Genomic DNA, 142,443 nt, shown 5'->3' with positions numbered 1-142,443 from the left:
GGTTAGTGTTTCAAACAAGGGTTTTACATTAGGTTTAGTGTTTCAAAACGGGTTTAAAATTAGGGTTAGGGTTTCACACTAGGGTTTTACATTAGGGTTAGGGTTTCAAACTAGGGTTTAAGATTAGGGTTAGGGTTTCAAACTAGAAATTTACATTAGGGTTAAGGTTACAAACTAGGGTTTACATTAGGGTTAGTGTTTTAAACAAGGGTTTTACATTAGGGTTAGGGTTTCAAACTAGGGTTTTACATTAGGGTTAGGGTTTCAAACTAGGGTTTCAAATTAGGGTTAGGGTTTCAAAATAGGGTTTTACATTAGGGTTAGGCTTTCAAACTAGGGTTTTATATTAGCGTTCGGGTTATAAACTAGGGTGTTATATTATGGTTAGGGTTACAAACTAGGGTTTTACATTATGGTTAGGGTTACAAACTAGGGTTTCAAATTAGGGTTAGTGTTTCAAAACAGGGGTTTAAAATTAGGGTTAGGGTTTCAAAACAGAGGTTTAAAATTAGGGTTACGGTTACAAATTAGGGTTTTACATTAGGGTTAGGGTTTCAAACTAGGGTTTTACATTAGGGTTAGTGCTTCAAACTAGGGTTTTACATTAGGGTTAGGGTTTCAAACTAGGGTTTTACATTAGGGTTAGGGTTTCAAACTAGGGTTTCAATTTAGGGTTAGGGTTTCAAACTAGGGTTTTACATTAGGGTTAGGGTTTCAAACTAGGGTTTTATATTAGGGTTAGGGTTTCAAACTAGGGTTTCAAAATAGGGTTTTACATTAGGGTAAAGGTTTCAAACAAGGGTTTTACATTAGGGTTAGTGTTTCAAACAAGGGTTTTACATTAGGTTTAGTGTTTCAAAACGGGTTTAAAATTAGGGTTAGGGTTTCACACTAGGGTTTTACATTAGGGTTAGGGTTTCAAACTAGGGTTTAAGATTAGGGTTAGGGTTTCAAACTAGAAATTTACATTAGGGTTAAGGTTACAAACTAGGGTTTACATTAGGGTTAGTGTTTCAAACAAGGGTTTTACATTAGGGTTAGGGTTTCAAACTAGGGTTTTACATTAGGGTTAGGGTTTCAAACTAGGGTTTCAAATTAGGGTTAGGGTTTCAAAATAGGGTTTTACATTAGGGTTAGGCTTTCAAACTAGGGTTTTATATTAGCGTTCGGGTTATAAACTAGGGTGTTATATTATGGTTAGGGTTACAAACTAGGGTTTTACATTATGGTTAGGGTTACAAACTAGGGTTTCAAATTAGGGTTAGGGTTTCAAAACAGGGGTTTAAAATTAGGGTTAGGGTTTCAAAACAGAGGTTTAAAATTAGGGTTACGGTTACAAATTAGGGTTTTACATTAGGGTTAGGGTTTCAAACTAGGGTTTTACATTAGGGTTAGGGTTTCAAACTAGGGTTTCAATTTAGGGTTAGGGTTTCAAACTAGGGTTTATAATAGGGTTAGTGTTTCAAACTAGGGTTTTACATTAGGGTTAGGGTTTCAAACTAAGGTTTTTACATTAGCTTTAGGGTTTCAAACTTGGGTTTTACGATAGGGTTAGGGTTTCAAACTAAGGTTTTTACATTAGCTTTAGGGTTTCAAACAAGGGTTTTACATTAGGGTAAGGGTTTCAAACTAGGTTTTCAAATTAGGTTTAGGTTTTCAAACTAGGGTTTCAAATTAGGGTTAGGGTTTCAAACTAGGGTTTTACATTAGGGTTAAGGTTTCAAACTAGGTTTTACATTAGGGTTAGGGTTTCAAACTAGGGTTTCAAATTAGGGTTAGGGTTTCAAACTAGGGTTTTACATTAGGGTTAGGGTTTCAAACTAGGGTTTTACATTAGGGTTACAAACTAGGGTTTTACATTAGGGTTAGGGTTTCAAACTAGGGTTTTACATTAGGGTTAGGGTTTCAAACTAGGGTTTCAATTTAGGGTTAGGGTTTCAAACTAGGGTTTAACATTAGGGTTAATGCTTCAAACTAGGGTTTTTCATTAGGGTTAGGGTTTCAAACTAGGGATTTACATTTGGGTTAGGGTTACAAACTAGGGTTTTACATTAGGGTTAGGGTTTCAAACTAGGGTTTTGCATTAGGGTTAGGGTTTCAAACTAGGATTTTACATTAGGGTTAGGGTTTCAAACTAAGGTTTCACATTAGAGTTAGGATTTCAAACAGGGGTTTTAAATTAGGGTTAGGGTTTCAAACTAGGGTTTCAAATTAAGGTTAGGGTTTAAACTAGTGTTTTACATTAGGGTTAGTGCTTCAAACTAGGGTTTTACATTAGGGTTAGGGTTTCAAACTAGGGTTTTACATTAGGGTTAGGGTTTCAAACTAGGGTTTCAATTTAGGGTTAGGGTTTCAAACTAGGGTTTATCATTAGGGTTAGGGTTTCAAACTAGGGTTTTACATTAGGGTTAATGCTTCAAACTAGGGTTTTACATTAGGGTTAGGGTTTCAAACTAGGGTTTATCATTAGGGTTAGGGTTACAAATTAGGGTTTTACATTAGGGTTAGGGTTTCAAACTAGGGTTTTACATTAGGGTTAGGGTTTCAAACTAGGGTTTTACATTAGCGTTCGGGTTATAAACTAGGGTTTTATATTATGGTTAGGGTTACAAATTAGGGTTGTACATTATGGTTAGGGTTACAAACTAGGGTTTCAAATTAGGGTTAGGGTTTCAAAACAGGGGTTTAAAATTAGGGTTAGGGTTTCACACTAGGGTTTTACATTAGAGTTAGGGTTTCAAAGTAGGGTTTTACATTAGGGTTAGGGTTTCAAACTATGGTTTCAAATTAGGTTTGGGGTTTCAAACTAGGGTTTTACATTAAGGTTAGGGTTTCAAACTAGGGTTTTACATTAGGGTTAGGGTTAGAAATTAGGGTTTTACATAAAGGTTAGGGTATCAAACTAGGGTTTTACATTAGGGTTAGGGTTTCAAACTAGGTTTTCAATTTAGGTTTAGAGGTTCAAACTAGGGTTTATCATTAGGGTTAGAGTTTCAAACTAGGGTTTTACATTAGGGTTAGGGTTTCAAACTACGTTTTCAATTTAGGGTTAGGGTTTCAAAATAGGGTCTATCATTAGGGTTAGGGTTTCAAACTAGGGTTTTTTCATTAGGGTTAGGGTTTCAAACTAGGGTTTAACATTATGGTTAGGGTTTCAAACTAGGGTTTTACATTAGGGTCAATGCTTCAAACTAGGGTTTTACATTAGGGTTACGCTTTCAAACTAGGGTTTCAAATTAGGGTTAGAGTTTCAAACTCAGGGGTTTAACATTAGGGTTTCTGCTTCAAACTAGGGTTTATCATTAGTGTTAGGGTTTCAAACTAGGGTTTTACATTAAGGTTAGAGTTTCAAACTAGGGTTTTACATTAGGGTTAGGGTTTCAAACAAGGGTTTTACATTAGGGTTAGTGCATCAAACTAAGGTTTTACATTTAGGGTTAGGGTTTCAAACTAGGGTTTTTCATTAGGGTTAGGGTTTAAAAATAGGGTTTTACATTAGGGTTAGGGTTTCAAACTAGGTTTTCAATTTAGGGTTAGGGTTTCAATTAAGGGTTTATAATTAGGGTTAGGGTTTCAAACTAGGGTTTTACATTAGGGTTAGGGTTTCAAACTAGGGTTAAACGTTAGGGTTAGGGTTTCAAACTAGGGTTTTACATTAGGGTTAATGCTTCAAACTAGGGTTTTACATTAGGGTTACGCTTTCAAACTAGGGTTTTACATTAGGGTTAGGGTTTCAAACTAGGGTTTTAAAATTAGGGTTTCAAATTAGGGTTAGAGTTTCAAACTAGGGTTTCAAATTAGGGTTAGAGTTTCAAACTAGGGTTTTACATTAGGGTTACTGCTTCAAACTAGGGTTTTACATTAGGGTTAGGGTTTCAAAACAGGTGTTTAAAATTAGGGTTAGGGTTTCACACTCGGGTTTTACATTAGGATTAGGGTTTCAAACTAGGGTTTAACATTAGGGTTAGGGTTCCAAACTAGGGTTTTACATTAGGGTTAGGGTTTCAAACAAGGGTTGTACATTAGGGTTAGGGTTTCAAACTAGGGTTTCAAATTAGGGTTAGGGTTTCAAACTAGGGTTTTATATTAGGGTTAAGGTTTCAAACTAGGGTTTCAATTTAGGGTTAGGGTTTCAAACTAGGGTTTTACATTAGGGTTAGTGTTTCAAACTAGGGTTTTAAATTAGGGTTAGGGTTTCAAACTAGGGTTTTACATTAGGGTTAGTGCTTCAAACTAAGGTTTTACATTAAGGTTAGGGTTTCAAACTAGGGTTTTACATTAGGGTTAGGGTTACAAATTAGGGTTTTACATTAGGGTTAGGGTTTCAAACTAGGGTTTTACATTAGGGTTAGGGTTTCAAACTAGGGTTTCAATTTAGGGTTAGAGTTTCAAACTAGGGTTTATCATTAGGGTTAGGGTTTCAAACTAGGGTTTTACATTAGGGTTAGGGTTTCAAACTAGGGTTTAACATTAGGGTTAGGGTTTCAAACTAGGGTTTTACATTAGGGTAAGGGTTTCAAACAAGGGTTTTACATTAGCTTTAGGGTTTCAAACAAGGGTTTTACATTAAGGTAAGGGTTTCAAACTAGGTTTTCAAATTAGGGTTAGGGTTTCAAACTAGTGTTTTATATTAGGGTTAGGGTTTCAAACTAGGGTTTCAAAATAGGGTTTTACATTAGGGTAAAGGTTTCAAACAAGGGTTTTACATTAGGGTTAGGGATTCAAAACAGGGAATTAAAATTAGGGTTAGGGTTTCAAACTCGGGTTTTAAATTAGGGTTTGGGTTTCAAACTAGGGTTTTATATTAGGGTTAGGGTTTCAAACTAGGGTTTCAAATTAGACTTAGGGTTTCAAACTAGGGTTTTACATTAGGGTTAGTGTTTCAAACAAGGGTTTTACATTAGGTTTAGTGTTTCAAAACGGGTTTAAAATTAGGGTTAGGGTTTCACACTAGGGTTTTACATTAGGGTTAGGGTTTCAAACTAGGGTTTAACATTAGGGTTAGGGTTTCAAACTAGAAATTTACATTAGGGTTAAGGTTACAAACTAGGGTTTACATTAGGGTTAGGGTTTCAAACTAGGGTTTCAAATTAGGGTTAGGGTTTCAAAATAGGGTTTTACATTAGGGTTAGGCTTTCAAACTAGGGTTTTATATTAGCGTTCGGGTTATAAACTAGGGTTTTATATTATGGTTAGGGTTACAAACTAGGGTTTTACATTATGGTTAGGGTTACAAACTAGGGTTTCAAATTAGGGTTAGGGTTTCAAAACAGGGGTTTCAAAATTAGGGTTAGGGTTTCAAAACAGAGGTTTAAAATTAGGGTTACGGTTACAAATTAGGGTTTTACATTAGGGTTAGGGTTTCAAACTAGGGTTTTACATTAGGGTTAGGGTTTCAAACTAGGGTTTCAATTTAGGGTTAGTGTTTCAAACTAGGGTTTATAATAGGGTTAGTGTTTCAAACTAGGGTTTTACATTAGGGTTAGGGTTTCAAACGAAGGTTTTTACATTAGCTTTAGGGTTTCAAACTTGGGTTTTACATTAGGGTTAGGGTTTCAAACTAAGGTTTTTACATTAGCTTTAGGGTTTCAAACAAGGGTTTTACATTAGGGTAAGGGTTTCAAACTAGGTTTTCAAATTAGGGTTAGGTTTTCAAACTAGGGTTTCAAATTAGGGTTAGGGTTTCAAACTAGGGTTTTACATTAGGGTTAGGGTTTCAAACTAGGTTTTACATTAGGGTTAGGGTTTCAAACTAGGGTTTCAAATTAGGGTTAGGGTTTCAAACTAGGGTTTTACATTAGGGTTAGGGTTTCAAACTAGGGTTTTACATTAGGGTTAGGGTTTCAAACTAAGGTTTTACATTAGGGTTAGGGTTACAAACTAGGGTTTTACATTAGGGTTAGGGTTTCAAACTATGGTTTTACATTAGGGTTAGGGTTTCAAACTAGGGTTTCAATTTAGGGTTAGGGTTTCAAACTAGGGTTTTGCATTAGGGTTAGGGTTTCAAACTAGGATTTTACATTAGGGTTAGGGTTTCAAACTAAGGTTTCACATTAGAGTTAGGATTTAAAACAGGGGTTTTAAATTAGGGTAAGGGTTTCAAACTAGGGTTTCAAATTAAGGTTAGGGTTTCAAACTAGGGTTTATAATAGGGTTAGTATTTCAAACTAGGGTTTTACATTAGGGTTAGGGTTTCAAACGAAGGTTTTTACATTAGCTTTAGGGTTTCAAACTAGGGTTTTTCATTAGGGTTAGGGTTTCAAACTAGGGTTTCAATTTAGGGTTAGTGTTTCAAACTAGGGTTTATAATAGGGTTAGTGTTTCAAACTAGGGTTTTACATTAGCTTTAGGGTTTCAAACGAAGGTTTTTACATTAGCTTTAGGGTTTCAAACTAGGGTTTTACATTAGGGTTAGGGTTTCAAACTAGGGTTTCAATTTAGGGTTAGTGTTTCAAACTAGGGTTTATAATAGGGTTAGTGTTTCAAACTAGGTTTTTACATTAGGGTTAGGGTTTCAAACGAAGGTTTTTACATTAGCTTTAGGGTTTCAAACTAGGGTTTTTCATTAGGGTTAGGGTTTCAAACTAGGGTTTTACATTTGGGTTAGGGTTACAAACTAGGGTTTTACATTAGGGTTAGGGTTTCAAACTAGGGTTTTGCATTAGGGTTAGGGTTTCAAACTAGGATTTTACATTAGGGTTAGGGTTTCAAACTAAGGTTTCACATTAGAGTTAGGATTTAAAACAGGGGTTTTAAATTAGGGTAAGGGTTTCAAACTAGGGTTTCAAATTAAGGTTAGGGTTTAAACTAGTGTTTTACATTAGGGTTAGTGCTTCAAACTAGGGTTTTACATTAGGGTTAGGGTTTCAAACTAGGGTTTCAATTTAGGGTTAGGGTTTCAAACTAGGGTTTATCATTAGGGTTAGGTTTTCAAACTAGGGTTTTACATTAGGGTTAATGCTTCAAACTAGGGTTTTACATTAGGGTTAGGGTTTCAAACTAGGGTTTATCATTAGGGTTAGGGTTTCAAACAAGGGTTTTACATTAGAATTAGGGTTTCAAACTAGGGTTTCAAATTAGGGTTAGGGTTTCAAACTAGGGTTTTATATTAGGGTTAAGGTTTCAAACTAGGGTTTCAAATTAGAGTTAAGGTTTCAAACTAGGGTTTTACGTTAGGGTTAGGGTTTCAAACTAGGGTTTAACATTAGGGTTAGGGTTTCAAACTAGGGTTTTACATTAGGGTTACGGTTACAAATTAGGGTTTTACATTAGGGTTAGGGTTTCAAACTAGGGTTTTACATTAGTGTTAGGGTTTCAAATTAGGGTTTCATTTTAGGGTTAGGGTTTCAAACTAGGGTTTATAATAGGGTTAGGGTTTCAAACTTGGGTTTTACATTAGGGTTAGGGTTTCAAACTAATTTTTACATTAGCTTTAGGGTATCAAACAAGGGTTTTACATTAGGGTAAGGGTTTCAAACTAGGTTTTCAAATTAGGGTTAGGTTTTCAAACTAGGGTTTAACATTAGGGTTAATGCTTCAAACTAGGGTTTTTCATTTGGGTTAGGGTTACAAACTAGGGTTTTACATTAGGGTTAGGTTTTCAAACTAGGGTTTTACATTAGGGTTAATGCTTCAAACTAGGGTTTTACATTAGGGTTAGGTTTTCAAACTAGGGTTTTACATTAGGGTTAATGCTTCAAACGAGGGTTTAACATTAGAGTTAGGGTTACAAATTAGGGTTTTACATTATGGTTAGGGTTACAAACTAGGGTTTTACATTATGGTTAGGGTTTGAAACTAGGGTTTCAAATTAGGGTTAGGGTTTCAAAACAGGGGTTTAAAATTAGGGTTAGGGTTTCACACTAGGGTTTTACATTAGGGTTAGGGTTTCAAACTAGGGTTTTACATTAGGGTTAGGGTTACAAGTTAGGGTTTTACATTAGGGTTAGAGTTTCAAACCAGGGATTTACATTAGGGTTAGGGTTTCAAACTAGGTTTTCAATTTAGGGTTAGGGTTTCAAACTAGGGTTTATCATTAGGGTTAGGGTTTCAAACTAGGGTTTTACTTTAGGGTTAGGGTTTCAAACTAGGTTTTCAATTTAGGGTTAGGGTTTCAAACTAGGGTTTATCATTAGGGTTAGGGTTTCAAACTAGGGTTCTACATTAGGGTTAGGGTTTCAAACTAGGGTTTAACGTTAGGGTTAGGGTTTCAAACTAGGGTTTAACGTTAGGGTTAGGGTTTCAAACTAGGGTTTTACATTAGGGTTAATGCTTCAAACTAGGGTTTTACATTAGGGTTACGCTTTCAAACTAGGATTTTACATTAGGGTTAGGATTTCAAACTAGGTTTTCAAATTAGGGTTTCAAAGTAGGGTTAGAGTTTCAAACTAGGGTTTCAAATTAGGGTTAGAGTTTCAAAGTAGGGTTTTACATTCGGGTTACTGCTTCAAACTACGGTTTTACATTAGGGTTAGGGTTTAAAAACAGGGGTTTAAAATTAGGGTTAGGGTTTCACACTAGGGTTTTACATTAGGGTTAGGGTTTCAAACTAGGGTTTAACATTAGGGTTAGCGTTCCAAACTAGGGTTTTACATTAGTGTTAATGTTACAAACTAGGGTTTTACATTAGGGTTAGGGTTTCAAACAAGGGTTTTACATTAGGGTTAGGGTTTCAAATTAGGGTTTCAAATTAGGGTTAGGGTTTCAAACTAGGGTTTTATATTAGAGTTAAGGTTTCAAACTAGGGTTTCAAATTAGGGTTAGGGTTTCAAACTAGGGTTTAACATTAGGGTTAGTGCTTCAAACTAAGGTTTTACATTAGGGTTAGGGTTTCAAACTAGGGTTTTACATTAAGGTTAGGGTTTCAAACTAGGGTTTTACATTAGGGTTAGGGTTACAAATTAGGGTTTTACATTAGGGTTAGGGTTTCAAACTAGGGTTTTACATTAGGGTTAGGGTTTCAAACTAGGGTTTATAATAGGGTTAGGGTTTAAAACTAGGGTTTTACATTAGGGAAAGGGTTTCAAACTAAGGTTTTTACATTAGCTTTAGGGTTTCAAACAAGGGTTTTACATTAGGTAAGGGTTTCAAACTAGGTTTTCAAATTAGGGTTAGGTTTTCAAACTAGGGTTTCAAATTAGGGTTAGGGTTTCAAACTAGGGTTTTACATTAGGGTTAGTGCTTCAAACTAGGGTTTTACATTAGGGTTAGGGTTTCAAACTAGGGTTTTACATTAGGGTTAGGGTTTCAAACTAGGGTTTCAATTTAGGGTTAGGGTTTCAAACTAGGGTTTATAATAGGGTTAGGGTTTTTAAACTAGGGTTTTACATTAGGGTTAGGGTTTCAAACTAAGGTTTTTACATTAGCTTTAGGGTTTCAAACAAGGGTTTTACATTAGGTAAGGGTTTCAAACTAGGTTTTCAAATTAGGGTTAGGTTTTCAAACTAGGGTTTCAAATTAGGGTTAGGGTTTCAAACTAAGGTTTTACATTAGGGTTAGGGTTTCAAACTAAGGTTTTACATTAGGGTTAGGGTTACAAACTAGGGTTTTACATTAGGGTTAGGGTTTCAAACTAGGGTTTCAATTTAGGGTTAGGGTTTCAAACTAGGGTTTAACATTAGGGTTAATGCTTCAAACTAGGGTTTTTCATTAGGGTTAGGGTTTTAAACTAGGGTTTTACATTAGGGTTAGGGTTTCAAACTAGGGTTTTACATTTGGGTTAGGGTTACAAACTAGGGTTTTACATTAGGGTTAGGGTTTCAAACTAGGGTTTTGCATTAGGGTTAGGGTTTCAAACTAGGATTTTACTTTAGGGTTAGGGTTTCAAACAGGGGTTTTAAATTAGGGTTAGGGTTTCAAACTAGGGTTTTACATTATGGTTAGGGTTACAAACTAGGGTTTTACATTATGGTTAGGGTTTGAAACTAGGGTTTCAAATTAGGGTTAGGGTTTCAAAACAGGGGTTTAAAATTAGGGTTAGGGTTTCAAAACAGGGGTTTAAAATTAGGGTTAGGGTTTCACACTAGGGTTTTACATTAGGGTTAGGGTTTCAAACTAGGGTTTTACATTAGGGTTAGGGTTACAAATTAGGGTTTTACATTAGGGTTAGAGTTTCAAACTAGGGATTTACATTAGGGTTAGGGTTTCAAACTAGGTTTTCAATTTAGGGTTAGGGTTTCAAACTAGGGTTTATCATTAGGGTTAGGGTTTCAAACTAGGGTTTTACTTTAGGGTTAGGGTTTCAAACTAGGTTTTCAATTTAGGGTTAGGGTTTCAAACTAGGGTTTATCATTAGGGTTAGGGTTTCAAACTAGGGTTCTACATTAGGGTTAGGGTTTCAAACTAGGGTTTAACGTTAGGGTTAGGGTTTCAAACTAGGGTTTAACGTTAGGGTTAGGGTTTCAAACTAGGGTTTTACATTAGGGTTAATGCTTCAAACTAGGGTTTTACATTAGGGTTACGCTTTCAAACTAGGATTTTACATTAGGGTTAGGATTTCAAACTAGGTTTTCAAATTAGGGTTTCAAATTAGGGTTAGAGTTTCAAACCAGGGTTTTACATTAGGGTTACTGCTTCAAACTACGGTTTTACATTAGGGTTAGGGTTTAAAAACAGGGGTTTAAAATTAGGGTTAGGGTTTCACACTAGGGTTTTACATTAGGGTTAGGGTTTCAAACTAGGGTTTTACATTAGTGTTAATGTTACAAACTAGGGTTTTACATTAGGGTTAGGGTTTCAAACAAGGGTTTTACATTAGGGTTAGGGTTTCAAATTAGGGTTTCAAATTAGGGTTAGGGTTTCAAACTAGGATTTTATATTAGAGTTAAGGTTTCAAACTAGGGTTTCAAATTAGGGTTAGGGTTTCAAACTAGGGTTTAACATTAGGGTTAGTGCTTCAAACTAAGGTTTTACATTAGGGTTAGGGTTTCAAACTAGGGTTTTACATTAAGGTTAGGGTTTCAAACTAGGGTTTTACATTAGGGTTAGGGTTACAAATTAGGGTTTTACATTAGGGTTAGGGTTTCTAACTAGGGTTTTACATTAGGGTTAGGGTTTCAAACTAGGGTTTATAATAGGGTTAGGGTTTAAAACTAGGGTTTTACATTAGGGAAAGGGGTTCAAACTAAGGTTTTTACATTAGCTTTAGGGTTTCAAACAAGGGTTTTACATTAGGTAAGGGTTTCAAACTAGGTTTTCAAATTAGGGTTAGGTTTTCAAACTAGGGTTTCAAATTAGGGTTAGGGTTTCAAACTAGGGTTTTACATTAGGGTTAGTGCTTCAAACTAGGGTTTTACATTAGGGTTAGGGTTTCAAACTAGGGTTTTACATTAGGGTTAGGGTTTCAAACTAGGGTTTCAATTTAGGGTTAGGGTTTCAAACTACGGTTTATAATAGGGTTAGGGTTTCAAACTAGGGTTTTACATTAGGGTTAGGGTTTCAAACTAAGGTTTTTACATTAGCTTTAGGGTTTCAAACAAGGGTTTTACATTAGGTAAGGGTTTCAAACTAGGTTTTCAAATTAGGGTTAGGTTTTCAAACTAGGGTTTCAAATTAGGGTTAGGGTTTCAAACTAGGGTTTTACATTAGGGTTAGGGTTGCAAACTAAGGTTTTACATTAGGGTTAGGGTTACAAACTAGGGTTTTACATTAGGGTTAGGGTTTCAAACTAGGGTTTCAATTTAGGGTTAGGGTTTCAAACTAGGGTTTAACATTAGGGTTAATGCTTCAAACTAGGGTTTTTCATTAGGGTTAGGGTTTCAAACTAGGGTTTTACATTAGGGTTAGGGTTTCACACTAGGGTTTTACATTTGGGTTAGGGTTACAAACTAGGGTTTTACATTAGGGTTAGGGTTTCAAACTAGGGTTTTGCATTAGGGTTAGGGTTTCAAACTAGGATTTTACATTAGGGTTAGGGTTTCAAACTAAGGTTTCACATTAGAGTTAGGATTTCAAACAGGGGTTTTAAATTAGGGTTAGGGTTTCAAACTAGGGTTTCAAATTAAGGTTAGGGTTTAAACTAGTGTTTTACATTAGGGTTAGTGCTTCAAACTAGGGTTTTACATTAGGGTTAGGGTTTCAAACTAGGGTTTTACATTAGGGTTAGGGTTTCAAACTAGGGTTTCAATTTAGGGTTAGGGTTTCAAACTAGGGTTTATCATTAGGGTTAGGGTTTCAAAATAGGGTTTTACATTAGGGTTAGGGTTTCAAACTAGGGTTTAACATTAGGGTTAGGGTTTCAAACTATTGTTTTACATTAGGGTTAATGCTTCAAACTAGGGTTTTACATTAGGGTTGGGGTTTCAAACTAGGGTTTATCATTAGGGTTAGGGTTTCAAACAAGGGTTTTACATTAGGGTTAATGCTTCAAACTAGGGTTTTACATTAGGGGTAGCGTTTCAAACTAGGGTTTATCATTAGGGTTAGGGTTTCAAACTATTGTTTTACATTAGGGTTAATGCTTCAAACTAGGGTTTTACATTAGGGGTAGCGTTTCAAACTAGGGTTTATCATTAGGGTTAGGGTTTCAAACAAGGGTTTTACATTAGAATTTGTGTTTCAAACTAGGGTTTTAAATTAGGGTTAGGGTTTCAAACTAGGGTTTTATATTAGGGTTAAGGTTTCAAACTAGTGTTTCAAATTAGAGTTAAGGTTTCAAACTAGGGTTTTACGTTAGGGTTAGGGTTTCAAACTAGGGTTTAACATTAGGGTTAGGGTTTCAAACTAGGGTTTTACATTAGGGTTACGGTTACAAATTAGGGTTTTACATTAGGGTTAGGGTTTCAAACTAGGGTTTTACATTAGGGTTAGGGTTTCAAACTAGGGTTTCAATTTAGGGTTAGGGTTTCAAACTAGGGTTTATAATAGGGTTAGGGTTTCAAACTAGGGTTTAACATTAGGGTTAATGCTTCAAACTAGGGTTTTTCATTAGGGTTAGGGTTTCAAACTAGGGTTTTACATTAGGGTTAGGGTTTCAAACTAGGGTTTTACATTTGGGTTAGGGTTACAAACTAGGGTTTTACATTAGGGTTAGGGTTTCAAACTAGGGTTTTGCATTAGGGTTAGGGTTTCAAACTAGGATTTTACATTAGGGTTAGGGTTTCAAACTAAGGTTTCACATTAGAGTTAGGATTTCAAACAGGGGTTTTAAATTAGGGTTAGGGTTTCAAACTAGGGTTTCAAATTAAGGTTAGGGTTTAAACTAGTGTTTTACATTAGGGTTAGTGCTTCAAACTAGGGTTTTACATTAGGGTTAGGGTTTCAAACTAGGGTTTTACATTAGGGTTAGGGTTTCAAACTAGGGTTTCAATTTAGGGTTAGGGTTTCAAACTAGGGTTTATCATTAGGGTTAGGGTTTCAAACTAGGGTTTTACATTAGGGTTAGGGTTTCAAAATATGGTTTAACATTAGGGTTAGGGTTTCAAACTATTGTTTTACATTAGGGTTAATGCTTCAAACTAGGGTTTTACATTAGGGTTAGGGTATCAAACTAGGGTTTATCATTAGGGTTAGGGTTTCAAACAAGGGTTTTACATTAGAATTATGTTTTCAAACTAGGGTTTCAAATTAGGGTTAGGGTTTCAAACTAGGGTTTTATATTAGGGTTAAGGTTTCAAACTAGTGTTTCAAATTAGAGTTAAGGTTTCAAACTAGGGTTTTACGTTAGGGTTAGGGTTTCAAACTAGGGTTTAACATTAGGGTTAGGGTTTCAAACTAGGGTTTTACATTAGGGTTACGGTTACAAATTAGGGTTTTACATTAGGGTTAGGGTTTCAAACTAGGGTTTTACATTAGGGTTAGGGTTTCAAACTAGGGTTTCAATTTAGGGTTAGGGTTTCAAACTAGGGTTTATAATAGGGTTAGGGTTTCAAACTAAGGTTTTTACATTAGCTTTAGGGTTTCAAACAAGGGTTTTACATTAGGGTAAGGGTTTCAAACTAGGTTTTCAAATTATGGTTAGGTTTTCAAACTAGGGTTTCAAATTAGGGTTAGGGTTTCAAACTAGGGTTTTACATTAGGGTTAGGGTTTCAAACTAGGTTTTACATTAGGGTTAGGGTTTCAAACTAGGGTTTCAAATTAGGGTTAGGGTTTCAAACTAGGGTTTTACATTAGGGTTAGGGTTTCAAACTAGGGTTTTACATTAGGGTTAGGGTTTCAAACTAAGGTTTTACATTAGGGTTAGGGTTACAAACTAGGGTTTTACATTAGGGTTAGGGTTTCAAACTAGGGTTTTACATTAGGGTTAGGGTTTCAAACTAGGGTTTCAATTTAGGGTTAGGGTTTTAAACTAAGGTTTAACATTAGGGTTAATGCTTCAAACTAGGGTTTTTCATTAGGGTTAGGTTTTCAAACTAGGATTTTACATTAGGGTTAGGATTTCAAACTAGGTTTTCAAATTAGGGTTTCAAATTAGGGTTAGAATTTCAAACTAGGGTTTCAAATTAGGGTTAGAGTTTCAAACTAGGGTTTTACATTAGGGTTACTGCTTCAAACTACGGTTTTACATTAGGGTTAGGGTTTCAAAACAGGGGTTTAAAATTAGGGTTAGGGTTTCACACTAGGGTTTTACATTAGGGTTAGGGTTTCAAACTAGGGTTTAACATTAGGGTTAGCGTTCCAAACTAGGGTTTTACATTAGTGTTAATGTTACAAACTAGGGTTTTACATTAGGGTTAGGGTTTCAAACAAGCGTTTTACATTAGGGTTAGGGTTTCAAATTAGGGTTTCAAATTAGGGTTAGGGTTTCAAACTAGGGTTTTATATTAGAGTCAAGGTTTCAAACTAGGGTTTCAAATTAGGGTTAGGGTTTCAAACTAGGGTTTAACATTAGGGTTAGTGCTTCAAACTAAGGTTTTACATTAGGGTTAGGGTTTCAAACTAGGGTTTTACATTAAGGTTAGGGTTTCAAACTAGGGTTTTACATTAGGGTAAGGGTTACAAATTAGGGTTTTACATTAGGGTTAGGGTTTCAAACTAGGGTTTTACATTAGGTTTAGGGTTTCAAACTAGGGTTTATAATAGGGTTAGGGTTTAAAACTAGGGTTTTACATTAGGGAAAGGGTTTCAAACTAAGGTTTTTACATTAGCTTTAGGGTTTCAAACAAGGGTTTTACATTAAATAAGGGTTTCAAACTAAGGTTTTACATTAGGGTTAGGGTTTCAAACTAGGGTTTTACATTAAGGTTAGGGTTTCAAACTAGGGTTATACATTAGGGTTAGGGTTACAAATTAGGGTTTTACATTAGGGTTAGGGTTTCAAACTAGGGTTTTACTTTAGTGTTAGGGTATCAAACTAGGGTTTCAATTTAGGGTTAGGGTTTCAAACTAGGGTTTATAATAGGGTTAGGGTTTCAAACTAGGGTTTTACATTAGGGTTACTGCTTCAAACTACGGTTTTACATTAGGGTTAGGGTTTCAAAATAGGGGTTTAAAATTAGGGTTAGGGTTTCACACTAGGGTTTTACATTAGGGTTAGGGTTTCAAACTAGTATTTAACATTAGGGTTAGCGTTCCAAACTAGGGTTTTACATTAGTGTTAATGTTACAAACTAAGGATTCAAATTAGGGTTAGGGTTTCAAACTAGGGTTCAACATTAGGGTTAGTGCTTCAAACTAAGGTTTTACGTTAGGGTTAGGGTTTCAAACTAGGGTTTTACATTAAGGTTAGGGTTTCAAACTAGGGTTTTACATTAGGGTTAGGGTTACAAATTAGGGTTTTACATTAGGGTTAGGGTTTCAAACTAGGGTTTTACATTAGGGTTAGGGTTTCAAACTAGGGTTTATAATAGGGTTAGGGTTTAAAACTAGGGTTTTACATTAGGGTTAGGGTATCAAACTAGGGTTTATCATTAGGGTTAGGGTTTCAAACAAGGGTTTTACATTAGAATTATGTTTTCAAACTAGGGTTTCAAATTAGGGTTAGGGTTTCAAACTAGGGTTTATAATAGGGTTAGGGTTTCAAACTAAGGTTTCACATTAGAGTTAGGATTTCAAACAGGGGTTTTAAATTAGGGTTAGGGTTTCAAACGAGGGTTTCAAATTAAGGTTAGGGTTTAAACTAGTGTTTTACATTAGGGTTAGAGCTTCAAACTAGGGTTTTACATTAGGATTAGGGTTTCAAACTAGGGTTTTACATTAGGGTTAGGGTTTCAAACTAGGGTTTCAATTTAGGGTTAGGGTTTCAAACTAGGGTTTATCATTAGGGTTAGGGTTTCAAATTAGGGTTTTACATTAGGGTTAGGGTTTCAAACTAGGGTTTAACATTAGGGTTAGGGTTTCAAACTATTGTTTTACATTAGGGTTAATGCTTCAAACTAGGGTTTTACATTAGGGGTAGCGTTTCAAACTAGGGTTTATCATTAGGGTTAGGGTTTCAAACAAGGGTTTTACATTAGATATAGGGTTTCAAACTAGGGTTTTAAATTAGGGTTAGGGTTTCAAACTAGGGTTTTATATTAGGGTTAAGGTTTCAAACTAGTGTTTCAAATTAGAGTTAAGGTTTCAAACTAGGGTTTTACGTTAGGGTTAGGGTTTCAAACTAGGGTTTAACATTAGGGTTAGGGTTTCAAACTAGGGTTTTACATTAGGGTTACGGGCACAAATTAGGGTTTTACATTAGGGTTAGGGTTTCAAACTAGGGTTTTACATTAGGGTTAGGGTTTCAAACTAGGGTTTCAATTTAGGGTTAGGGTTTCAAACTAGGGTTTATAATAGGGTTAGGGTTTCAAACTAGGGTTTAACATTAGGGTTAATGCTTCAAACTAGGGTTTTTCATTAGGGTTAGGGTTTCAAACTAGGGTTTTACATTAGGGTTAGGGTTTCAAACTAGGGTTTTACATTTGGGTTAGGGTTACAAACTAGGGTTTTACATTAGGGTTAGGGTTTCAAACTAGGGTTTTGCATTAGGGTTAGGTTTTCAAACTAGGATTTTACATTAGGGTTAGGGTTTCAAATTAAGGTTTCACATTAGAGTTAGGATTTCAAACAGGGGTTTTAAATTAGGGTTAGGGTTTCAAACTAGGGTTTCAAATTAAGGTTAGGGTTTAAACTAGTGTTTTACATTAGGGTTAGTGCTTCAAACTAGGGTTTTACATTAGGGTTAGGGTTACAAACTAGGGTTTTACATTAGGGTTAGGGTTTCAAACTAGGGTTTTGCATTAGGGTTAGGGTTTCAAACTAGGATTTTACATTAGGGTTAGGGTTTCAAACTAAGGTTTCACATTAGAGTTAGGATTTCAAACAGGTGTTTTAAATTAGGGTTAGGGTTTCAAACTAGGGTTTCAATTTAGGGTTAGGGTTTCAAACTAGGGTTTATCATTAGGGTTAGGGTTTCAAACTAGGGTTTTACATTAGGGTTAGGGTTTCAAAATAGGGTTTAACATTAGGGTTAGGGTTTCAAACTATTGTTTTACATTAGGGTTAATGCTTCAAACTAGGGTTTTACATTAGGGTTAGGGTATCAAACTAGGGTTTATCATTAGGGTTAGGGTTTCAAACAAGGGTTTTACATTAGAATTAGGGTTTCAAACTAGGGTTTCAAATTAGGGTTAGGGTTTCAAACTAGGGTTTTATATTAGGGTTAAGGTTTCAAACTAGTGTTTCAAATTAGAGTTAAGGTTTCAAACTAGGGTTTTACGTTAGGGTTAGGGTTTCAAACTAGGGTTTAACATTAGGGTTAGGGTTTCAAACTAGGGTTTTACATTAGGGTTACGGTTACAAATTAGGGTTTTACATTAGGGTTAGGGTTTCAAACTAGGGTTTTACATTAGGGTTAGGGTTTCAAACTAGGGTATCAATTTAGGGTTAGGGTTTCAAACTAGGGTTTATAATAGGGTTAGGGTTTCAAACTAAGGTTTTTACATTAGCTTTAGGGTTTCAAACAAGGGTTTTACATTAGGGTAAGGGTTTCAAACTAGGTTTTCAAATTAGGGTTAGGTTTTCAAACTAGGGTTTCAAATTAGGGTTAGGGTTTCAAACTAGGGTTTTACATTAGGGTTAGGGTTTCAAACTAGGTTTTACATTAGGGTTAGGGTTTCAAACTAGGGTTTCAAATTAGGGTTAGGGTTTCAAACTAGGGTTTTACATTAGGGTTAGGGTTTCAAACTAGGGTTTTACATTAGGGTTAGGGTTTCAAACTAAGGTTTTACATTAGGGTTAGGGTTACAAACTAGGTTTTTACATTAGGGTTAGGGTTTCAAACTAGGGTTTTACATTAGGGTTAGGGTTTCAAACTAGGGTTTCAATTTAGGGTTAGGGTTTTAAACTAGGGTTTTACATTAGGGTTAATGCTTCAAACTAGGGTTTTTCATTAGGGTTAGGTTTTCAAACTAGGATTTTACATTAGGGTTAGGATTTCAAACTAGGTTTTCAAATTAGGGTTTCAAATTAGGGTTAGAGTTTCAAACTAGGGTTTCAAATTAGGGTTAGAGTTTCAAACTAGGGTTTTACATTAGGGTTACTGCTTCAAACTACGGTTTTACATTAGGGTTAGGGTTTCAAAACAGGGGTTTAAAATTAGGGTTAGGGTTTCACACTAGGGTTTTACATTAGGGTTAGGGTTTCAAACAAGCGTTTTACATTAGGGTTAGGGTTTCAAATTAGGGTTTCAAATTAGGGTTAGGGTTTCAAACTAGGGTTTTATATTAGAGTTAAGGTTTCAAACTAGGGTTTCAAATTAGGGTTAGGGTTTCAAACTAGGGTTTAACATTAGGGTTAGTGCTTCAAACTAAGGTTTTACATTAGGGTTAGGGTTTCAAACTAGGGTTTTACATTAAGGTTAGGGTTTCAAACTAGGGTTTTACATTAGGGTAAGAGTTACAAATTAGGGTTTTACATTAGGGTTAGGGTTTCAAACTAGGGTTTTACATTAGGGTTAGGGTTTCAAACTAGGGTTTATAATAGGGTTAGGGTTTAAAACTAGGGTTTTACATTAGGGAAAGGGTTTCAAACTAAGGTTTTTACATTAGCTTTAGGGTTTCAAACAAGGGTTTTACATTAGGTAAGGGTTTCAAACTAAGGTTTTACATTAGGGTTAGGGTTTCAAACTAGGGTTTTACATTAAGGTTAGGGTTTCAAACTAGGGTTTTACATTAGGGTTAGGGTTACAAATTAGGGTTTTACATTAGGGTTAGGGTTTCAAACTAGGGTTTTACATTAGGGTTAGGGTATCAAACTAGGGTTTCAATTTAGGGTTAGGGTTTCAAACTAGGGTTTATAATAGGGTTAGGGTTTAAAACTAGGGTTTTACATTAGGGAAAGGGTTTCAAACTAAGGTTTTTACATTAGCTTTAGGGTTTCAAACAAGGGTTTTACATTAGGTAAGGGTTTCAAACTAGGTTTTCAAATTAGGGTTAGGTTTTCAAACTAGGGTTTCAAATTAGGGTTAGGGTTTCAAACTAGGGTTTTACATTAGGGTTAGTGCTTCAAACTAGGGTTTTACATTAGGGTTAGGGTTTCAAACTAGGGTTTTACATTAGGGTTAGGGTTTCAAACTAGGGTTTCAATTTAGGGTTAGGGTTTCAAACTAGGGTCTATAATAGGGTTAGGGTTTAAAACTAGGGTTTTACATTAGGGTTAGGGTTTCAAACTAAGGTTTTTACATTAGCTTTAGGGTTTCAAACAAGGGTTTTACATTAGGTAAGGGTTTCAAACTAGGTTTTCAAATTAGGGTTAGGTTTTCAAACTAGGGTTTCAAATTAGGGTTAGGGTTTCAAACTAGGGTTTTACATTAGGGTTAGTGCTTCAAACTAGGGTTTTACATAAGGGTTAGGGTTTCAAACTAGGGTTTTACATTAGGGTTCGGGTTTCAAACTAGGGTTTCAATTTAGGGTTAGGGTTTCAAACTAGGGTTTATAATAGGGTTAGGGTTTCAAACAAGGGTTTTACATTAGGGTTACTGCTTCAAACTACGGTTTTACATTAGGGTTAGGGTTTCAAAATAGGGGTTTAAAATTAGGGTTAGGGTTTCACACTAGGGTTTTACATTAGGGTTAGGGTTTCAAACTAGGGTTTAACATTAGTGTTAATGTTACAAACTAAGGTTTCAAATTAGGGTTAGGGTTTCAAACTAGGGTTCAACATTAGGGTTAGTGCTTCAAACTAAGGTTTTACGTTAGGGTTAGGGTTTCAAACTAGGGTTTTACATTAAGGTTAGGGTTTCAAACTAGGGTTTTACATTAGGGTTAGGGTTACAAATTAGGGTTTTACATTAGGGTTAGGGTTTCAAACTAGGGTTTTACATTAGGGTTAGGGTTTCAAACTAGGGTTTCAATTTAGGGTTAGGGTTTCAAACTAGGGTTTATTATAGGGTTAGGGTTTAAAACTAGGGTTTTACATTAGGGAAAGGGTTTCAAACTAAGGTTTTTACATTAGCTTTAGGGTTTCAAACAAGGGTTTTACATTAGGTAGTGGTTTCAAACTAGGTTTTCAAATTAGGGTTAGGTTTTCAAACTAGGGTTTCAAATTAGGGTTAGGGTTTCAAACTAGGGTTTTACATTAGGGTTAGTACTTCAAACTAGGGTTTTACATTAGGGTTAGGGTTTCAAACTAGGGTTTTACATTAGGGTTAGGGTTTCAAACTAGGGTTTCAATTTAGGGTTAGGGTTTCAAACTAGGGTTTATAATAGGGTTAGGGTTTCAAACTAGGGTTTTACATTAGGGTTAGGGTTTCAAACTAAGGTTTTTACATTAGCTTTAGGGTTTCAAACAAGGGTTTTACATTAGGTAAGGGTTTCAAACTAGGTTTTCAAATTAGGGTTAGGTTTTCAAACTAGGGTTTCAAATTAGGGTTAGGGTTTCAAACTAGGGTTTTACATTAGGGTTAGGGTTTCAAACTAAGGTTTTACATTAGGGTTAGGGTTACAAACTAGGGTTTTACATTAGGGTTAGGGTTTCAAACTAGGTTTTCAATTTAGGGTTAGGGTTTCAAACTAGGGTTTAACATTAGGGTTAATGCTTCAAACTAGGGTTTTTCATTAGGGTTAGGGTTTCAAACTAGGGTTTTACATTAGGGTTAGGGTTTCAAACTAGGGTTTTACATTTGGGTTAGGGTTACAAACTAGGGTTTTACATTAGGGTTAGGGTTTCAAACTAGGGTTTTGCATTAGGGTTAGGGTTTCAAACTAGGATTTTACATTAGGGTTAGGGTTTCAAACTAAGGTTTCACATTAGAGTTAGGATTTCAAACAGTGGTTTTAAATTAGGGTTAGGGTTTCAAACTAGGGTTTCAAATTAAGGTTAGGGTTTAAACTAGTGTTTTACATTAGGGTTAGTGCTTCAAACTAGGGTTTTACATTAGGATTAGGGTTTCAAACTAGGGTTTTACATTAGGGTTAGGGTTTCAAATTAGGGTTTTACATTAGGGTTAGGGTTTCAAACTAGGGTTTAACATTAGGGTTAGGGTTTCAAACTAGGGTTTAACATTAGGGTTAGGGTTTCAAACTATTGTTTCAATTTAGGGTTAGGGTTTCAAACTAGGGTTTATCATTAGGGTTAGGGTTTCAAATTAGGGTTTTACATTAGGGTTAGGGTTTCAAACTAGGGTTTAACATTAGGGTTAGGGTTTCAAACTATTGTTTTACATTAGGGTTAATGCTTCAAACTAGGGTTTTACATTAGGGGTAGCGTTTCAAACTAGGGTTTATCATTAGGGTTAGGGTTTCAAACAAGGGTTTTACATTAGATATAGGGTTTCAAACTAGGGTTTTAAATTAGGGTTAGGGTTTCAAACTAGGGTTTTATATTAGGGTTAAGGTTTCAAACTAGTGTTTCAAATTAGAGTTAAGGTTTCAAACTAGGGTTTTACGTTAGGGTTAGGGTTTCAAACTAGGGTTTAACATTAGGGTTAGGGTTTCAAACTAGGGTTTTACATTAGGGTTACGGTTACAAATTAGGGTTTTACATTAGGGTTAGGGTTTCAAACTAGGGTTTTACATTAGGGTTAGGGTTTCAAACTAGGGTTTCAATTTAGGGTTAGGGTTTCAAACTAGGGTTTATAATAGGGTTAGGGTTTCAAACTAGGGTTTAACATTAGGGTTAATGCTTCAAACTAGGGTTTTTCATTAGGGTTAGGGTTTCAAACTAGGGTTTTACATTAGGGTTAGGGTTTCAAACTAGGGTTTTACATTTGGGTTAGGGTTACAAACTAGGGTTTTACATTAGGGTTAGGGTTTCAAACTAGGGTTTTGCATTAGGGTTAGGGTTTCAAACTAGGATTTTACATTAGGGTTAGGGTTTCAAACTAAGGTTTCACATTAGAGTTAGGATTTCAAACAGGGGTTTTAAATTAGGGTTAGGGTTTCAAACTAGGGTTTCAAATTAAGGTTAGGGTTTAAACTAGTGTTTTACATTAGGGTTAGTGCTTCAAACTAGGGTTTTACATTAGGGTTAGGGTTTCAAACTAGGGTTTTACATTAGGGTTAGGGTTTCAAACTAGGGTTTCAATTTAGGGTTAGGGTTTCAAACTAGGGTTTATCATTAGGGTTAGGGTTTCAAACTAGGGTTTTACATTAGGGTTAGGGTTTCAAAATAGGGTTTAACATTAGGGTTAGGGTTTCAAACTATTGTTTTACATTAGGGTTAATGCTTCAAACTAGGGTTTTACATTAGGGTTAGGGTATCAAACTAGGGTTTATCATTAGGGTTAGGGTTTCAAACAAGGGTTTTACATTAGAATTAGGGTTTCAAACAAGGGTTTCAAATTAGGGTTAGGGTTTCAAACTAGGGTTTTATATTAGGGTTAAGGTTTCAAACTAGTGTTTCAAATTAGAGTTAAGGTTTCAAACTAGGGTTTTACGTTAGGGTTAGGGTTTCAAACTAGGGTTTAACATTAGGGTTAGGGTTTCAAACTAGGGTTTTACATTAGGGTTACGGTTACAAATTAGGGTTTTACATTAGGGTTAGGGTTTCAAACTAGGGTTTTACATTAGGGTTAGGGTTTCAAAATAGGGTTTAACATTAGGGTTAGGGTTTCAAACTATTGTTTTACATTAGGGTTAATGCTTCAAACTAGGGTTTTACATTAGGGTTAGGGTATCAAACTAGGGTTTATCATTAGGGTTAGGGTTTCAAACAAGGGTTTTACATTAGAATTAGGGTTTCAAACAAGGGTTTCAAATTAGGGTTAGGGTTTCAAACTAGGGTTTTATATTAGGGTTAAGGTTTCAAACTAGTGTTTCAAATTAGAGTTAAGGTTTCAAACTAGGGTTTTACGTTAGGGTTAGGGTTTCAAACTAGGGTTTAACATTAGGGTTAGGGTTTCAAACTAGGGTTTTACATTAGGGTTACGGTTACAAATTAGGGTTTTACATTAGGGTTAGGGTTTCAAACTAGGGTTTTACATTAGGGTTAGGGTTTCAAACTAGGGTATCAATTTAGGGTTAGGGTTTCAAACTAGGGTTTATAATAGGGTTAGGGTTTCAAACTAAGGTTTTTACATTAGCTTTAGGGTTTCAAACAAGGGTTTTACATTAGGGTAAGGGTTTCAAACTAGGTTTTCAAATTAGGGTTAGGTTTTCAAACTAGGGTTTCAAATTAGGGTTAGGGTTTCAAACTAGGGTTTTACATTAGGGTTAGGGTTTCAATTTAGGTTTTACATTAGGGTTAGGGTTTCAAACTAGGGTTTCAAATTAGGGTTAGGGTTTCAAACTAGGGTTTTACATTAGGGTTAGGGTTTCAAACTAGGGTTTTACATTAGGGTTAGGGTTTCAAACTAAGGTTTTACATTAGGGTTAGGGTTTCAAACTAGGGTTTTACATTAGGGTTAGGGTTTCAAACTAGGGATTTCAATTTAGGGTTAGGGTTTTAAACTAGGGTTTAACATTAGGGTTAATGCTTCAAACTAGGGTTTTTCATTAGGGTTAGGTTTTCAAACTAGGATTTTACATTAGGGTTAGGATTTCAAACTAGGTTTTCAAATTAGGGTTTCAAATTAGGGTTAGAGTTTCAAACTAGGGTTTCAAATTAGGGTTAGAGTTTCAAACTAGGGTTTTACATTAGGGTTACTGCTTCAAACTACGGTTTTACATTAGGGTTAGGGTTTCAAAACAGGGGTTTAAAATTAGGGTTAGGGTTTCACACTAGGGTTTTACATTAGGCTTAGGGTTTCAAACTAGGGTTTAACATTAGGTTTAGCGTTCCAAACTAGGGTTTTACATTAGTGTTAATGTTACAAACTAGGGTTTTACATTAGGGTTAGGGTTTCAAACAAGCGTTTTACATTAGGGTTAGGGTTTCAAATTAGGGTTTCAAATTAGGGTTAGGGTTTCAAACTAAGGTTTTTACATTAGCTTTAGGGTTTCAAACAAGGGTTTTACATTAGGTAAGGGTTTCAAACTAAGGTTTTACATTAGGGTTAGGGTTTCAAACTAGGGTTTTACATTAAGGTTAGGGTTTCAAACTAGGGTTTTACATTAGGGTTAGGGTTACAAATTAGGGTTTTACATTAGGGTTAGGGTTTCAAACTAGGGTTTTACATTAGGGTTAGGGTATCAAACTAGGGTTTCAATTTAGGGTTAGGGTTTCAAACTAGGGTTTATAATAGGGTTAGGGTTTAAAACTAGGGTTTTACATTAGGGAAAGGGTTTCAAACTAAGGTTTTTACATTAGCTTTAGGGTTTCAAACAAGGGTTTTACATTAGGTAAGGGTTTCAAACTAGGTTTTCAAATTAGGGTTAGGTTTTCAAACTAGGGTTTCAAATTAGGGTTAGGGTTTCAAACTAGGGTTTTACATTAGGGTTAGTGCTTCAAACTAGGGTTTTACATTAGGGTTAGGGTTTCAAACTAGGGTTTTACATTAGGGTTAGGGTTTCAAACTAGGGTTTCAATTTAGGGTTAGGGTTTCAAACTAGGGTTTATAATAGGGTTAGGGTTTCAAACTAGGGTTTTACATTAGGGTTAGGGTTTCAAACTAAGGTTTTTACATTAGCTTTAGGGTTTCAAACAAGGGTTTTACATTAGGTAAGGGTTTCAAACTAAGGTTTTACATTAGGGTTAGGGTATCAAACTAGGGTTTCAATTTAGGGTTAGGGTTTCAAACTAGGGTTTATAATAGGGTTAGGGTTTAAAACTAGGGTTTTACATTAGGGAAAGGGTTTCAAACTAAGGTTTTTACATTAGCTTTAGGGTTTCAAACAAGGGTTTTACATTAGGTAAGGGTTTCAAACTAGGTTTTCAAATTAGGGTTAGGTTTTCAAACTAGGGTTTCAAATTAGGGTTAGGGTTTCAAACTAGGGTTTTACATTAGGGTTAGTGCTTCAAACTAGGGTTTTACATTAGGGTTAGGGTTTCAAACTAGGGTTTTACATTAGGGTTAGGGTTTCAAACTAGGGTTTCAATTTAGGGTTAGGGTTTCAAACTAGGGTTTATAATAGGATTAGGGTTTCAAACTAGGGTTTTACATTAGGGTTAGGGTTTCAAACTAAGGTTTTTACATTAGCTTTAGGGTTTCAAACAAGGGTTTTACATTAGGTAAGGGTTTCAAACTAGGTTTTCAAATTAGGGTTAGGTTTTCAAACTAGGTTTTCAAATTAGGGTTAGGGTTTCAAACTAGGGTTTTACATAAGGGTTAGGGTTTCAAACTAAGGTTTTACATTAGGGTTAGGGTTACAAACTAGGGTTTTACATTAGGGTTAGGGTTTCAAACTAGGGTTTCAATTTAGGGTTAGGGTTTCAAACTAGGGTTTATCATTAGGGTTAGGGTTTCAAACTAGGGTTTTACATTAGGGTTAGTGCTTCAAACTAGGGTTTTACATTAGGGTTAATGCTTCAAACTAGGGTTTTACATTAGGGTTACGCTTTCAAACTAGGATTTTACATTAGGGTTAGGATTTAAAACTAGGTTTACAAATTAGGGTTTCAAATTAGGGTTAGAGTTTCAAACTAGGGTTTCAAATTAGGGTTAGAGTTTCAAACTAGGGTTTTACATTAGGGTTACTGCTTCAAACTACGGTTTTACATTAGGGTTAGGGTTTCAAAACAGGGGTTTAAAATTAGGGTTAGGGTTTCACACTAGGGTTTTACATTAGGGTTAGGGTTTCAAACTAGGGTTTAACATTAGGGTTAGCGTTCCAAACTAGGGTTTTACATTAGTGTTAATGTTACAAACTAGGGTTTTACATTAGGGTTAGGGTTTCAAACAAGGGTTTTACATTAGGGTTAGGGTTTCAAATTAGGGTTTCAAATTAGGGTTAGGGTTTCAAACTAGGGTTTTATATTAGAGTTAAGGTTTCAAACTAGGGTTTCAAATTAGGGTTAGGGTTTCAAACTAGGGTTTAACATTAGGGTTAGTGCTTCAAACTAAGGTTTTACATTAGGGTTAGGGTTTCAAACTAGGGTTTTACATTAAGGTTAGGGTTTCAAACTAGGGTTTTACATTAGGGTTAGGGTTACAAATTAGGGTTTTACATTAGGGTTAGGGTTTCAAACTAGGGTTTTACATTAGGGTTAGGGTTTCAAACTAGGGTTTATAATAGGGTTAGGGTTTCAAACTAGGGTTTATAATAGGGTTAGGGTTTAAAACTAGGGTTTTACATTAGGGAAAGGGTTTCAAACTAAGGTTTTTACATTAGCTTTAGGGTTTCAAACAAGGGTTTTACATTAGGTAAGGGTTTCAAACTAAGGTTTTACATTAGGGTTAGGGTTTCAAACTAGGGTTTTACATTAAGGTTAGGGTTTCAAACTAGGGTTTTACATTAGGGTTAGGGTTACAAATTAGGGTTTTACATTAGGGTTAGGGTTTCAAACTAGGGTTTTACATTAGGGTTAGGGTTTCAAACTAGGGTTTTACATTAGGGTTACGGTTACAAATTAGGGTTTTACATTAGGGTTAGGGTTTCAAACTAGGGTTTTACATTAGGGTTAGGGTTTCAAACTAGGGTTTCAATTTAGGGTTAGGGTTTCAAACTAGGGTTTATAATAGGGTTAGGGTTTCAAACTAGGGTTTAACATTAGGGTTAATGCTTCAAACTAGGGTTTTTCATTAGGGTTAGGGTTTCAAACTAGGGTTTTACATTAGGGTTAGGGTTTCAAACTAGGGTTTTACATTTGGGTTAGGGTTACAAACTAGGGTTTTACATTAGGGTTAGGGTTTCAAACTAGGGTTTTGCATTAGGGTTAGGGTTTCAAACTAGGATTTTACATTAGGGTTAGGGTTTCAAACTAAGGTTTCACATTAGAGTTAGGATTTCAAACAGGGGTTTTAAATTAGGGTTAGGGTTTCAAACTAGGGTTTCAAATTAAGGTTAGGGTTTAAACTAGTGTTTTACATTAGGGTTAGTGCTTCAAACTAGGGTTTTACATTAGGGTTAGGGTTTCAAACTAGGGTTTTACATTAGGGTTAGGGTTTCAAACTAGGGTTTCAATTTAGGGTTAGGGTTTCAAACTAGGGTTTATCATTAGGGTTAGGGTTTCAAACTAGGGTTTTACATTAGGGTTAGGGTTTCAAAATAGGGTTTAACATTAGGGTTAGGGTTTCAAACTATTGTTTTACATTAGGGTTAATGCTTCAAACTAGGGTTTTACATTAGGGTTAGGGTATCAAACTAGGGTTTATCATTAGGGTTAGGGTTTCAAACAAGGGTTTTACATTAGAATTAGGGTTTCAAACAAGGGTTTCAAATTAGGGTTAGGGTTTCAAACTAGGGTTTTATATTAGGGTTAAGGTTTCAAACTAGTGTTTCAAATTAGAGTTAAGGTTTCAAACTAGGGTTTTACGCTAGGGTTAGGGTTTCAAACTAGGGTTTAACATTAGGGTTAGGGTTTCAAACTAGGGTTTTACATTAGGGTTACGGTTACAAATTAGGGTTTTACATTAGGGTTAGGGTTTCAAACTAGGGTTTTACATTAGGGTTAGGGTTTCAAAATAGGGTTTAACATTAGGGTTAGGGTTTCAAACTATTGTTTTACATTAGGGTTAATGCTTCAAACTAGGGTTTTACATTAGGGTTAGGGTATCAAACTAGGGTTTATCATTAGGGTTAGGGTTTCAAACAAGGGTTTTACATTAGAATTAGGGTTTCAAACAAGGGTTTCAAATTAGGGTTAGGGTTTCAAACTAGGGTTTTATATTAGGGTTAAGGTTTCAAACTAGTGTTTCAAATTAGAGTTAAGGTTTCAAACTAGGGTTTTACGTTAGGGTTAGGGTTTCAAACTAGGGTTTAACATTAGGGTTAGGGTTTCAAACTAGGGTTTTACATTAGGGTTACGGTTACAAATTAGGGTTTTACATTAGGGTTAGGGTTTCAAACTAGGGTTTTACATTAGGGTTAGGGTTTCAAACTAGGGTATCAATTTAGGGTTAGGGTTTCAAACTAGGGTTTATAATAGGGTTAGGGTTTCAAACTAAGGTTTTTACATTAGCTTTAGGGTTTCAAACAAGGGTTTTACATTAGGGTAAGGGTTTCAAACTAGGTTTTCAAATTAGGGTTAGGTTTTCAAACTAGGGTTTCAAATTAGGGTTAGGGTTTCAAACTAGGGTTTTACATTAGGGTTAGGGTTTCAATTTAGGTTTTACATTAGGGTTAGGGTTTCAAACTAGGGTTTCAAATTAGGGTTAGGGTTTCAAACTAGGGTTTTACATTAGGGTTAGGGTTTCAAACTAGGGTTTTACATTAGGGTTAGGGTTTCAAACTAAGGTTTTACATTAGGGTTAGGGTTTCAAACTAGGGTTTTACATTAGGGTTAGGGTTTCAAACTAGGGATTTCAATTTAGGGTTAGGGTTTTAAACTAGGGTTTAACATTAGGGTTAATGCTTCAAACTAGGGTTTTTCATTAGGGTTAGGTTTTCAAACTAGGATTTTACATTAGGGTTAGGATTTCAAACTAGGTTTTCAAATTAGGGTTTCAAATTAGGGTTAGAGTTTCAAACTAGGGTTTCAAATTAGGGTTAGAGTTTCAAACTAGGGTTTTACATTAGGGTTACTGCTTCAAACTACGGTTTTACATTAGGGTTAGGGTTTCAAAACAGGGGTTTAAAATTAGGGTTAGGGTTTCACACTAGGGTTTTACATTAGGCTTAGGGTTTCAAACTAGGGTTTAACATTAGGTTTAGCGTTCCAAACTAGGGTTTTACATTAGTGTTAATGTTACAAACTAGGGTTTTACATTAGGGTTAGGGTTTCAAACAAGCGTTTTACATTAGGGTTAGGGTTTCAAATTAGGGTTTCAAATTAGGGTTAGGGTTTCAAACTAGGGTTTTATATTAGAGTTAAGGTTTCAAACTAGGGTTTCAAATTAGGGTTAGGGTTTCAAACTAGGGTTTAACATTAGGGTTAGTGCTTCAAACTAAGGTTTTACATTAGGGTTAGGGTTTCAAACTAGGGTTTTACATTAAGGTTAGGGTTTCAAACTAGGGTTTTACATTAGGGTAAGAGTTACAAATTAGGGTTTTACATTAGGGTTAGGGTTTCAAACTAGGGTTTTACATTAGGGTTAGGGTTTCAAACTAGGGTTTATAATAGGGTTAGGGTTACAAACTAGGGTTTTACATTAGGGAAAGGGTTTCAAACTAAGGTTTTTACATTAGCTTTAGGGTTTCAAACAAGGGTTTTACATTAGGTAAGGGTTTCAAACTAAGGTTTTACATTAGGGTTAGGGTTTCAAACTAGGGTTTTACATTAAGGTTAGGGTTTCAAACTAGGGTTTTACATTAGGGTTAGGGTTACAAATTAGGGTTTTACATTAGGGTTAGGGTTTCAAACTAGGGTTTTACATTAGGGTCAGGGTATCAAACTAGGGTTTCAATTTAGGGTTAGGGTTTCAAACTAGGGTTTATAATAGGGTTAGGGTTTAAAACTAGGGTTTTACATTAGGGAAAGGGTTTCAAACTAAGGTTTTTACATTAGCTTTAGGGTTTCAAACAAGGGTTTTACATTAGGTAAGGGTTTCAAACTAGGTTTTCAAATTAGGGTTAGGTTTTCAAACTAGGGTTTCAAATTAGGGTTAGGGTTTCAAACTAGGGTTTTACATTAGGGTTAGTGCTTCAAACTAGGGTTTTACATTAGGGTTAGGGTTTCAAACTAGGGTTTTACATTAGGGTTAGGGTTTCAAACTAGGGTTTCAATTTAGGGTTAGGGTTTCAAACTAGGGTTTATAATAGGGTTAGGGTTTCAAACTAGGGTTTTACATTAGGGTTAGGGTTTCAAACTAAGGTTTTTACATTAGCTTTAGGGTTTCAAACAAGGGTTTTACATTAGGTAAGGGTTTCAAACTAAGGTTTTACATTAGGGTTAGGGTATCAAACTAGGGTTTCAATTTAGGGTTAGGGTTTCAAACTAGGGTTTATAATAGGGTTAGGGTTTAAAACTAGGGTTTTACATTAGGAAAGGGTTTCAAACTAGGTTTTCAAATTAGGGTTAGGTTTTCAAACTAGGGTTTCAAATTAGGGTTAGGGTTTCAAACTAGGGTTTTACATTAGGGTTAGTGCTTCAAACTAGGGTTTTACATTAGGGTTAGGGTTTCAAACTAGGGTTTTACATTAGGGTTAGGGTTTCAAACTAGGGTTTCAATTTAGGGTTAGGGTTTCAAACTAGGGTTTATAATAGGGTTAGGGTTTCAAACTAGGGTTTTACATTAGGGTTAGGGTTTCAAACTAAGGTTTTTACATTAGCTTTAGGGTTTCAAACAAGGGTTTTACATTAGGTAAGGGTTTCAAACTAGGTTTTCAAATTAGGGTTAGGTTTTCAAACTAGGTTTTCAAATTAGGGTTAGGGTTTCAAACTAGGGTTTTACATAAGGGTTAGGGTTTCAAACTAAGGTTTTACATTAGGGTTAGGGTTACAAACTAGGGTTTTACATTAGGGTTAGGGTTTCAAACTAGGGTTTCAATTTAGGGTTAGGGTTTCAAACTAGGGTTTATCATTAGGGTTAGGGTTTCAAACTAGGGTTTTACATTAGGGTTAGTGCTTCAAACTAGGGTTTTACATTAGGGTTAATGCTTCAAACTAGGGTTTTACATTAGGGTTACGCTTTCAAACTAGGATTTTACATTAGGGTTAGGATTTAAAACTAGGTTTACAAATTAGGGTTTCAAATTAGGGTTAGAGTTTCAAACTAGGGTTTCAAATTAGGGTTAGAGTTTCAAACTAGGGTTTTACATTAGGGTTACTGCTTCAAACTACGGTTTTACATTAGGGTTAGGGTTTCAAAACAGGGGTTTAAAATTAGGGTTAGGGTTTCACACTAGGGTTTTACATTAGGGTTAGGGTTTCAAACTAGGGTTTAACATTAGGGTTAGCGTTCCAAACTAGGGTTTTACATTAGTGTTAATGTTACAAACTAGGGTTTTACATTAGGGTTAGGGTTTCAAACAAGGGTTTTACATTAGGGTTAGGGTTTCAAATTAGGGTTTCAAATTAGGGTTAGGGTTTCAAACTAGGGTTTTATATTAGAGTTAAGGTTTCAAACTAGGGTTTCAAATTAGGGTTAGGGTTTCAAACTAGGGTTTAACATTAGGGTTAGTGCTTCAAACTAAGGTTTTACATTAGGGTTAGGGTTTCAAACTAGGGTTTTACATTAAGGTTAGGGTTTCAAACTAGGGTTTTACATTAGGGTTAGGGTTACAAATTAGGGTTTTACATTAGGGTTAGGGTTTCAAACTAGGGTTTTACATTAGGGTTAGGGTTTCAAACTAGGGTTTATAATAGGGTTAGGGTTTCAAACTAGGGTTTATAATAGGGTTAGGGTTTAAAACTAGGGTTTTACATTAGGGAAAGGGTTTCAAACTAAGGTTTTTACATTAGCTTTAGGGTTTCAAACAAGGGTTTTACATTAGGTAAGGGTTTCAAACTAAGGTTTTACATTAGGGTTAGGGTTTCAAACTAGGGTTTTACATTAAGGTTAGGGTTTCAAACTAGGGTTTTACATTAGGGTTAGGGTTACAAATTAGGGTTTTACATTAGGGTTAGGGTTTCAAACTAGGGTTTTACATTAGGGTTAGGGTTTCAAACTAGGGTTTCAATTTAGGGTTAGGGTTTCAAACTAGGGTTTATAATAGGGTTAGGGTTTAAAACTAGGGTTTTACATTAGGGAAAGGGTTTCAAACTAAGGTTTTTACATTAGCTTTAGGGTTTCAAACAAGGGTTTTACATTAGGTAAGGGTTTCAAACTAGGTTTTCAAATTAGGGTTAGGTTTTCAAACTAGGGTTTCAAATTAGGGTTAGGGTTTCAAACTAGGGTTTTACATTAGGGTTAGTGCTTCAAACTAGGGTTTTACATTAGGGTTAGGGTTTCAAACTAGGGTTTTACATTAGGGTTAGGGTTTCAAACTAGGGTTTCAATTTAGGGTTAGGGTTTCAAACTAGGGTTTATCATTAGGGTTAGGGTTTCAAACTAGGGTTTTACATTAGGGTTAGTGCTTCAAACTAGGGTTTTACATTAGGGTTAATGCTTCAAACTAGGGTTTTACATTAGGGTTACGCTTTCAAACTAGGATTTTACATTAGGGTTAGGATTTAAAACTAGGTTTACAAATTAGGGTTTCAAATTAGGGTTAGAGTTTCAAACTAGGGTTTCAAATTAGGGTTAGAGTTTCAAACTAGGGTTTTACATTAGGGTTACTGCTTCAAACTACGGTTTTACATTAGGGTTAGGGTTTCAAAACAGGGGTTTAAAATTAGGGTTAGGGTTTCACACTAGGGTTTTACATTAGGGTTAGGGTTTCAAACTAGGGTTTAACATTAGGGTTAGCGTTCCAAACTAGGGTTTTACATTAGTGTTAATGTTACAAACTAGGGTTTTACATTAGGGTTAGGGTTTCAAACAAGGGTTTTACATTAGGGTTAGGGTTTCAAATTAGGGTTTCAAATTAGGGTTAGGGTTTCATACTAGGGTTTTATATTAGAGTTAAGGTTTCAAACTAGGGTTTCAAATTAGGGTTAGGGTTTCAAACTAGGGTTTAACATTAGGGTTAGTGCTTCAAACTAAGGTTTTACATTAGGGTTAGGGTTTCAAACTAGGGTTTTACATTAAGGTTAGGTTTTCAAACTAGGGTTTTACATTAGGGTTAGGGTTACAAATTAGGGTTTTATATTAGGGTTAGGGTTTCAAACTAGGGTTTTACATTAGGGTTAGGGTTTCAAACTAGGGTTTATAATAGGGTTAGGGTTTAAAACTAGGGTTTTACATTAGGGAAAGGGTTTCAAACTAAGGTTTTTACATTAGCTTTAGGGTTTCAAACAAGGGTTTTACATTAGGTAAGGGTTTCAAACTAAGGTTTTACATTAGGGTTAGGGTTTCAAACTAGGGTTTTACATTAAGGTTAGGGTTTCAAACTAGGGTTTTACATTAGGGTTAGGGTTACAAATTAGGGTTTTACATTAGGGTTAGGGTTTCAAACTAGGGTTTTACATTAGGGTTAGGGTTTCAAACTAGGGTTTCAATTTAGGGTTAGGGTTTCAAACTAGGGTTTATAATAGGGTTAGGGTTTCAAACTAGGGTTTTACATTAGGGAAAGGGTTTCAAACTAAGGTTTTTACATTAGCTTTAGGGTTTCAAACAAGGGTTTTACATTAGGTAAGGGTTTCAAACTAGGTTTTCAAATTAGGGTTAGGTTTTCAAACTAGGGTTTCAAATTAGGGTTAGGGTTTCAAACTAGGGTTTTACATTAGGGTTAGTGCTTCAAACTAGGGTTTTACATTAGGGTTAGGGTTTCAAACTAGGGTTTTACATTAGGGTTAGGGTTTCAAACTAGGGTTTCAATTTAGGGTTAGGGTTTCAAACTAGGGTTTATCATTAGGGTTAGGGTTTCAAACTAGGGTTTTACATTAGGGTTAGTGCTTCAAACTAGGGTTTTACATTAGGGTTAATGCTTCAAACTAGGGTTTTACATTAGGGCTACGCTTTCAAACTAGGATTTTACATTAGGGTTAGGATTTAAAACTAGGTTTACAAATTAGGGTTTCAAATTAGGGTTAGAGTTTCAAACTAGGGTTTCAAATTAGGGTTAGAGTTTCAAACTAGGGTTTTACATTAGGGTTACTGCTTCAAACTACGGTTTTACATTAGGGTTAGGGTTTCAAAACAGGGGTTTAAAATTAGGGTTAGGGTTTCACACTAGGGTTTTACATTAGGGTTAGGGTTTCAAACTAGGGTTTAACATTAGGGTTAGCGTTCCAAACTAGGGTTTTACATTAGTGTTAATGTTACAAACTAGGGTTTTACATTAGGGTTAGGGTTTCAAACAAGGGTTTTACATTAGGGTTAGGGTTTCAAATTAGGGTTTCAAATTAGGGTTAGGGTTTCATACTAGGGTTTTATATTAGAGTTAAGGTTTCAAACTAGGGTTTCAAATTAGGGTTAGGGTTTCAAACTAGGGTTTAACATTAGGGTTAGTGCTTCAAACTAAGGTTTTACATTAGGGTTAGGGTTTCAAACTAGGGTTTTACATTAAGGTTAGGTTTTCAAACTAGGGTTTTACATTAGGGTTAGGGTTACAAATTAGGGTTTTATATTAGGGTTAGGGTTTCAAACTAGGGTTTTACATTAGGGTTAGGGTTTCAAACTAGGGTTTCAATTTAGGGTTAGGGTTTCAAACTAGGGTTTATAATAGGGATAGGGTTTAAAACTAGGGTTTTACATTAGGGAAAGGGTTTCAAACTAAGGTTTTTACATTAGCTTTAGGGTTTCAAACAAGGGTTTTACATTAGGTAAGGGTTTCAAACTAAGGTTTTACATTAGGGTTAGGGTTTCAAACTAGGGTTTTACATTAAGGTTAGGGTTTCAAACTAGGGTTTTACATTAGGGTTAGGGTTACAAATTAGGGTTTTACATTAGGGTTAGGGTTTCAAACTAGGGTTTTACATTAGGGTTAGGGTTTCAAACTAGGGTTTCAATTTAGGGTTAGGGTTTCAAACTAGGGTTTATAATAGGGTTAGGGTTTCAAACTAGGGTTTTACATTAGGGTTAGGGTTTCAAACTAAGGTTTTTACATTAGCTTTAGGGTTTCAAACAAGAGTTTTACATTAGGTAAGGGTTTCAAACTAGGTTTTCAAATTAGGGTTAGGTTTTCAAACTAGGGTTTCAAATTAGGGTTAGGGTTTCAAACTAGGGTTTTACATTAGGGTTAGGGTTTCAAACTAGGGTTTAAATTTAGGGTTAGGGTTTCAAACTAGGGTTTAACATTAGGGTTAATGCTTCAAACTAGAGTTTTTCATTAGGGTTAGGGTTTCAAACTAGGGTTTTACATTAGGGTTAGGGTTTCAAACTAGGGTTTTACATTTGGGTAAGGGTTACAAACTAGGGTTTTACATTAGGGTTAGGGTTTCAAACTAGGGTTTTGCATTAGGGTTAGGGTTTCAAACTAGGATTTTACATTAGGGTTAGGGTTTCAAACTAAGGTTTCACATTAGAATTAGGATTTCAAACAGGGGTTTTAAATTAGGGTTAGGGTTTAAAACTAGGGTTTCAAATTAAGGTTAGGGTTTAAACTAGTGTTTTACATTAGGGTTAGTGCTTCAAACTAGGGTTTTACATTAGGGTTAGGGTTTCAAACTAGGGTTTTACATTAGGGTTAGGGTTTTAAAGTAGGGTTTCAATTTAGGGTTAGGATTTCAAACTAGGGTTTATCATTAGGGTTAGGGTTTCAAACTAGGGTTTTACATTAGGGTTAGGGTTTCAAACTAGGGTTTAACATTAGGGTTAGGGTTTCAAACTATTGTTTTACATTAGGGTTAATGCTTCAAACTAGGGTTTTACATTAGGGTTAGGGTATCAAACTAGGGTTTATCATTAGGGTTAGGGTTTCAAACAAGGGTTTTACATTAGAATTAGGGTTTCAAACTAGGGTTTCAAATTAGGGTTAGGGTTTCAAACTAGGGTTTTTTATTAGGGTTAAGGTTTCAAACTAGTGTTTCAAATTAGAGTTAAGGTTTCAAACTAGGGTTTTACGTTATGGTTAGGGTTTCAAACTAGGGTTTAACATTAGGGTTAGGGTTTCAAACTAGGGTTTTACATTAGGGTTACGGTTACAAATTAGGGTTTTACATTAGGGTTAGGGTTTCAAACTAGGGTTTTACATTAGGGTTAGGGTTTCAAACTAGGGTTTCAATTTAGGGTTAGGGTTTCAAACTAGGGTTTATAATAGGGTTAGGGTTTCAAACTTGGGTTTTACATTAGGGTTAGGGTTTCAAACTAAGGTTTTTACATTAGCTTTAGGGTTTCAAACAAGGGTTTTACATTAGGGTAAGGGTTTCAAACTAGGTTTTCAAATTAGGGTTAGGTTTTCAAACTAGGGTTTCAAATTAGGGTTAGGGTTTCAAACTAGGGTTTTACATTAGGGTTAGGGTTTCAAACTAGGTTTTACATTAGGGTTAGGGTTTCAAATTAGGGTTTCAAATTAGGGTTAGGGTTTCAAACTAGGGTTTTACATTAGGGTTAGGGTTTCTAACTAGGGTTTTACATTAGGGTTAGGGTTTCAAACTAAGGTTTTAAATTAGGGTTAGGGTTACAAACTAGGGTTTTACATTTGGGTTAGGGTTTCAAACTAGGGTTTTACATTAGGGTTAGGGTTTCAAACTAGGGTTTCAATTTAGGGTTAGTGTTTTAAACTAGGGTTTAACATTAGGGTTAATGCTTCAAACTAGGGTTTTTCATTAGGGTTAGGGTTTCAAACTAGGATTTTACATTAGGGTTAGGATTTCAAACTAGGTTTTCAAATTAGGGTTTCAAATTAGGGTTAGAGTTTCAAACTAGGGTTTCAAATTAGGGTTAGAGTTTCAAACTAGGGTTTTACATTAGGGTTACTGCTTCAAACTACGGTTTTACATTAGGGTTAGGATTTCAAAACAGGGGTTTAAAATTAGGGTTAGGGTTTCACACTAGGGTTTTACATTAGGGTTAGGGTTTCAAACTAGGGTTTAACATTAGGGTTAGCGTTCCAAACTAGGGTTTTACATTAGTGTTAATGTTACAAACTAGGGTTTTACATTAGGGTTAGGGTTTCAAACAAGGGTTTTACATTAGGGTTAGGGTTTCAAATTAGGGTTTCAAATTAGGGTTAGGGTTTCAAACTAGGGTTTTATATTAGAGTTAAGGTTTCAAACTAGGGTTTCAAATTAGGGTTAGGGTTTCAAACTAGGGTTTAACATTAGGGTTAGTGCTTCAAACTAAGGTTTTACATTAGGGTTAGGGTTTCAAACTAGGGTTTTACATTAAGGTTAGGGTTTCAAACTAGGGTTTTACATTAGGGTAAGGGTTACAAATTAGGGTTTTACATTAGGGTTAGGGTTTCAAACTAGGGTTTTACATTAGGGTTAGGGTTTCAAACTAGGGTTTCAATTTAGAGTTAGGGTTTCAAACTAGGGTTTATAATAGGGTTAGGGTTTAAAACTAGGGTTTTACATTAGGGAAAGGGTTTCAAACTAAGGTTTTTACATTAGCTTTAGGATTTCAAACAAGGGTTTTACATTAGGTAAGGGTTTCAAACTAGGTTTTCAAATTAGGGTTAGGTTTTCAAACTAGGGTTTCAAATTAGGGTTAGGGTTTCAAACTAGGGTTTTACATTAGGGTTAGTGCTTCAAACTAGGGTTTTACATTAGGGTTAGTGCTTCAAACTAGGGTTTTACATTAGGGTTAGGATTTCAAACTAGGGTTTAACATTAGGGTTAGGGTTTCAAACTATTGTTTTACATTAGGGTTAGGGTTTCAAACTAGGGTTTATCATTAGGGTTAGGGTTTCAAACTAGGGTTTTACATTAGGGTTAGGGTTTCAAACTAGGGTTTTACATTTGGGTTAGGGTTACAAACTAGGGTTTTACATTAGGGTTAGGGTTTCAAACTAGGGTTTTGCATTAGGGTTAGGGTTTCAAACTAGGATTTTACATTAGGGTTAGGGTTTCAAACTAAGGTTTCACATTAGAGTTAGGATTTCAAACAGGGGTTTTAAATTAGGGTTTCAAACTAGGGTTTCAAATTAAGGTTAGGGTTTAAACTAGTGTTTTACATTAGGGTTAGTGCTTCAAACTAGGGTTTTACATTAGGGTTAGGGTTTCAAACTAGGGTTTTACATTAGGGTTAGGGTTTCAAACTAGGGTTTCAATTTAGGGTTAGGGTTTCAAACTAGGGTTTATCATTAGGGTTAGGGTTTCAAATTAGGGTTTTACATTAGGGTTAGGGTTTCAAACTAGGGTTTAACATTAGGGTTAGGGTTTCAAACTATTGTTTTACATTAGGGTTAATGCTTCAAACTAGGGTTTTACATTAGGGTTAGGGTTTCAAACTAGGTTTTATCATTATGGTTAGGGTTTCAAACAAGGGTTTTACATTATAATTAGGGTTTCAAACTAGGGTTTTAAATTAGGGTTAGGGTTTCAAACTAGGGTTTTATATTAGGGTTAAGGTTTCAAACTAGTGTTTCAAATTAGAGTTAAGGTTTCAAACTAGGGTTTTACGTTAGGGTTAGGGTTTCAAACTAGGGTTTAACATTAGGGTTAGGGTTTCAAACTAGGGTTTTACATTAGGGTTACGGTTACAAATTAGGGTTTTACATTAGGGTTAGGGTTTCAAACTAGGGTTTTACATTAGGGTTAGGGTTTCAAACTAGGGTTTCAATTTAGGGTTAGGGTTTCAAACTAGGGTTTATAATAGGGTTAGGGTTTCAAACTAGGGTTTAACATTAGGGTTAATGCTTCAAACTAGGGTTTTTCATTAGGGTTAGGGTTTCAAACTAGGGTTTTACATTAGGGTTAGGGTTTCAAACTAGGGTTTTACATTTGGGTTAGGATTACAAACTAGGGTTTTACATTAGGGTTAGGGTTTCAAACTAGGGTTTTGCATTAGGGCTAGGGTTTCAAACTAGGATTTTACATTAGGGTTAGGGTTTCAAACTAAGGTTTCACATTAGAATTAGGATTTCAAACAGGGGTTTTAAATTAGGGTTAGGGTTTAAAACTAGGGTTTCAAATTAAGGTTAGGGTTTAAACTAGTGTTTTACATTAGGGTTAGTGCTTCAAACTAGGGTTTTACATTAGGGTTAGGGTTTCAAACTAGGGTTTTACATTAGGGTTAGGGTTTCAAAGTAGGGTTTCAATTTAGGGTTAGGGTTTCAAACTAGGGTTTATCATTAGGGTTAGGGTTTCAAACTAGGGTTTTACATTAGGGTTAGGGTTTCAAACTAGGGTTTAACATTAGGGTTAGGGTTACAAACTATTGTTTTACATTAGGGTTAATGCTTCAAACTAGGGTTTTACATTAGGGTTAGGGTATCAAACTAGGGTTTATCATTAGGGTTAGGGTTTCAAACAAGGGTTTTACATTAGAATTAGGGTTTCAAACTAGGGTTTCAAATTAGGGTTAGGGTTTCAAACTAGGGTTTTTTATTAGGGTTAAGGTTTCAAACTAGGGTTTCAAATTAGGGTTAGGGTTTCAAACTAGGGTTTTACATTAGGGTTAGGGTTTCAAACTAGGTTTTACATTAGGGTTAGGGTTTCAAACTAGGGTTTCAAATTAGGGTTAGCGTTTCAAACTAGGGTTTTACATTAGGGTTAGGGTTTTACATTAGGGTTAGGGTTTCAAACTAAGGTTTTAAATTAGGGTTAGGGTTACAAACTAGGGTTTTACATTTGGGTTAGGGTTTCAAACTAGGGTTTTACATTAGGGTTAGGGTTTCAAACTAGGGTTTCAATTTAGGGTTAGTGTTTTAAACTAGGGTTTAACATTAGGCTTAATGCTTCAAACTAGGGTTTTTCATTAGGGTTAGGGTTTCAAACTAGGATTTTACATTAGGGTTAGGATTTCAAACTAGGTTTTCAAATTAGGGTTTCAAATTAGGGTTAGAGTTTCAAACTAGGGTTTCAAATTAAGGTTAGAGTTTCAAACTAGGGTTTTACATTAGGGTTACTGCTTCAAACTACGGTTTTACATTAGGGTTAGGGTTTCAAAACAGGGGTTTAAAATTAGGGTTAGGGTTTCACACTAGGGTTTTACATTAGGGTTAGGGTTTCAAACTAGGGTTTAACATTAGGGTTAGCGTTCCAAACTAGGGTTTTACATTAGTGTTAATGTTACAAACTAGGGTTTTACATTAGGGTTAGGGTTTCAAATTAGGGTTTCAAATTAGGGTTAGGGTTTCAAACTAGGGTTTTATATTAGAGTTAAGGTTTCAAACTAGGGTTTCAAATTAGGGTTAGGGTTTCAAACTAGGGTTTAACATTAGGGTTAGTGCTTCAAACTAAGGTTTTACATTAGGGTTAGGGTTTCAAACTAGGGTTTTACATTAAGGTTAGGGTTTCAAACTAGGGTTTTACATTAGGGTAAGGGTTACAAATTAGGGTTTTACATTAGGGTTAGGGTTTCAAACTAGGGTTTTACATTAGGGTTAGGGTTTCAAACTAGGGTTTCAATTTAGGGTTAGGGTTTCAAACTAGGGTTTATAATAGGGTTAGGGTTTAAAACTAGGGTTTTACATTAGGGAAAGGGTTTCAAACTAAGGTTTTTACATTAGCTTTAGGATTTCAAACAAGGGTTTTACATTAGGTAAGGGTTTCAAACTAGGTTTTCAAATTAGGGTTAGGTTTTCAAACTAGGGTTTCAAATTAGGGTTAGGGTTTCAAACTAGGGTTTTACATTAGGGTTAGTGCTTCAAACTAGGGTTTTACATTAGGGTTAGGGTTTCAAACTAGGGTTTTACATTAGGGTTAGGGTTTCAAACTAGGGTTTCAATTTAGGGTTAGGGTTTCAAACTAGGGTTTATAATAGGGTTAGGGTTTCAAACTAGGGTTTTACATTATGGTTAGGGTTTCAAACTAAGGTTTTTACATTAGCTTTAGGGTTTCAAACAAGGGTTTTACATTAGGTAAGGGTTTCAAACTAGGTTTTCAAATTAGGGTTAGGTTTTCAAACTAGGGTTTCAAATTAGGGTTAGGGTTTCAAACTAGGGTTTTACATTAGGGTTAGGGTTTCAAACTAAGGTTTTACATTAGGGTTAGGGTTACAAACTAGGGTTTTACATTAGGGTTAGGGTTTCAAACTAGGGTTTCAATTTAGGGTTAGGGTTTCAAACTAGGGTTTATCATTAGGGTTAGGGTTTCAAACTAGGGTTTTACATTAGGGTTAGTGCTTCAAACTAGGGTTTTACATTAGGGTTAATGCTTCAAACTAGGGTTTTACATTAGGGTTACGCTTTCAAACTAGGATTTTACATTAGGGTTAGGATTTAAAACTAGGTTTTCAAATTAGGGTTTCAAATTAGGGTTAGAGTTTCAAACTAGGGTTTCAAATTAGGGTAAGAGTTTCAAACTAGGGTTTTACATTAGGGTTACTGCTTCAAACTACGGTTTTACATTAGGGTTAGGGTTTCAAAACAGGGGTTTAAAATTAGGGTTAGGGTTTCACACTAGGGTTTTACATTAGGGTTAGGGTTACAAACTAGGGTTTCAAATTAGGGTTAGGGTTTCAAAACAGGGGTTTAAAATTAGGGTTAGGGTTTGAAAACGGGATTAAAATTAGGGTTAGGGTTTCACACTAGGGTTTTACATTAGGGTTAGGGTTTCAAACTAGGGTTTTACATTAGGGTTAGTGCTTCAAACTAAGGTTTTACATTAGAGTTAGGGTTTCAAACTAGGGTTTTACATTAAGGTTAGGGTTTCAAACTAGGGATTTACATTAGGGTTAGGGTTTCAAACTAGGTTTTCAATTTAGGGTTAGGGTTTCAAACTAGGGTTTATCATTAGGGTTAGGGTTTCAAACTAGGGTTTTACTTTAGGGTTAGGGTTTCAAACTAGGTTTTCAATTTAGGGTTAGGGTTTCAAACTAGGGTTTATCATTAGGGTTAGGGTTTCAAACTAGGGTTCTACATTAGGGTTAGGGTTTCAAACTAGGGTTTAACGTTAGGGTTAGGGTTTCAAACTAGGGTTTAACGTTAGGGTTAGGGTTTCAAACTAGGGTTTTACATTAGGGTTAATGCTTCAAACTAGGGTTTTACATTAGGGTTACGCTTTCAAACTAGGATTTTACATTAGGGTTAGGATTTCAAACTAGGGTTTCAAATTAGGGTTTCAAATTAGGGTTAGAGTTTCAAACTAGGGTTTCAAATTAGGGTTAGAGTTTCAAACTAGGGTTTTACATTAGGGTTACTGCTTCAAACTAGGGTTTTACATTAGGGTTAGGGTTTCAAAACAGGGGTTTAAAATTAGGGTTAGGGTTTCACACTAGGGTTTTACATTAGGGTTAGGGTTTCAAACTAGGGTTTAACATTAGGGTTAGCGTTCCAAACTAGGGTTTTACATTAGTGTTAATGTTACAAACTAGGGTTTTACATTACGGTTAGGGTTTCAAACAAGGGTTTTACATTAGGGTTAGGGTTTCAAACTAGGGTTTCAAATTAGGGTTAGGGTTTCAAACTAGGGTTTTATATTAGAGTTAAGGTTTCAAACTAGGGTTTCAAATTAGGGTTAGGGTTTCAAACTATGTTTTAACATTAGGGTTAGTGCTTCAAACTAAGGTTTTACATTAGGGTTAGGGTTTCAAACTAGGGTTTTACATTAAGGTTAGGGTTTCAAACTAGGGTTTTACATTAGGGTTAGGGTTACAAATTAGGGTTTTACATTTGGGTTAGGGTTTCAAACTAGGTTTTACATTAGGGTTAGGGTTACAAATTAGGGTTTTACATTAGGGTTAGGGTTTCAAACTAAGGTTTTTACATTAGCTTTAGGGTTTCAAACAAGGGTTTTACATTAGGTAAGGATTTCAAACTAGGTTTTCAAATTAGGGTTAGGTTTTCAAACTAGGGTTTCAAATTAGGGTTAGGGTTTCAAACTAGGGTTAGGGTTTCAAACTAGGGTTTTACATTAGGGTTAGGGTTTCAAACTAGGTTTTACATTATGGTTAGGGTTTCAAACTAGGGTTTCAAATTAGGGTTAGGGTTTCAAACTAGGGTTTTACATTAGGGTTAGGGTTTCAAACTAGGGTTTTACATTAGGGTTAGGGTTTCAAACTAAGGTTTTACATTAGGGTTAGGGTTACAAACTAGGGTTTTACATTAGGGTTAGGGTTTCAAACAAGGGTTTTACATTAGGTTTAGGGTTTCAAACTAGGGTTTTACCATATGGTTAGGGTTACAAACTTGGGTTTCAAATTAGGGTTAGGGTTTCAAAACAGGGGTTTAAAATTAGGGTTAGGGTTTCAAAACAGGGGTTTAAAATTAGGGTTAGGGTTTCAAACTAGGGTTTCAAATTAGGGTTAGGGTTTTAAACTAGGGTTTCAAATTAGTGTTAGGGTTTCAAACTAGGGTTTTACATTAAGGTTAGAGTTTCAAAGTAGGGTTTTACATTAGGGTTAGGGTTTCAAACAAGGGTTTTACATTAGGGTTAGTGCTTCAAACTAAGGTTTTACATTTAGGGTTAGGGTTTCAAACTAGGGTTTATCATTAGGGTTAGGGTTTAAAAATAGGGTTTTACATTAGGGTTAGGGTTTCAAACTAGGTTTTCAATTTAGGGTTAGGGTTTCAATTTAGGGTTTATAATTAGGGTTAGGGTTTCAAACTAGGGTTTTACATTAGGGTTAGGGTTTCAAACTAGGGTTTAACGTTAGGGTTAGGGTTTCAAACTAGGGTTTTACATTAGGGTTAATGCTTCAAACTAGGGTTTTACATTAGGGTTACGCTTTCAAACTAGGGTTTTACATTAGGGTTAGGGTTTCAAACTAGGGTTTTAAAATTAGGGTTTCAAATTAGGGTTTCAAATTAGGGTTAGAGTTTCAAACTAGGGTTTCAAATTAGGGTTAGAGTTTCAAACTAGGGTTTTACATTAGGGTTACTGCTTCAAACTAGGGTTTTACATTAGGGTTAGGGTTTCAAAACAGGGGTTTAAAATGAGGGTTAGGGTTTCACACTAGGGTTTTACATTAGGGTTAGGGTTTCAAACTAGGGTTTAACATTAGGGTTAGGGTTTCAAACTAGGGTTTCAAATTAGGGTTAGGGTTTCAAACTAGGGTTTAACATTAGGGTTAGGGTTTCAAACTAGGGTTTTAAATTAGGGTTAGTGCTTCAAACTAAGGTTTTACATTAGGGTTAGGGTTTCAAACTAGGGTTTTACTTTAAGGTTAGGGTTTCAAACTAGGGTTTTACATTAGGGTTAGGGTTACAAATTAGGGTTTTACATTAGGGTTAGGCTTTCAAACTAGGGTTTTACATTAGGGTTAGGGTTTCAAACTAGGGTTTCAATTTAGGGTTAGGGTTTCAAAGTAGGGTTTATCATTAGGGTTGGGGTTTCAAAATAGGGTTTTACATTAGGGTTAGGGTTTCAAACTAGGGTTTAACATTAGGGTTAGGGTTTCAAACTAGGGTTTTACATTAGGGTAAGGGTTTCAAACAAGGGTTTTACATTAGCTTTAGGGTTTCAAACAAGGGTTTTACATTAAGGTAAGGGTTTCAAACTAGAATTTCAAATTAGGGTTAGGGTTTCAAACTAGGGTTTTATATTAGGGTTAAGGTTTCAAACTAGGGTTTTACATTAGGGTTAATGCTTCAAACTAGGGTTTTATATTAGGGTTACGCTTTCAAAATAGGTTTTTACATTAGGGTTAGGGTTTCAAACTAGGGTTTTAAAATTAGGGTTTCAAATTAGGGTTTCAAATTAGGGTTAGAGTTTCAAACTAGGGTTTCAAATTAGGGTTAGAGTTTCAAACTAGGGTTTTACATTAGGGTTACTGCTTCAAACTAGGGTTTTACATTAGGGTTAGGGTTTCAAAACAGGGGTTTAAAATGAGGGTTAGGGTTTCACACTAGGGTTTTACATTAGGGTTAGGGTTTCAAACTAGGGTTTAACATTAGGGTTAGGGTTCCAAACAAGGGTTTTACATTAGGGTTAGGGTTTCAAACAAGGGTTTTACATTAGGGTTAGGGTTTCAAACTAGGGTTTCAAATTAGGGTTAGGGTTTCAAACTAGGGTTTTATATTAGGGTTAAGGTTTCAAACTAGGGTTTCAAATTAGGGTTAGGGTTTCAAACTAGGGTTTTACATTAGGGTTAGTGTTTCAAACTAGGGTTTCAAATTAGGGTTAGGGTTTCAAACAAGCGTTTTACATTAGGGTTAGGGTTTCAAAACAGGGGTTTTAAATAAGGGTTAGGGTTTCAAATTAGGGTTAGGGTTTCAAACTAGGGTTTTACATTAGGGTTAGGGTTTCAAACTAGGGTTTTACATTATGGTTAGGGTTACAAACTAGGGTTTTACATTATGGTTAGGGTTACAAACTAGGGTTTCAAATTAGGGTTAGGGTTTCAAAACAGGGGTTTAAAATTAGTGTTAGGGTTTCACACTAGGGTTTTACATTAGAGTTAGGGTTTCAAAGTAGGGTTTTACATTAGGGTTAGGGTTTCAAACTATGGTTTCAAATTAGGTTTGGGGTTTCAAACTAGGGTTTTACATTAAGGTTAGGGTTTCAAACTAGGGTTTTACATTAGAGTTAGGGTTAGAAATTAGGGTTTTACATTAAGGTTAGGGAATCAAACTAGGGTTTTACATTAGGGTTAGGGTTTCAAACTAGGTTTTCAAGTTAGTTTTAGAGGTTCAAACTAGGGTCTATCATTAGGGTTAGGGTTTCAAACTAGGGTTTTTTCATTAGGGTTAGGGTTTCAAACTAGGGTTTAACATTATGGTTAGGGTTTCAAACTAGGGTTTCAAATTAGGGTTAGAGTTTCAAACTCAGGGGTTTTACATTAGGGTTACTGCTTCAAACTAGGGTTTTACATTAGGGTTAGGGTTTCAAAACAGGGGTTTAAAATTAGGGTTAGGGTTTCACACTAGGGTTTCACACTAGGGTTTTACATTAGGGTTAGGGTTTCAAACAAAGGTTTCAAATTAGGCTTAGGGTTTCAAACTAGGGTTTTATATTAGGGTTAGGGTTTCAAACAAGGGTTTTACATTAAGGTTAGGGTTTCAAAACAGGGGTTTAAAATTAGGGTCAGGGTTTCACACTAGGGTTTTACATTAGGGGTAGGGTTTCAAAATAGGGTTTAACATTAGGGTTAGGGATTCAAACTAGGGTTTCAAATTAGGATTAGTGTTTCAAACTAGGGTTTTATATTAGGGTTAAGGTTTCAAACGAGGGTTTCAAACTAGGGTTTTACATTAATGTTAGGGTTTCAAACTAGGGTTTCAAATTAGGGTTAGGGTTTCAAACTAGGGTTTCAAATTAGTGTTAGGGTTTCAAACTAGGGTTTTACATTAAGGTTAGAGTTTCAAACTAGGGTTTTACATTAGGGTTAGGGTTTCAAACTAGGGTTTCAAATTAGGGTTAGTGTTTCAAACTAGGGTTTTATATTAGGGTTAAGGTTTCAAACGAGGGTTTCAAACTAGGGTTTTACATTAATGTTAGGGTTTCAAACTAGGGTTTCAAATTAGGGTTAGGGTTTCAAACTAGGGTTTCAAATTAGTGTTAGGGTTTCAAACTAGGGTTTTACATTAAGTTTAGAGTTTCAAACTAGGGTTTTACATTAGGGTTAGGGTTTCAAACAAGGGTTTTACATTAGGGTTAGTGCTTCAAACTAAGGTTTTACATTTAGGGTTAGGGTTTCAAACTAGGGTTTATCATTAGGGTTAGGGTTTAAAAATAGGGTTTTACATTAGGGTTAGGTTTTCAAACTAGGTTTTCAATTTAGGGTTAGGGTTTCAATTTAGGGTTTATAATTAGGGTTAGGGTTTCAAACTAGGGTTTTACATTAGGGTTAGGGTTTCAAACTAGGGTTTAACGTTATGGTTAGGGTTTCAAACTAGGGTTTTACATTAGGGTTAATGCTTCAAACTAAGGTTTTACATTAGGGTTACGCTTTCAAACTAGGGTTTTACATTAGGGTTAGGGTTTCAAACTAGGGTTTTAAAATTAGGGTTTCAAATTAGGGTTTCAAATTAGGGTTAGAGTTTCAAACTAGGGTTTCAAATTAGGGTTAGAGTTTCAAACTAGGGTTTTACATTAGGGTTACTGCTTCAAACTAGGGTTTTACATTAGGGTTAGGGTTTCAAAACAGGGGTTTAAAATGAGGGTTATGGTTTCACACTAGGGTTTTACATTAGGGTTAGGGTTTCAAACTAGGGTTTAACATTAGGGTTAGGGTTTCAAACTAGGGTTTCAAATTAGGGTTAGGGTTTCAAACTAGGGTTTTATATTAGGGTTAAGGTTTCAAACTAGGGTTTCAAATTAGGGTTAGGGTTTCAAACTAGGGTTTTACATTAGGGTTAGTGTTTCAAACTAGGGTTTCAAATTAGGGTTAGTGTTTCAAACTAGGGTTTTAAATTAGGGTTAGTGCTTCAAACTAAGGTTTTACATTAGGGTTAGGGTTTCAAACTAGGGTTTTACTTTAAGGTTAGGGTTTCAAACTAGGGTTTTACATTAGGGTTAGGGTTACAAATTAGGGTTTTACATTAGGGTTAGGGTTACAAACTAGGGTTTTACCATATGGTTAGGGTTACAAACTAGGGTTTCAAATTAGGGTTAGGGTTTCAAAACAGGGGTTTAAAATTAGGGTTAGGGTTTGAAAACGGGATTAAAATTAGGGTTAGGGTTTCACACTAGGGTTTTACATTAGGGTTAGGGTTTCAAACTAGGGTTTTACATTAGGGTTAGTGCTTCAAACTAAGGTTTTACATTAGAGTTAGGGTTTCAAACTAGGGTTTTACATTAAGGTTAGGGTTTCAAACTAGGGTTTTACATTAGGGTTAGGGTTACAAATTAGTGTTTTACATTAGGGTTAGAGTTTCAAACTAGGAATTTACATTAGGGTTAGGGTTTCAAACTAGGTTTTCAATTTAGGGTTAGGGTTTCAAACTAGGGTTTATCATTAGGGTTAGGGTTTCAAACTAGGGTTTTACTTTAGGGTTAGGGTTTCAAACTAGGTTTTCAATTTAGGGTTAGGGTTTCAAACTAGGGTTTATCATTAGGGTTAGGGTTTCAAACTAGGGTTCTACATTAGGGTTAGGGTTTCAAACTAGGGTTTAACGTTAGGGTTAGGGTTTCAAACTAGGGTTTAACGTTAGGGTTAGGGTTTCAAACTAGGGTTTTACATTAGGGTTAATGCTTCAAACTAGGGTTTTACATTAGGGTTACGCTTTCAAACTAGGATTTTAAATTAGGGTTAGGATTTCAAACTAGGGTTTCAAATTAGGGTTTCAAATGAGGGTTAGAGTTTCAAACTAGGGTTTCAAATTAGGGTTAGAGTTTCAAACTAGGGTTTTACATTAGGGTTACTGCTTCAAACTAGGGTTTTACATTAGGGTTAGGGTTTCAAAACAGGGGTTTAAAATTAGGGTTAGGGTTTCACACTAGGGTTTTACATAAGGGTTAGGGTTTCAAACTAGGGTTTTACATTAGTGTTAATGTTACAAACTAGGGTTTTACATTACGGTTAGGGTTTCAAACAAGGGTTTTACATTAGGGTTAGGGTTTCAAACTAGGGTTTCAAATTAGGGTTAGGGTTTCAAACTAGGGTTTTATATTAGAGTTAAGGTTTCAAACTAGGGTTTCAAATTAGGGTTAGGGTTTCAAACTATGTTTTAACATTAGGGTTAGTGCTTCAAACTAAGGTTTTACATTCGGGTTAGGGTTTCAAACTAGGGTTTTACATTAAGGTTAGGGTTTCAAACTAGGGTTTTACATTAGGGTTAGGGTTACAAATTAGGGTTTTACATTAGGGTTAGGGTTTCAAACTAGGGTTTTACATTAGGGTTAGGGTTTCAAACTAGGGTTTGAATTTAGGGTTAGGGTTTCAAACTAGGGTTTATAATAGGGTTAGGGTTTCAAACTAGGGTTTTACTTTAGGGTTAGGGTTTCAAACTAAGGTTTTTACATTAGCTTTAGGGTTTCAAACAAGGGTTTTACATTAGGTAAGGGTTTCAAACTAGGTTTTCAAATTAGGGTTAGGTTTTCAAACTAGGGTTTCAAATTAGGGTTAGGGTTTCAAACTAGGGTTTTACATTAGGGTTAGGGTTTCAAACTAGGTTTTACATTAGGGTTAGGGTTTCAAACTAGGGTTTCAAATTAGGGTTAGTGTTTCAAACTAGGGTTTTACATTAGGGTTAGGGTTTCAAACTAGGGTTTTACATTAGGGTTAGGGTTTCAAACTAAGGTTTTACATTAGGGTTAGGGTTACAAATTAGGGTTTTACATTAGGGTTAGGGTTTCAAACAAGGGTTTTACATTAGGTTTAGGGTTTCAAACTAGGGTTTTACCATATGGTTAGGGTTACAAACTAGGGTTTAAAATTAGGGTTAGGGTTTCAAAACAGGGGTTTAAAATTAGGGTTAGGGTTTCAAAACAGGGGTTTAAAATTAGGGTTAGGGTTTCAAACTAGGGTTTTACATTAGGGTTAGGGTTTCAAACTAGGGTTTCAAATTAGGGTTAGTGTTTCAAACTAGGGTTTTATATTAGGGTTAAGGTTTCAAACGAGGGTTTCAAACTAGGGTTTTACATTAATGTTAGGGTTTCAAACTAGGGTTTCAAATTAGGGTTAGTGTTTTAAACTAGGGTTTCAAATTAGTGTTAGGGTATCAAACTAGGGTTTTACATTAAGGTTAGAGTTTCAAACTAGGGTTTTACATTAGGGTTAGGGTTTCAAACAAGGGTTTTACATTAGGGTTAGTGCTTCAAACTAAGGTTTTACATTTAGGGTTAGGGTTTCAAACTAGGGTTTATCATTAGGGTTAGGGTTTAAAAATAGGGTTTTACATTAGGGTTAGGGTTTCAAACTAGGTTTTCAATTTAGGGTTAGGGTTTCAATTTAGGGTTTATAATTAGGGTTAGGGTTTCAAACTAGGGTTTAACGTTAGGGTTAGGGTTTCAAACTAGGGTTTTACATTAGGGTTAATGCTTCAAACTAGGGTTTTACATTAGGTTTACGCTTTCAAACTAGGGTTTTACATTAGGGTTAGGGTTTCAAACTAGGGTTTTAAAATTAGGGTTTCAAATTAGGGTTTCAAATTAGGGTTAGAGTTTCAAACTAGGGTTTCAAATTAGGGTTAGAGTTTCAAACTAGGGTTTTACATTAGGGTTACTGCTTCAAACTAGGGTTTTACATTAGGGTTAGGGTTTCAAAACAGGGGTTTAAAATGAGGGTTAGGGTTTCACACTAGGGTTTTACATTAGGGTTAGGGTTTCAAACTAGGGTTTAACATTAGGGTTAGGGTTTCAAACTAGGGTTTCAAATTAGGGTTAGGGTTTCAAACTAGGGTTTTATATTAGGGTTAAGGTTTCAAACTAGAGTTTCAAATTAGGGTTAGGGTTTCAAACTAGGGTTTTACATTAGGGTTAGTGTTTCAAACTAGGGTTTCAAATTAGGGTTAGGGTTTCAAACTAGGGTTTTAAATTAGGGTTAGTGCTTCAAACTAAGGTTTTACATTAGGGTTAGGGTTTCAAACTAGGGTTTTACTTTAAGGTTAGGGTTTCAAACTAGGGTTTTACATTAGGGTTAGGGTTACAAATTAGGGTTTTACATTAGGGTTAGGCTTTCAAACTAGTGTTTTACATTAGGGTTAGGGTTTCAAACTAGGGTTTCAATTTAGGGTTAGGTTTTCAAACTAGGGTTTATCATTAGGGTTAGGGTTTCAAAATAGGGTTTTACATTAGGGTTAGGGTTTCAAACTAGGGTTTAACATTAGGGTTAGGGTTTCAAACTAGGGTTTTACATTAGGGTAAGGGTTTCAAACAAGGGTTTTACATTAGCTTTAGGGTTTCAAACAAGGGTTTTACATTAAGGTAAGGGTTTCAAACTAGGCTTTCAAATTAGGGTTAGGGTTTCAAACTAGGGTTTTATATTAGGGTTAAGGTTTCAAACTAGGGTTTTACATTAGGGTTAATGCTTCAAACTAGGGTTTTACATTAGGGTTACGCTTTCAAACTAGGGTTTTACATTAGGGTTAGGGTTTCAAACTAGGGTTTTAAAATTAGGGTTTCAAATTAGGGTTTCAAATTAGGGTTAGAGTTTCAAACTAGGGTTTCAAATTAGGGTTAGAGTTTCAAACTAGGGTTTTACATTAGGGTTACTGCTTCAAACTAGGGTTTTACATTAGGGTTAGGGTTTCAAAACAGGGGTTTAAAATGAGGGTTAGGGTTTCACACTAGGGTTTTACATTAGGGTTAGGGTTTCAAACTAGGGTTTAACATTAGGGTTAGGGTTCCAAACTAGGGTTTTACATTAGGGTTAGGGTTTCAAACAAGGGTTTTACATTAGGGTTAGGGTTTCAAACTAGGGTTTCAAATTAGGGTTAGGGTTTCAAACTAGGGTTTTATATTAGGGTTAAGGTTTCAAACTAGGGTTTCAAATTAGGGTTAGGGTTTCAAACTAGGGTTTTACATTAGGGTTAGTGTTTCAAACTAGGGTTTCAAATTAGGGTTAGGGTTTCAAACAAGCGTTTTACATTAGGGTTAGGGTTTCAAAAAGGGGTTTTAAATAAGGGTTAGGGTTTCAAATTAGGGTTAGGGTTTCAAACTAGGGTTTTACATTAGGGTTAGGGTTTCAAACTAGGGTTTTACATTATGGTTAGGGTTACAAACTAGGGTTTCAAATTAGGGTTAGGGTTTCAAAACAGGGGTTTAAAATTAGGGTTAGGGTTTCACACTAGGGTTTTACATTAGAGTTAGGGTTTCAAAATAGGGTTTTACATTAGGGTTAGGGTTTCAAACTATGGTTTCAAATTAGGTTTGGGGTTTCAAACTAGGGTTTTACATTAAGGTTAGGGTTTCAAACTAGGGTTTTATTTTAGAGTTAGGGTTAGAAATTAGGGTTTTACATTAAGGTTAGGGTATCAAACTAGGGTTTTACATTAGGGTTAGGGTTTCAAACTAGGTTTTCAAGTTAGGTTTAGAGGTTCAAACTAGGGTCTATCAATAGGGTTAGGGTTTCAAACTAGGGTTTTTTCATTAGGGTTAGGGTTTCAAACTAGGGTTTAACATTATGGTTAGGGTTTCAAACTAGGGTTTCAAATTAGGGTTAGAGTTTCAAACTCAGGGGTTTTACATTAGGGTTACTGCTTCAAACTAGGGTTTTACATTAGGGTTAGGGTTTCAAAACAGGGGTTTAAAATTAGGGTTAGGGTTTCACACTAGGGTTTCACACTAGGGTTTTACATTAGGGTTAGGGTTTCAAACAAGGGTTTCAAATTAGGCTTAGGGTTTCAAACTAGGGTTTTACATTAGGGTTAGGGTTTCAAACAAGGGTTTTACATTAGTGTTAGGGTTTCAAAACAAAGGGTTTAAAATTAGGGTCAGGGTTTCACACTAGGGTTTTACATTAGGGGTAGGGTTTCAAAATAGGGTTTAACATTAGGGTTAGGGTTTCAAACTAGGGTTTCAAATTAGGGTTAGTGTTTCAAACTAGGGTTTTATATTAGGGTTAAGGTTTCAAACGAGGGTTTCAAACTAGGGTTTTACATTAATGTTAGGGTTTCAAACTAGGGTTTCAAATTAGGGTTAGGGTTTCAAACTAGGGTTTCAAATTAGTGTTAGGGTTTCAAACTAGGGTTTTACATTAAGGTTAGAGTTTCAAACTAGGGTTTTACATTAGGGTTAGGGTTTCAAACAAGGGTTTTACATTAGGGTTAGTGCTTCAAACTAAGGTTTTACATTTAGGGTTAGGGTTTCAAACTAGGGTTTATCATTAGGGTTAGGGTTTAAAAATAGGGTGTTACATTAGGGTTAGGGTTTCAAACTAGGTTTTCAATTTAGGGTTAGGGTTTCAATTTAGGGTTTATAATTAGGGTTAGGGTTTGAAACTAGGGTTTTACATTAGGGTTAGGGTTTCAAACTAGGGTTTAACGTTAGGGTTAGGGTTTCAAACTAGGGTTTTACATTAGGGTTAATGCTTCAAACTAGGGTTTTACATTAGAGTCACGCTTTCAAACTAGGGTTTTACATTAGGGTTAGGGTTTCAAACTAGGGTTTTAAAATTAGGGTTTCAAATTAGGGTTTCAAATTAGGGTTAGAGTTTCAAACTAGGGTTTCAAATTAGGGTTAGAGTTTCAAACTAGGGTTTTACATTAGGGTTACTGCTTCAAACTAGGGTTTTACATTAGGGTTAGGGTTTCAAAACAGGGGTTTAAAATGAGGGTTAGGGTTTCACACTAGGGTTTTACATTAGGGTTAGGGTTTCAAACTAGGGTTTAACATTAGGGTTAGGGTTCCAAACTAGGGTTTTACATTAGGGTTAGGGTTTCAAACAAGGGTTTTACATTAGGGTTAGGGTTTCAAAATAGGGTTTCAAATTAGGGTTAGGGTTTCAAACTAGGGTTTTATATTAGGGTTAAGGTTTCAAACTAGGGTTTCAAATTAGGGTTAGGGTTTCAAACTAGGGTTTTACATTAGGGTTAGTGTTTCAAACTAGGGTTTCAAATTAGGGTTAGGGTTTCAAACTAGGGTTTTACATTAGGGTTAGGGTTTCAAACTAGGGTTTGACATTAGGGTTAGGGTTTCAAACAAGCGTTTTACATTAGGATTAGGGTTTCAAAACAGGGGTTTTAAATAAGGTTTAGGGTTTTAAATTAGGTTTAGGGTTTCAAACTAGGGTTTTACATTAGGGTTAGGGTTTCAAACTAGGGTTTTACATTATGGTTAGGGTTACAAACTAGGGTTTTACATTATGGTTAGGGTTACAATTTAGGGTTTCAAATTAGGGTTAGGGTTTCAAAACAGGGGTTTAAAATTAGGGTTAGGGTTTCACACTAGGGTTTTACATTAGAGTTAGGGTTTCAAAGTAGGGTTTTACATTAGGGTTAGGGTTTCAAACTATGGTTTCAAATTAGGTTTGGGGTTTCAAACTAGGGTTTTACATTAAGGTTAGGTTTTCAAACTAGGGTTTTACATTAGAGTTAGGGTTAGAAATTAGGGTTTTACATTAAGGTTAGGGTATCAAACTAGGGTTTTACATTAGGGTTAGGGTTTCAAACTAGGTTTTCAAGTTAGGTTTAGAGGTTCAAACTAGGGTCTATCATTAGGGTTAGGGTTTCAAACTAGGGTTTTTTCATTAGGGTTAGGGTTTCAAACTAGGGTTTAACATTATGGTTAGGGTTTCAAACTAGGGTTTTACATTAGGGTTAATGCTTCAAACTAGGGTTTTACATTAGGGTTACGCTTTCAAACTAGGGTTTTACATTAGGGTTAGGGTTTCAAACTAGGGTTTGACATTAGGGTTAGGGTTTCAAACAAGCGTTTTACATTAGGATTAGGGTTTCAAAACAGGGGTTTTAAATAAGGGTTAGGGTTTCAAATTAGGTTTAGGGTTTCAAACTAGGGTTTTACATTAGGGTTAGGGTTTCAAACTAGGGTTTTACATTATGGTTAGGGTTACAAACTAGGGTTTTACATTATGGTTAGGGTTACAAACTAGGGTTTCAAATTAGGGTTAGGGTTTCAAAACAGGGGTTTAAAATTAGGGTTAGGGTTTCACACTAGGGTCTTACATTAGAGTTAGGGTTTCAAACTAGGTTTTCAAGTTAGGTTTAGAGGTTCAAACTAGGGTCTATCATTAGGGTTAGGGTTTCAAACTAGGGTTTTTTCATTAGGGTTAGGGTTTCAAACTAGGGTTTAACATTATGGTTAGGGTTTCAAACTAGGGTTTTACATTAGGGTTAATGCTTCAAACTAGGGTTTTACATTAGGGTTACGCTTTCAAACTAGGGTTTTACATTAGGGTTAGGGTTTCAAACTAGGGTTTCAAATTAGGGTTAGAGTTTTAAACTAGGGTTTTACATTAGGGTTACTGCTTCAAACTAGGGTTTTACATTAGGGTTAGGGTTTCAAAACAGGGGTTTAAAATGAGGGTTAGGGTTTCACACTAGGGTTTTACATTAGGGTTAGGGTTTCAAACTAGGGTTTAACATTAGTGTTAGGGTTCCAAACTAGGGTTTTACATTAGGGTTAGGGTTTCAAACAAGGGTTTTACATTAGGGTTAGGATTTCAAACTAGGGTTTCAAATTAGGGTTAGGGTTTCAAACTAGGGTTTTACATTAGGGTTAGTGTTTCAAACTAGGGTTTCAAATTAGGGTTAGGGTTTCAAACAAGCGTTTTACATTAGGGTTAGGGTTTCAAAACAGGGGTTTTAAATAAGGGTTAGGGTTTCAAATTAGGGTTAGGGTTTCTAACTAGGGTTTTACATTAGGGTTAGGGTTTCAAACTAGGGTTTTACATTATGGTTAGGGTTACAAACTAGGGTTTTACATTATGGTTAGGGTTACAAACTAGGGTTTCAAATTAGGGTTAGGGTTTCAAAACAGGGGTTTAAAATTAGGGTTAGGGTTTCACACTAGGGTTTTACATTAGAGTTAGGGTTTCAAAGTAGGGTTTTACATTAGGGTTAGGGTTTCAAACTATGGTTTCAAATTAGGTTTGGGGTTTCAAACTAGGGTTTTACATTAAGGTTAGGGTTTCAAACTAGGGTTTTACATTAGAGTTAGGGTTAGAAATTAGGGTTTTACATTAAGGTTAGGGTATCAAACTAGGGTTTTACATTAGGGTTAGGGTTTCAAACTAGGTTTTCAAGTTAGGTTTAGAGGTTCAAACTAGGGTCTATCATTAGGGTTAGGGTTTCAAACTAGGGTTTTTTCATTAGGGTTAGGGTTTCAAACTAGGGTTTAACATTACGGTTAGGGTTTCAAACTAGGGTTTCAAATTAGGGTTAGAGTTTCAAACTCAGGGGTTTTACATTAGGGTTACTGCTTCAAACTAGGGTTTTACATTAGGGTTAGGGTTTCAAAACAGGGGTTTAAAATTAGGGTTAGGGTTTCACACTAGGGTTTCACACTAGGGTTTTACATTAGGGTTAGGGTTTCAAACAAGGGTTTCAAATTAGGCTTAGTGTTTCAAACTAGGGTTTTACATTAGGGTTAGGGTTTCAAACAAGGGTTTTACATTAGGGTTAGGGTTTCAAAACAAAGGGTTTAAAATTAGGGTCAGGGTTTCACACTAGGGTTTTACATTAGGGGTAGGGTTTCAAAATAGGGTTTAACATTAGGGTTAGGGTTTCAAACTAGGGTTTCAAATTAGGGTTAGTGTTTCAAACTAGGGTTTTATATTAGGGTTAAGGTTTCAAACGAGGGTTTCAAACTAGGGTTTTACATTAATGTTAGGGTTTCAAACTAGGGTTTCAAATTAGGGTTAGGGTTTCAAACTAGGGTTTCAAATTAGTGTTAGGGTTTCAAACTAGGGTTTTACATTAAGGTTAGAGTTTCAAACTAGGGTTTTACATTAGGGTTAGGGTTTCAAACAAGGGTTTTACATTAGGGTTAGTGCTTCAAACTAAGGTTTTACATTTAGGGTTAGGGTTTCAAACTAGGGTTTATCATTAGGGTTAGGGTTTAAAAATAGGGTTTTACATTAGGGTTAGGGTTTCAAACTAGGTTTTCAATTTAGGGTTAGGGTTTCAATTTAGGGTTTATAATTAGGGTTAGGGTTTGAAACTAGGGTTTTACATTAGGGTTAGGGTTTCAAACTGGGTTTAACGTTAGGGTTAGGGTTTCAAACTAGGGTTTTACATTAGGGTTAATGCTTCAAACTAGGGTTTTACATTAGGGTTACGCTTTCAAACTAGGGTTTTACATTAGGGTTAGGGTTTCAAACTAGGGTTTTAAAATTAGGGTTTCAAATTAGGGTTTCAAATTAGGGTTAGAGTTTCAAACTAGGGTTTCAAATTAGGGTTAGAGTTTCAAACTAGGGTTTTACATTAGGGTTACTGCTTCAAACTAGGGTTTTACATTAGGGTTAGGGTTTCAAAACAGGGGTTTAAAATGAGGGTTAGGGTTTCACACTAGGGTTTTACATTAGGGTTAGGTTTTCAAACTAGGGTTTAATATTAGGGTTAGGGTTCCAAACTAGGGTTTTACATTAGGGTTAGGGTTTCAAAATAGGGTTTCAAATTAGGGTTAGGGTTTCAAACTAGGGTTTTATATTAGGGTTAAGGTTTCAAACTAGGGTTTCAAATTAGGGTTAGGGTTTCAAACTAGGGTTTTACATTAGGGTTAGTGTTTCAAACTAGGGTTTCAAATTAGGGTTAGGGTTTCAAACTAGGGTTTTACATTAGGGTTAGGGTTTCAAACTAGGGTTTGACATTAGGGTTAGGGTTTCAAACAAGCGTTTTACATTAGGATTAGGGTTTCAAAACAGGGGTTTTAAATAAGGGTTAGGGTTTCAAATTAGGTTTAGGGTTTCAAACTAGGGTTTTACATTAGGGTTAGGGTTTCAAACTAGGGTTTTACATTATGGTTAGGGTTACAAACTAGGGTTTTACATTATGGTTAGGGTTACAAACTAGGGTTTCAAATTAGGGTTAGGGTTTCAAAACAGGGGTTTAAAATTAGGGTTAGGGTTTCACACTAGGGTTTTACATTAGAGTTAGGGTTTCAAAGTAGGGTTTTACATTAGGGTTAGGGTTTCAAACTTAGGTTTCAAATTAGGTTTGGGGTTTCAAACTAGGGTTTTACATTAAGGTTAGGGTTTCAAACTAGGGTTTTACATTAGAGTTAGGGTTAGAAATTAGGGTTTTACATTAAGGTTAGGGTATCAAACTAGGGTTTTACATTAGGGTTAGGGTTTCAAACTAGGTTTTCAAGTTAGGTTTAGAGGTTCAAACTAGGGTCTATCATTAGGGTTAGGGTTTCAAACTAGGGTTTTTTCATTAGGGTTAGGGTTTCAAACTAGGGTTTAACATTATGGTTAGGGTTTCAAACTAGGGTTTTACATTAGGGTTAATGCTTCAAACTAGGGTTTTACATTAGGGTTACGCTTTCAAACTAGGGTTTTACATTAGGGTTAGGGTTTCAAACTAGGGTTTCAAATTAGGGTTAGAGTTTCAAACTCAGGGGTTTTACATTTGGGTTACTGCTTCAAACTAGGGTTTTACATTAGGGTTAGGGTTTCAAAACAGGGGTTTAAAATTAGGGTTAGGGTTTCACACTAGGGTTTCACACTAGGGTTTTACATTAGGGTTAGGGTTTCAAACAAGGGTTTCAAATTAGGCTTAGGGTTTCAAACTAGGGTTTTACATTAGGGTTAGGGTTTCAAACAAGGGTTTTACATTAGGGTTAGGGTTTCAAAACAGGGGTTTAAAATTAGGGTCAGGGTTTCACACTAGGGTTTTACATTAGGGTTAGGGTTTCAAAATAGGGATTTACATTAGGGTTAGGGTTTCAAATTAGGGTTAGTGTTTCAAACTAGGGTTTTATTTTAGGGTTAAGGTTTCAAACGAGGGTTTCAAACTAGGGTTTTACATTAATGTTAGAGTTTCAAACTAGGGTTTCAAATTAGGGTTAGGGTTTCAAACTAGGGTTTATCATTAGTGTTAGGGTTTCAAACTAGGGTTTTACATTAAGGTTAGAGTTTCAAACTAGGGTTTTACATTAGGGTTAGGGTTTCAAACAAGGGTTTTACATTAGGGTTAGTGCTTCAAACTAAGGTTTTACATTTAGGGTTAGGGTTTCAAACTAGGGTTTATCATTAGGGTTAGGGTTTAAAAATAGGGTTTTACATTAGGGTTAGGGTTTCAAACTAGGTTTTCAATTTAGGGTTAGGTTTTCAAACTAGGGTTTCAAATTAGGGTTAGGGTTTCAAACTAGGGTTTTATATTAGGGTTAAGGTTTCAAACTAGGGTTTCAAATTAGGGTTAGGGTTTCAAACTAGGGTTTTACATTAGGGTTAGTGTTTCAAACTAGGGTTTCAAATTAGGGTTAGGGTTTCAAACAAGCGTTTTACATTAGGGTTAGGGTTTCAAAACAGGGGTTTTAAATAAGGGTTAGGGTTTCAAATTAGGGTTAGGGTTTCAAACTAGGGTTTTACATTAGGGTTAGGGTTTCAAACTAGGGTTTTACATTATGGTTAGGGTTACAAACTAGGGTTTTACATTATGGTTAGGGTTACAAACTAGGGTTTCAAATTAGGGTTAGGGTTTCAAAACAGGGGTTTAAAATTAGTGTTAGGGTTTCACACTAGGGTTTTACATTAGAGTTAGGGTTTCAAAGTAGGGTTTTACATTAGGGTTAGGGTTTCAAACTATGGTTTCAAATTAGGTTTGGGGTTTCAAACTAGGGTTTTACATTAAGGTTAGGGTTTCAAACTAGGGTTTTACATTAGAGTTAGGGTTAGAAATTAGGGTTTTACATTAAGGTTAGGGTATCAAACTAGGGTTTTACATTAGGGTTAGGGTTTCAAACTAGGTTTTCAAGTTAGGTTTAGAGGTTCAAACTAGGGTCTATCATTAGGGTTAGGGTTTCAAACTAGGGTTTTTTCATTAGGGTTAGGGTTTCAAACTAGGGTTTAACATTACGGTTAGGGTTTCAAACTAGGGTTTCAAATTAGGGTTAGAGTTTCAAACTCAGGGGTTTTACATTAGGGTTACTGCTTCAAACTAGGGTTTTACATTAGGGTTAGGGTTTCAAAACAGGGGTTTAAAATTAGGGTTAGGGTTTCACACTAGGGTTTCACACTAGGGTTTTACATTAGGGTTAGGGTTTCAAACAAGGGTTTCAAATTAGGCTTAGGGTTTCAAACTAGGGTTTTACATTAGGGTTAGGGTTTCAAACAAGGGTTTTACATTAGGGTTGGGGTTTCAAAACAAAGGGTTTAAAATTAGGGTCAGGGTTTCACACTAGGGTTTTACATTAGGGGTAGGGTTTCAAAATAGGGTTTAACATTAGGGTTAGGGTTTCAAACTAGGGTTTCAAATTAGGGTTAGTGTTTCAAACTAGGGTTTTATATTAGGGTTAAGGTTTCAAACGAGGGTTTCAAACTAGGGTTTTACATTAATGTTAGGGTTTCAAACTAGGGTTTCAAATTAGGGTTAGGGTTTCAAACTAGGGTTTCAAATTAGTGTTAGGGTTTCAAACTAGGGTTTTACATTAAGGTTAGAGTTTCAAACTAGGGTTTTACATTAGGGTTAGGGTTTCAAACAAGGGTTTTACATTAGGGTTAGTGCTTCAAACTAAGGTTTTACATTTAGGGTTAGGGTTTCAAACTAGGGTTTATCATTAGGGTTAGGGTTTAAAAATAGGGTTTTACATTAGGGTTAGGGTTTCAAACTAGGTTTTCAATTTAGGGTTAGGGTTTCAATTTAGGGTTTATAATTAGGGTTAGGGTTTGAAACTAGGGTTTTACATTAGGGTTAGGGTTTCAAACTAGGGTTTAACGTTAGGGTTAGGGTTTCAAACTAGGGTTTTACATTAGGGTTAATGCTTCAAACTAGGGTTTTACATTAGGGTTACGCTTTCAAACTAGGGTTTTACATTAGGGTTAGGGTTTCAAACTAGGGTTTTAAAATTAGGGTTTCAAATTAGGGTTTCAAATTAGGGTTAGAGTTTCAAACTAGGGTTTCAAATTAGGGTTAGAGTTTCAAACTAGGGTTTTACATTAGGGTTACTGCTTCAAACTAGGGTTTTACATTAGGGTTAGGGTTTCAAAACAGGGGTTTAAAATGAGGGTTAGGGTTTCAAACTAGGGTTTTACATTAGGGTTAGGGTTTCAAACAAGGGTTTTACATTAGGGTTAGGGTTTCAAACAAGGGTTTCAAATTAGGCTTAGGGTTTCAAACTAGGGTTTTACATTAGGGTTAGGGTTTCAAACAAGGGTTTTACATTAGGGTTAGGGTTTCAAAACAGGGGTTTAAAATTAGGGTCAGGGTTTCACACTAGGGTTTTACATTAGGGTTAGGGTTTCAAAATAGGGATTTACATTAGGGTTAGGGTTTCAAATTAGGGTTAGTGTTTCAAACTAGGGTTTTATTTTAGGGTTAAGGTTTCAAACGAGGGTTTCAAACTAGGGTTTTACATTAATGTTAGAGTTTCAAACTAGGGTTTCAAATTAGGGTTAGGGTTTCAAACTAGGGTTTATCATTAGTGTTAGGGTTTCAAACTAGGGTTTTACATTAAGGTTAGAGTTTCAAACTAGGATTTTACATTAGGGTTAGGGTTTCAAACAAGGGTTTTACATTAGGGTTAGTGCTTCAAACTAAGGTTTTACATTTAGGGTTAGGGTTTCAAACTAGGGTTTATCATTAGGGTTAGGGTTTAAAAATAGGGTTTTACATTAGGGTTAGGGTTTCAAACTAGGTTTTCAATTTAGGGTTAGGTTTTCAAACTAGGGTTTCAAATTAGGGTTAGGGTTTCAAACTAGGGTTTTATATTAGGGTTAAGGTTTCAAACTAGGGTTTCAAATTAGGGTTAGGGTTTCAAACTAGGGTTTTACATTAGGGTTAGTGTTTCAAACTAGGGTTTCAAATTAGGGTTAGGGTTTCAAACAAGCGTTTTACATTAGGGTTAGGGTTTCAAAACAGGGGTTTTAAATAAGGGTTAGGGTTTCAAATTAGGGTTAGGGTTTCAAACTAGGGTTTTACATTAGGGTTAGGGTTTCAAACTAGGGTTTTACATTATGGTTAGGGTTACAAACTAGGGTTTTACATTATGGTTAGGGTTACAAACTAGGGTTTCAAATTAGGGTTAGGGTTTCAAAACAGGGGTTTAAAATTAGTGTTAGGGTTTCACACTAGGGTTTTACATTAGAGTTAGGGTTTCAAAGTAGGGTTTTACATTAGGGTTAGGGTTTCAAACTATGGTTTCAAATTAGGTTTGGGGTTTCAAACTAGGGTTTTACATTAAGGTTAGGGTTTCAAACTAGGGTTTTACATTAGAGTTAGGGTTAGAAATTAGGGTTTTACATTAAGGTTAGGGTATCAAACTAGGGTTTTACATTAGGGTTAGGGTTTCAAACTAGGTTTTCAAGTTAGGTTTAGAGGTTCAAACTAGGGTCTATCATTAGGGTTAGGGTTTCAAACTAGGGTTTTTTCATTAGGGTTAGGGTTTCAAACTAGGGTTTAACATTACGGTTAGGGTTTCAAACTAGGGTTTCAAATTAGGGTTAGAGTTTCAAACTCAGGGGTTTTACATTAGGGTTACTGCTTCAAACTAGGGTTTTACATTAGGGTTAGGGTTTCAAAACAGGGGTTTAAAATTAGGGTTAGGGTTTCACACTAGGGTTTCACACTAGGGTTTTACATTAGGGTTAGGGTTTCAAACAAGGGTTTCAAATTAGGCTTAGGGTTTCAAACTAGGGTTTTACATTAGGGTTAGGGTTTCAAACAAGGGTTTTACATTAGGGTTGGGGTTTCAAAACAAAGGGTTTAAAATTAGGGTCAGGGTTTCACACTAGGGTTTTACATTAGGGGTAGGGTTTCAAAATAGGGTTTAACATTAGGGTTAGGGTTTCAAACTAGGGTTTCAAATTAGGGTTAGTGTTTCAAACTAGGGTTTTATATTAGGGTTAAGGTTTCAAACGAGGGTTTCAAACTAGGGTTTTACATTAATGTTAGGGTTTCAAACTAGGGTTTCAAATTAGGGTTAGGGTTTCAAACTAGGGTTTCAAATTAGTGTTAGGGTTTCAAACTAGGGTTTTACATTAAGGTTAGAGTTTCAAACTAGGGTTTTACATTAGGGTTAGGGTTTCAAACAAGGGTTTTACATTAGGGTTAGTGCTTCAAACTAAGGTTTTACATTTAGGGTTAGGGTTTCAAACTAGGGTTTATCATTAGGGTTAGGGTTTAAAAATAGGGTTTTACGTTAGGGTTAGGGTTTCAAACTAGGTTTTCAATTTAGGGTTAGGGTTTCAATTTAGGGTTTATAATTAGGGTTAGGGTTTGAAACTAGGGTTTTACATTAGGGTTAGGGTTTCAAACTAGGGTTTAACGTTAGGGTTAGGGTTTCAAACTAGGGTTTTACATTAGGGTTAATGCTTCAAACTAGGGTTTTACATTAGGGTTACGCTTTCAAACTAGGGTTTTACATTAGGGTTAGGGTTTCAAACTAGGGTTTTAAAATTAGGGTTTCAAATTAGGGTTTCAAATTAGGGTTAGAGTTTCAAACTAGGGTTTCAAATTAGGGTTAGAGTTTCAAACTAGGGTTTTACATTAGGGTTACTGCTTCAAACTAGGGTTTTACATTAGGGTTAGGGTTTCAAAACAGGGGTTTAAAATGAGGGTTAGGGTTTCACACTAGGGTTTTACATTAGGGTTAGGGTTTCAAACTAGGGTTTAATATTAGGGTTAGGGTTCCAAACTAGGGTTTTACATTAGGGTTAGGGTTTCAAAATAGGGTTTCAAATTAGGGTTAGGGTTTCAAACTAGGGTTTTATATTAGGGTTAAGGTTTCAAACTAGGGTTTCAAATTAGGGTTAGGGTTTCAAACTAGGGTTTTACATTAGGGTTAGTGTTTCAAACTAGGGTTTCAAATTAGGGTTAGGGTTTCAAACTAGGGTTTTACATTAGGGTTAGGGTTTCAAACTAGGGTTTGACATTAGGGTTAGGGTTTCAAACAAGCGTTTTACATTAGGATTAGGGTTTCAAAACAGGGGTTTTAAATAAGGGTTAGGGTTTCAAATTAGGTTTAGGGTTTCAAACTAGGGTTTTACATTAGGGTTAGGGTTTCAAACTAGGGTTTTACATTATGGTTAGGGTTACAAACTAGGGTTTTACATTATGGTTAGGGTTACAAACTAGGGTTTCAAATTAGGGTTAGGGTTTCAAAACAGGGGTTTAAAATTAGGGTTAGGGTTTCACACTAGGGTTTTACATTAGAGTTAGGGTTTCAAAGTAGGGTTTTACATTAGGGTTAGGGTTTCAAACTTAGGTTTCAAATTAGGTTTGGGGTTTCAAACTAGGGTTTTACATTAAGGTTAGGGTTTCAAACTAGGGTTTTACATTAGAGTTAGAGTTAGAAATTAGGGTTTTACATTAAGGTTAGGGTATCAAACTAGGGTTTTACATTAGGGTTAGGGTTTCAAACTAGGTTTTCAAGTTAGGTTTAGAGGTTCAAACTAGGGTCTATCATTAGGGTTAGGGTTTCAAACTAGGGTTTTTTCATTAGGGTTAGGGTTTCAAACTAGGGTTTAACATTATGGTTAGGGTTTCAAACTAGGGTTTTACATTAGGGTTAATGCTTCAAACTAGGGTTTTACATTAGGGTTACGCTTTCAAACTAGGGTTTTACATTAGGGTTAGGGTTTCAAACTAGGGTTTCAAATTAGGGTTAGAGTTTCAAACTCAGGGGTTTTACATTAGGGTTACTGCTTCAAACTAGGGTTTTACATTAGGGTTAGGGTTTCAAAACAGGGGTTTAAAATTAGGGTTAGGGTTTCACACTAGGGTTTCACACTAGGGTTTTACATTAGGGTTAGGGTTTCAAACAAGGGTTTCAAATTAGGCTTAGGGTTTCAAACTAGGGTTTTACATTAGGGTTAGGGTTTCAAACAAGGGTTTTACATTAGGGTTAGGGTTTCAAAACAGGGGTTTAAAATTAGGGTCAGGGTTTCACACTAGGGTTTTACATTAGGGTTAGGGTTTCAAAATAGGGATTTACATTAGGGTTAGGGTTTCAAACTAGGGTTTCAAATTAGGGTTAGTGTTTCAAACTAGGGTTTTATTTTAGGGTTAAGGTTTCAAACGAGGGTTTCAAACTAGGGTTTTACATTAATGTTAGAGTTTCAAACTAGGGTTTCAAATTAGGGTTAGGGTTTCAAACTAGGGTTTATCATTAGTGTTAGGGTTTCAAACTAGGGTTTTACATTAAGGTTAGAGTTTCAAACTAGGGTTTTACATTAGGGTTAGGGTTTCAAACAAGGGTTTTACATTAGGGTTAGTGCTTCAAACTAAGGTTTTACATTTAGGGTTAGGGTTTCAAACTAGGGTTTATCATTAGGGTTAGGGTTTAAAAATAGGGTTTTACATTAGGGTTAAGGTTTCAAACTAGGTTTTCAATTTAGGGTTAGGTTTTCAATTTAGGGTTTATAATTAGGGTTAGGGTTTAAAACTAGGGTTTTACATTAGGGTTAGGGTTTCAAACTAGGGTTTAACGTTAGGGTTAGGGTTTCAAACTAGGGTTTTACATTAGGGTTAATGCTTCAAACTAGGGTTTTACATTAGGGTTACGCTTTCAAACTAGGGTTTAAAATTAGGGTTAGGATTTCACACTAGGGTTTTACATTAGAGTTAGGGTTTCAAAGTAGGGTTTTACATTAGGGTTAGGGTTTCAAACTATGGTTTCAAATTAGGTTTGGGGTTTCAAACTAGGGTTTTACATTAAGGTTAGGGTTTCAAACTAGGGTTTTACATTAGAGTTAGGGTTAGAAATTAGGGTTTTACATTAAGGTTAGGGTATCAAACTAGGGTTTTACATTAGGGTTAGGGTTTCAAACTAGGTTTTCAAGTTAGGTTTAGAGGTTCAAACTAGGGTCTATCATTAGGGTTAGGGTTTCAAACTAGGGTTTTTTCATTAGGGTTAGGGTTTCAAACTAGGGTTTAACATTACGGTTAGGGTTTCAAACTAGGGTTTCAAATTAGGGTTAGAGTTTCAAACTCAGGGGTTTTACATTAGGGTTACTGCTTCAAACTAGGGTTTTACATTAGGGTTAGGGTTTCAAAACAGGGGTTTAAAATGAGGGTTAGGGTTTCACACTAGGGTTTTACATTAGGGTTAGGGTTTCAAACTAGGGTTTAATATTAGGGTTAGGGTTCCAAACTAGGGTTTTACATTAGGGTTAGGGTTTCAAAATAGGGTTTCAAATTAGGGTTAGGGTTTCAAACTAGGGTTTTATATTAGGGTTAAGGTTTCAAACTAGGGTTTCAAATTAGGGTTAGGGTTTCAAACTAGGGTTTTACATTAGGGTTAGTGTTTCAAACTAGGGTTTCAAATTAGGGTTAGGGTTTCAAACTAGGGTTTTACATTAGGGTTAGGGTTTCAAACTAGGGTTTGACATTAGGGATAGGGTTTCAAACAAGCGTTTTACATTAGGATTAGGGTTTCAAAACAGGGGTTTTAAATAAGGGTTAGGGTTTCAAATTAGGTTTAGGGTTTCAAACTAGGGTTTTACATTAGGGTTAGGGTTTCAAACTAGGGTTTTACATTATGGTTAGGGTTACAAACTAGGGTTTTACATTATGGTTAGGGTTACAAACTAGGGTTTCAAATTAGGGTTAGGGTTTCAAAACAGGGGTTTAAAATTAGGGTTAGGGTTTCACACCATAGTTTTACATTAGAGTTAGGGTTTCAAAGTAGGGTTTTACATTAGGGTTAGGGTTTCAAACTTAGGTTTCAAATTAGGTTTGGGGTTTCAAACTAGGGTTTTACATTAAGGTTAGGGTTTCAAACTAGGGTTTTACATTAGAGTTAGGGTTAGAAATTAGGGTTTTACATTAAGGTTAGGGTATCAAACTAGGGTTTTACATTAGGGTTAGGGTTTCAAACTAGGTTTTCAAGTTAGGTTTAGAGGTTCAAACTAGGGTCTATCATTAGGGTTAGGGTTTCAAACTAGGGTTTTTTCATTAGGGTTAGGGTTTCAATCTAGGGTTTAACATTATGGTTAGGGTTTCAAACTAGGGTTTTACATTAGGGTTAATGCTTCAAACTAGGGTTTTACATTAGGGTTACGCTTTCAAACTAGGGTTTTACATTAGGGTTAGGGTTTCAAACTAGGGTTTCAAATTAGGGTTAGAGTTTCAAACTCAGGGGTTTTACATTAGGGTTTCTGCTTCAAACTAGGGTTTTACATTAGGGTTAGGGTTTCAAAACAGGGGTTTAAAATTAGGGTTAGGGTTTCACACTAGGGTTTCACACTAGGGTTTTACATTAGGGTTAGGGTTTCAAACAAGGGTTTCAAATTAGGCTTAGGGTTTCAAACTAGGGTTTTACATTAGGGTTAGGGTTTCAAACAAGGGTTTTACATTAGGGTTAGGGTTTCAAAACAGGGGTTTAAAATTAGGGTCAGGGTTTCACACTAGGGTTTTACATTAGGGTTAGGGTTTCAAAATAGGGATTTACATTAGGGTTAGGGTTTCAAACTAGGGTTTCAAATTAGGGTTAGTGTTTCAAACTAGGGTTTATCATTAGGGTTAGGGTTTAAAAATAGGGTTTTACATTAGGGTTAGGGTTTCAAACTAGGTTTTCAATTTAGGGTTAGGTTTTCAATTTAGGGTTTATAATTAGGGTTAGGGTTTCAAACTACGGTTTTACATTAGGGTTAGGGTTTCAAACTAGGGTTTAACGTTAGGGTTAGGGTTTCAAACTAGGGTTTTACATTAGGGTTAATGCTTCAAACTAGGGTTTTACATTAGGGTTACGCTTTCAAACTAGGGTTTTACATTAGGGTTAGGGTTTCAAAATAGGGATTTACATTAATGTTAGGGTTTCAAACTAGGGTTTCAAATTAGGGCTAGGGTTTCAAACTAGGGTTTATCATTAGTGTTAGGGTTTCAAACTAGGGTTTTACATTAAGGTTAGAGTTTCAAACTAGGGTTTTACATTAGGGTTAGGGTTTCAAACAAGGGTTTTACATTAGGGTTAGTGCTTCAAACTAAGGTTTTACATTTAGGGTTAGGGTTTCAAACTAGGGTTTATCATTAGGGTTAGGGTTTAAAAATAGGGTTTTACATTAGGGTTAGGGTTTCAAACTAGGTTTTCAATTTAGGGTTAGGTTTTCAATTTAGGGTTTATAATTAGGGTTAGGGTTTCAAACTACGGTTTTACATTAGGGTTAGGGTTTCAAACTAGGGTTTAACGTTAGGGTTAGGGTTTCAAACTAGGGTTTTACATTAGGGTTAATGCTTCAAACTAGGGTTTTACATTAGGGTTAGGGTTTCAAACTAGGGTTTTAAAATTAGGGTTTCAAATTAGGGTTTCAAATTAGGGTTTCAAATTAGGGTTAGAGTTTCAAACTAGGGTTTCAAATTAGGGTTAGAGTTTCAAACTAGGGTTTTACATTAGGGTTACTGCTTCAAACTAGGGTTTTACATTAGGGTTAGGGTTTCAAAACAGGGGTTTAAAATGAGGGTTAGGGTTTCACACTAGGGTTTTACATTAGGGTTAGGGTTTCAAACTAGGGTTTAATATTAGGGTTAGGGTTCCAAACTAGGGTTTTACATTAGGGTTAGGGTTTCAAAATAGGGTTTCAAATTAGGGTTAGGGTTTCAAACTAGGGTTTTATATTAGGGTTAAGGTTTCAAACTAGGGTTTCAAATTAGGGTTAGGGTTTCAAACTAGGGTTTTACATTAGGGTTAGTGTTTCAAACTAGGGTTTCAAATTAGGGTTAGGGTTTCAAACTAGGGTTTTACATTAGGGTTAGGGTTTCAAACTAGGGTTTGACATTAGGGTTAGGGTTTCAAACAAGCGTTTTACATTAGGATTAGGGTTTCAAAACAGGGGTTTTAAATAAGGGTTAGGGTTTCAAATTAGGTTTAGGGTTTCAAACTAGGGTTTTACATTAGGGTTAGGGTTTCAAACTAGGGTTTTACATTATGGTTAGGGTTACAAACTAGGGTTTTACATTATGGTTAGGGTTACAAACTAGGGTTTCAAATTAGGGTTAGGGTTTCAAAACAGGGGTTTAAAATTAGGGTTAGGGTTTCACACCATAGTTTTACATTAGAGTTAGGGTTTCAAAGTAGGGTTTTACATTAGGGTTAGGGTTTCAAACTTAGGTTTCAAATTAGGTTTGGGGTTTCAAACTAGGGTTTTACATTAAGGTTAGGGTTTCAAACTAGGGTTTTACATTAGAGTTAGGGTTAGAAATTAGGGTTTTACATTAAGGTTAGGGTATCAAACTAGGGTTTTACATTAGGGTTAGGGTTTCAAACTAGGTTTTCAAGTTAGGTTTAGAGGTTCAAACTAGGGTCTATCATTAGGGTTAGGGTTTCAAACTAGGGTTTTTTCATTAGGGTTAGGGTTTCAAACTAGGGTTTAACATTATGGTTAGGGTTTCAAACTAGGGTTTTACATTAGGGTTAATGCTTCAAACTAGGGTTTTACATTAGGGTTACGCTTTCAAACTAGGGTTTTACATTAGGGTTAGGGTTTCAAACTAGGTTTTCAATTTAGGGTTAGGTTTTCAATTTAGGGTTTATAATTAGGGTTAGGGTTTCAAACTACGGTTTTACATTAGGGTTAGGGTTTCAAACTAGGGTTTAACGTTAGGGTTAGGGTTTCAAACTAGGGTTTTACATTAGGGTTACGCTTTCAAACTAGGGTTTTACATTAGGGTTAGGGTTTCAAACTAGGGTTTTAAAATTAGGGTTTCAAATTAGGGTTTCAAATTAGGGTTTCAAATTAGGGTTAGAGTTTCAAACTAGGGTTTCAAATTAGGGTTAGAGTTTCAAACTAGGGTTTTACATTAGGGTTACTGCTTCAAACTAGGGTTTTACATTAGGGTTAGGGTTTCAAAACAGGGGTTTAAAATGAGGGTTAGGGTTTCACACTAGGGTTTTACATTAGGGTTAGGGTTTCAAACTAGGGTTTAATATTAGGGTTAGGGTTCCAAACTAGGGTTTTACATTAGGGTTAGGGTTTCAAAATAGGGTTTCAAATTAGGGTTAGGGTTTCAAACTAGGGTTTTATATTAGGGTTAAGGTTTCAAACTAGGGTTTCAAATTAGGGTTAGGGTTTCAAACTAGGGTTTTACATTAGGGTTAGTGTTTCAAACTAGGGTTTCAAATTAGGGTTAGGGTTTCAAACTAGGGTTTTACATTAGGGTTAGGGTTTCAAACTAGGGTTTGACATTAGGGTTAGGGTTTCAAACAAGCGTTTTACATTAGGATTAGGGTTTCAAAACAGGGGTTTTAAATAAGGGTTAGGGTTTCAAATTAGGTTTAGGGTTTCAAACTAGGGTTTTACATTAGGGTTAGGGTTTCAAACTAGGGTTTTACATTATGGTTAGGGTTACAAACTAGGGTTTTACATTATGGTTAGGGTTACAAACTAGGGTTTCAAATTAGGGTTAGGGTTTCAAAACAGGGGTTTAAAATTAGGGTTAGGGTTTCACACCATAGTTTTACATTAGAGTTAGGGTTTCAAAGTAGGGTTTTACATTAGGGTTAGGGTTTCAAACTTAGGTTTCAAATTAGGTTTGGGGTTTCAAACTAGGGTTTTACATTAAGGTTAGGGTTTCAAACTAGGGTTTTACATTAGAGTTAGGGTTAGAAATTAGGGTTTTACATTAAGGTTAGGGTATCAAACTAGGGTTTTACATTAGGGTTAGGGTTTCAAACTAGGTTTTCAAGTTAGGTTTAGAGGTTCAAACTAGGGTCTATCATTAGGGTTAGGGTTTCAAACTAGGGTTTTTTCATTAGGGTTAGGGTTTCAAACTAGGGTTTAACATTATGGTTAGGGTTTCAAACTAGGGTTTTACATTAGGGTTAATGCTTCAAACTAGGGTTTTACATTAGGGTTACGCTTTCAAACTAGGGTTTTACATTAGGGTTAGGGTTTCAAACTAGGGTTTCAAATTAGGGTTAGAGTTTCAAACTCAGGGGTTTTACATTAGGGTTACTGCTTCAAACTAGGGTTTTACATTAGGGTTAGGGTTTCAAAACAGGGGTTTAAAATTAGGGTTAGGGTTTCACACTAGGGTTTCACACTAGGGTTTTACATTAGGGTTAGGGTTTCAAACAAGGGTTTCAAATTAGGCTTAGGGTTTCAAACTAGGGTTTTACATTAGGGTTAGGGTTTCAAACAAGGGTTTTACATTAGGGTTAGGGTTTCAAAACAGGGGTTTAAAATTAGGGTCAGGGTTTCACACTAGGGTTTTACATTAGGGTTAGGGTTTCAAAATAGGGATTTACATTAGGGTTAGGGTTTCAAACTAGGGTTTCAAATTAGGGTTAGTGTTTCAAACTAGGGTTTATCATTAGGGTTAGGGTTTAAAAATAGGGTTTTACATTAGGGTTAGGGTTTCAAACTAGGTTTTCAATTTAGGGTTAGGTTTTCAATTTAGGGTTTATAATTAGGGTTAGGGTTTCAAACTACGGTTTTACATTAGGGTTAGGGTTTCAAACTAGGGTTTAACGTTAGGGTTAGGGTTTCAAACTAGGGTTTTACATTAGGGTTAATGCTTCAAACTAGGGTTTTACATTAGGGTTACGCTTTCAAACTAGGGTTTTACATTAGGGTTAGGGTTTCAAAATAGGGATTTACATTAATGTTAGGGTTTCAAACTAGGGTTTCAAATTAGGGTTAGGGTTTCAAACTAGGGTTTATCATTAAGGTTAGAGTTTCAAACTAGGGTTTTACATTAGGGTTAGGGTTTCAAACAAGGGTTTTACATTAGGGTTAGTGCTTCAAACTAAGGTTTTACATTTAGGGTTAGGGTTTCAAACTAGGGTTTATCATTAGGGTTAGGGTTTAAAAATAGGGTTTTACATTAGGGTTAGGGTTTCAAACTAGGTTTTCAATTTAGGGTTAGGTTTTCAATTTAGGGTTTATAATTAGGGTTAGGGTTTCAAACTACGGTTTTACATTAGGGTTAGGGTTTCAAACTAGGGTTTAACGTTAGGGTTAGGGTTTCAAACTAGGGTTTTACATTAGGGTTAATGCTTCAAACTAGGGTTTTACATTAGGGTTACGCTTTCAAACTAGGGTTTTACATTAGGGTTAGGGTTTCAAACTAGGGTTTTAAAATTAGGGTTTCAAATTAGGGTTTCAAATTAGGGTTAGAGTTTCAAACTAGGGTTTCAAATTCCGGTTAGAGTTTCAAACTAGGGTTTTACATTAGGGTTACTGCTTCAAACTAGGGTTTTACATTAGGGTTAGGGTTTCAAAACAGGGGTTTAAAATGAGGGTTAGGGTTTCACACTAGGGTTTTACATTAGGGTTAGGGTTTCAAACTAGGGTTTAACATTAGGGTTAGTGTTCCAAACTAGGGTTTTACATTAGGGTTAGGGTTTCAAACAAGGGTTTTACATTAGGGTTAGGGTTTCAAACTAGGTTTTCAAATTAGGGTTAGGGTTTCAAACTAGGGTTTTATATTAGGGTTAATGTTTCAAACTAGGGTTTTATATTAGGGTTAATGTTTCAAACTAGGGTTTCAAATTAGGGTTAGGGTTTCAAACTAGGGTTTTACATTAGGGTTACGCTTTCAAACTAGGGTTTAAAATTAGGGTTAGGATTTCACACTAGGGTTTTACATTAGAGTTAGGGTTTCAAAGTAGGGTTTTACATTAGGGTTAGGGTTTCAAACTATGGTTTCAAATTAGGTTTGGGGTTTCAAACTAGGGTTTTACATTAAGGTTAGGGTTTCAAACTAGGGTTTTACATTAGAGTTAGGGTTAGAAATTAGGGTTTTACATTAAGGTTAGGGTATCAAACTAGGGTTTTACATTAGGGTTAGGGTTTCAAACTAGGTTTTCAAGTTAGGTTTAGAGGTTCAAACTAGGGTCTATCATTAGGGTTAGGGTTTCAAACTAGGGTTTTTTCATTAGGGTTAGGGTTTCAAACTAGGGTTTAACATTACGGTTAGGGTTTCAAACTAGGGTTTCAAATTAGGGTTAGAGTTTCAAACTCAGGGGTTTTACATTAGGGTTACTGCTTCAAACTAGGGTTTTACATTAGGGTTAGGGTTTCAAAACAGGGGTTTAAAATGAGGGTTAGGGTTTCACACTAGGGTTTTACATTAGGGTTAGGGTTTCAAACTAGGGTTTAATATTAGGGTTAGGGTTCCAAACTAGGGTTTTACATTAGGGTTAGGGTTTCAAAATAGGGTTTCAAATTAGGGTTAGGGTTTCAAACTAGGGTTTTATATTAGGGTTAAGGTTTCAAACTAGGGTTTCAAATTAGGGTTAGGGTTTCAAACTAGGGTTTTACATTAGGGTTAGTGTTTCAAACTAGGGTTTCAAATTAGGGTTAGGGTTTCAAACTAGGGTTTTACATTAGGGTTAGGGTTTCAAACTAGGGTTTGACATTAGGGATAGGGTTTCAAACAAGCGTTTTACATTAGGATTAGGGTTTCAAAACAGGGGTTTTAAATAAGGGTTAGGGTTTCAAATTAGGTTTAGGGTTTCAAACTAGGGTTTTACATTAGGGTTAGGGTTTCAAACTAGGGTTTTACATTATGGTTAGGGTTACAAACTAGGGTTTTACATTATGGTTAGGGTTACAAACTAGGGTTTCAAATTAGGGTTAGGGTTTCAAAACAGGGGTTTAAAATTAGGGTTAGGGTTTCACACCATAGTTTTACATTAGAGTTAGGGTTTCAAAGTAGGGTTTTACATTAGGGTTAGGGTTTCAAACTTAGGTTTCAAATTAGGTTTGGGGTTTCAAACTAGGGTTTTACATTAAGGTTAGGGTTTCAAACTAGGGTTTTACATTAGAGTTAGGGTTAGAAATTAGGGTTTTACATTAAGGTTAGGGTATCAAACTAGGGTTTTACATTAGGGTTAGGGTTTCAAACTAGGTTTTCAAGTTAGGTTTAGAGGTTCAAACTAGGGTCTATCATTAGGGTTAGGGTTTCAAACTAGGGTTTTTTCATTAGGGTTAGGGTTTCAATCTAGGGTTTAACATTATGGTTAGGGTTTCAAACTAGGGTTTTACATTAGGGTTAATGCTTCAAACTAGGGTTTTACATTAGGGTTACGCTTTCAAACTAGGGTTTTACATTAGGGTTAGGGTTTCAAACTAGGGTTTCAAATTAGGGTTAGAGTTTCAAACTCAGGGGTTTTACATTAGGGTTACTGCTTCAAACTAGGGTTTTACATTAGGGTTAGGGTTTCAAAACAGGGGTTTAAAATTAGGGTTAGGGTTTCACACTAGGGTTTCACACTAGGGTTTTACATTAGGGTTAGGGTTTCAAACAAGGGTTTCAAATTAGGCTTAGGGTTTCAAACTAGGGTTTTACATTAGGGTTAGGGTTTCAAACAAGGGTTTTACATTAGGGTTAGGGTTTCAAAACAGGGGTTTAAAATTAGGGTCAGGGTTTCACACTAGGGTTTTACATTAGGGTTAGGGTTTCAAAATAGGGATTTACATTAGGGTTAGGGTTTCAAACTAGGGTTTCAAATTAGGGTTAGTGTTTCAAACTAGGGTTTATCATTAGGGTTAGGGTTTAAAAATAGGGTTTTACATTAGGGTTAGGGTTTCAAACTAGGTTTTCAATTTAGGGTTAGGTTTTCAATTTAGGGTTTATAATTAGGGTTAGGGTTTCAAACTACGGTTTTACATTAGGGTTAGGGTTTCAAACTAGGGTTTAACGTTAGGGTTAGGGTTTCAAACTAGGGTTTTACATTAGGGTTAATGCTTCAAACTAGGGTTTTACATTAGGGTTACGCTTTCAAACTAGGGTTTTACATTAGGGTTAGGGTTTCAAAATAGGGATTTACATTAATGTTAGGGTTTCAAACTAGGGTTTCAAATTAGGGCTAGGGTTTCAAACTAGGGTTTATCATTAGTGTTAGGGTTTCAAACTAGGGTTTTACATTAAGGTTAGAGTTTCAAACTAGGGTTTTACATTAGGGTTAGGGTTTCAAACAAGGGTTTTACATTAGGGTTAGTGCTTCAAACTAAGGTTTTACATTTAGGGTTAGGGTTTCAAACTAGGGTTTATCATTAGGGTTAGGGTTTAAAAATAGGGTTTTACATTAGGGTTAGGGTTTCAAACTAGGTTTTCAATTTAGGGTTAGGTTTTCAATTTAGGGTTTATAATTAGGGTTAGGGTTTCAAACTACGGTTTTACATTAGGGTTAGGGTTTCAAACTAGGGTTTAACGTTAGGGTTAGGGTTTCAAACTAGGGTTTTACATTAGGGTTAATGCTTCAAACTAGGGTTTTACATTAGGGTTAGGGTTTCAAACTAGGGTTTTAAAATTAGGGTTTCAAATTAGGGTTTCAAATTAGGGTTTCAAATTAGGGTTAGAGTTTCAAACTAGGGTTTCAAATTAGGGTTAGAGTTTCAAACTAGGGTTTTACATTAGGGTTACTGCTTCAAACTAGGGTTTTACATTAGGGTTAGGGTTTCAAAACAGGGGTTTAAAATGAGGGTTAGGGTTTCACACTAGGGTTTTACATTAGGGTTAGGGTTTCAAACTAGGGTTTAATATTAGGGTTAGGGTTCCAAACTAGGGTTTTACATTAGGGTTAGGGTTTCAAAATAGGGTTTCAAATTAGGGTTAGGGTTTCAAACTAGGGTTTTATATTAGGGTTAAGGTTTCAAACTAGGGTTTCAAATTAGGGTTAGGGTTTCAAACTAGGGTTTTACATTAGGGTTAGTGTTTCAAACTAGGGTTTCAAATTAGGGTTAGGGTTTCAAACTAGGGTTTTACATTAGGGTTAGGGTTTCAAACTAGGGTTTGACATTAGGGTTAGGGTTTCAAACAAGCGTTTTACATTAGGATTAGGGTTTCAAAACAGGGGTTTTAAATAAGGGTTAGGGTTTCAAATTAGGTTTAGGGTTTCAAACTAGGGTTTTACATTAGGGTTAGGGTTTCAAACTAGGGTTTTACATTATGGTTAGGGTTACAAACTAGGGTTTTACATTATGGTTAGGGTTACAAACTAGGGTTTCAAATTAGGGTTAGGGTTTCAAAACAGGGGTTTAAAATTAGGGTTAGGGTTTCACACCATAGTTTTACATTAGAGTTAGGGTTTCAAAGTAGGGTTTTACATTAGGGTTAGGGTTTCAAACTTAGGTTTCAAATTAGGTTTGGGGTTTCAAACTAGGGTTTTACATTAAGGTTAGGGTTTCAAACTAGGGTTTTACATTAGAGTTAGGGTTAGAAATTAGGGTTTTACATTAAGGTTAGGGTATCAAACTAGGGTTTTACATTAGGGTTAGGGTTTCAAACTAGGTTTTCAAGTTAGGTTTAGAGGTTCAAACTAGGGTCTATCATTAGGGTTAGGGTTTCAAACTAGGGTTTTTTCATTAGGGTTAGGGTTTCAAACTAGGGTTTAACATTATGGTTAGGGTTTCAAACTAGGGTTTTACATTAGGGTTAATGCTTCAAACTAGGGTTTTACATTAGGGTTACGCTTTCAAACTAGGGTTTTACATTAGGGTTAGGGTTTCAAACTAGGTTTTCAATTTAGGGTTAGGTTTTCAATTTAGGGTTTATAATTAGGGTTAGGGTTTCAAACTACGGTTTTACATTAGGGTTAGGGTTTCAAACTAGGGTTTAACGTTAGGGTTAGGGTTTCAAACTAGGGTTTTACATTAGGGTTACGCTTTCAAACTAGGGTTTTACATTAGGGTTAGGGTTTCAAACTAGGGTTTTAAAATTAGGGTTTCAAATTAGGGTTTCAAATTAGGGTTTCAAATTAGGGTTAGAGTTTCAAACTAGGGTTTCAAATTAGGGTTAGAGTTTCAAACTAGGGTTTTACATTAGGGTTACTGCTTCAAACTAGGGTTTTACATTAGGGTTAGGGTTTCAAAACAGGGGTTTAAAATGAGGGTTAGGGTTTCACACTAGGGTTTTACATTAGGGTTAGGGTTTCAAACTAGGGTTTAATATTAGGGTTAGGGTTCCAAACTAGGGTTTTACATTAGGGTTAGGGTTTCAAAATAGGGTTTCAAATTAGGGTTAGGGTTTCAAACTAGGGTTTTATATTAGGGTTAAGGTTTCAAACTAGGGTTTCAAATTAGGGTTAGGGTTTCAAACTAGGGTTTTACATTAGGGTTAGTGTTTCAAACTAGGGTTTCAAATTAGGGTTAGGGTTTCAAACTAGGGTTTTACATTAGGGTTAGGGTTTCAAACTAGGGTTTGACATTAGGGTTAGGGTTTCAAACAAGCGTTTTACATTAGGATTAGGGTTTCAAAACAGGGGTTTTAAATAAGGGTTAGGGTTTCAAATTAGGTTTAGGGTTTCAAACTAGGGTTTTACATTAGGGTTAGGGTTTCAAACTAGGGTTTTACATTATGGTTAGGGTTACAAACTAGGGTTTTACATTATGGTTAGGGTTACAAACTAGGGTTTCAAATTAGGGTTAGGGTTTCAAAACAGGGGTTTAAAATTAGGGTTAGGGTTTCACACCATAGTTTTACATTAGAGTTAGGGTTTCAAAGTAGGGTTTTACATTAGGGTTAGGGTTTCAAACTTAGGTTTCAAATTAGGTTTGGGGTTTCAAACTAGGGTTTTACATTAAGGTTAGGGTTTCAAACTAGGGTTTTACATTAGAGTTAGGGTTAGAAATTAGGGTTTTACATTAAGGTTAGGGTATCAAACTAGGGTTTTACATTAGGGTTAGGGTTTCAAACTAGGTTTTCAAGTTAGGTTTAGAGGTTCAAACTAGGGTCTATCATTAGGGTTAGGGTTTCAAACTAGGGTTTTTTCATTAGGGTTAGGGTTTCAAACTAGGGTTTAACATTATGGTTAGGGTTTCAAACTAGGGTTTTACATTAGGGTTAATGCTTCAAACTAGGGTTTTACATTAGGGTTACGCTTTCAAACTAGGGTTTTACATTAGGGTTAGGGTTTCAAACTAGGGTTTCAAATTAGGGTTAGAGTTTCAAACTCAGGGGTTTTACATTAGGGTTACTGCTTCAAACTAGGGTTTTACATTAGGGTTAGGGTTTCAAAACAGGGGTTTAAAATTAGGGTTAGGGTTTCACACTAGGGTTTCACACTAGGGTTTTACATTAGGGTTAGGGTTTCAAACAAGGGTTTCAAATTAGGCTTAGGGTTTCAAACTAGGGTTTTACATTAGGGTTAGGGTTTCAAACAAGGGTTTTACATTAGGGTAAGGGTTTCAAAACAGGGGTTTAAAATTAGGGTCAGGGTTTCACACTAGGGTTTTACATTAGGGTTAGGGTTTCAAAATAGGGATTTACATTAGGGTTAGGGTTTCAAACTAGGGTTTCAAATTAGGGTTAGTGTTTCAAACTAGGGTTTATCATTAGGGTTAGGGTTTAAAAATAGGGTTTTACATTAGGGTTAGGGTTTCAAACTAGGTTTTCAATTTAGGGTTAGGTTTTCAATTTAGGGTTTATAATTAGGGTTAGGGTTTCAAACTACGGTTTTACATTAGGGTTAGGGTTTCAAACTAGGGTTTAACGTTAGGGTTAGGGTTTCAAACTAGGGTTTTACATTAGGGTTAATGCTTCAAACTAGGGTTTTACATTAGGGTTACGCTTTCAAACTAGGGTTTTACATTAGGGTTAGGGTTTCAAAATAGGGATTTACATTAATGTTAGGGTTTCAAACTAGGGTTTCAAATTAGGGTTAGGGTTTCAAACTAGGGTTTATCATTAAGGTTAGAGTTTCAAACTAGGGTTTTACATTAGGGTTAGGGTTTCAAACAAGGGTTTTACATTAGGGTTAGTGCTTCAAACTAAGGTTTTACATTTAGGGTTAGGGTTTCAAACTAGGGTTTATCATTAGGGTTAGGGTTTAAAAATAGGGTTTTACATTAGGGTTAGGGTTTCAAACTAGGTTTTCAATTTAGGGTTAGGTTTTCAATTTAGGGTTTATAATTAGGGTTAGGGTTTCAAACTACGGTTTTACATTAGGGTTAGGGTTTCAAACTAGGGTTTAACGTTAGGGTTAGGGTTTCAAACTAGGGTTTTACATTAGGGTTAATGCTTCAAACTAGGGTTTTACATTAGGGTTACGCTTTCAAACTAGGGTTTTACATTAGGGTTAGGGTTTCAAACTAGGGTTTTAAAATTAGGGTTTCAAATTAGGGTTTCAAATTAGGGTTAGAGTTTCAAACTAGGGTTTCAAATTCCGGTTAGAGTTTCAAACTAGGGTTTTACATTAGGGTTACTGCTTCAAACTAGGGTTTTACATTAGGGTTAGGGTTTCAAAACAGGGGTTTAAAATGAGGGTTAGGGTTTCACACTAGGGTTTTACATTAGGGTTAGGGTTTCAAACTAGGGTTTAACATTAGGGTTAGTGTTCCAAACTAGGGTTTTACATTAGGGTTAGGGTTTCAAACAAGGGTTTTACATTAGGGTTAGGGTTTCAAACTAGGTTTTCAAATTAGGGTTAGGGTTTCAAACTAGGGTTTTATATTAGGGTTAATGTTTCAAACTAGGGTTTTATATTAGGGTTAATGTTTCAAACTAGGGTTTCAAATTAGGGTTAGGGTTTCAAACTAGGGTTTTACATTAGGGTTAGTGTTTCAAACTAGGGTTTCAAATTAGGGTTAGGGTTTCAAACTAGGGTTTTACATTAGGGTTAGTGCTTCAAACTAAGGTTTTACATTAGGGTAAGGGTTTCAAACTAGGGTTTTACTTTAAGGTTAGGGTTTCAAACTAGGGTTTTACATTTGGGTTAGGGTTACAAATTAGGGTTTTACATTAGGGTTAGGGTTTCAAACTAGGGTTTTACATTAGGGTTAGGGTTTCAAACTAGGGTTTCAATTTAGGGTTAGGGTTTCAAACTAGGGTTTATCATTAGGGTTAGGGTTTCAAACTAGGGTTTTACATTAGGGTTAGGGTTTCAAACTAGGGTTTAACATTAGGGTTAGGGTTCCAAACTAGGGTTTTACATTAGGGTTAGGGTTTCAAACTAGGGTTTCAAATTACGGTTAGGGTTTCAAACTAGGGTTTTACATTAGGGTTAGTGTTTCAAACTAGGGTTTCAAATTAGGGTTAGGGTTTCAAACAAGCGTTTTACATTAGGGTTAGGGTTTCAAAACAGGGGTTTTAAATAAGGGTTAGGGTTTCAAATTAGGGTTAGGGTTTCAAACTAGGGTTTTACATTAGGGTTAGGGTTTCAAACTAGGGTTTTACATTAGGGTTAGGGTTTCAAACTAGGGTTTTTTCATTATGGTTAGGGTTACAAACTAGGGTTTTACATTATGGTTAGGGTTACAAACTAGGGTTTCAAATTAGGGTTAGGGTTTCAAAACAGGGGTTTAAAATTAGGGTTAGGGTTTCACACTAGGGTTTTACATTAGAGTTAGGGTTTCAAAGTAGGGTTTTACATTAGGGTTAGGGTTTCAAACTATTGTTTCAAATTAGGTTTGGGGTTTCAAACTAGGGTTTTACATTAAGGTTAGGGTTAGAAATTAGGGTTTTACATTAAGGTTAGGGTATCAAACTAGGGTTTTACATTAGGGTTAGGGTTTCAAACTAGGTTTTCAAGTTAGGTTTAGAGGTTCAAACTAGCGTCTATCATTAGGGTTAGGGTTTCAAACTAGGGTTTTTTCATTAGGGTTAGGGTTTCAAACTAGGGTTTAACATTATGGTTAGGGTTTCAAACTAGGGTTTTACATTAGGGTTAATGCTTCAAACTAGGGTTTTACATTAGGGTTACGCTTTCAAACTAGGGTTTTACATTAGGGTTAGGGTTTCAAACTAGGGTTTCAAATTAGGGTTAGAGTTTCAAACTCAGGGGTTTTACATTAGGGTTACTGCTTCAAACTAGGGTTTTACATTAGGGTTAGGGTTTCAAAACAGGGGTTTAAAATTAGGGTTAGGGTTTCACACTAGGGTTTCACACTAGGGTTTTACATTAGGGTTAGGGTTTCAAACATGGGTTTCAAATTAGGCTTAGGGTTTCAAACTAGGGTTTTACATTAGGGTTAGGGTTTCAAACAAGGGTTTTACATTAGGGTTAGGGTTTCAAAACAGGGGTTTAAAATTAGGGTCAGGGTTTCACACTAGGGTTTTACATTAGGGTTAGGGTTTCAAAATAGGGATTTACATTAGGGTTAGGGTTTCAAACTAGGGTTTCAAATTAGGGTTAGTGTTTCAAACTAGGGTTTTATTTTAGGGTTAAGGTTTCAAACGAGGGTTTCAAACTAGGGTTTTACATTAATGTTAGAGTTTCAAACTAGGGTTTCAAATTAGGGTTAGGGTTTCAAACTAGGGTTTATCATTAGTGTTAGGGTTTCAAACTAGGGTTTTACATTAAGGTTAGAGTTTCAAACTAGGGTTTTACATTAGGGTTAGGGTTTCAAACAAGGGTTTTACATTAGGGTTAGTGCTTCAAACTAAGGTTTTACATTTAGGGTTAGGGTTTCAAACTAGGGTTTATCATTAGGGTTAGGGTTTAAAAATAGGGTTTTACATTAGGGTTAGGGTTTCAAACTAGGTTTTCAATTTAGGGTTAGGTTTTCAAACTAGGGTTTCAAATTAGGGTTAGGGTTTCAAACTAGGGTTTTATATTAGGGTTAAGGTTTCAAACTAGGGTTTCAAATTAGGGTTAGGGTTTCAAACTAGGGTTTTACATTAGGGTTAGTGTTTCAAACTAGGGTTTCAAATTAGGGTTAGGGTTTCAAACAAGCGTTTTACATTAGGGTTAGGGTTTCAAAACAGGGGTTTTAAATAAGGGTTAGGGTTTCAAATTAGGGTTAGGGTTTCAAACTAGGGTTTTACATTAGGGTTAGGGTTTCAAACTAGGGTTTTACATTATGGTTAGGGTTACAAACTAGGGTTTTACATTATGGTTAGGGTTACAAACTAGGGTTTCAAATTAGGGTTAGGGTTTCAAAACAGGGGTTTAAAATTAGTGTTAGGGTTTCACACTAGGGTTTTACATTAGAGTTAGGGTTTCAAAGTAGGGTTTTACATTAGGGTTAGGGTTTCAAACTATGGTTTCAAATTACGTTTGGGGTTTCAAACTAGGGTTTTACATTAAGGTTAGGGTTTCAAACTAGGGTTTTACATTAGAGTTAGGGTTAGAAATTAGGGTTTTACATTAAGGTTAGGGTATCAAACTAGGGTTTTACATTAGGGTTAGGGTTTCAAACTAGGTTTTCAAGTTAGGTTTAGAGGTTCAAACTAGGGTCTATCATTAGGGTTAGGGTTTCAAAATAGGGTTTTTTCATTAGGGTTAGGGTTTCAAACTAGGGTTTAACATTACGGTTAGGGTTTCAAACTAGGGTTTCAAATTAGGGTTAGAGTTTCAAACTCAGGGGTTTTACATTAGGGTTACTGCTTCAAACTAGGGTTTTACATTAGGGTTAGGGTTTCAAAACAGGGGTTTAAAATTAGGGTTAGGGTTTCACACTAGGGTTTCACACTAGGGTTTTACATTAGGGTTAGGGTTTCAAACAAGGGTTTCAAATTAGGCTTAGGGTTTCAAACTAGGGTTTTACATTAGGGTTAGGGTTTCAAACAAGGGTTTTACATTAGGGTTAGGGTTTCAAAACAAAGGGTTTAAAATTAGGGTCAGGGTTTCACACTAGGGTTTTACATTAGGGGTAGGGTTTCAAAATAGGGTTTAACATTAGGGTTAGGGTTTCAAACTAGGGTTTCAAATTAGGGTTAGTGTTTCAAACTAGGGTTTTATATTAGGGTTAAGGTTTCAAACGAGGGTTTCAAACTAGGGTTTTACATTAATGTTAGGGTTTCAAACTAGGGTTTCAAATTAGGGTTAGGGTTTCAAACTAGGGTTTCAAATTAGTGTTAGGGTTTCAAACTAGGGTTTTACATTAAGGTTAGAGTTTCAAACTAGGGTTTTACATTAGGGTTAGGGTTTCAAACAAGGGTTTTACATTAGGGTTAGTGCTTCAAACTAAGGTTTTACATTTAGGGTTAGGGTTTCAAACTAGGGTTTATCATTAGGGTTAGGGTTTAAAAATAGGGTTTTACATTAGGGTTAGGGTTTCAAACTAGTTTTTCAATTTAGGGTTAGGGTTTCAATTTAGGGTTTATAATTAGGGTTAGGGTTTGAAACTAGGGTTTTACATTAGGGTTAGGGTTTCAAACTAGGGTTTAACGTTAGGGTTAGGGTTTCAAACTAGGGTTTTACATTAGGGTTAATGCTTCAAACTAGGGTTTTACATTAGGGTTACGCTTTCAAACTAGGGTTTTACATTAGGGTTAGGGTTTCAAACTAGGGTTTTAAAATTAGGGTTTCAAATTAGGGTTTCAAATTAGGGTTAGAGTTTCAAACTAGGGTTTCAAATTAGGGTTAGAGTTTCAAACTAGGGTTTTACATTAGGGTTACTGCTTCAAACTAGGGTTTTACATTAGGGTTAGGGTTTCAAAACAGGGGTTTAAAATGAGGGTTAGGGTTTCACACTAGGGTTTTACATTAGGGTTAGGGTTTCAAACTAGGGTTTAATATTAGGGTTAGGGTTCCAAACTAGGGTTTTACATTAGGGTTAGGGTTTCAAAATAGGGTTTCAAATTAGGGTTAGGGTTTCAAACTAGGGTTTTATATTAGGGTTAAGGTTTCAAACTAGGGTTTCAAATTAGGGTTATGGTTTCAAACTAGGGTTTTACATTAGGGTTAGTGTTTCAAACTAGGGTTTCAAATTAGGGTTAGGGTTTCAAACTAGGGTTTTACATTAGGGTTAGGGTTTCAAACTAGGGTTTGACATTAGGGTTAGGGTTTCAAACAAGCGTTTTACATTAGGATTAGGGTTTCAAAACAGGGGTTTTAAATAAGGGTTAGGGTTTCAAATTAGGTTTAGGGTTTCAAACTAGGGTTTTACATTAGGGTTAGGGTTTCAAACTAGGGTTTTACATTATGGTTAGGGTTACAAACTAGGGTTTTACATTATGGTTAGGGTTACAAACTAGGGTTTCAAATTAGGGTTAGGGTTTCAAAACAGGGGTTTAAAATTAGGGTTAGGGTTTCACACTAGGGTTTTACATTAGAGTTAGGGTTTCAAAGTAGGGTTTTACATTAGGGTTAGGGTTTCAAACTTAGGTTTCAAATTAGGTTTGGGGTTTCAAACTAGGGTTTTACATTAAGGTTAGGGTTTCAAACTAGGGTTTTACATTAGAGTTAGGGTTAGAAATTAGGGTTTTACATTAAGGTTAGGGTATCAAACTAGGGTTTTACATTAGGGTTAGGGTTTCAAACTAGGTTTTCAAGTTAGGTTTAGAGGTTCAAACTAGGGTCTATCATTAGGGTTAGGGTTTCAAACTAGGGTTTTTTCATTAGGGTTAGGGTTTCAAACTAGGGTTTAACATTATGGTTAGGGTTTCAAACTAGGGTTTTACATTAGGGTTAATGCTTCAAACTAGGGTTTTACATTAGGGTTACGCTTTCAAACTAGGGTTTTACATTAGGGTTAGGGTTTCAAACTAGGGTTTCAAATTAGGGTTAGAGTTTCAAACTCAGGGGTTTTACATTAGGGTTACTGCTTCAAACTAGGGTTTTACATTAGGGTTAGGGTTTCAAAACAGGGGTTTAAAATTAGGGTTAGGGTTTCACACTAGGGTTTCACACTAGGGTTTTACATTAGGGTTAGGGTTTCAAACAAGGGTTTCAAATTAGGCTTAGGGTTTCAAACTAGGGTTTTACATTAGGGTTAGGGTTTCAAACAAGGGTTTTACATTAGGGTTAGGGTTTCAAAACAGGGGTTTTAAAATTAGGGTCAGGGTTTCACACTAGGGTTTTACATTAGGGTTAGGGTTTCAAAATAGGGATTTACATTAGGGTTAGGGTTTCAAACTAGGGTTTCAAATTAGGGTTAGTGTTTCAAACTAGGGTTTTATTTTAGGGTTAAGGTTTCAAACGAGGGTTTCAAACTAGGGTTTTACATTAATGTTAGAGTTTCAAACTAGGGTTTCAAATTAGGGTTAGGGTTTCAAACTAGGGTTTATCATTAGTGTTAGGGTTTCAAACTAGGGTTTTACATTAAGGTTAGAGTTTCAAACTAGGGTTTTACATTAGGGTTAGGGTTTCAAACAAGGGTTTTACATTAGGGTTAGTGCTTCAAACTAAGGTTTTACATTTAGGGTTAGGGTTTCAAACTAGGGTTTATCATTAGGGTTAGGGTTTAAAAATAGGGTTTTACATTAGGGTTAGGGTTTCAAACTAGGTTTTCAATTTAGGGTTAGGTTTTCAATTTAGGGTTTATAATTAGGGTTAGGGTTTCAAACTAGGGTTTTACATTAGGGTTAGGGTTTCAAACTAGGGTTTAACGTTAGGGTTAGGGTTTCAAACTAGGGTTTTACATTAGGGTTAATGCTTCAAACTAGGGTTTTACATTAGGGTTACGCTTTCAAACTAGGGTTTAAAATTAGGGTTAGGATTTCACACTAGGGTTTTACATTAGAGTTAGGGTTTCAAAGTAGGGTTTTACATTAGGGTTAGGGTTTCAAACTATGGTTTCAAATTAGGTTTGGGGTTTCAAACTAGGGTTTTACATTAAGGTTAGGGTTTCAAACTAGGGTTTTACATTAGAGTTAGGGTTAGAAATTAGGGTTTTACATTAAGGTTAGGGTATCAAACTAGGGTTTTACATTAGGGTTAGGGTTTCAAACTAGGTTTTCAAGTTAGGTTTAGAGGTTCAAACTAGGGTCTATCATTAGGGTTAGGGTTTCAAACGAGGGTTTTTTCATTAGGGTTAGGGTTTCAAACTAGGGTTTAACATTACGGTTAGGGTTTCAAACTAGGGTTTCAAATTAGGGTTAGAGTTTCAAACTCAGGGGTTTTACATTAGGGTTACTGCTTCAAACTAGGGTTTTACATTAGGGTTAGGGTTTCAAAACAGGGGTTTAAAATTAGGGTTAGGGTTTCACACTAGGGTTTCACACTAGGGTTTTACATTAGGGTTAGGGTTTCAAACAAGGGTTTCAAATTAGGCTTAGGGTTTCAAACTAGGGTTTTACATTAGGGTTAGGGTTTCAAACAAGGGTTTTACATTAGGGTTAGGGTTTCAAAACAAAGGGTTTAAAATTAGGGTCAGGGTTTCACACTAGGGTTTTACATTAGGGGTAGGGTTTCAAAATAGGGTTTAACATTAGGGTTAGGGTTTCAAACTAGGGTTTCAAATTAGGGTTAGTGTTTCAAACTAGGGTTTTATATGAGGGTTAAGGTTTCAAACGAGGGTTTCAAACTAGGGTTTTACATTAATGTTAGGGTTTCAAACTAGGGTTTCAAATTAGGGTTAGGGTTTCAAACTAGGGTTTCAAATTAGTGTTAGGGTTTCAAACTAGGGTTTTACATTAAGGTTAGAGTTTCAAACTAGGGTTTAACATTAGGGTTAGGGTTTCAAACAAGGGTTTTACATTAGGGTTAGTGCTTCAAACTAAGGTTTTACATTTAGGGTTAGGGTTTCAAACTAGGGTTTTTCATTAGGGTTAGGGTTTAAAAATAGGGTTTTACATTAGGGTTAGGGTTTCAAACTAGGTTTTCAATTTAGGGTTAGGGTTTCAATTTAGGGTTTATAATTAGGGTTAGGGTTTGAAACTAGGGTTTTACATTAGGGTTAGGGTTTCAAACTAGGGTTTAACGTTAGGGTTAGGGTTTCAAACTAGGGTTTTACATTAGGGTTAATGCTTCAAACTAGGGTTTTACATTAGGGTTACGCTTTCAAACTAGGGTTTTACATTAGGGTTAGGGTTTCAAACTAGGGTTTTAAAATTAGGGTTTCAAATTAGGGTTTCAAATTAGGGTTTCAAATTAGGGTTTCAAATTAGGGTTAGAGTTTCAAACTAGGGTTTCAAATTAGGGTTAGAGTTTCAAACTAGGGTTTTACATTAGGGTTACTGCTTCAAACTAGGGTTTTACATTAGGGTTAGGGTTTCAAAACAGGGGTTTAAAATGAGGGTTAGGGTTTCACACTAGGGTTTTACATTAGGGTTAGGGTTTCAAACTAGGGTTTAATATTAGGGTTAGGGTTCCAAACTAGGGTTTTACATTAGGGTTAGGGTTTCAAAATAGGGTTTCAAATTAGGGTTAGGGTTTCAAACTAGGGTTTTATATTAGGGTTAAGGTTTCAAACTAGGGTTTCAAATTAGGGTTAGGGTTTCAAACTAGGGTTTTACATTAGGGTTACTGTTTCAAACTAGGGTTTCAAATTAGGGTTAGGGTTTCAAACTAGGGTTTTACATTAGGGTTAGGGTTTCAAACTAGGGTTTGACATTAGGGTTAGGGTTTCAAACAAGCGTTTTACATTAGGATTAGGGTTTCAAAACAGGGGTTTTAAATAAGGGTTAGGGTTTCAAATTAGGTTTAGGGTTTCAAACTAGGGTTTTACATTAGGGTTAGGGTTTCAAACTAGGGTTTTACATTATGGTTAGGGTTACAAACTAGGGTTTTACATTATGGTTAGGGTTACAAACTAGGGTTTCAAATTAGGGTTAGGGTTTCAAAACAGGGGTTTAAAATTAGGGTTAGGGTTTCACACCATAGTTTTACATTAGAGTTAGGGTTTCAAAGTAGGGTTTTACATTAGGGTTAGGGTTTCAAACTTAGGTTTCAAATTAGGTTTGGGGTTTCAAACTAGGGTTTTACATTAAGGTTAGGGTTTCAAACTAGGGTTTTACATTAGAGTTAGGGTTAGAAATTAGGGTTTTACATTAAGGTTAGGGTATCAAACTAGGGTTTTACATTAGGGTTAGGGTTTCAAACTAGGTTTTCAAGTTAGGTTTAGAGGTTCAAACTAGGGTCTATCATTAGGGTTAGGGTTTCAAACTAGGGTTTTTTCATTAGGGTTAGGGTTTCAAACTAGGGTTTAACATTATGGTTAGGGTTTCAAACTAGGGTTTTACATTAGGGTTAATGCTTCAAACTAGGGTTTTACATTAGGGTTACGCTTTCAAACTAGGGTTTTACATTAGGGTTAGGGTTTCAAACTAGGGTTTCAAATTAGGGTTAGAGTTTCAAACTCAGGGGTTTTACATTAGGGTTACTGCTTCAAACTAGGGTTTTACATTAGGGTTAGGGTTTCAAAACAGGGGTTTAAAATTAGGGTTAGGGTTTCACACTAGGGTTTCACACTAGGGTTTCACACTAGGGTTTCACACTAGGGTTTTACATTAGGGTTAGGGTTTCAAACAAGGGTTTCAAATTAGGCTTAGGGTTTCAAACTAGGGTTTTACATTAGGGTTAGGGTTTCAAACAAGGGTTTTACATTAGGGTTAGGGTTTCAAAACAGGGGTTTAAAATTAGGGTCAGGGTTTCACACTAGGGTTTTACATTAGGGTTAGGGTTTCAAAATAGGGATTTACATTAGGGTTAGGGTTTCAAACTAGGGTTTCAAATTAGGGTTAGTGTTTCAAACTAGGTTTTATCATTAGGGTTAGGGTTTAAAAATAGGGTTTTACATTAGGGTTAGGGTTTCAAACTAGGTTTTCAATTTAGGGTTAGGTTTTCAATTTAGGGTTTATAATTAGGGTTAGGGTTTCAAACTACGGTTTTACATTAGGGTTAGGGTTTCAAACTAGGGTTTAACGTTAGGGTTAGGGTTTCAAACTAGGGTTTTACATTAGGGTTAATGCTTCAAACTAGGGTTTTACATTAGAGTTAGGGTTAGAAATTAGGGTTTTACATTAAGGTTAGGGTATCAAACTAGGGTTTTACATTAGGGTTAGGGTTTCAAACTAGGTTTTCAAGTTAGGTTTAGAGGTTCAAACTAGGGTCTATCATTAGGGTTAGGTTTTCAAACTAGGGTTTTTTCATTAGGGTTAGGGTTTCAAACTAGGGTTTAACATTACGGTTAGGGTTTCAAACTAGGGTTTCAAATTAGGGTTAGAGTTTCAAACTCAGGGGTTTTACATTAGGGTTACTGCTTCAAACTAGGGTTTTACATTAGGGTTAGGGTTTCAAAACAGGGGTTTAAAATTAGGGTTAGGGTTTCACACTAGGGTTTCACACTAGGGTTTTACATTAGGGTTAGGGTTTCAAACAAGGGTTTCAAATTAGGCTTAGGGTTTCAAACTAGGGTTTTACATTAGGGTTAGGGTTTCAAACAAGGGTTTTACATTAGGGTTAGGGTTTCAAAACAAAGGGTTTAAAATTAGGGTCAGGGTTTCACACTAGGGTTTTACATTAGGGGTAGGGTTTCAAAATAGGGTTTAACATTAGGGTTAGGGTTTCAAACTAGGGTTTCAAATTAGGGTTAGTGTTTCAAACTAGGGTTTTATATGAGGGTTAAGGTTTCAAACGAGGGTTTCAAACTAGGGTTTTACATTAATGTTAGGGTTTCAAACTAGGGTTTCAAATTAGGGTTAGGGTTTCAAACTAGGGTTTCAAATTAGTGTTAGGGTTTCAAACTAGGGTTTTACATTAAGGTTAGAGTTTCAAACTAGGGTTTTACATTAGGGTTAGGGTTTCAAACAAGGGTTTTACATTAGGGTTAGTGCTTCAAACTAAGGTTTTACATTTAGGGTTAGGGTTTCAAACTAGGGTTTTTCATTAGGGTTAGGGTTTAAAAATAGGGTTTTACATTAGGGTTAGGGTTTCAAACTAGGTTTTCAATTTAGGGTTAGGGTTTCAATTTAGGGTTTATAATTAGGGTTAGGGTTTGAAACTAGGGTTTTACATTAGGGTTAGGGTTTCAAACTAGGGTTTAACGTTAGGGTTAGGGTTTCAAACTAGGGTTTTACATTAGGGTTAATGCTTCAAACTAGGGTTTTACATTAGGGTTACGCTTTCAAACTAGGGTTTTACATTAGGGTTAGGGTTTCAAACTAGGGTTTTAAAATTAGGGTTTCAAATTAGGGTTTCAAATTAGGGTTTCAAATTAGGGTTAGAGTTTCAAACTAGGGTTTCAAATTAGGGTTAGAGTTTCAAACTAGGGTTTTACATTAGGGTTACTGCTTCAAACTAGGGTTTTACATTAGGGTTAGGGTTTCAAAACAGGGGTTTAAAATGAGGGTTAGGGTTTCACACTAGGGTTTTACATTAGGGTTAGGGTTTCAAACTAGGGTTTAATATTAGGGTTAGGGTTCCAAACTAGGGTTTTACATTAGGGTTAGGGTTTCAAAATAGGGTTTCAAATTAGGGTTAGGGTTTCAAACTAGGGTTTTATATTAGGGTTAAGGTTTCAAACTAGGGTTTCAAATTAGGGTTAGGGTTTCAAACTAGGGTTTTACATTAGGGTTAGTGTTTCAAACTAGGGTTTCAAATTAGGGTTAGGGTTTCAAACTAGGGTTTTACATTAGGGTTAGGGTTTCAAACTAGGTTTTCAATTTAGGGTTAGGGTTTCAATTTAGGGTTTATAATTAGGGTTAGGGTTTGAAACTAGGGTTTTACATTAGGGTTAGGGTTTCAAACTAGGGTTTAACGTTAGGGTTAGGGTTTCAAACTAGGGTTTTACATTAGGGTTAATGCTTCAAACTAGGGTTTTACATTAGGGTTACGCTTTCAAACTAGGGTTTTACATTAGGGTTAGGGTTTCAAACTAGGGTTTTAAAATTAGGGTTTCAAATTAGGGTTTCAAATTAGGGTTTCAAATTAGGGTTTCAAATTAGGGTTAGAGTTTCAAACTAGGGTTTCAAATTAGGGTTAGAGTTTCAAACTAGGGTTTTACATTAGGGTTACTGCTTCAAACTAGGGTTTTACATTAGGGTTAGGGTTTCAAAACAGGGGTTTAAAATGAGGGTTAGGGTTTCACACTAGGGTTTTACATTAGGGTTAGGGTTTCAAACTAGGGTTTAATATTAGGGTTAGGGTTCCAAACTAGGGTTTTACATTAGGGTTAGGGTTTCAAAATAGGGTTTCAAATTAGGGTTAGGGTTTCAAACTAGGGTTTTATATTAGGGTTAAGGTTTCAAACTAGGGTTTCAAATTAGGGTTAGGGTTTCAAACTAGGGTTTTACATTAGGGTTACTGTTTCAAACTAGGGTTTCAAATTAGGGTTAGGGTTTCAAACTAGGGTTTTACATTAGGGTTAGGGTTTCAAACTAGGGTTTGACATTAGGGTTAGGGTTTCAAACAAGCGTTTTACATTAGGATTAGGGTTTCAAAACAGGGGTTTTAAATAAGGGTTAGGGTTTCAAATTAGGTTTAGGGTTTCAAACTAGGGTTTTACATTAGGGTTAGGGTTTCAAACTAGGGTTTTACATTATGGTTAGGGTTACAAACTAGGGTTTTACATTATGGTTAGGGTTACAAACTAGGGTTTCAAATTAGGGTTAGGGTTTCAAAACAGGGGTTTAAAATTAGGGTTAGGGTTTCACACCATAGTTTTACATTAGAGTTAGGGTTTCAAAGTAGGGTTTTACATTAGGGTTAGGGTTTCAAACTTAGGTTTCAAATTAGGTTTGGGGTTTCAAACTAGGGTTTTACATTAAGGTTAGGGTTTCAAACTAGGGTTTTACATTAGAGTTAGGGTTAGAAATTAGGGTTTTACATTAAGGTTAGGGTATCAAACTAGGGTTTTACATTAGGGTTAGGGTTTCAAACTAGGTTTTCAAGTTAGGTTTAGAGGTTCAAACTAGGGTCTATCATTAGGGTTAGGGTTTCAAACTAGGGTTTTTTCATTAGGGTTAGGGTTTCAAACTAGGGTTTAACATTATGGTTAGGGTTTCAAACTAGGGTTTTACATTAGGGTTAATGCTTCAAACTAGGGTTTTACATTAGGGTTACGCTTTCAAACTAGGGTTTTACATTAGGGTTAGGGTTTCAAACTAGGGTTTCAAATTAGGGTTAGAGTTTCAAACTCAGGGGTTTTACATTAGGGTTACTGCTTCAAACTAGGGTTTTACATTAGGGTTAGGGTTTCAAAACAGGGGTTTAAAATTAGGGTTAGGGTTTCACACTAGGGTTTCACACTAGGGTTTCACACTAGGGTTTTACATTAGGGTTAGGGTTTCAAACAAGGGTTTCAAATTAGGGTTAGGGTTTCAAACTAGGGTTTCAAATTAGGGTTAGTGTTTCAAACTAGGTTTTATCATTAGGGTTAGGGTTTAAAAATAGGGTTTTACATTAGGGTTAGGGTTTCAAACTAGGTTTTCAATTTAGGGTTAGGTTTTCAATTTAGGGTTTATAATTAGGGTTAGGGTTTCAAACTACGGTTTTACATTAGGGTTAGGGTTTCAAACTAGGGTTTAACGTTAGGGTTAGGGTTTCAAACTAGGGTTTTACATTAGGGTTAATGCTTCAAACTAGGGTTTTACATTAGAGTTAGGGTTAGAAATTAGGGTTTTACATTAAGGTTAGGGTATCAAACTAGGGTTTTACATTAGGGTTAGGGTTTCAAACTAGGTTTTCAAGTTAGGTTTAGAGGTTCAAACTAGGGTCTATCATTAGGGTTAGGTTTTCAAACTAGGGTTTTTTCATTAGGGTTAGGGTTTCAAACTAGGGTTTAACATTACGGTTAGGGTTTCAAACTAGGGTTTCAAATTAGGGTTAGAGTTTCAAACTCAGGGGTTTTACATTAGGGTTACTGCTTCAAACTAGGGTTTTACATTAGGGTTAGGGTTTCAAAACAGGGGTTTAAAATTAGGGTTAGGGTTTCACACTAGGGTTTCACACTAGGGTTTTACATTAGGGTTAGGGTTTCAAACAAGGGTTTCAAATTAGGCTTAGGGTTTCAAACTAGGGTTTTACATTAGGGTTAGGGTTTCAAACAAGGGTTTTACATTAGGGTTAGGGTTTCAAAACAAAGGGTTTAAAATTAGGGTCAGGGTTTCACACTAGGGTTTTACATTAGGGGTAGGGTTTCAAAATAGGGTTTAACATTAGGGTTAGGGTTTCAAACTAGGGTTTCAAATTAGGGTTAGTGTTTCAAACTAGGGTTTTATATGAGGGTTAAGGTTTCAAACGAGGGTTTCAAACTAGGGTTTTACATTAATGTTAGGGTTTCAAACTAGGGTTTCAAATTAGGGTTAGGGTTTCAAACTAGGGTTTCAAATTAGTGTTAGGGTTTCAAACTAGGGTTTTACATTAAGGTTAGAGTTTCAAACTAGGGTTTTACATTAGGGTTAGGGTTTCAAACAAGGGTTTTACATTAGGGTTAGTGCTTCAAACTAAGGTTTTACATTTAGGGTTAGGGTTTCAAACTAGGGTTTTTCATTAGGGTTAGGGTTTAAAAATAGGGTTTTACATTAGGGTTAGGGTTTCAAACTAGGTTTTCAATTTAGGGTTAGGGTTTCAATTTAGGGTTTATAATTAGGGTTAGGGTTTGAAACTAGGGTTTTACATTAGGGTTAGGGTTTCAAACTAGGGTTTAACGTTAGGGTTAGGGTTTCAAACTAGGGTTTTACATTAGGGTTAATGCTTCAAACTAGGGTTTTACATTAGGGTTACGCTTTCAAACTAGGGTTTTACATTAGGGTTAGGGTTTCAAACTAGGGTTTTAAAATTAGGGTTTCAAATTAGGGTTTCAAATTAGGGTTTCAAATTAGGGTTAGAGTTTCAAACTAGGGTTTCAAATTAGGGTTAGAGTTTCAAACTAGGGTTTTACATTAGGGTTACTGCTTCAAACTAGGGTTTTACATTAGGGTTAGGGTTTCAAAACAGGGGTTTAAAATGAGGGTTAGGGTTTCACACTAGGGTTTTACATTAGGGTTAGGGTTTCAAACTAGGGTTTAATATTAGGGTTAGGGTTCCAAACTAGGGTTTTACATTAGGGTTAGGGTTTCAAAATAGGGTTTCAAATTAGGGTTAGGGTTTCAAACTAGGGTTTTATATTAGGGTTAAGGTTTCAAACTAGGGTTTCAAATTAGGGTTAGGGTTTCAAACTAGGGTTTTACATTAGGGTTAGTGTTTCAAACTAGGGTTTCAAATTAGGGTTAGGGTTTCAAACTAGGGTTTTACATTAGGGTTAGGGTTTCAAACTAGGGTTTGACATTAGGGTTAGGGTTTCAAACAAGCGTTTTACATTAGGATTAGGGTTTCAAAACAGGGGTTTTAAATAAGGGTTAGGGTTTCAAATTAGGTTTAGGGTTTCAAACTAGGGTTTTACATTAGGGTTAGGGTTTCAAACTAGGGTTTTACATTATGGTTAGGGTTACAAACTAGGGTTTTACATTATGGTTAGGGTTACAAACTAGGGTTTCAAATTAGGGTTAGGGTTTCAAAACAGGGGTTTAAAATTAGGGTTAGGGTTTCACACCATAGTTTTACATTAGAGTTAGGGTTTCAAAGTAGGGTTTTACATTAGGGTTAGGGTTTCAAATTAGGTTTGGGGTTTCAAACTAGGGTTTTACATTAAGGTTAGGGTTTCAAACTAGGGTTTTACATTAGAGTTAGGGTTAGAAATTAGGGTTTTACATTAAGGTTAGGGTATCAAACTAGGGTTTTACATTAGGGTTAGGGTTTCAAACTAGGTTTTCAAGTTAGGTTTAGAGGTTCAAACTAGGGTCTATCATTAGGGTTAGGGTTTCAAACTAGGGTTTTTTCATTAGGGTTAGGGTTTCAAACTAGGGTTTAACATTATGGTTAGGGTTTCAAACTAGGGTTTTACATTAGGGTTAATGCTTCAAACTAGGGTTTTACATTAGGGTTACGCTTTCAAACTAGGGTTTTACATTAGGGTTAGGGTTTCAAACTAGGGTTTCAAATTAGGGTTAGAGTTTCAAACTCAGGGGTTTTACATTAGGGTTACTGCTTCAAACTAGGGTTTTACATTAGGGTTAGGGTTTCAAAACAGGGGTTTAAAATTAGGGTTAGGGTTTCACACTAGGGTTTCACACTAGGGTTTCACACTAGGGTTTCACACTAGGGTTTTACATTAGGGTTAGGGTTTCAAACAAGGGTTTCAAATTAGGCTTAGGGTTTCAAACTAGGGTTTTACATTAGGGTTAGGGTTTCAAACAAGGGTTTTACATTAGGGTTAGGGTTTCAAAACAGGGGTTTAAAATTAGGGTCAGGGTTTCACACTAGGGTTTTACATTAGGGTTAGGGTTTCAAAATAGGGATTTACATTAGGGTTAGGGTTTCAAACTAGGGTTTCAAATTAGGGTTAGTGTTTCAAACTAGGTTTTATCATTAGGGTTAGGGTTTAAAAATAGGGTTTTACATTAGGGTTAGGGTTTCAAACTAGGTTTTCAATTTAGGGTTAGGTTTTCAATTTAGGGTTTATAATTAGGGTTAGGGTTTCAAACTAGGGTTTTACATTAGGGTTAATGCTTCAAACTAGGGTTTTACATTAGGGTTACGCTTTCAAACTAGGGTTTTACATTAGGGTTAGGGTTTCAAAATAGGGATTTACATTAATGTTAGGGTTTCAAACTAGGGTTTCAAATTAGGGCTAGGGTTTCAAACTAGGGTTTATCATTAGTGTTAGGGTTTCAAACTAGGGTTTTACATTAAGGTTAGAGTTTCAAACTAGGGTTTTACATTAGGGTTAGGGTTTCAAACAAGGGTTTTACATTAGGGTTAGTGCTTCAAACTAAGGTTTTACATTTAGGGTTAGGGTTTCAAACTAGGGTTTATCATTAGGGTTAGGGTTTAAAAATAGGGTTTTACATTAGGGTTAGGGTTTCAAACTAGGTTTTCAATTTAGGGTTAGGTTTTCAATTTAGGGTTTATAATTAGGGTTAGGGTTTCAAACTACGGTTTTACATTAGGGTTAGGGTTTCAAACTAGGGTTTAACGTTAGGGTTAGGGTTTCAAACTAGGGTTTTACATTAGGGTTAATGCTTCAAACTAGGGTTTTACATTAGGGTTACGCTTTCAAACTAGGGTTTTACATTAGGGTTAGGGTTTCAAACTAGGGTTTTAAAATTAGGGTTTCAAATTAGGGTTTCAAATTAGGGTTTCAAATTAGGGTTAGAGTTTCAAACTAGGGTTTCAAATTAGGGTTAGAGTTTCAAACTAGGGTTTTACATTAGGGTTACTGCTTCAAACTAGGGTTTTACATTAGGGTTAGGGTTTCAAAACAGGGGTTTAAAATGAGGGTTAGGGTTTCACACTAGGGTTTTACATTAGGGTTAGGGTTTCAAACTAGGGTTTAATATTAGGGTTAGGGTTCCAAACTAGGGTTTTACATTAGGGTTAGGGTTTCAAAATAGGGTTTCAAATTAGGGTTAGGGTTTCAAACTAGGGTTTTATATTAGGGTTAAGGTTTCAAACTAGGGTTTCAAATTAGGGTTAGGGTTTCAAACTAGGGTTTTACATTAGGGTTAGTGTTTCAAACTAGGGTTTCAAATTAGGGTTAGGGTTTCAAACTAGGGTTTTACATTAGGGTTAGGGTTTCAAACTAGGGTTTGACATTAGGGTTAGGGTTTCAAACAAGCGTTTTACATTAGGATTAGGGTTTCAAAACAGGGGTTTTAAATAAGGGTTAGGGTTTCAAATTAGGTTTAGGGTTTCAAACTAGGGTTTTACATTAGGGTTAGGGTTTCAAACTAGGGTTTTACATTATGGTTAGGGTTACAAACTAGGGTTTTACATTATGGTTAGGGTTACAAACTAGGGTTTCAAATTAGGGTTAGGGTTTCAAAACAGGGGTTTAAAATTAGGGTTAGGGTTTCACACCATAGTTTTACATTAGAGTTAGGGTTTCAAAGTAGGGTTTTACATTAGGGTTAGGGTTTCAAACTTAGGTTTCAAATTAGGTTTGGGGTTTCAAACTAGGGTTTTACATTAAGGTTAGGGTTTCAAACTAGGGTTTTACATTAGAGTTAGGGTTAGAAATTAGGGTTTTACATTAAGGTTAGGGTATCAAACTAGGGTTTTACATTAGGGTTAGGGTTTCAAACTAGGTTTTCAAGTTAGGTTTAGAGGTTCAAACTAGGGTCTATCATTAGGGTTAGGGTTTCAAACTAGGGTTTTTTCATTAGGGTTAGGGTTTCAAACTAGGGTTTAACATTATGGTTAGGGTTTCAAACTAGGGTTTTACATTAGGGTTAATGCTTCAAACTAGGGTTTTACATTAGGGTTACGCTTTCAAACTAGGGTTTTACATTAGGGTTAGGGTTTCAAACTAGGGTTTCAAATTAGGGTTAGAGTTTCAAACTCAGGGGTTTTACATTAGGGTTACTGCTTCAAACTAGGGTTTTACATTAGGGTTAGGGTTTCAAAACAGGGGTTTAAAATTAGGGTTAGGGTTTCACACTAGGGTTTCACACTAGGGTTTTACATTAGGGTTAGGGTTTCAAACAAGGGTTTCAAATTAGGCTTAGGGTTTCAAACTAGGGTTTTACATTAGGGTTAGGGTTTCAAACAAGGGTTTTACATTAGGGTTAGGGTTTCAAAACAGGGGTTTAAAATTAGGGTCAGGGTTTCACACTAGGGTTTTACATTAGGGTTAGGGTTTCAAAATAGGGATTTACATTAGGGTTAGGGTTTCAAACTAGGGTTTCAAATTAGGGTTAGTGTTTCAAACTAGGGTTTATCATTAGGGTTAGGGTTTAAAAATAGGGTTTTACATTAGGGTTAGGGTTTCAAACTAGGTTTTCAATTTAGGGTTAGGTTTTCAATTTAGGGTTTATAATTAGGGTTAGGGTTTCAAACTACGGTTTTACATTAGGGTTAGGGTTTCAAACTAGGGTTTAACGTTAGGGTTAGGGTTTCAAACTAGGGTTTTACATTAGGGTTAATGCTTCAAACTAGGGTTTTACATTAGGGTTACGCTTTCAAACTAGGGTTTTACATTAGGGTTAGGGTTTCAAAATAGGGATTTACATTAATGTTAGGGTTTCAAACTAGGGTTTCAAATTAGGGTTAGGGTTTCAAACTAGGGTTTATCATTAGTGTTAGGGTTTCAAACTAGGGTTTTACATTAAGGTTAGAGTTTCAAACTAGGGTTTTACATTAGGGTTAGGGTTTCAAACAAGGGTTTTACATTAGGGTTAGTGCTTCAAACTAAGGTTTTACATTTAGGGTTAGGGTTTCAAACTAGGTTTTATCATTAGGGTTAGGGTTTAAAAATAGGGTTTTACATTAGGGTTAGGGTTTCAAACTAGGTTTTCAATTTAGGGTTAGGTTTTCAATTTAGGGTTTATAATTAGGGTTAGGGTTTCAAACTACGGTTTTACATTAGGGTTAGGGTTTCAAACTAGGGTTTAACGTTAGGGTTAGGGTTTCAAACTAGGGTTTTACATTAGGGTTAATGCTTCAAACTAGGGTTTTACATTAGGGTTACGCTTTCAAACTAGGGTTTTACATTAGGGTTAGGGTTTCAAACTAGGGTTTTAAAATTAGGGTTTCAAATTAGGGTTTCAAATTAGGGTTAGAGTTTCAAACTAGGGTTTAAAATTCCGGTTAGAGTTTCAAACTAGGGTTTTACATTAGGGTTACTGCTTCAAACTAGGGTTTTACATTAGGGTTAGGGTTTCAAAACAGGGGTTTAAAATGAGGGTTAGGGTTTCACACTAGGGTTTTACATTAGGGTTAGGGTTTCAAACTAGGGTTTAACATTAGGGTTAGGGTTCCAAACTAGGGTTTTACATTAGGGTTAGGGTTTCAAACAAGGGTTTTACATTAGGGTTAGGGTTTCAAACTAGGTTTTCAAATTAGGGTTAGGGTTTCAAACTAGGGTTTTATATTAGGGTTAATGTTTCAAACTAGGGTTTTATATTAGGGTTAATGTTTCAAACTAGGGTTTCAAATTAGGGTTAGGGTTTCAAACTAGGGTTTTACATTAGGGTTAGTGTTTCAAACTAGGGTTTCAAATTAGGGTTAGGGTTTCAAACTAGGGTTTTACATTAGGGTTAGTGCTTCAAACTAAGGTTTTACATTAGGGTAAGGGTTTCAAACTAGGGTTTTACTTTAAGGTTAGGGTTTCAAACTAGGGTTTTACATTTGGGTTAGGGTTACAAATTAGGGTTTTACATTAGGGTTAGGGTTTCAAACTAGGGTTTTACATTAGGGTTAGGGTTTCAAACTAGGGTTTCAATTTAGGGTTAGGGTTTCAAACTAGGGTTTATCATTAGGGTTAGGGTTTCAAACTAGGGTTTTACATTAGGGTTAGGGTTTCAAACTAGGGTTTAACATTAGGGTTAGGGTTCCAAACTAGGGTTTTACATTAGGGTTAGGGTTTCAAACAAGGGTTTTACATTAGGGTTAGGGTTTCAAACTAGGGTTTCAAATTAGGGTTAGGGTTTCAAACTAGGGTTTTATATTAGGGTTAAGGTTTCAAACTAGGGTTTCAAATTAGGGTTAGGGTTTCAAACTAGGGTTTTACATTAGGGTTAGTGTTTCAAACTAGGGTTTCAAATTAGGGTTAGGGTTTCAAACAAGCGTTTTACATTAGGGTTAGGGTTTCAAAACAGGGGTTTTAAATAAGGGTTAGGGTTTCAAATTAGGGTTAGGGTTTCAAACTAGGGTTTTACATTAGGGTTAGGGTTTCAAACTAGGGTTTTACATTAGGGTTAGGGTTTCAAACTAGGGTTTTTTCATTATGGTTAGGGTTACAAACTAGGGTTTTACATTATGGTTAGGGTTACAAACTAGGGTTTCAAATTAGGGTTAGGGTTTCAAAACAGGGGTTTAAAATTAGGGTTAGGGTTTCACACTAGGGTTTTACATTAGAGTTAGGGTTTCAAAGTAGGGTTTTACATTAGGGTTAGGGTTTCAAACTATTGTTTCAAATTAGGTTTGGGGTTTCAAACTAGGGTTTTACATTAAGGTTAGGGTTAGAAATTAGGGTTTTACATTAAGGTTAGGGTATCAAACTAGGGTTTTACATTAGGGTTAGGGTTTCAAACTAGGTTTTCAAGTTAGGTTTAGAGGTTCAAACTAGCGTCTATCATTAGGGTTAGGGTTTCAAACTAGGGTTTTTTCATTAGGGTTAGGGTTTCAAACTAGGGTTTAACATTATGGTTAGGGTTTCAAACTAGGGTTTTACATTAGGGTTAATGCTTCAAACTAGGGTTTTACATTAGGGTTACGCTTTCAAACTAGGGTTTTACATTAGGGTTAGGGTTTCAAACTAGGGTTTCAAATTAGGGTTAGAGTTTCAAACTCAGGGGTTTTACATTAGGGTTACTGCTTCAAACTAGGGTTTTACATTAGGGTTAGGGTTTCAAAACAGGGGTTTAAAATTAGGGTTAGGGTTTCACACTAGGGTTTCACACTAGGGTTTTACATTAGGGTTAGGGTTTCAAACAAGGGTTTCAAATTAGGGTTAGGGTTAGAAAACGGGATTAAAATTAGGGTTAGGGTTTCACACTAGGGTTTTACATTAGGGTTAGGGTTTCAAACTAGGGTTTTACATTAGGGTTAGTGCTTCAAACTAAGGTTTTACATTAGAGTTAGGGTTTCAAACTAGGGTTTTACATTAAGGTTAGGGTTTCAAACTAGGGTTTTACATTAGAGTTAGGGTTACAAATTAGTGTTTTACATTAGGGTTAGAGTTTCAAACTAGGGATTTACATTAGGGTTAGGGTTTCAAACTAGGTTTTCAATTTAGGGTTAGGGTTTCAAACTAGGGTTTATCATTAGGGCTAGGGTTTCAAACTAGGGTTTTACTTTAGGGTTAGGGTTTCAAACTAGGTTTTCAATTTAGGGTTAGGGTTTCAAACTAGGGTTTATCATTAGGGTTAGGGTTTCAAACTAGGGTTCTACATTAGGGTTAGGGTTTCAAACTAGGGTTTAACGTTAGGGTTAGGGTTTCAAACTAGGGTTTAACGTTAGGGTTAGGGTTTCAAACTAGCGTTTTACATTAGGGTTAATGCTTCAAACTAGGGTTTTACATTAGGGTTACGCTTTCAAACTAGGATTTTACATTAGGGTTAGGATTTCAAACTAGGGTTTCAAATTAGGGTTTCAAATTAGGGTTAGAGTTTCAAACTAGGGTTTCAAATTAGGGTTAGAGTTTCAAACTAGGGTTTTACATTAGGGTTACTGCTTCAAACTAGGGTTTTACATTAGGGTTAGGGTTTCAAAACAGGGGTTTAAAATTAGGGTTAGGTTTTCACACTAGGGTTTTACATTAGGGTTAGGGTTTCAAACTAGGGTTTAACATTACGGTTAGCGTTCCAAACTAGGGTTTTACATTAGTGTTAATGTTACAAACTAGGGTTTTACATTACGGTTAGGGTTTCAAACAAGGGTTTTACATTAGGGTTAGGGTTTCAAACTAGGGTTTCAAATTAGGGTTAGGGTTTCAAACTAGGGTTTTATATTAGAGTTAAGGTTTCAAACTAGGGTTTCAAATTAGGGTTAGGGTTTCAAACTATGTTTTAACATTAGGGTTAGTGCTTCAAACTAAGGTTTTACATTAGGGTTAGGGTTTCAAACTAGGGTTTTACATTAAGGTTAGGGTTTCAAACTAGGGTTTTACATTAGGGTTAGGGTTTAAAAATAGGGTTTTACATTAGGGTTAGGGTTTCAAAGTAGGTTTTCAATTTAGGGTTAGGGTTTCAATTTAGGGTTTCAATTTAGGGTTAGGGTTTCAAACTAGGGTTTATCATTAGGGTTAGGGTTTCAAACTAGGGTTTTACATTAGGGTTAGGGTTTCAAACTAGGGTTTAACATTAGGGTTAGGGTTCCAAACTAGGGTTTTACATTAGGGTTAGGGTTTCAAACAAGGGTTTTACATTAGGGTTAGGGTTTCAAACTAGGGTTTCAAATTAGGGTTAGGGTTTCAAACTAGGGTTTTATATTAGGGTTAAGGTTTCAAACTAGGGTTTCAAATTAGGGTTAGGGTTTCAAACTAGGGTTTTACATTAGGGTTAGTGTTTCAAACTAGGGTTTCAAATTAGGGTTAGGGTTTCAAACAAGCGTTTTACATTAGGGTTAGGGTTTCAAAACAGGGGTTTTAAATAAGGGTTAGGGTTTCAAATTAGGGTTAGGGTTTCAAACTAGGGTTTTACATTAGGGTTAGGGTTTCAAACTAGGGTTTTACATTAGGGTTAGGGTTTCAAACTAGGGTTTTTTCATTATGGTTAGGGTTACAAACTAGGGTTTTACATTATGGTTAGGGTTACAAACTAGGGTTTCAAATTAGGGTTAGGGTTTCAAAACAGGGGTTTAAAATTAGGGTTAGGGTTTCACACTAGGGTTTTACATTAGAGTTAGGGTTTCAAAGTAGGGTTTTACATTAGGGTTAGGGTTTCAAACTATTGTTTCAAATTAGGTTTGGGGTTTCAAACTAGGGTTTTACATTAAGGTTAGGGTTAGAAATTAGGGTTTTACATTAAGGTTAGGGTATCAAACTAGGGTTTTACATTAGGGTTAGGGTTTCAAACTAGGTTTTCAAGTTAGGTTTAGAGGTTCAAACTAGCGTCTATCATTAGGGTTAGGGTTTCAAACTAGGGTTTTTTCATTAGGGTTAGGGTTTCAAACTAGGGTTTAACATTATGGTTAGGGTTTCAAACTAGGGTTTTACATTAGGGTTAATGCTTCAAACTAGGGTTTTACATTAGGGTTACGCTTTCAAACTAGGGTTTTACATTAGGGTTAGGGTTTCAAACTAGGGTTTCAAATTAGGGTTAGAGTTTCAAACTCAGGGGTTTTACATTAGGGTTACTGCTTCAAACTAGGGTTTTACATTAGGGTTAGGGTTTCAAAACAGGGGTTTAAAATTAGGGTTAGGGTTTCACACTAGGGTTTCACACTAGGGTTTTACATTAGGGTTAGGGTTTCAAACAAGGGTTTCAAATTAGGGTTAGGGTTTGAAAACGGGATTAAAATTAGGGTTAGGGTTTCACAATATGGTTTTACATTAGGGTTAGGGTTTCAAACTAGGGTTTTACATTAGGGTTAGTGCTTCAAACTAAGGTTTTACATTAGAGTTAGGGTTTCAAATTAGGGTTTTACATTAAGGTTAGGGTTTCAAACTAGGGTTTTACATTAGGGTTAGGGTTACAAATTAGTGTTTTACATTAGGGTTAGAGTTTCAAACTAGGGATTTACATTAGGGTTAGGGTTTCAAACTAGGTTTTCAATTTAGGGTTAGGGTTTCAAACTAGGGTTTATCATTAGGGTTAGGGTTTCAAACTAGGGTTCTACATTAGGGTTAGGGTTTCAAACTAGGGTTTAACGTTAGGGTTAGGGTTTCAAACTAGGGTTTAACGTTAGGGTTAGGGTTTCAAACTAGGGTTTTACATTAGGGTTAATGCTTCAAACTAGGGTTTTACATTAGGGTTACGCTTTCAAACTAGGATTTTACATTAGGGTTAGGATTTCAAACTAGGGTTTCAAATTAGGGTTTCAAATTAGGGTTAGAGTTTCAAACTAGGGTTTCAAATTAGGGTTAGAGTTTCAAACTAGGGTTTTACATTAGGGTTACTGCTTCAAACTAGGGTTTTACATTAGGGTTAGGGTTTCAAAGCAGGGGTTTAAAATTAGGGTTAGGGTTTCACACTAGGGTTTTACATTAGGGTTAGGGTTTCAAACTAGGGTTTAACATTAGGGTTAGCGTTCCAAACTAGGGTTTTACATTAGTGTTAATGTTACAAACTAGGGTTTTACATTACGGTTAGGGTTTCAAACAAGGGTTTTACATTAGGGTTAGGGTTTCAAACTAGGGTTTCAAATTAGGGTTAGGGTTTCAAACTAGGGTTTTATATTAGAGTTAAGGTTTCAAACTAGGGTTTCAAATTAGGGTTAGGGTTTCAAACTATGTTTTAACATTAGGGTTAGTGCTTCAAACTAAGGTTTTACATTAGGGTTAGGGTTTCAAACTAGGGTTTTACATTAAGGTTAGGGTTTCAAACTAGGGTTTTACATTAGGGTTAGGGTTTAAAAATAGGGTTTTACATTAGGGTTAGGGTTTCAAACTAGGTTTTCAATTTAGGGTTAGGGTTTCAATTTAGGGTTTCAATTTAGGGTTAGGGTTTCAAACTAGGGTTTATCATTAGGGTTAGGGTTTCAAACTAGGGTTTTACATTAGGGTTAGGGTTTCAAACTAGGGTTTAACATTAGGGTTAGGGTTCCAAACTAGGGTTTTACATTAGGGTTAGGGTTTCAAACAAGGGTTTTACATTAGGGTTAGGGTTTCAAACTAGGGTTTCAAATTAGGGTTAGGGTTTCAAACTAGGGTTTTATATTAGGGTTAAGGTTTCAAACTAGGGTTTCAAATTAGGGTTAGGGTTTCAAACTAGGGTTTTACATTATGGTTAGTGTTTCAAACTAGGGTTTCAAATTAGGGTTAGGGTTTCAAACAAGCGTTTTACATTAGGGTTAGGGTTTCAAAACAGGGGTTTTAAATAAGGGTTAGGGTTTCAAATTAGGGTTAGGGTTTCAAACTAGGGTTTTACATTAGGGTTAGGGTTTCAAACTAGGGTTTTACATTAGGGTTAGGGTTTCAAACTAGGGTTTTTTTCATTATGGTTAGGGTTACAAACTAGGGTTTTACATTATGGTTAGGGTTACAAACTAGGGTTTCAAATTAGGGTTAATGCTTCAAACTAGGGTTTTACATTAGGGTTAGGGTTTCAAAACAGGGGTTTAAAATTAGGATTAGGGTTTCACACTAGGGTTTTACATTAGAGTTAGGGTTTCAAAGTAGGGTTTTACATTAGGGTTAGGGTTTCAAACTATTGTTTCAAATTAGGTTTGGGGTTTCAAACTAGGGTTTTACATTAAGGTTAGGGTTAGAAATTAGGGTTTTACATTAAGGTTAGGGTATCAAACTAGGGTTTTACATTAGGGTTAGGGTTTCAAACTAGGTTTTCAAGTTAGGTTTAGAGGTTCAAACTAGCGTCTATCATTAGGGTTAGGGTTTCAAACTAGGGTTTTTTCATTAGGGTTAGGGTTTCAAACTAGGGTTTAACATTATGGTTAGGGTTTCAAACTAGGGTTTTACATTAGGGTTAATGCTTCAAACTAGGGTTTTACATTAGGGTTACGCTTTCAAACTAGGGTTTTACATTAGGGTTAGGGTTTCAAACTAGGGTTTCAAATTAGGGTTAGAGTTTCAAACTCAGGGGTTTTACATTAGGGTTACTGCTTCAAACTAGGGTTTTACATTAGGGTTAGGGTTTCAAAACAGGGGTTTAAAATTAGGGTTAGGGTTTCAAACAAGGGTTTCAAATTAGGGTTAGGGTTTGAAAACGGGATTAAAATTAGGGTTAGGGTTTCACACTAGGGTTTTACATTAGGGTTAGGGTTTCAAACTAGGGTTTTACATTAGGGTTAGTGCTTCAAACTAAGGTTTTACATTAGGGTTAGGGTTACAAATTAGTGTTTTACATTAGGGTTAGAGTTTCAAACTAGGGATTTACATTAGGGTTAGGGTTTTAAACTAGGTTTTCAATTTAGGGTTAGGGTTTCAAACTAGGGTTTATCATTAGGGTTAGGGTTTCAAACTAGGGTTTTACTTTAGGATTAGGGTTTCAAACTAGGTTTTCAATTTAGGGTTAGGGTTTCAAACTAGGGTTTATCATTAGGGTTAGGGTTTCAAACTAGGGTTCTACATTAGGGTTAGGGTTTCAAACTAGGGTTTAACGTTAGGGTTAGGGTTTCAAACTAGGGTTTTACATTAGGGTTAATGCTTCAAACTAGGGTTTTACATTAGGGTTACGCTTTCAAACTAGGATTTTACATTAGGGTTAGGATTTCAAAATAGGGTTTCAAATTAGGGTTTCAAATTAGGGTTAGAGTTTCAAACTAGGGTTTCAAATTAGGGTTAGAGTTTCAAACGAGGGTTTTACATTAGGGTTACTGCTTCAAACTAGGGTTTTACATTAGGGTTAGGGTTTCAAAACAGGGGTTTAAAATTAGGGTTAGGGTTTCACACTAGGGTTTTACATTAGGGTTAGGGTTTCAAACTAGGGTTTAACATTAGGGTTAGCGTTCCAAACTAGGGTTTTACATTAGTGTTAATGTTACAAACTAGGGTTTTACATTACGGTTAGGGTTTCAAACAAGGGTTTTACATTAGGGTTAGGGTTTCAAACTAGGGTTTCAAATTAGGGTTAGGGTTTCAAACTAGGGTTTTATATTAGAGTTAAGGTTTCAAACTAGGGTTTCAAATTAGGGTTAGGGTTTCAAACTATGTTTTAACATTAGGGTTAGTGCTTCAAACTAAGGTTTTACATTAGGGTTAGGGTTTCAAACTAGGGTTTTACATTAAGGTTAGAGTTTCAAACTAGGGTTTTACATTAGGGTTAGGGTTTAAAAATAGGTTTTTACATTAGGGTTAGGGTTTCAAACTAGGTTTTCAATTTAGGGTTAGGGTTTCAATTTAGGGTTTATAATTAGGGTTAGGGTTTCAAACTAGGATTTTACATTAGGGTTAGGGTTTCAAACTAGGGTTTAACGTTAGGGTTAATGCTTCAAACTAGGGTTTTACATTAGGGTTAGGGTTTCAAACTAGGGTTTATCATTAGGGTTAGGGTTTCAAACAAGGGTTTTACATTAGAATTAGGGTTTCAAACTAGGGTTTTACATTAGGGTTAGGGTTTCAAACTAGGGTTTTACATTAGGGTTAGGGTTTCAAACTAGGGTTTAACATTAGGGTTAGCGTTCCAAACTAGGGTTTTACATTAGTGTTAATGTTACAAACTAGGGTTTTACATTACGGTTAGGGTTTCAAACAAGGGTTTTACATTAGGGTTAGTGCTTCAAACTAAGGTTTTACATTTAGGGTTAGGGTTTCAAACTAGGTTTTCAATTTAGGGTTAGGTTTTCAATTTAGGGTTTATAATTAGGGTTAGGGTTTCAAACTACGGTTTTACATTAGGGTTAGGGTTTCAAACTAGGGTTTAACGTTAGGGTTAGGGTTTCAAACTAGGGTTTTACATTAGGGTTAATGCTTCAAACTAGGGTTTTACATTAGGGTTACGCTTTCAAACTAGGGTTTTACATTAGGGTTAGGGTTTCAAACTAGGGTTTTAAAATTAGGGTTTCAAATTAGGGTTTCAAATTAGGGTTTCAAATTAGGGTTAGAGTTTCAAACTAGGGTTTCAAATTAGGGTTAGAGTTTCAAACTAGGGTTTTACATTAGGGTTACTGCTTCAAACTAGGGTTTTACATTAGGGTTAGGGTTTCAAAACAGGGGTTTAAAATGAGGGTTAGGGTTTCACACTAGGGTTTTACATTAGGGTAAGGGTTTCAAACTAGGGTTTAATATTAGGGTTAGGGTTCCAAACTAGGGTTTTACATTAGGGTTAGGGTTTCAAAATAGGGTTTCAAATTAGGGTTAGGGTTTCAAACTAGGGTTTTATATTAGGGTTAAGGTTTCAAACTAGGGTTTCAAATTAGGGTTAGGGTTTCAAACTAGGGTTTTACATTAGGGTTAGTGTTTCAAACTAGGGTTTCAAATTAGGGATAGGGTTTCAAACTAGGGTTTTACATTAGGGTTAGGGTTTCAAACTAGGGTTTGACATTAGGGTTAGGGTTTCAAACAAGCGTTTTACATTAGGATTAGGGTTTCAAAACAGGGGTTTTAAATAAGGGTTAGGGTTTCAAATTAGGTTTAGGGTTTCAAACTAGGGTTTTACATTAGGGTTAGGGTTTCAAACTAGGGTTTTACATTATGGTTAGGGTTACAAACTAGGGTTTTACATTATGGTTAGGGTTACAAACTAGGGTTTCAAATTAGGGTTAGGGTTTCAAAACAGGGGTTTAAAATTAGGGTTAGGGTTTCACACCATAGTTTTACATTAGAGTTAGGGTTTCAAACTTAGGTTTCAAATTAGGTTTGGGGTTTCAAACTAGGGTTTTACATTAAGGTTAGGGTTTCAAACTAGGGTTTTACATTAGAGTTAGGGTTAGAAATTAGGGTTTTACATTAAGGTTAGGGTATCAAACTAGGGTTTTACATTAGGGTTAGGGTTTCAAACTAGGTTTTCAAGTTAGGTTTAGAGGTTCAAACTAGGGTCTATCATTAGGTTTAGGGTTTCAAACTAGGGTTTTTTCATTAGGGTTAATGCTTCAACCTAGGGTTTTACATTAGGGTTACGCTTTCAAACTAGGGTTTTACATTAGGGTTAGGGTTTCAAACTAGGGTTTCAAATTAGGGTTAGAGTTTCAAACTCAGGGGTTTTACATTAGGGTTACTGCTTCAAACTAGGGTTTTACATTAGGGTTAGGGTTTCAAAACAGGGGTTTAAAATTAGGGTTAGGGTTTCACACTAGGGTTTCACACTAGGGTTTTACATTAGGGTTAGGGTTTCAAACAAGGGTTTCAAATTAGGCTTAGGGTTTCAAACTAGGGTTTTACATTAGGGTTAGGGTTTCAAACAAGGGTTTTACATTAGGGTTAGGGTTTCAAAACAGGGGTTTAAAATTAGGGTCAGGGTTTCACACTAGGGTTTTACATTAGGGTTAGGGTTTCAAAATAGGGATTTACATTAGGGTTAGGGTTTCAAACTAGGGTTTCAAATTAGGGTTAGTGTTTCAAACTAGGGTTTATCATTAGGGTTAGGGTTTAAAAATTGGGTTTTACATTAGGGTTAGGGTTTCAAACTAGGTTTTCAATTTAGGGTTAGGTTTTCAATTTAGGGTTTATAATTAGGGTTAGGGTTTCAAACTACGGTTTTACATTAGGGTTAGGGTTTCAAACTAGGGTTTAACGTTAGGGTTAGGGTTTCAAACTAGGGTTTTACATTAGGGTTAATGCTTCAAACTAGGGTTTTACATTAGGGTTACGCTTTCAAACTAGGGTTTTACATTAGGGTTAGGGTTTCAAAATAGGGATTTACATTAATGTTAGGGTTTCAAACTAGGGTTTCAAATTAGGGTTAGGGTTTCAAACTAGGGTTTATCATTAGTGTTAGGGTTTCAAACTAGGGTTTTACATTAAGGTTAGAGTTTCAAACTAGGGTTTTACATTAGGGTTAGGGTTTCAAACAAGGGTTTTACATTAGGGTTAGTGCTTCAAACTAAGGTTTTACATTTAGGGTTAGGGTTTCAAACTAGGGTTTATCATTAGGGTTAGGGTTTAAAAATAGGGTTTTACATTAGGGTTAGGGTTTCAAACTAGGTTTTCAATTTAGGGTTAGGTTTTCAATTTAGGGTTTATAATTAGGGTTAGGGTTTCAAACTACGGTTTTACATTAGGGTTAGGGTTTCAAACTAGGGTTTAACGTTAGGGTTAGGGTTTCAAACTAGGGTTTTACATTAGGGTTAATGCTTCAAACTAGGGTTTTACATTAGGGTTACGCTTTCAAACTAGGGTTTTACATTAGGGTTAGGGTTTCAAACTAGGGTTTTAAAATTAGGGTTTCAAATTAGGGTTTCAAATTAGGGTTAGAGTTTCAAACTAGGGTTTCAAATTCCGGTTAGAGTTTCAAACTAGGGTTTTACATTAGGGTTACTGCTTCAAACTAGGGTTTTACATTAGGGTTAGGGTTTCAAAACAGGGGTTTAAAATGAGGGTTAGGGTTTCACACTAGGGTTTTACATTAGGGTTAGGGTTTCAAACTAGGGTTTAACATTAGGGTTAGGGTTCCAAACTAGGGTTTTACATTAGGGTTAGGGTTTCAAACAAGGGTTTTACATTAGGGTTAGGGCTTCAAACTAGGTTTTCAAATTAGGGTTAGGGTTTCAAACTAGGGTTTTATATTAGGGTTAATGTTTCAAACTAGGGTTTTATATTAGGGTTAATGTTTCAAACTAGGGTTTCAAATTAGGGTTAGGGTTTAAAACTAGGGTTTTACATTAGGGTTAGTGTTTCAAACTAGGGTTTCAAATTAGGGTTAGGGTTTCAAACTAGGGTTTTACATTAGGGTTAGTGCTTCAAACTAAGGTTTTACATTAGGGTAAGGGTTTCAAACTAGGGTTTTACTTTAAGGTTAGGGTTTCAAACTAGGGTTTTACATTTGGGTTAGGGTTACAAATTAGGGTTTTACATTAGGGTTAGGGTTTCAAACTAGGGTTTTACATTAGGGTTAGGGTTTCAAACTAGGGTTTCAATTTAGGGTTAGGGTTTCAAACTAGGGTTTATCATTAGGGTTAGGGTTTCAAACTAGGGTTTTACATTAGGGTTAGGGTTTCAAACTAGGGTTTAACATTAGGGTTAGGGTTCCAAACTAGGGTTTTACATTAGGGTTAGGGTTTCAAACAAGGGTTTTACATTAGGGTTAGGGTTTCAAACTAGGGTTTCAAATTAGGGTTAGGGTTTCAAACTAGGGTTTTATATTAGGGTTAAGGTTTCAAACTAGGGTTTCAAATTAGGGTTAGGGTTTCAAACTAGGGTTTTACATTAGGGTTAGTGTTTCAAACTAGGGTTTCAAATTAGGGTTAGGGTTTCAAACAAGCGTTTTACATTAGGGTTAGGGTTTCAAAACGGGTTTTAAATAAGGGTTAGGGTTTCAAATTAGGGTTAGGGTTTCAAACTAGGGTTTTACATTAGGGTTAGGGTTTCAAACTAGGGTTTTACATTAGGGTTAGGGTTTCAAACTAGGGTTTTTTCATTATGGTTAGGGTTACAAACTAGGGTTTTACATTATGGTTAGGGTTACAAACTAGGGTTTCAAATTAGGGTTAGGGTTTCAAAACAGGGGTTTAAAATTAGGGTTAGGGTTTCACACTAGGGTTTTACATTAGAGTTAGGGTTTCAAAGTAGGGTTTTACATTAGGGTTAGGGTTTCAAACTATTGTTTCAAATTAGGTTTGGGGTTTCAAACTAGGGTTTTACATTAAGGTTAGGGTTAGAAATTAGGGTTTTACATTAAGGTTAGGGTATCAAACTAGGGTTTTACATTAGGGTTAGGGTTTCAAACTAGGTTTTCAAGTTAGGTTTAGAGGTTCAAACTAGCGTCTATCATTAGGGTTAGGGTTTCAAACTAGGGTTTTTTCATTAGGGTTAGGGTTTCAAACTAGGGTTTAACATTATGGTTAGGGTTTCAAACTAGGGTTTTACATTAGGGTTAATGCTTCAAACTAGGGTTTTACATTAGGGTTGCGCTTTCAAACTAGGGTTTTACATTAGGGTTAGGGTTTCAAACTAGGGTTTCAAATTAGGGTTAGAGTTTCAAACTCAGGGGTTTTACATTAGGGTTACTGCTTCAAACTAGGGTTTTACATTAGGGTTAGGGTTTCAAAACAGGGGTTTAAAATTAGGGTTAGGGTTTCACACTAGGGTTTCACACTAGGGTTTTACATTAGGGTTAGGGTTTCAAACAAGGGTTTCAAATTAGGGTTAGGGTTAGAAAACGGGATTAAAATTAGGGTTAGGGTTTCACACTAGGGTTTTACATTAGGGTTAGGGTTTCAAACTAGGGTTTTACATTAGGGTTAGTGCTTCAAACTAAGGTTTTACATTAGAGTTAGGGTTTCAAACTAGGGTTTTACATTAAGGTTAGGGTTTCAAACTAGGGTTTTACATTAGGGTTAGGGTTACAAATTAGTGTTTTACATTAGGGTTAGAGTTTCAAACTAGGGATTTACATTAGGGTTAGGGTTTCAAACTAGGTTTTCAATTTAGGGTTAGGGTTTCAAACTAGGGTTCATCATTAGGGCTAGGGTTTCAAACTAGGGTTTTACTTTAGGGTTAGGGTTTCAAACTAGGTTTTCAATTTAGGGTTAGGGTTTCAAACTAGGGTTTATCATTAGGGTTAGGGTTTCAAACTAGGGTTCTACATTAGGGTTAGGGTTTCAAACTAGGGTTTAACGTTAGGGTTAGGGTTTCAAACTAGGGTTTAATGTTAGGGTTAGGGTTTCAAACTAGCGTTTTACATTAGGGTTAATGCTTCAAACTAGGGTTTTACATTAGGGTTACGCTTTCAAACTAGGATTTTACATTAGGGTTAGGATTTCAAACTAGGGTTTCAAATTAGGGTTTCAAATTAGGGTTAGAGTTTCAAACTAGGGTTTCAAATTAGGGTTAGAGTTTCAAACTAGGGTTTTACATTAGGGTTACTGCTTCAAACTAGGGTTTTACATTAGGGTTAGGGTTTCAAAACAGGGGTTTAAAATTAGGGTTAGGTTTTCACACTAGGGTTTTACATTAGGGTTAGGGTTTCAAACTAGGGTTTAACATTACGGTTAGCGTTCCAAACTAGGGTTTTACATTAGTGTTAATGTTACAAACTAGGGTTTTACATTACGGTTAGGGTTTCAAACAAGGGTTTTACATTAGGGTTAGGGTTTCAAACTAGGGTTTCAAATTAGGGTTAGGGTTTCAAACTAGGGTTTTATATTAGAGTTAAGGTTTCAAACTAGGGTTTCAAATTAGGGTTAGGGTTTCAAACTATGTTTTAACATTAGGGTTAGTGCTTCAAACTAAGGTTTTACATTAGGGTTAGGGTTTCAAACTAGGGTTTTACATTAAGGTTAGGGTTTCAAACTAGGGTTTTACATTAGGGTTAGGGTTTAAAAATAGGGTTTTACATTAGGGTTAGGGTTTCAAAGTAGGTTTTCAATTTAGGGTTAGGGTTTCAATTTAGGGTTTCAATTTAGGGTTAGGGTTTCAAACTAGGGTTTATCATTAGGGTTAGGGTTTCAAACTAGGGTTTTACATTAGGGTTAGGGTTTCAAACTAGGGTTTAACATTAGGGTTAGGGTTCCAAACTAGGGTTTTACATTAGGGTTAGGGTTTCAAACAAGGGTTTTACATTAGGGTTAGGGTTTCAAACTAGGGTTTCAAATTAGGGTTAGGGTTTCAAACTAGGGTTTTATATTAGGGTTAAGGTTTCAAACTAGGGTTTCAAATTAGGGTTAGGGTTTCAAACTAGGGTTTTACATTAGGGTTAGTGTTTCAAACTAGGGTTTCAAATTAGGGTTAGGGTTTCAAACAAGCGTTTTACATTAGGGTTAGGGTTTCAAAACAGGGGTTTTAAATAAGGGTTAGGGTTTCAAATTAGGGTTAGGGTTTCAAACTAGGGTTTTACATTAGGGTTAGGGTTTCAAACTAGGGTTTTACATTAGGGTTAGGGTTTCAAACTAGGGTTTTTTCATTATGGTTAGGGTTACAAACTAGGGTTTTACATTATGGTTAGGGTTACAAACTAGGGTTTCAAATTAGGGTTAGGGTTTCAAAACAGGGGTTTAAAATTAGGGTTAGGGTTTCACACTAGGGTTTTACATTAGAGTTAGGGTTTCAAAGTAGGGTTTTACATTAGGGTTAGGGTTTCAAACTATTGTTTCAAATTAGGTTTGGGGTTTCAAACTAGGGTTTTACATTAAGGTTAGGGTTAGAAATTAGGGTTTTACATTAAGGTTAGGGTATCAAACTAGGGTTTTACATTAGGGTTAGGGTTTCAAACTAGGTTTTCAAGTTAGGTTTAGAGGTTCAAACTAGCGTCTATCATTAGGGTTAGGGTTTCAAACTAGGGTTTTTTCATTAGGGTTAGGGTTTCAAACTAGGGTTTAACATTATGGTTAGGGTTTCAAACTAGGGTTTTACATTAGGGTTAATGCTTCAAACTAGGGTTTTACATTAGGGTTGCGCTTTCAAACTAGGGTTTTACATTAGGGTTAGGGTTTCAAACTAGGGTTTCAAATTAGGGTTAGAGTTTCAAACTCAGGGGTTTTACATTAGGGTTACTGCTTCAAACTAGGGTTTTACATTAGGGTTAGGGTTTCAAAACAGGGGTTTAAAATTAGGGTTAGGGTTTCACACTAGGGTTTCACACTAGGGTTTTACATTAGGGTTAGGGTTTCAAACAAGGGTTTCAAATTAGGGTTAGGGTTAGAAAACGGGATTAAAATTAGGGTTAGGGTTTCACACTAGGGTTTTACATTAGGGTTAGGGTTTCAAACTAGGGTTTTACATTAGGGTTAGTGCTTCAAACTAAGGTTTTACATTAGAGTTAGGGTTTCAAACTAGGGTTTTACATTAAGGTTAGGGTTTCAAACTAGGGTTTTACATTAGGGTTAGGGTTACAAATTAGTGTTTTACATTAGGGTTAGAGTTTCAAACTAGGGATTTACATTAGGGTTAGGGTTTCAAACTAGGTTTTCAATTTAGGGTTAGGGTTTCAAACTAGGGTTCATCATTAGGGCTAGGGTTTCAAACTAGGGTTTTACTTTAGGGTTAGGGTTTCAAACTAGGTTTTCAATTTAGGGTTAGGGTTTCAAACTAGGGTTTATCATTAGGGTTAGGGTTTCAAACTAGGGTTCTACATTAGGGTTAGGGTTTCAAACTAGGGTTTAACGTTAGGGTTAGGGTTTCAAACTAGGGTTTAATGTTAGGGTTAGGGTTTCAAACTAGCGTTTTACATTAGGGTTAATGCTTCAAACTAGGGTTTTACATTAGGGTTACGCTTTCAAACTAGGATTTTACATTAGGGTTAGGATTTCAAACTAGGGTTTCAAATTAGGGTTTCAAATTAGGGTTAGAGTTTCAAACTAGGGTTTCAAATTAGGGTTAGAGTTTCAAACTAGGGTTTTACATTAGGGTTACTGCTTCAAACTAGGGTTTTACATTAGGGTTAGGGTTTCAAAACAGGGGTTTAAAATTAGGGTTAGGTTTTCACACTAGGGTTTTACATTAGGGTTAGGGTTTCAAACTAGGGTTTAACATTACGGTTAGCGTTCCAAACTAGGGTTTTACATTAGTGTTAATGTTACAAACTAGGGTTTTACATTACGGTTAGGGTTTCAAACAAGGGTTTTACATTAGGGTTAGGGTTTCAAACTAGGGTTTCAAATTAGGGTTAGGGTTTCAAACTAGGGTTTTATATTAGAGTTAAGGTTTCAAACTAGGGTTTCAAATTAGGGTTAGGGTTTCAAACTATGTTTTAACATTAGGGTTAGTGCTTCAAACTAAGGTTTTACATTAGGGTTAGGGTTTCAAACTAGGGTTTTACATTAAGGTTAGGGTTTCAAACTAGGGTTTTACATTAGGGTTAGGGTTTAAAAATAGGGTTTTACATTAGGGTTAGGGTTTCAAAGTAGGTTTTCAATTTAGGGTTAGGGTTTCAATTTAGGGTTTCAATTTAGGGTTAGGGTTTCAAACTAGGGTTTATCATTAGGGTTAGGGTTTCAAACTAGGGTTTTACATTAGGGTTAGGGTTTCAAACTAGGGTTTAACATTAGGGTTAGGGTTCCAAACTAGGGTTTTACATTAGGGTTAGGGTTTCAAACAAGGGTTTTACATTAGGGTTAGGGTTTCAAACTAGGGTTTCAAATTAGGGTTAGGGTTTCAAACTAGGGTTTTATATTAGGGTTAAGGTTTCAAACTAGGGTTTCAAATTAGGGTTAGGGTTTCAAACTAGGGTTTTACATTAGGGTTAGTGTTTCAAACTAGGGTTTCAAATTAGGGTTAGGGTTTCAAACAAGCGTTTTACATTAGGGTTAGGGTTTCAAAACAGGGGTTTTAAATAAGGGTTAGGGTTTCAAATTAGGGTTAGGGTTTCAAACTAGGGTTTTACATTAGGGTTAGGGTTTCAAACTAGGGTTTTACATTAGGGTTAGGGTTTCAAACTAGGGTTTTTTCATTATGGTTAGGGTTACAAACTAGGGTTTTACATTATGGTTAGGGTTACAAACTAGGGTTTCAAATTAGGGTTAGGGTTTCAAAACAGGGGTTTAAAATTAGGGTTAGGGTTTCACACTAGGGTTTTACATTAGAGTTAGGGTTTCAAAGTAGGGTTTTACATTAGGGTTAGGGTTTCAAACTATTGTTTCAAATTAGGTTTGGGGTTTCAAACTAGGGTTTTACATTAAGGTTAGGGTTAGAAATTAGGGTTTTACATTAAGGTTAGGGTATCAAACTAGGGTTTTACATTAGGGTTAGGGTTTCAAACTAGGGTTTTACATTAGGGTTAATGCTTCAAACTAGGGTTTTACATTAGGGTTACGCTTTCAAACTAGGGTTTTACATTAGGGTTAGGGTTTCAAAATAGGGATTTACATTAATGTTAGGGTTTCAAACTAGGGTTTCAAATTAGGGTTAGGGTTTCAAACTAGGGTTTATCATTAGTGTTAGGGTTTCAAACTAGGGTTTTACATTAAGGTTAGAGTTTCAAACTAGGGTTTTACATTAGGGTTAGGGTTTCAAACAAGGGTTTTACATTAGGGTTAGTGCTTCAAACTAAGGTTTTACATTTAGGGTTAGGGTTTCAAACTAGGGTTTATCATTAGGGTTAGGGTTTAAAAATAGGGTTTTACATTAGGGTTAGGGTTTCAAACTAGGTTTTCAATTTAGGGTTAGGTTTTCAATTTAGGGTTTATAATTAGGGTTAGGGTTTCAAACTACGGTTTTACATTAGGGTTAGGGTTTCAAACTAGGGTTTAACGTTAGGGTTAGGGTTTCAAACTAGGGTTTTACATTAGGGTTAATGCTTCAAACTAGGGTTTTACATTAGGGTTACGCTTTCAAACTAGGGTTTTACATTAGGGTTAGGGTTTCAAACTAGGGTTTTACAATTAGGGTTTCAAATTAGGGTTTCAAATTAGGGTTAGAGTTTCAAACTAGGGTTTCAAATTCCGGTTAGAGTTTCAAACTAGGGTTTTACATTAGGGTTACTGCTTCAAACTAGGGTTTTACATTAGGGTTAGGGTTTCAAAACAGGGGTTTAAAATGAGGGTTAGGGTTTCACACTAGGGTTTTACATTAGGGTTAGGGTTTCAAACTAGGGTTTAACATTAGGGTTAGGGTTCCAAACTAGGGTTTTACATTAGGGTTAGGGTTTCAAACAAGGGTTTTACATTAGGGTTAGGGCTTCAAACTAGGTTTTCAAATTAGGGTTAGGGTTTCAAACTAGGGTTTTATATTAGGGTTAATGTTTCAAACTAGGGTTTTATATTAGGGTTAATGTTTCAAACTAGGGTTTCAAATTAGGGTTAGGGTTTCAAACTAGGGTTTTACATTAGGGTTAGTGTTTCAAACTAGGGTTTCAAATTAGGGTTAGGGTTTCAAACTAGGGTTTTACATTAGGGTTAGGGTTTCAAACTAGGGTTTCAATTTAGGGTTAGGGTTTCAAACTAGGGTTTTACATTTGGGTTAGGGTTACAAATTAGGGTTTTACATTAGGGTTAGGGTTTCAAACTAGGGTTTTACATTAGGGTTAGGGTTTCAAACTAGGGTTTCAATTTAGGGTTAGGGTTTCAAACTAGGGTTTATCATTAGGGTTAGGGTTTCAAACTAGGGTTTTATATTAGGGTTAAGGTTTCAAACTAGGGTTTCAAATTAGGGTTAGGGTTTCAAACTAGGGTTTTACATTAGGGTTAGTGTTTCAAACTAGGGTTTCAAATTAGGGTTAGGGTTTCAAACAAGCGTTTTACATTAGGGTTAGGGTTTCAAAACAGGGGTTTTAAATAAGGGTTAGGGTTTCAAATTAGGGTTAGGGTTTCAAACTAGGGTTTTACATTAGGGTTAGGGTTTCAAACTAGGGTTTTACATTAGGGTTAGGGTTTCAAACTAGGGTTTTTTCATTATGGTTAGGGTTACAAACTAGGGTTTTACATTATGGTTAGGGTTACAAACTAGGGTTTCAAATTAGGGTTAGGGTTTCAAAACAGGGGTTTAAAATTAGGGTTAGGGTTTCACACTAGGGTTTTACATTAGAGTTAGGGTTTCAAAGTAGGGTTTTACATTAGGGTTAGGGTTTCAAACTATTGTTTCAAATTAGGTTTGGGGTTTCAAACTAGGGTTTTACATTAAGGTTAGGGTTAGAAATTAGGGTTTTACATTAAGGTTAGGGTATCAAACTAGGGTTTTACATTAGGGTTAGGGTTTCAAACTAGGTTTTCAAGTTAGGTTTAGAGGTTCAAACTAGCGTCTATCATTAGGGTTAGGGTTTCAAACTAGGGTTTTTTCATTAGGGTTAGGGTTTCAAACTAGTGTTTAACATTATGGTTAGGGTTTCAAACTAGGGTTTTACATTAGGGTTAATGCTTCAAACTAGGGTTTTACATTAGGGTTACGCTTTCAAACTAGGGTTTTACATTAGGGTTAGGGTTTCAAACTAGGTTTTCAAATTAGGGTTAGAGTTTCAAACTCAGGGGTTTTACATTAGGGTTACTGCTTCAAACTAGGGTTTTACATTAGGGTTAGGGTTTCAAAACAGGGGTTTAAAATTAGGGTTAGGGTTTCACACTAGGGTTTCACACTAGGGTTTTACATTAGGGTTAGGGTTTCAAACAAGGGTTTCAAATTAGGGTTAGGGTTAGAAAACGGGATTAAAATTAGGGTTAGGGTTTCACACTAGGGTTTTACATTAGGGTTAGGGTTTCAAACTAGGGTTTTACATTAGGGTTAGTGCTTCAAACTAAGGTTTTACATTAGAGTTAGGGTTTCAAACTAGGGTTTTACATTAAGGTTAGGGTTTCAAACTAGGGTTTTACATTAGGGTTAGGGTTACAAATTAGTGTTTTACATTAGGGTTAGAGTTTCAAACTAGGGATTTACATTAGGGTTAGGGTTTCAAACTAGGTTTTCAATTTAGGGTTAGGGTTTCAAACTAGGGTTTATCATTAGGGCTAGGGTTTCAAACTAGGGTTTTACTTTAGGGTTAGGGTTTCAAACTAGGTTTTCAATTTAGGGTTAGGGTTTCAAACTAGGGTTTATCATTAGGGTTAGGGTTTCAAACTAGGGTTCTACATTAGGGTTAGGGTTTCAAACTAGGGTTTAACGTTAGGGTTAGGGTTTCAAACTAGGGTTTAACGTTAGGGTTAGGGTTTCAAACTAGCGTTTTACATTAGGGTTAATGCTTCAAACTAGGGTTTTACATTAGGGTTACGCTTTCAAACTAGGATTTTACATTAGGGTTAGGATTTCAAACTAGGGTTTCAAATTAGGGTTTCAAATTAGGGTTAGAGTTTCAAACTAGGGTTTCAAATTAGGGTTAGAGTTTCAAACTAGGGTTTTACATTAGGGTTACTGCTTCAAACTAGGGTTTTACATTAGGGTTAGGGTTTCAAAACAGGGGTTTAAAATTAGGGTTAGGTTTTCACACTAGGGTTTTACATTAGGGTTAGGGTTTCAAACTAGGGTTTAACATTACGGTTAGCGTTCCAAACTAGGGTTTTACATTAGTGTTAATGTTACAAACTAGGGTTTTACATTACGGTTAGGGTTTCAAACAAGGGTTTTACATTAGGGTTAGGGTTTCAAACTAGGGTTTCAAATTAGGGTTAGGGTTTCAAACTAGGGTTTTATATTAGAGTTAAGGTTTCAAACTAGGGTTTCAAATTAGGGTTAGGGTTTCAAACTATGTTTTAACATTAGGGTTAGTGCTTCAAACTAAGGTTTTACATTAGGGTTAGGGTTTCAAACTAGGGTTTTACATTAAGGTTAGGGTTTCAAACTAGGGTTTTACATTAGGGTTAGGGTTTAAAAATAGGGTTTTACATTAGGGTTAGGGTTTCAAAGTAGGTTTTCAATTTAGGGTTAGGGTTTCAATTTAGGGTTTCAATTTAGGGTTAGGGTTTCAAACTAGGGTTTATCATTAGGGTTAGGGTTTCAAACTAGGGTTTTACATTAGGGTTAGGGTTTCAAACTAGGGTTTAACATTAGGGTTAGGGTTCCAAACTAGGGTTTTACATTAGGGTTAGGGTTTCAAACAAGGGTTTTACATTAGGGTTAGGGTTTCAAACTAGGGTTTCAAATTAGGGTTAGGGTTTCAAACTAGGGTTTTATATTAGGGTTAAGGTTTCAAACTAGGGTTTCAAATTAGGGTTAGGGTTTCAAACTAGGGTTTTACATTAGGGTTAGTGTTTCAAACTAGGGTTTCAAATTAGGGTTAGGGTTTCAAACAAGCGTTTTACATTAGGGTTAGGGTTTCAAAACAGGGGTTTTAAATAAGGGTTAGGGTTTCAAATTAGGGTTAGGGTTTCAAACTAGGGTTTTACATTAGGGTTAGGGTTTCAAACTAGGGTTTTACATTAGGGTTAGGGTTTCAAACTAGGGTTTTTTCATTATGGTTAGGGTTACAAACTAGGGTTTTACATTATGGTTAGGGTTACAAACTAGGGTTTCAAATTAGGGTTAGGGTTTCAAAACAGGGGTTTAAAATTAGGGTTAGGGTTTCACACTAGGGTTTTACATTAGAGTTAGGGTTTCAAAGTAGGGTTTTACATTAGGGTTAGGGTTTCAAACTATTGTTTCAAATTAGGTTTGGGGTTTCAAACTAGGGTTTTACATTAAGGTTAGGGTTAGAAATTAGGGTTTTACATTAAGGTTAGGGTATCAAACTAGGGTTTTACATTAGGGTTAGGGTTTCAAACTAGGTTTTCAAGTTAGGTTTAGAGGTTCAAACTAGCGTCTATCATTAGGGTTAGGGTTTCAAACTAGGGTTTTTTCATTAGGGTTAGGGTTTCAAACTAGGGTTTAACATTATGGTTAGGGTTTCAAACTAGGGTTTTACATTAGGGTTAATGCTTCAAACTAGGGTTTTACATTAGGGTTACGCTTTCAAACTAGGGTTTTACATTAGGGTTAGGGTTTCAAACTAGGGTTTCAAATTAGGGTTAGAGTTTCAAACTCAGGGGTTTTACATTAGGGTTACTGCTTCAAACTAGGGTTTTACATTAGGGTTAGGGTTTCAAAACAGGGGTTTAAAATTAGGGTTAGGGTTTCACACTAGGGTTTCAGACTAGGGTTTTACATTAGGGTTAGGGTTTCAAACAAGGGTTTCAAATTAGGGTTAGGGTTTGAAAACGGGATTAAAATTAGGGTTAGGGTTTCACAATATGGTTTTACATTAGGGTTAGGGTTTCAAACTAGGGTTTTACATTAGGGTTAGTGCTTCAAACTAAGGTTTTACATTAGAGTTAGGGTTTCAAACTAGGGTTTTACATTAAGGTTAGGGTTTCAAACTAGGGTTTTACATTAGGGTTAGGGTTACAAATTAGTGTTTTGCATTAGGGTTAGAGTTTCAAACTAGGGATTTACATTAGGGTTAGGGTTTCAAACTAGGTTTTCAATTTAGGGTTAGGGTTTCAAACTAGGGTTTATCATTAGGGTTAGGGTTTCAAACTAGGGTTTTACTTTAGGGTTAGGGTTTCAAACTAGGTTTTCAATTTAGGGTAAGGGTTTCAAACTAGGGTTTATCATTAGGGTTAGGGTTTCAAACTAGGGTTCTACATTAGGGTTAGGGTTTCAAACTAGGGTTTAACGTTAGGGTTAGGGTTTCAAACTAGGGTTTAACGTTAGGGTTAGGGTTTCAAACTAGGGTTTTACATTAGGGTTAATGCTTCAAACTAGGGTTTTACATTAGGGTTACGCTTTCAAACTAGGATTTTACATTAGGGTTAGGATTTCAAACTAGGGTTTCAAATTAGGGTTTCAAATTAGGGTTAGAGTTTCAAACTAGGGTTTCAAATTAGGGTTAGAGTTTCAAACTAGGGTTTTACATTAGGGTTACTGCTTCAAACTAGGGTTTTACATTAGGGTTAGGGTTTCAAAACAGGGGTTTAAAATTAGGGTTAGGGTTTCACACTAGGGTTTTACATTAGGGTTAGGGTTTCAAACTAGGGTTTAACATTAGGGTTAGCGTTCCAAACTAGGGTTTTACATTAGTGTTAATGTTACAAACTAGGGTTTTACATTACGGTTAGGGTTTCAAACAAGGGTTTTACATTAGGGTTAGGGTTTCAAACTAGGGTTTCAAATTAGGGTTAGGGTTTAAAACTAGGGTTTTATATTAGAGTTAAGGTTTCAAACTAGGGTTTCAAATTAGGGTTAGGGTTTCAAACTATGTTTTAACATTAGGGTTAGTGCTTCAAACTAAGGTTTTACATTAGGGTTAGGGTTTCAAACTAGGGTTTTACATTAAGGTTAGGGTTTCAAACTAGGGTTTTACATTAGGGTTAGGGTTTAAAAATAGGGTTTTACATTAGGGTTAGGGTTTCAAACTAGGTTTTCAATTTAGGGTTAGGGTTTCAATTTAGGGTTTCAATTTAGGGTTAGGGTTTCAAACTAGGGTTTATCATTAGGGTTAGGGTTTCAAACTAGGGTTTTACATTAGGGTTAGGGTTTCAAACTAGGGTTTAACATTAGGGTTAGGGTTCCAAACTAGGGTTTTACATTAGGGTTAGGGTTTCAAACAAGGGTTTTACATTAGGGTTAGGGTTTCAAACTAGGGTTTCAAATTAGGGTTAGGGTTTCAAACTAGGGTTTTATATTAGGGTTAAGGTTTCAAACTAGGGTTTCAAATTAGGGTTAGGGTTTCAAACTAGGGTTTTACATTAGGGTTAGTGTTTCAAACTAGGGTTTCAAATTAGGGTTAGGGTTTCAAACAAGCGTTTTACATTAGGGTTAGGGTTTCAAAACAGGGGTTTTAAATAAGGGTTAGGGTTTCAAATTAGGGTTAGGGTTTCAAACTAGGGTTTTACATTAGGGTTAGGGTTTCAAACTAGGGTTTTACATTAGGGTTAGGGTTTCAAACTAGGGTTTTTTTCATTATGGTTAGGGTTACAAACTAGGGTTTTACATTAGGGTTAGGGTTTCAAACAAGGGTTTTACATTAGGGTTAGGGTTTCAAACTAGGGTTTCAAATTAGGGTTAGGGTTTCAAACTAGGGTTTTATATTAGGGTTAAGGTTTCAAACTAGGGTTTCAAATTAGGGTTAGGGTTTCAAACTAGGGTTTTACATTAGGGTTAGTGTTTCAAACTAGGGTTTCAAATTAGGGTTAGGGTTTCAAACAAGCGTTTTACATTAGGGTTAGGGTTTCAAAACAGGGGTTTTAAATAAGGGTTAGGGTTTCAAATTAGGGTTAGGGTTTCAAACTAGGGTTTTACATTAGGGTTAGGGTTTCAAACTAGGGTTTTACATTAGGGTTAGGGTTTCAAACTAGGGTTTTTTTCATTATGGTTAGGGTTACAAACTAGGGTTTTACATTATGGTTAGGGTTACAAACTAGGGTTTCAAATTAGGGTTAGGGTTTCAAAACAGGGGTTTAAAATTAGGGTTAGGGTTTCACACTAGGGTTTTACATTAGAGTTAGGGTTTCAAAGTAGGGTTTTACATTAGGGTTAGGGTTTCAAACTATTGTTTCAAATTAGGTTTGGGGTTTCAAACTAGGGTTTTACATTAAGGTTAGGGTTAGAAATTAGGGTTTTACATTAAGGTTAGGGTATCAAACTAGGGTTTTACATTAGGGTTAGGGATTCAAACTAGGTTTTCAAGTTAGGTTTAGAGGTTCAAACTAGCGTCTATCATTAGGGTTAGGGTTTCAAACTAGGGTTTTTTCATTAGGGTTAGGGTTTCAAACTAGGGTTTAACATTATGGTTAGGGTTTCAAACTAGGGTTTTACATTAGGGTTAATGCTTCAAACTAGGGTTTTACATTAGGGTTACGCTTTCAAACTAGGGTTTTACATTAGGGTTAGGGTTTTAAACTAGGGTTTCAAATTAGGGTTAGAGTTTCAAACTCAGGGGTTTTACATTAGGGTTACTGCTTCAAACTAGGGTTTTACATTAGGGTTAGGGTTTCAAAACAGGGGTTTAAAATTAGGGTTAGGGTTTCAAACAAGGGTTTCAAATTAGGGTTAGGGTTTGAAAACGGGATTAAAATTAGGGTTAGGGTTTCACACTAGGGTTTTACATTAGGGTTAGGGTTTCAAACTAGGGTTTTACATTAGGGTTAGTGCTTCAAACTAAGGTTTTACATTAGGGTTAGGGTTACAAATTAGTGTTTTACATTAGGGTTAGAGTTTCAAACTAGGGATTTACATTAGGGTTAGGGTTTTAAACTAGGTTTTCAATTTAGGGTTAGGGTTTCAAACTAGGGTTTATCATTAGGGTTAGGGTTTCAAACTAGGGTTTTACTTTAGGGTTAGGGTTTCAAACTAGGTTTTCAATTTAGGGTTAGGGTTTCAAACTAGGGTTTATCATTAGGGTTAGGGTTTCAAACTAGGGTTCTACATTAGGGTTAGGGTTTCAAACTAGGGTTTAACGTTAGGGTTAGGGTTTCAAACTAGGGTTTTACATTAGGGTTAATGCTTCAAACTAGGGTTTTACATTAGGGTTACGCTTTCAAACTAGGATTTTACATTAGGGTTAGGATTTCAAAATAGGGTTTCAAATTAGGGTTTCAAATTAGGGTTAGAGTTTCAAACTAGGGTTTCAAATTAGGGTTAGAGTTTCAAACTAGGGTTTTACATTAGGGTTACTGCTTCAAACTAGGGTTTTACATTAGGGTTAGGGTTTCAAAACAGGGGTTTAAAATTAGGGTTAGGGTTTCACACTAGGGTTTTACATTAGGGTTAGGGTTTCAAACTAGGGTTTAACATTAGGGTTAGGGTTTCAAACTAGGGTTTTACATTAAGGTTAGAGTTTCAAACTAGGGTTTTACATTAGGGTTAGGGTTTAAAAATAGGGTTTTACATTAGGGTTAGGGTTTCAAACTAGGTTTTCAATTTAGGGTTAGGGTTTCAATTTAGGGTTTATAATTAGGGTTAGGGTTTCAAACTAGGGTTTTACATTAGGGTTAGGGTTTCAAACTAGGGTTTAACGTTAGGGTTAATGCTTCAAACTAGGGTTTTACATTAGGGTTAGGGTTTCAAACTAGGGTTTATCATTAGGGTTAGGGTTTCAAACAAGGGTTTTACATTAGAATTAGGGTTTCAAACTAGGGTTTTACATTAGGGTTAGGGTTTCAAACTAGGGTTTTACATTAGGGTTAGGGTTTCAAACTAGGGTTTAACATTAGGGTTAGCGTTCCAAACTAGGGTTTTACATTAGTGTTAATGTTACAAACTAGGGTTTTACATTACGGTTAGGGTTTCAAACAAGGGTTTTACATTAGGGTTAGGGTTTCAAACTAGGGTTTCAAATTAGGGTTAGGGTTTCAAACTAGGGTTTTATATTAGAGTTAAGGTTTGAAACTAGGGTTTCAAATTAGGGTTAGGGTTTCAAACTATGTTTTAACATTAGGGTTAGTGCTTCAAACTAAGGTTTTACATAAGGGTTAGGGTTTCAAACTAGGGTTTTACATTAAGGTTAGGGTTTCAAACTAGGGTTTTACATTAGGGTTAGGGTTTAAAAATAGGGTTTTACATTAGGGTTAGGGTTTCAAACTAGGTTTTCAATTTAGGGTTAGGGTTTCAATTTAGGGTTTCAATTTAGGGTTAGGGTTTCAAACTAGGGTTTATCATTAGGGTTAGGGTTTCAAACTAGGGTTTTACATTAGGGTTAGGGTTTCAAACTAGGGTTTAACATTAGGGTTAGGGTTCCAAACTAGGGTTTTACATTAGGGTTAGGGTTTCAAACAAGGGTTTTACATTAGGGTTAGGGTTTCAAACTAGGGTTTCAAATTAGGGTTAGGGTTTCAAACTAGGGTTTTATATTAGGGTTAAGGTTTCAAACTAGGGTTTCAAATTAGGGTTAGGGTTTCAAACTAGGGTTTTACATTAGGGTTAGTGTTTCAAACTAGGGTTTCAAATTAGGGTTAGGGTTTCAAACAAGCGTTTTACATTAGGGTTAGGGTTTCAAAACAGGGGTTTTAAATAAGGGTTAGGGTTTCAAATTAGGGTTAGGGTTTCAAACTAGGGTTTTACATTAGGGTTAGGGTTTCAAACTAGGGTTTTACATTAGGGTTAGGGTTTCAAACTAGGGTTTTTTCATTATGGTTAGGGTTACAAACTAGGGTTTTACATTATGGTTAGGGTTACAAACTAGGGTTTCAAATTAGGGTTAGGGTTTCAAAACAGGGGTTTAAAATTAGGGTTAGGGTTTCACACTAGGGTTTTACATTAGAGTTAGGGTTTCAAAGTAGGGTTTTACATTAGGATTAGGGTTTCAAACTATTGTTTCAAATTAGGTTTGGGGTTTCAAACTAGGGTTTTACATTAAGGTTAGGGTTAGAAATTAGGGTTTTACATTAAGGTTAGGCTATCAAACTAGGGTTTTACATTAGGGTTAGGGTTTCAAACTAGGTTTTCAAGTTAGGTTTAGAGGTTCAAACTAGCGTCTACCATTAGGGTTAGGGATTCAAACTAGGGTTTTTTCATTAGGGTTAGGGTTTCAAACTAGGGTTTAACATTATGGTTAGGGTTTCAAACTAGGGTTTTACATTAGGGTTAATGCTTCAAACTAGGGTTTTACATTAGGGTTAGGGTTTCAAAACAGGGGTTTAAAATTAGGGTTAGGGTTTCAAACAAAGGTTTCAAATTAGGGTTAGGGTTTGAAAACGGGATTAAAATTAGGGTTAGGGTTTCACACTAGGGTTTTACATTAGGGTTAGGGTTTCAAACTAGGGTTTTACATTAGGGTTAGGGTTACAAATTAGTGTTTTACATTAGGGTTAGAGTTTCAAACTAGGGATTTACATTAGGGTTAGGGTTTTAAACTAGGTTTTCAATTTAGGGTTAGGGTTTCAAACTAGGGTTTATCATTAGGGTTAGGGTTTCAAACTAGGGTTTTACTTTAGGGTTAGGGTTTCAAACTAGGTTTTCAATTTAGGGTTAGGGTTTCAAACTAGGGTTTATCATTAGGGTTAGGGTTTCAAACTAGGGTTCTACATTAGGGTTAGGGTTTCAAACTAGGGTTTAACGTTAGGGTTAGGGTTTCAAACTAGGGTTTTACATTAGGGTTAATGCTTCAAACTAGGGTTTTACATTAGGGTTACGCTTTCAAACTAGGATTTTACATTAGGGTTAGGATTTCAAACTAGGGTTTCAAATTAGGGTTTCAAATTAGGGTTAGAGTTTCAAACTAGGGTTTCAAATTAGGGTTAGAGTTTCAAACTAGGGTTTTACATTAGGGTTACTGCTTCAAACTAGGGTTTTACATTAGGGTTAGGGTTTCAAAGCAGGGGTTTAAAATTAGGGTTAGGGTTTCACACTAGGGTTTTACATTAGGGTTAGGGTTTCAAACTAGGGTTTAACATTAGGGTTAGCGTTCCAAACTAAGGTTTTACATTAGTGTTAATGTTACAAACTAGGGTTTTACATTACGGTTAGGGTTTCAAACAAGGGTTTTACATTAGGGTTAGGGTTTCAAACTAGGGTTTCAAATTAGGGTTAGGGTTTCAAACTAGGGTTTTATATTAGAGTTAAGGTTTCAAACTAGGGTTTCAAATTAGGGTTAGGGTTTCAAACTATGTTTTAACATTAGGGTTAGTGCTTCAAACTAAGGTTTTACATTAGGGTTAGGGTTTCAAACTAGGGTTTTACATTAAGGTTAGAGTTTCAAACTAGGGTTTTACATTAGGGTTAGGGTTTAAAAATAGGGTTTTACATTAGGGTTAGGGTTTCAAACTAGGTTTTCAATTTAGGGTTAGGGTTTCAATTTAGGGTTTATAATTAGGGTTAGGGTTTCAAACTAGGGTTTTACATTAGGGTTAGGGTTTCAAACTAGGGTTTAACGTTAGGGTTAATGCTTCAAACTAGGGTTTTACATTAGGGTTAGGGTTTCAAACTAGGGTTTATCATTAGGGTTAGGGTTTCAAACAAGGGTTTTACATTAGAATTAGGGTTTCAAACTAGGGTTTTACATTAGGGTTAGGGTTTCAAACTAGGGTTTTACATTAGGGTTAGGGTTTCAAACTAAGGTTTTACATTAGGGTTAGGGTTACAAACTAGGGTTTTACATTAGGGTTAGGGTTTCAAACTAGGGTTTTACATTAGGGTTAGGGTTTCAAACTAGGGTTTCAATTTAGGGTTAGGGTTTCAAACTAGGGTTTAACATTAGGGTTAATGCTTCAAACTAGGGTTTTTCATTAGGGTTAGGGTTTCAAACTAGGGTTTTACATTAGGGTTAGGGTTTCAAACTAGGGTTTTACATTTGGGTTAGGGTTACAAACTAGGGTTTTACATTAGGATTAGGGTTTCAAACTAGGGTTTTGCATTAGGGTTAGGGTTTCAAACTAGGATTTTACATTAGGGTTAGGGTTTCAAACTAAGGTTTCACATTAGAGTTAGGATTTCAAACAGGGGTTTTAAATTAGGGTTAGGATTTCAAACTAGGGTTTAACATTAGGGTTAGGGTTTCAAACTATTGTTTTACATTAGGGTTAATGCTTCAAACTAGGGTTTTACATTAGGGTTAGGGTTTCAAACTAGGGTTTATCATTAGGGTTAGGGTTTCAAACAAGGGTTTTACATTAGAATTAGGGTTTCAAACTAGGGTTTAAAATTAGGGTTAGGGATTCAAACTAGGGTTTTATATTAGGGTTAAGGTTTCAAACTAGGGTTTCAAATTAGAGTTAAGGTTTCAAACTAGGGTTTTACATTAAGGTTACGGTTACAAATTAGTGTTTTACATTAGGGTTAGGGTTTCAAACTAGGGTTTTACATTAGGGTTAGGGTTTCAAACTAGGGTTTCAATTTAGGTTAGGGTTTCAAACTAGGGTTTATAATAGGGTTAGGGTTTCAAACTTGGGTTTTACATTAGGGTTAGGGTTTCAAACTAAGGTTTTTACATTAGCTTTAGGGTTTCAAACAAGGGTTTTACATTAGGGTTAGGGTTTCAAACTAGGGTTTTACATTAGGGTTACGGTTACAAATTAGTGTTTTACATTAGGGTTAGGGTTTCAAACTAGGGTTTTACATTAGGGTTAGGGTTTCAAACTAGGTTTTCAAATTAGGGTTAGGTTTTCAAACTAGGGTTTCAAATTAGGGTTAGGGTTTCAAACTAGGGTTTTACATTAGGGTGAGGGTTTCAAACTAGGGTTTTACATTTGGGTTAGGGTTACAAACTAGGGTTTTACATTAGGGTTAGGGTTTCAAACTTTGGTTTTGCATTAGGGTTAGGGTTTCAAACTAGGATTTTACATTAGGGTTAGAGTTTCAAACTAAGGTTTCACATTAGAGTTAGGATTTCAAACAGGGGTTTTAAATTAGGGTTAGGGTTTCAAACTAGGGTTTCAAATTAAGGTTAGGGTTTAAACTAGTGTTTTACATTAGGGTTAGTGCTTCAAACTAGGGTTTTACATTAGGGTTAGGGTTTCAAACTAGGGTTTTACATTAGGGTTAGGGTTTCAAACTAGGGTTTCAATTTAGGGTTAGGGTTTCAATCTAGGGTTTATCATTAGGGTTAGGGTTTCAAACTAGGGTTTAACATTAGGGTTAGGGTTTCAAACTATTGTTTTACATTAGGGTTAATGCTTCAAACTAGGGTTTTACATTAGGGTTAGGGTTTCAAACTAGGGTTTATCATTAGGGTTAGGGTTTCAAACAAGGGTTTTACATTAGAATTAGGGTTTCAAACTAGGGTTTAAAATTAGGGTTAGGGATTCAAACTAGGGTTTTTTATTAGGGTTAAGGTTTCAAACTAGGGTTTCAAATTGGAGTTAAGGTTTCAAACTAGGGTTTTACGTTAGGGTTAGGGTTTCAAACTAGGGTTTAACATTAGGGTTAGGGTTTCAAACTAGGGTTTTACATTAGGGTTACGGTTACAAATTAGTGTTTTACATTAGGGTTAGGGTTTCAAACTAGGGTTTTACATTAGGGTTAGGGTTTCAAACTAGGGTTTCAATTTAGGGTTAGGGTTTCAAACTAGGGTTTATAATAGGGTTAGGGTTTCAAACTTGGGTTTTACATTCGGGTTAGGGTTTCAAACTAAGGTTTTTACATTAGGGTTAGGGTTTCAAACTAGGGTTTTACATTAGGGTTACGGTTACAAATTAGTGTTTTACATTAGGGTTAGGGTTTCAAACTAGGGTTTTACATTAGGGTTAGGGTTTCAAACTAGGTTTTCAAATTAGGGTTAGGTTTTCAAACTAGGGTTTCAAATTAGGGTTAGGGTTTCAAACTAGGGTTTTACATTAGGGTGAGGGTTTCAAACTAGGGTTTTACATTTGGGTTAGGGTTACAAACTAGGGTTTTACATTAGGGTTAGGGTTTCAAACTTTGGTTTTGCATTAGGGTTAGGGTTTCAAACTAGGATTTTACATTAGGGTTAGAGTTTCAAACTAAGGTTTCACATTAGAGTTAGGATTTCAAACAGGGGTTTTAAATTAGGGTTAGGGTTTCAAACTAGGGTTTCAAATTAAGGTTAGGGTTTAAACTAGTGTTTTACATTAGGGTTAGTGCTTCAAACTAGGGTTTTACATTAGGGTTAGGGTTTCAAACTAGGGTTTTACATTAGGGTTAGGGTTTCAAACTAGGGTTTCAATTTAGGGTTAGGGTTTCAATCTAGGGTTTATCATTAGGGTTAGGGTTTCAAACTAGGGTTTAACATTAGGGTTAGGGTTTCAAACTATTGTTTTACATTAGGGTTAATGCTTCAAACTAGGGTTTTACATTAGGGTTAGGGTTTCAAACTAGGGTTTATCATTAGGGTTAGGGTTTCAAACAAGGGTTTTACATTAGAATTAGGGTTTCAAACTAGGGTTTAAAATTAGGGTTAGGGATTCAAACTAGGGTTTTTTATTAGGGTTAAGGTTTCAAACTAGGGTTTCAAATTGGAGTTAAGGTTTCAAACTAGGGTTTTACGTTAGGGTTAGGGTTTCAAACTAGGGTTTAACATTAGGGTTAGGGTTTCAAACTAGGGTTTTACATTAGGGTTACGGTTACAAATTAGTGTTTTACATTAGGGTTAGGGTTTCAAACTAGGGTTTTACATTAGGGTTAGGGTTTCAAACTAGGGTTTCAATTTAGGGTTAGGGTTTCAAACTAGGGTTTATAATAGGGTTAGGGTTTCAAACTTGGGTTTTACATTCGGGTTAGGGTTTCAAACTAAGGTTTTTACATTAGCTTTAGGGTTTCAAACAAGGGTTTTACATTAGGGTTAATGCTTCAAACTAGGGTTTTACATTAGGGTTAGGGTTTCAAACTAGGGTTTATCATTAGGGTTAGGGTTTCAAACAAGGGTTTTACATTAGAATTAGGGTTTCAAACTAGGGTTTAAAATTAGGGTTAGGGATTCAAACTAGGGTTTTATATTAGGGTTAAGGTTTCAAACTAGGGTTTCAAATTAGAGTTAAGGTTTCAAACTAGGGTTTTACGTTAGGGTTAGGGTTTCAAACTAGGGTTTAACATTAGGGTTAGGGTTTCAAACTAGGGTTTTACATTAGGGTTACAGTTACAAATTAGTGTTTTACATTAGGGTTAGGGTTTCAAACAAAGGTTTTACATTAGGGTTAGGGTTTCAAACTAGGGTTTCAATTTAGGTTAGGGTTTCAAACTAGGGTTTATAATAGGGTTAGGGTTTCAAAACAGGGGTTTAAAATTAGGGTTAGGGTTTCAAACAAAGGTTTCAAATTAGGGTTAGGGTTTGAAAACGGGATTAAAATTAGGGTTAGGGTTTCACACTAGGGTTTTACATTAGGGTTAGGGTTTCAAACTAGGGTTTTACATTAGGGTTAGGGTTACAAATTAGTGTTTTACATTAGGGTTAGAGTTTCAAACTAGGGATTTACATTAGGGTTAGGGTTTTAAACTAGGTTTTCAATTTAGGGTTAGGGTTTCAAACTAGGGTTTATCATTAGGGTTAGGGTTTCAAACTAGGGTTTTACTTTAGGGTTAGGGTTTCAAACTAGGTTTTCAATTTAGGGTTAGGGTTTCAAACTAGGGTTTATCATTAGGGTTAGGGTTTCAAACTAGGGTTCTACATTAGGGTTAGGGTTTCAAACTAGGGTTTAACGTTAGGGTTAGGGTTTCAAACTAGGGTTTTACATTAGGGTTAATGCTTCAAACTAGGGTTTTACATTAGGGTTACGCTTTCAAACTAGGATTTTACATTAGGGTTAGGATTTCAAACTAGGGTTTCAAATTAGGGTTTCAAATTAGGGTTAGAGTTTCAAACTAGGGTTTTACATTAGGGTTACTGCTTCAAACTAGGGTTTTACATTAGGGTTAGGGTTTCAAAACAGGGGTTTAAAATTAGGGTTAGGGTTTCACACTAGGGTTTTACATTAGGGTTAGGGTTTCAAACTAGGGTTTAACATTAGGGTTAGCGTTCCAAACTAAGGTTTTACATTAGTGTTAATGTTACAAACTAGGGTTTTACATTACGGTTAGGGTTTCAAACAAGGGTTTTACATTAGGGTTAGGGTTTCAAACTAGGGTTTCAAATTAGGGTTAGGGTTTCAAACTAGGGTTTTATATTAGAGTTAAGGTTTCAAACTAGGGTTTCAAATTAGGGTTAGGGTTTCAAACTATGTTTTAACATTAGGGTTAGTGCTTCAAACTAAGGTTTTACATTAGGGTTAGGGTTTCAAACTAGGGTTTTACATTAAGGTTAGAGTTTCAAACTAGGGTTTTACATTAGGGTTAGGGTTTAAAAATAGGGTTTTACATTAGGGTTAGGGTTTCAAACTAGGTTTTCAATTTAGGGTTAGGGTTTCAATTTAGGGTTTATAATTAGGGTTAGGGTTTCAAACTAGGGTTTTACATTAGGGTTAGGGTTTCAAACTAGGGTTTAACGTTAGGGTTAATGCTTCAAACTAGGGTTTTACATTAGGGTTAGGGTTTCAAACTAGGGTTTATCATTAGGGTTAGGGTTTCAAACAAGGGTTTTACATTAGAATTAGGGTTTCAAACTAGGGTTTTACATTAGGGTTAGGGTTTTAAACTAGGGTTTTACATTAGGGTTAGGGTTTCAAACTAAGGTTTTACATTAGGGTTAGGGTTACAAACTAGGGTTTTACATTAGGGTTAGGGTTTCAAACTAGGGTTTTACATTAGGGTTAGGGTTTCAAACTAGGGTTTCAATTTAGGGTTAGGGTTTCAAACTAGGGTTTAACATTAGGGTTAATGCTTCAAACTAGGGTTTTTCATTAGGGTTAGGGTTTCAAACTAGGGTTTTACATTAGGGTTAGGGTTTCAAACTAGGGTTTTACATTTGGGTTAGGGTTACAAACTAGGGTTTTACATTAGGGTTAGGGTTTCAAACTAGGGTTTTGCATTAGGGTTAGGGTTTCAAACTAGGATTTTACATTAGGGTTAGGGTTTCAAACTAAGGTTTCACATTAGAGTTAGGATTTCAAACAGGGGTTTTAAATTAGGGTTAGGATTTCAAACTAGGGTTTAACATTAGGGTTAGGGTTTCAAACTATTGTTTTACATTAGGGTTAATGCTTCAAACTAGGGTTTTACATTAGGGTTAGGGTTTCAAACTAGGGTTTATCATTAGGGTTAGGGTTTCAAACAAGGGTTTTACATTAGAATTAGGGTTTCAAACTAGGGTTTAAAATTAGGGTTAGGGATTCAAACTAGGGTTTTATATTAGGGTTAAGGTTTCAAACTAGGGTTTCAAATTAGAGTTAAGGTTTCAAACTAGGGTTTTACATTAGGGTTACGGTTACAAATTAGTGTTTTACATTAGGGTTAGGGTTTCAAACTAGGGTTTTACATTAGGGTTAGGGTTTCAAACTAGGGTTTCAATTTAGGTTAGGGTTTCAAACTAGGGTTTATAATAGGGTTAGGGTTTCAAACTTGGGTTTTACATTAGGGTTAGGGTTTCAAACTAAGGTTTTTACATTAGCTTTAGGGTTTCAAACAAGGGTTTTACATTAGGGTTAGGGTTTCAAACTAGGGTTTTACATTAGGGTTACGGTTACAAATTAGTGTTTTACATTAGGGTTAGGGTTTCAAACTAGGGTTTTACATTAGGGTTAGGGTTTCAAACTAGGTTTTCAAATTAGGGTTAGGTTTTCAAACTAGGGTTTCAAATTAGGGTTAGGGTTTCAAACTAGGGTTTTACATTAGGGTGAGGGTTTCAAACTAGGGTTTTACATTTGGGTTAGGGTTACAAACTAGGGTTTTACATTAGGGTTAGGGTTTCAAACTTTGGTTTTGCATTAGGGTTAGGGTTTCAAACTAGGATTTTACATTAGGGTTAGAGTTTCAAACTAAGGTTTCACATTAGAGTTAGAATTTCAAACAGGGGTTTTAAATTAGGGTTAGGGTTTCAAACTAGGGTTTCAAATTAAGGTTAGGGTTTAAACTAGTGTTTTACATTAGGGTTAGTGCTTCAAACTAGGGTTTTACATTAGGGTTAGGGTTTCAAACTAGGGTTTTACATTAGGGTTAGGGTTTCAAACTAGGGTTTCAATTTAGGGTTAGGGTTTCAATCTAGGGTTTATCATTAGGGTTAGGGTTTCAAACTAGGGTTTAACATTAGGGTTAGGGTTTCAAACTATTGTTTTACATTAGGGTTAATGCTTCAAACTAGGGTTTTACATTAGGGTTAGGGTTTCAAACTAGGGTTTATCATTAGGGTTAGGGTTTCAAACAAGGGTTTTACATTAGAATTAGGGTTTCAAACTAGGGTTTAAAATTAGGGTTAGGGATTCAAACTAGGGTTTTTTATTAGGGTTAAGGTTTCAAACTAGGGTTTCAAATTAGAGTTAAGGTTTCAAACTAGGGTTTTACGTTAGGGTTAGGGTTTCAAACTAGGGTTTAACATTAGGGTTAGGGTTTCAAACTAGGGTTTTACATTAGGGTTACGGTTACAAATTAGTGTTTTACATTAGGGTTAGGGTTTCAAACTAGGGTTTTACATTAGGGTTAGGGTTTCAAACTAGGGTTTCAATTTAGGGTTAGGGTTTCAAACTAGGGTTTATAATAGGGTTAGGGTTTCAAACTTGGGTTTTACATTCGGGTTAGGGTTTCAAACTAAGGTTTTTACATTAGCTTTAGGGTTTCAAACAAGGGTTTTACATTAGGGTTAATGCTTCAAACTAGGGTTTTACATTAGGGTTAGGGTTTCAAACTAGGGTTTATCATTAGGGTTAGGGTTTCAAACAAGGGTTTTACATTAGAATTAGGGTTTCAAACTAGGGTTTAAAATTAGGGTTAGGGATTCAAACTAGGGTTTTATATTAGGGTTAAGGTTTCAAACTAGGGTTTCAAATTAGAGTTAAGGTTTCAAACTAGGGTTTTACGTTAGGGTTAGGGTTTCAAACTAGGGTTTAACATTAGGGTTAGGGTTTCAAACTAGGGTTTTACATTAGGGTTACGGTTACAAATTAGTGTTTTACATTAGGGTTAGGGTTTCAAACAAAGGTTTTACATTAGGGTTAGGGTTTCAAACTAGGGTTTCAATTTAGGTTAGGGTTTCAAACTAGGGTTTATAATAGGGTTAGGGTTTCAAACTTGGGTTTTACATTAGGGTTAGGGTTTCAAACTAAGGTTTTTACATTAGCTTTAGGGTTTCAAACAAGGGTTTTACATTAGGGTTAGGGTTTCAAACTAGGGTTTTACATTAGGGTTACGGTTACAAATTAGTGTTTTACATTAGGGTTAGGGTTTCAAACTAGGGTTTTACATTAGGGTTAGGGTTTCAAACTAGGGTTTTACATTAGGGTGAGGGTTTCAAACTAGGGTTTTACATTTGGGTTAGGGTTACAAACTAGGGTTTTACATTAGGGTTAGGGTTTCAAACTAGGGTTTTGCATTAGGGTTAGGGTTTCAAACTAGGATTTTACATTAGGGTTAGAGTTTCAAACTAAGGTTTCACATTAGAGTTAGGATTTCAAACAGGGGTTTTAAATTAGGGTTAGGGTTTCAAACTAGGGTTTCAAATTAAGGTTAGGGTTTAAACTAGTGTTTTACATTAGGGTTAGTGCTTCAAACTAGGGTTTTACATTAGGGTTAGGGTTTCAAACTAGGGTTTTACATTAGGGTTAGGGTTTCAAACTAGGGTTTCAATTTAGGGTTAGGGTTTCAATCTAGGGTTTATCATTAGGGTTAGGGTTTTAAACTAGGGTTTAACATTAGGGTTAGGGTTTCAAACTATTGTTTTACATTAGGGTTAATGCTTCAAACTAGGGTTTTACATTAGGGTTAGGGTTTCAAACTAGGGTTTATCATTAGGGTTAGGGTTTCAAACAAGGGTTTTACATTAGAATTAGGGTTTCAAACTAGGGTTTAAAATTAGGGTTAGGGATTCAAACTAGGGTTTTATATTAGGGTTAAGGTTTCAAACTAGGGTTTCAAATTAGAGTTAAGGTTTCAAACTAGGGTTTTACGTTAGGGTTAGGGTTTCAAACTAGGGTTTAACATTAGGGTTAGGGTTTCAAACTAGGGTTTTACATTAGGGTTACGGTTACAAATTAGTGTTTTACATTAGGGTTAGGGTTTCAAACTAGGGTTTTACATTAGGGTTAGGGTTTCAAACTAGGGTTTCAATTTAGGGTTAGGGTTTCAAACTAGGGTTTATAATAGGGTTAGGGTTTCAAACTTGGGTTTTACATTCGGGTTAGGGTTTCAAACTAAGGTTTTTACATTAGCTTTAGGGTTTCAAACAAGGGTTTTACATTAGGGTTAGGGTTTAAAACTGGGGTTTTACATTAGGGTTACGGTTACAAATTAGTGTTTTACATTAGGGTTAGGGTTTCAAACTAGGGTTTTACATTAGGGTTAGGGTTTCAAACTAGGTTTTCAAATTAGGGTTAGGTTTTCAAACTAGGGTTTCAAATTAGGGTTAGGGTTTCAAACTAGGGTTTTACATTAGGGTTAGGGTTTCAAACTAGGTTTCAAATTAGGGTTAGCATTTCAAACTAGGGTTTCAAATTAGGGTTAGGGTTTCAAACTAGGGTTTTACATTAGGGTTAGGGTTTCAAACTAGGGTTTTACATTAGGGTTAGGGTTTCAAACTAGGGTTTTACATTAGGGTTAGGGTTTCAAACTAAGGTTTTACATTAGGGTTAGGGTTACAAACTAGGGTTTTACATTAAGGTTAGGGTTTCAAACTAGGGTTTTACATTAGGGTTAGGGTTTCAAACTAGGGTTTCAATTTAGGGTTAGGGTTTCAAACTAGGGTTTAACATTAGGGTTAATGCTTCAAACAAGGGTTTTTCATTTGGGTTAGGGTTACAAACTAGGGTTTTACATTAGGGTTAGGTTTTCAAACTAGGGTTTTTTCATTAGGGTTAATGCTTCAAACTAGGGTTTTACATTAGGGTTAGACTTTCAAACTAGGGTTTTACATTAGCGTTAGGGTTACAAACTAGGGTTTTACATTATGGTTAGGGTTACAAACTAGGGTTTTACATTAGGGTTAGGGTTTCAAACTAGGGTTTAACATTAGGGTTAGGGTTTCAAACTATTGTTTTACATTAGGGTTAATGCTTCAAACTAGGGTTTTACATTAGGGTTAGGGTTTCAAACTAGGGTTTCAAATTAGGGTTAGGGTTTCAAACTAGGGTTTTACATTAGGGTTAGGGTTTCAAACCAGGGTTTTACATTAGGGTTAGGGTTTCAAACTAGGTTTTACATTAGGGTTAGGGTTTCAAACTAGGAATTCAAATTAGGGTTAGGGTTTCAAACTAGGGTTTTACATTAGGGTTAGAGTTTCAAACTAGGGTTTTACATTAGGGTTAGGGTTTCAAACTAAGGTTTTACATTAGGGTTAGGGTTACAAACTAGGGTTTTACATTAAGGTTAGGGTTTCAAACTAGGGTTTTACATTAGGGTTAGGGTTTCAAACTAGGGTTTCAATTTAGGGTTAGGGTTTCAAACTAGGGTTTAACATTATGGTTAGGGTTACAAACTAGGGTTTCAAATTAGGGTTAGGGTTTCAAAACAGGGGTTTAAAATTAGGGTTAGGGTTTCAAAACAGGGGTTTAAAATTAGGGTTAGGGTTTCACACTAGGGTTTTACATTAGGGTTAGGGTTTCAAACGAGGGTTTTACATTAGGGTTAGTGCTTCAAACTAAGGTTTTACATTAGGGTTAGGGTTTCAAACTAGGGTTTTACATTAAGGTTAGGGTTTCAAACTAGGGTTTTACATTAGGGTTAGGGTTACAAATTAGGGTTTTACATTAGGGTTAGAGTTTCAAACTAGGGATTTACATTAGGGTTAGGGTTTCAAACTAGGTTTTCAATTTAGGGTTAGGGTTTCAAACTAGGGTTTATCATTAGGGTTAGGGTTTCAAACTAGGGTTTTGATTTAGGGTTAGGGTTTCAAACTAGGTTTTCAATTTAGGGTTAGGGTTTCAAACTAGGGTTTATCATTAGGGTTAGGGTTTCAAACTAGGGTTTAACGTTAGGGTTAGGGTTTCAAACTAGGGTTTAACGTTAGGGTTAGGGTTTCAAACTAGGGTTTTACATTAGGGTTAATGCTTCAAACTAGGGTTTTACATTAGGGTTACGCTTTCAAACTAGGATTTTACATTAGGGTTAGGATTTCAAACTAGGTTTTCAAATTAGGGTTTCAAATTAGGGTTAGAGTTTCAAACTAGGGTTTCAAATTAGGGTTAGAGTTTCAAACTAGGGTTTTACATTAGGGTTACTGCTTCAAACTAGGGTTTTACATTAGGGTTAGGGTTTCAAAACAGGAGTTTAAAATTAGGGTTAGGTTTTCACACTAGGGTTTTACATTAGGGTTAGGGTTTCAAACTAGGGTTTAACATTAGGGTTAGCGCTCCAAACTAGGGTTTTACATTAGTGTTAATGTTACAAACTAGGGTTTTACATTAGGGTTAGGGTTTCAAACAAGGGTTTTACATTAGGGTTAGGGTTTCAAATTAGGGTTTCAAATTAGGGTTAGGGTTTCAAACTAGGGTTTTATATTAGAGTTAAGGTTTCAAACTAGGGTTTAACATTAGGGTTAGTGCTTCAAACTAAGGTTTTACATTAGGGTTAGGGTTTCAAACTAGGGTTTTACATTAGGGTTAGCGTTCCAAACTAGGGTTTTACATTAGTGTTAATGTTACAAACTAGGGTTTTACATTAGGGTTAGGGTTTCAAACAAGGGTTTTACATTAGGGTTAGGGTTTCAAATTAGGGTTTCAAATTAGGGTTAGGGTTTCAAACTAGGGTTTTATATTAGAGTTAAGGTTTCAAACTAGGGTTTAACATTAGGGTTAGTGCTTCAAACTAAGGTTTTACATTAGGGTTAGGGTTTCAAACTAGGGTTTTATATTAGAGTTAAGGTTTCAAACTAGGGTTTAACATTAGGGTTAGTGCTTCAAACTAAGGTTTTACATTAGGGTTAGGGTTTCAAACTAGGGTTTTACATTTGGGTTAGGTTTACAAATTAGGGTTTTACATTAGGGTTAGGATTTCAAACAAGGATTTTACATTAGGGTAAGGGTTTCAAACTAGGTTTTCAAATTAGGGTTAGGTTTTCAAACTAGGGTTTCAAATTAGGGTTAGGGTTTCAAACTAGGTTTTACATTAGGGTTAGGGTTTCAAACTAGGGTTTCAAATTAGGGTTAGGGTTTCAAACTAGGGTTTTACATTAGGGTTAGGGTTTCAAACTAGGGTTTTACATTAGGGTTAGGGTTTCAAACTAGGTTTTACATTAGGGTTAGGGTTTCAAACTAGGGTTTCAAATTAGGGTTAGGGTTTCAAACTAGGGTTTTACATTAGGGTTAGGGTTTCAAACTAGGGTTTTACATTAGGGTTAGGGTTTCAAACTAAGGTTTTACATTAGGGTTAGGGTTACAAACTAGGGTTTTACATTAGGGTTAGGGTTTCAAACTAGGGTTTTACATTAGGGTTAGGGTTTCAAACTAGGGTTTAAATTTAGGGTTAGGGTTTCAAACTAGGGTTTAACATTAGGGTTAATGCTTCAAACTAGGGTTTTTCATTAGGGTTAGGGTTTCAAACTAGGGTTTTACATTAGGGTTAGGGTTTCAAACTAGGGTTTTACATTTGGGTTAGGGTTACAAACTAGGGTTTTACATTAGGGTTAGGGTTTCAAACTAGGGTTTTGCATTAGGGTTAGGGTTTCAAACTAGGATTTTACATTAGGGTTAGGGTTTCAAACTAAGGTTTCACATTAGAGTTAGGATTTCAAATTGGGTTTCAAATTAAGGTTAGGGTTTAAACTAGTGTTTTACATTAGGGTTAGTGCTTCAAACTAGGGTTTTACATTAGGGTTAGGGTTTCAAACTAGGGTTTTACATTAGGGTTAGGGTTTCAAACTAGGGTTTCAATTTAGGGTTAGGGTTTCAAACTAGGGTTTATCATTAGGGTTAGGGTTTCAAACTAGGGTTTAACATTAGGGTTAGGGTTTCAAACTATTGTTTTACATTAGGGTTAATGCTTCAAACTAGGGTTTTACATTAGGGTTAGGGTTTCAAACTAGGTTTTATCATTAGGGTTAGGGTTTCAAACAAGGGTTTTACATTAGAATTAGGGTTTCAAACTAGGGTTTAAAATTAGGGTTAGGGATTCAAACTAGGGTTTTATATTAGGGTTAAGGTTTCAAACTAGGGTTTCAAATTAGAGTTAAGGTTTCAAACTAGGGTTTTACGTTAGGGTTAGGGTTTCAAACTAGGGTTTAACATTTGGGTTAGGGTTTCAAACTAGGGTTTTACATTAGGGTTACGGTTACAAATTAGTGTTTTACATTAGGGTTAGGGTTTCAAACTAGGGTTTTACATTAGGGTTAGGGTTTCAAACTAGGGTTTCAATTTAGGGTTAGGGTTTCAAACTAGGGTTTATAATAGGGTTAGGGTTTCAAACTTGGGTTTTACATTAGGGTTAGGGTTTCAAACTAAGGTTTTTACATTAGCTTTAGGGTTTCAAACAAGGGTTTTACATTAGGGTTAGGGTTTCAAACTAGGGTTTTACATTAGGGTTACGGTTACAAATTAGTGTTTTACATTAGGGTTAGGGTTTCAAACTAGGGTTTTACATTAGGGTTAGTGTTTCAAACTAGGTTTTCAAATTAGGGTTAGGTTTTCAAACTAGGGTTTCAAATTAGGGTTAGGGTTTCAAACTAGGGTTTTACATTAGGGTGAGGGTTTCAAACTAGGGTTTTACATTTGGGTTAGGGTTACAAACTAGGGTTTTACATTAGGGTTAGGGTTTCAAACTAGGGTTTTGCATTAGGGTTAGGGTTTCAAACTAGGATTTTACATTAGGGTTAGGGTTCCAAACTAAGGTTTCACATTAGAGTTAGGATTTCAAACAGGGGTTTTAAATTAGGGTTAGGGTTTCAAACTAGGGTTTCAAATTAAGGTTAGGGTTTAAACTAGTGTTTTACATTAGGGTTAGTGCTTCAAACTAGGGTTTTACATTAGGGTTAGGGTTTCAAAGTAGGGTTTTACATTAGGGTTAGGGTTTCAAACTAGGGTTTCAATTTAGGGTTAGGGTTTCAAACTAGGGTTTATCATTAGGGTTAGGGTTTCAAACTAGGGTTTTATATTAGAGTTAAGGTTTCAAACTAGGGTTTCAAATTAGGGTTAGGGTTTCAAACTAGGGTTTAACATTAGGGTTAGTGCTTCAAACTAAGGTTTTACATTAGGGTTAGGGTTTCAAACTAGGGTTTTACATAAAGGTTAGGGTTTCAAACTAGGGTTTTACATTAGGGTTAGGGTTACAAATTAGGGTTTTACATTAGGGTTAGGATTTCAAACAAGGATTTTACATTAGGGTAAGGGTTTCAAACTAGGTTTTCAAATTAGGGTTAGGTTTTCAAACTAGAGTTTCAAATTAGGGTTAGGGTTTCAAACTAGGGTTTTACATTAGGGTTAGGGTTTCAAACTAGGTTTTACATTAGGGTTAGGGTTTCAAACTAGGGTTTCAAATTAGGGTTAGGGTTTCAAACTAGGGTTTTACATTAATGTTAGGGTTTCAAACTAGGGTTTTACATTAGGGTTAGGGTTTCAAACTAGGTTTTACATTAGGGTTAGGGTTTCAAACTAGGGTTTCAAATTAGGGTTAGGGTTTCAAACTAGGGTTTTACATTAGGGTTAGGGTTTCAAACTAGGGTTTTACATTAGGGTTAGGGTTTCAAACTAAGGTTTTACATTAGGGTTAGGGTTACAAACTAGGGTTTTACATTAGGGTTAGGGTTTCAAACTAGGGTTTTACATTAGGGTTAGGGTTTCAAACTAGGGTTTCAATTTAGGGTTAGGGTTTCAAACTAGGGTTTAACATTAGGGTTAATGCTTCAAACTAGGGTTTTTCATTAGGGTTAGGGTTTCAAACTAGGGTTTTACATTAGGGTTAGGGTTTCAAACTAGGGTTTTACATTTGGGTTAGGGTTACAAACTAGGGTTTTACATTAGGGTTAGGGTTTCAAACTAGTGTTTTGCATTAGGGTTAGGGTTTCAAACTAGGATTTTACATTAGGGTTAGGGTTTCAAACTAAGGTTTCACATTAGAGTTAGGATTTCAAACAGGGGTTTTAAATTAGGGTTAGGGTTTCAAACTAGGGTTTAACATTAGGGTTAGAGTTTCAAACTATTGTTTTACATTACGGTTAATGCTTCAAACTAGGGTTTTACATTAGGGTTAGGGTTTCAAACTAGGGTTTATCATTAGGGTTAGGCTTTCAAACAAGGGTTTTACATTAGAATTAGGGTTTCAAACTAGGGTTTAAAATTAGGGTTAGGGATTCAAACTAGGGTTTTATATTAGGGTTAAGGTTTCAAACTAGGGTTTCAAATTAGAGTTAAGGTTTCAAACTAGGGTTTTACGTTAGGGTTAGGGTTTCAAACTAGGGTTTAACATTAGGGTTAGGGTTTCAAACTAGGGTTTTACATTAGGGTTACGGTTACAAATTAGTGTTTTACATTAGGGTTAGGGTTTCAAACTAGGGTTTTACATTAGGGTTAGGGTTTCAAACTAGGGTTTCAATTTAGGGTTAGGGTTTCAAACTAGGGTTTATAATAGGGTTAGGGTTTCAAACTTGGGTTTTACATTAGGGTTAGGGTTTCAAACTAAGGTTTTTACATTAGCTTTAGGGTTTCAAACAAGGGTTTTACATTAGGGTTAGGGTTTCAAACTAGGGTTTTACATTAGGGTTACGGTTACAAATTAGTGTTTTACATTAGGGTTAGGGTTTCAAACTAGGGTTTTACATTAGGGTTAGTGTTTCAAACTAGGTTTTCAAATTAGGGTTAGGTTTTCAAACTAGGGTTTCAAATTAGGGTTAGGGTTTCAAACTAGGGTTTTACATTAGGGTGAGGGTTTCAAACTAGGGTTTTACATTTGGGTTAGGGTTACAAACTAGGGTTTTACATTAGGGTTAGGGTTTCAAACTAGGGTTTTGCATTAGGGTTAGGGTTTCAAACTAGGATTTTACATTAGGGTTAGGGTTCCAAACTAAGGTTTCACATTAGAGTTAGGATTTCAAACAGGGGTTTTAAATTAGGGTTAGGGTTTCAAACTAGGGTTTCAAATTAAGGTTAGGGTTTAAACTAGTGTTTTACATTAGGGTTAGTGCTTCAAACTAGGGTTTTACATTAGGGTTAGGGTTTCAAAGTAGGGTTTTACATTAGGGTTAGGGTTTCAAACTAGGGTTTCAATTTAGGGTTAGGGTTTCAAACTAGGGTTTATCATTAGGGTTAGGGTTTCAAACTAGGGTTTTATATTAGAGTTAAGGTTTCAAACTAGGGTTTCAAATTAGGGTTAGGGTTTCAAACTAGGGTTTAACATTAGGGTTAGTGCTTCAAACTAAGGTTTTACATTAGGGTTAGGGTTTCAAACTAGGGTTTTACATTAAGGTTAGGGTTTCAAACTAGGGTTTTACATTAGGGTTAGGGTTACAAATTAGGGTTTTACATTAGGGTTAGGATTTCAAACAAGGATTTTACATTAGGGTAAGGGTTTCAAACTAGGTTTTCAAATTAGGGTTAGGTTTTCAAACTAGAGTTTCAAATTAGGG

Source organism: Vanacampus margaritifer, unplaced genomic scaffold (assembly GCF_051991255.1).
Source record: "Vanacampus margaritifer isolate UIUO_Vmar unplaced genomic scaffold, RoL_Vmar_1.0 HiC_scaffold_23, whole genome shotgun sequence".
NCBI lineage: Eukaryota > Metazoa > Chordata > Actinopteri > Syngnathiformes > Syngnathidae > Vanacampus > Vanacampus margaritifer.
The sequence above is the reverse complement of the archived record's forward strand: the minus strand, read 5'-3'. Positions refer to the sequence as shown.